The sequence below is a fragment of the Oncorhynchus mykiss genome, chromosome 18, assembly GCF_013265735.2.
Source record: "Oncorhynchus mykiss isolate Arlee chromosome 18, USDA_OmykA_1.1, whole genome shotgun sequence".
Taxonomy (NCBI): Eukaryota; Metazoa; Chordata; class Actinopteri; order Salmoniformes; family Salmonidae; genus Oncorhynchus; species Oncorhynchus mykiss.
In genome coordinates this window covers 24,427,538-24,571,716 of record NC_048582.1, presented here as the reverse complement: position 1 = coordinate 24,571,716, position 144,179 = coordinate 24,427,538, and the positions used below count along the sequence as shown (strand labels likewise).

Here is a 144,179-nt window from a genome sequence, read left to right as displayed (position 1 = left end):
TGTACTTACAGGAGAAGAGCAGGCCGTGGAGGCTGGCAAAGCCCTCCTATAAGAGGTTAAAGACAGCGGTCACATATATGATGAGAGCAGCCTACACTGTAACTCCAATAGAGATAGATACCCTTTGTCTTAATTGAAGATACACCATAAAATCGGTTGTATGGCTGAATGAAACTGGTTACCCGTGTGATGATCTTGTCCACTCCTTTGGTCTGGTTGTGTCCACAGTACTCTGGTACCCACTGGACACGATACCGAGCTACAGTGGGATCTGAGAGAGATGGAAAGTAGAATAAATCAATAATCATTCATCCTCAACCAACTGCCGATTTGTTGCATAACATTGGTGACAAAGCACACATTGGCCTTTCATAATAAGAATCAATAGTTCACTTCTATAAAGCTCAACTTATTCAGACAGAACAGATTATTTGACGCAAAATGTAAGAGAAGCCGTTCCTCAGTTGGCTCTTTGGGTAGCCCAGTGTGTGTGCCGTGGGTAGCCCAGTGTGTGTGCCGTGGGTAGCCCAGTGTGTGTGCTCTGGGTAGACCAGTGTGTGTGCTCTGGGTAGCCCAGTGTGTGTGCTCTGGGTAGCCCAGTGTGTGTGCTCTGGGTAGCCCAGTGTGTGTGCCGTGGGTAGCCAGGGCACATGCAATGCTAGCTTACTCTGCTCATGTTCCTGCATGAACAGGATTCCGGATGTACTTCTGTGCATCTTATCAGCTTGTAAGAAAGCAGTCTTTTGTTTCGTGTTTAATTACCCACAAGCAGCCTGTACATTTACGATAATCTTTCTGTTTACATAACGATAGGGAGGTGGTGGTTAGAGGATTATTTCCTCAGCCTCACTGCTGTTCTTGTCGAAGGCCAAATCAAATGTGTGTGTGTGTGTGTGTGTGTGCGCGTGCATGCATGCATGCATGCATGCACACACACACACACACAAAGGCACGCATGTGTGTGTAGCTGTGTCTGGGTTTCCCCCTGCATACCTGTGCTCCTCTGCCAGTAGACCCGGACCTGCAGCTGGCCGTCCTGGTAGAAAGGGGTGCCCACATCCAACACATCAGGGATAAGGCCCTCGGGGACGGGGACCGGGCGGGCGCCAGACGTCTGCTCCTGCCCTGATTGTGGAACAATGAAAATGGGAACAAAGCAATGTTAGATCTGATGCAAACATACACTATATGGCCAAAATACTATACATTTCCTTTTTTACCCTTACTTACACAGATCAGCCCCGTATACACATCAATATACACTATACACACCAATATACACATCAATACTCACATCAATACACGAAAAGCAAAACACAATTACAGGAAACAAACACATTCTTTAGTAAAAATATCCTCAATCAGCCTTTTCTGTCAATCCAGATACCCAGATAATTATAAGCAGGGACATGATCAACGTCGGCACAATAACTATTAGTCGGGAGCTTCGTGAAATGGGTTTCCATGGCTGAGCAGCCGCACACAAGCCTAAGATCACCATGCACAATGACAAGCTGGAGTGATGTAAAGCTCACCAGCATTGGACTCTGGAGCAAGGGAAATACATTTTATGGAGTGATAAATCACCATCTGGCAGTCCGACTGACGAATCTGGGTCTGGCGGATGCCGGGAGAATGCTACCTGGACCAATGCATAGTGCCTAGTGCCAACTGTAAGGTTGGTGGACGAGGAATGTGGCTGTGGCTGTTTTTCATGGTTCAGGCTAGGCCTCTTAGTTCCAGTGAAGGGAAATCCTAACGCTACAGCATACAATATCCTAGACGATTATGTGCGTCCAACTTTGTGGCAACAGTTTGGGGAAGACCTTTTCCTGTTTCAGCATGACAATTCCCCCTTGCACAAAGCGAGGTCCATACAGAAATGGTTTGTTGGCCCCCCGAGTGGCGCAGTGGTCTAAGGCACTGCACACATTGCAGTGCTAGCTGTGCCACTAGAGATTCTGGATTTGAGTACAGGCTCTGTCGCAGCCGGCCGCGACCGGGAGACCCATGGGGTGGCACACATTTGGCCCAGTGTTGTCCGGGTTAGGGAAGGGTTTGGCCGGCAGTGCACGCTGACACGGTCGCAAGGTGTACGGTGTTTCCACCAACACTTTGGTGTGGCTGGCTTACGGGTTAAGTGGGCATTGTGTCAAGACACAGTGCGGCTTGGTTGGGTTGTGTTTCACACACGGCTTTCGAAATTCGCCTCTCCCGAGTCTGTATGTCTATTTCTGTAGTCTATTTCAGAAGAACAGAATAGCATACTCTGAGTTGTCCTTATGTTAGGCCATGATCTGGCTATGCCATATTTGTATTTATTATGGATCCCCAATAGCTGCCAAAGCAGCAGCTACTCTTCCTGGGGTCCTGCAAAATGTAGGCAGTTTATACAATTTTAAAACATTACAATACATTCACAGATTTCACAACGCACTGTTCCCCCAGGCCCCTACTCCACCACCACCACATATCTACAGTACTAAATCCATGTGTATGTATAGTGTGCGTGCGTGCATGTGTCTGTGCCATATGGCTGTGGGCTAGAGTACACTAGTTCATTTAGCAGACATGATTAGCTTAGAATTCCGTGGCATTATTTTATATTATTTAACAGTATGAAGAATACAATTGAACATAGCTAAATAAAATAGAAAGCATATTTTCTCCAAATGATTTGGGGGAGTGCGCACATGCGGCTATTCTGTGCTGAGTGGTTAACGAAACAGGTCCTCCCTCCTATGCTTCATTTAGAGTTATTTTAGTTATGATACAGGCGTTGGGCTATAAGTTTAGATTTTTAATACATTCTAAGGCTGCATGATGAGACTCTAATGATGATTGATTTTTATTTTTTTAAGTTGTGTGAAAGGCTTGAGCTCTGCTTTGTTTTTTTTTTGCACAGGCTGTACATACAGTCTCTGATTCAGGATTTGACGAGCTCTTAATAATGCCTCAAATTTCCCGGCGACATCCCCTTCGTGTGGCCGTAATGCCCCCTAAATGAATGAACGATTATGCATGTAATGCTTAAACTAGAAAGGTGACTTTTTATGGTGAAAATGATCTTTCCCCAAACTTGAAAGTCACACACTGCTTATGTACAGTATGCCAGTTAGGCTCTACACCCCTTGTAAAGCAGATTAATGTGCTTAATTTTAAGAAGTTATTTACCCACTTTAGTTGTGATACAAACCTTATCAAAACAGGCCTCTGGGCTAGGCTACATGAGGTGTGCGACTATGATTAGGAAAAGTCGCAAAAAAAAAGGCATTGTTTCTTGTGCTGGGCATCATTGTATAATTCACAAGTGATAGGCTAATATTGTCACCCATCAGACTATTCTTGATTTAATCTTTACATATACTAAATAATATATATATATATATATATATATATTAAATTTGTTTTGATTTCAAATGGACCATTATCATGCACCTGTCTCGAAAACAGGGGTAGTGGAAAAAAATACATGTCATCTATGCACTTAAATAGTGAATGGAGGACGCTTTTCCCGTGGTTCATTTTCATGCCAGCCAGCTAGGCTATACTCCTGTTGTAAAGAGAAGCAATATGCTTAATATTAGGAAAGTTGAGAAATAAATATAGTAGGCCTAGCCTATAAAAAGCTGATGGGATCCACCTCTTTTTAGTAGAGGCCATCACTGTTTTCTCACGCAATTGCATAGCCTATTGAAATGTTGCGCAATATGAGCTCATTGGCTCTCATGAAGTGTTTGTTTAGATTTTCGATTTCAATTGCATTGATGCTGAGTACCAGGCAGTTAGCAAGTTTGGTAGGCTATTAATGACCATCAGCAGCATCAGAGCTTGGAGAAGCCTAATTACCATGATAAACGGTCTTGTGGAATTTGACTGCCGTCATGACTCGTGACCAGCGGAGTCGCAGGTCACCATAACAGCCCTAGCAACTTTGGAATAAGATGTTCGACAAGTAGACTTTTGGTCATGTATTGTATCACGCTTCCAACCTCCATATACTGGGTAAATATTTAATAGGAGTTGCTCAATTCTGTAAACCCTCCAACTGGGATTTCTGTAAAAACCTGGGAACTTTGAGAATGTTCCCAGAATTTGGGAGCTGATAAGCATTGACTGTTGTTGACATACCGTGTCGTGTGTTGAAGTGCAGGCTGGCTTTGGGACTTTTCAGTGGGGTCTGTCCCCAATAGGACACAGCCTGTAGCTCCACACTGTAACTCCTGTTAGCTCGCAGACTCTCCAGCTCCACATAGCTCTGCCCCTGGATACACACACAGGACAGAGGGGTTATGGGGTCAGGAAGACCGTTCTGTGTCCTCTGTATCCACACAACAAAGGTACAATGTAGGTCCCGTAACCACAGCATAACTTGTCGGAAATGTTCATTTTCTAAAACAGACATGAGCTAATGCTATTTAATAGCATCGATTTGCAATTCATTTGCCAGAGGCGACAACTATACAATTGCTTGGTTTGGTGTGTACGCACTAAGCACCATCCGATTGGAGAGTTTATGGCATCAAAGCCACACACACTGCCATTGTTTATCCTTCCATTACATTTGTTGTGGCTTGAGGAAAGAAAGAACAGGCTTCCACTGTACATTGTCCCAGGGAATGTCCCATGTTAATGAGTGCCTTCATGTCAGGGTAGAAAAAGGGTTCCAAAAGGCTTCTACGGCTGTCCCCATAGGAGAACCCTTTTTGGTACCAGGTACCAGGTTCCTGGAACCAAAAAGGGTTCTTCAAAGGGTTATCCTATGGGGACAGCCGAAGAACCCTTTTAGTTTCTAGATAGCACCTTTTTTCTAGGAGTGTAGAGGCTATGACCTTAGAAGTAGAATGACTAGACCGCCAAAGCACCTCAGAGCACGTCATTCCATTTCTATTGACATGACTGACCTACCCCAATGGGCCCAAAATGTCAGGGTTGGGGACTTACTCTATGACTTACCCCATTGACCAGCTTCCTCCTCTTGGTCTTAGGTGGTGCTAAGGCCCCAGTACTGCCTGTGGCCCAGCTCCAGGACACCCTGTAGTGGTGTACAGGGACATCCAGATCTGAGGGGATGGACCAGCGCAGCCGGACCGACACCACCCTGCCGCCGGGGCCAAAGGTCATGTTGGACATCCTCAGCTCAGATGGGGCAGGGGGTCTGGAGGGGTCTGGGGAAGACATCGTTAATCAATCAGGTGCCATTGGTCTGAAGTAGACATCAGTAGTGTTTCCGGTGTTTCTATGTCAAAGTGTTTTGTTATATTTCAGTCTTCTGTAATGTATTTAAGGTGTAATATTGGGATACAAACTCAAAATGTAATACAGTTCATCTCCATATCTGACATGGTACAGTTGATTCCTTTTTTGAGCCCACAACCATGTGTGTGAGGTGTACACTTTTGTAGGTTTGTTTAAGACTACTAAGAATCTGTGTGACCCTGATTTAGCCCACTGCAGTAAAAAGGTTAATGACATTACAGCTGCCAAATACATGAAGCTTTAGTAACTGTCTATTAAAGATATTCATATATTGACTGGAAGGTATTACAGCTCTACGGAGCTAAAGCACAATACAGCACTTCAGAAATGGCCAAAAGCCAATGTAATTAGTCTGTATTCATCTTCATTACAGTCAGTGCAATATCACCCCAGGGTGATTAAGCCAGCCTCACATACACACGCAAGCAGACACACACACACACACTCTGCCTGACCTTTCTTGGTGTGGATGTGGCGACTGGGAGTGGTGAACCCTCTGGTCCCGTGGACGTTCACTGCTGCCACTCTGAACTGGTACCACCGGCCTGCCCGGATGTCAGCCAGCCGCGCTTTCCCCTCCGTGGTCTAGAGAGAGAGAGAGAGCAAAAGTGTGTGAGAGAGAGAGAGAGAGAGCGTAAAACAGAGACAGAGCGTTGTTTAACTTCATGCACAATCAATACATTGTCACACTTTGAATTCTAAGTAGATGACATTCATTTGTCCCTTTATAATCAACTAAATACAGTATCAATAAGTAAGCATCCACAAAAAGGCTGACTAACCTGAGCTACCCCCTCCCACTGTGTAGCAGCGTCCTCGCTGGGTTGGATCCCGTAGTTCCACCTCCTCTGGAGCACGTAGACGACCGGCTCGGCTGACACGTTGAATCGGGTGGACCAGCTCACCTCCATCTGACCAGACCTCAGCTCCTTAAAACTCAGCTCCTTTCTGGGCTTCAGAGGGGCTCCTGGAAGGGTGAGGTGGGTCATTTCAACGTCACATGTGATCATTCAATTTTAGTCATTTAGCAGACGTTCTTATCCAGAGCAATTAGGGTTAAGTGCCTTGCTCAAGGGCACATCGACAGATTTTTCACATAGTTAGATTCAAACCTTACATGACACCAGGGAATTATCTAAGCAAAAGTTAGATTTTTTAAAAGTTTTTTTAATCTCATCTTTGAATTGGCCCACAAATTTGTTGCAGATAATATATTGGTTGTAACCAACCAACAAAACATTTACATACTGTAGTTTCTACTGTGTGTACTGGAGGTTGCTGTACCTTTGTAAAGGTTCTTGGGAGGTTGGCAGGTGTGCCCACAGCCGTTGGAACAGCACTTCTTCTGGGCAGAGCACTCTCTGTCCTCCTCGCATCCCTCCACGCACGCCGCCGCGAATCCGCTGGCCTTTTCAGGTGCAGGGCAGTCACCCTGCTTCACTGCCACCACTGAGCGCAGGAACTCACAACTCGTCACACACTCCCAGTGCTTCTTGGGAAATGAGCGCTGGGGTGGAGGATCGAGAGAGAGAAGAGTGTTAGAAAGCACAGATGCTTTACTACTAAAATAACATTGCCCAAAAAAACTGTAGGAAAAACTGTGCAGAAACTGTAGGAAAAAGATCAGTTTCTGATTACTTAAGACTGAGTAATGAAATTGAGGAAGCACGGAGGTAAAAGATGTCTGTGCCTGATTACATTTGCCGAAAAAAATCCTATGGAGGAGAATCTGAACTGAACTCTACTAATTTAGCCTCTCGACATGAAGCCTCTCCTCAGCGCGTTCCTCCCCCCTAACTTAACGAAATGGGAGGCTGTCAAAGGTCATCATACCTCACAAAGCTCCCGGCATTGGCTCTTCAGGTCCCAGGAGGCCTTGCAGGGTTCCAGGCACTTTGAAGGTGAGAGAAACAGAGATGGAGGTAAGGGCTTGTTACACCATCCCTGCCACCACAGGGGATTTCTGAAGCAGCTCATTACTGTAAAAACATGTCACCACAGTTGCCACAAACTTTAGCCGTTTGAGGATTATTGGGATGAATCTTTGTATGTATCTGACATCTGTGGCCTTGTCGGTGTTCCTGCCTCTCTTGAGGAGAGAACAGCTAAAAGAACTTGAACGCCGGTTGCTGGACCTACATTTAATTTGGGGAACATCATTACAAGCAAGAAATAAATAGGATGTTTGAAAATCAAAAGAACACCACTCTTCCACAGTGTGTTTGTTAACTATGTGCTTCCTGTAGCGGCTTGTAGATCTGTACTAATGTCCTTGTCCCCTGAGAGACACTCTTCCTGCATGAGTAACCCAGGTTAGACTGCCCAGGGGAATATTAATATTTTCAATTTCATGCTGCAATGAAACACAGTGGCTGGTAGCTATGGAGGAAAGGCAGTTGGGAATGTTGCATCTAGGGGTAATTTGAAAGTTACCATATTACAGTAACAATATCCATTTGATATGTGATGTCACTCTTTATCTAGGTGTAACTATGCTGAACCAAAATATAAATGCAACAATGTCAAAGATTTTACTGAGTTACAGTTCATATAAGGGAATCAGTCAATTTAAAATAAATAAATGAGGCCCTAATCTAATCTATAGACTTCACATGACTTGGCAGGGGCACAGCCATGTGTGGGCCTGGCAGGGCATAGGCCCACCCACTTGGGAGCCAGGCCTAGCCAATCAGAACGAGTTTTTCTCCACAAAAAGGGCTTTATCACAGACAGAAATACTCCTCAGTTTCATCAGCTGTCCGGGGGGGCTGGTCTCAGACGATCCCGCAGGTGAAGAAGCCGGATGTGGAGGTTCTGGGCTGGCGTGGTTACAAGTGGTCTGCGGTTGTGAGGCCGGTTGGACATACTGACAAATTCTCTAAAAAGACGTTGGAGTCGGCTTATGGTAGAGAAATGAACATTCAGTTCTCTGGCAACAGCGCTGGTGGACATTCCTGCAGTCAGCATTCCAATTGCACGCTCCCTCAATTTCAGACATGTGTGGCATTGTGTTGTGTGACAAAACTGCACATTTTAGAGTGGCCTTTTATTGTCCCCAGCACAAGGTGTACTTTTGTAATTATCATGCTGTTTAATCAGTTTATTGATATGCCACGTCTGGTGGATGGATTGTCTTGGTAATCTCTGGGATCTTTTATTTCAGCTCATGAAACACGGGACCAACACTTTTGCGTTTATATTTGTGTTCAGTCTATAAACTCGGTATGCTTATGGTTATTATTTTTTACTTACTTATGCCTTGATACAAGTATAACAGCATGTCCAAAACACTCCTACAACCTTCTAGAGAAAACCTCAGCCATGTAATGCGTTGTTGAAAGTTTTCAAGGCGTGAAGATCGGAGTTGTCCTGGGGCAACGTTTTGGTCGGAATGAGAGTGGGAAACACATTTATCTTCAGTTGCTGTGAAAACATGAGCAAGTGTGTGTGTGTGTGTGTGTGTGGGTGTGTGTGTGTGTGTGTGTGTGTGTGTGAGAGTAAGTGTGTGAGGGGTGGAAAGTGTTGGTAGTTGTCGGAAACTCTGAATAATGTGAAGGAAGGGGGCACACGTTTAAATGCAGCTGAGGTGCCCACTTTATGGAGGGGGAAATGCGGAGACCCTGCCGAGCTAGCCCCAGGCTCCACTGCTACTTCCATGGAAGGAACATCCTGAAACTGCTAAAGCCTGACGTTGTACCCTTTCCAATTCAGTAACACATGCTCATACATTGCTCATACATTCAGCTAGCACTCTCTTACCCGTCTACTCTCCTGTAGTGCCCTGCCCTTGCTTTCTCTCTCCTACAATCACTCCATACTACGATGTAATGCATGTCTAAAGCTCTCCCATAGGGTCTAGATCCTCGGCTCGCCGCCATAGCCTAGTGCCATGCTGTACTATGACTGTCCCTGTCCTGTCATCTCTTATCTCCCTTCTCTGGTCTCCAACGGGAGGTTCACCCTCTAATCCCAACTGACGCTCAGACTCTCTCGTCTCCTCGTTCTTATTGTGCCTCGGCTACGCTTCGTTTTCCGCCCCATTTCAAACTCAAACCAGGCATTCCTTTCCACTAGCGACCGACCGCAAATAAAGCAGAGTTCTAGGACTCTGATAGAATGCCTAGGAATTTACAGAACACCTAAGGACTCGCTTCCACTGATGGCAAAAGACAAAGGAGTGTTACCCCTTGATGGCATAAATTTGAAAAAGACATTTGAAAGTCAATAATGCTTACTCTCCATTTTGAACACAGGAAAACCTGCTCTGTTTAACAAAGGAACCAGGGAAAACAGGAAATGCACCAGCAGAGTGCACATGGCCATTTCAGGATGTAGTAGGACAAGAGTGAACCGTTTCCTTTGTGAACGACGGTAAATAATAGCCCCAGTGACTTCTCTGCTGACCGTGCATAACGCTGCTGTACTGTTGGGGGAGACTGAGCCTGCTTCCCAAATGGTACCCTGTTCTCTATACGGCGCACTCCTTTTGACCAGCGCCATATGGGCCCTGGTCAAAATAAATACACTAAAGAGGGGAAAGGGTGCCATTTGGGAGGCGCCCTGGCTGTACTGTAGCACACAACAGTGTTTGATACAGTGCCCAGATGACACCCTCCCCGGAGGAAAGAGACCTTGCATTTGTCGCTCCCTTCGTGTTTCTACAACTTGAACAGGCTTTGAGGGGGTTCCAGAGTCTTTCTCAAGAGGACAAGCCCGTGCCACCTCTCTGTAGTGCCAACACTGCTCATTATTTCACATGGTAATGTCTGTGGTGGAAGATGCATTCATGTGGTGTGCATTCAAAAGTAGTGCACTATATATGGAGTAGGGTGCCATTTCAGCCTTATTTTTAGTCCTTAGGGCCACATCATCCCAACTGCTAGACCAGTAAGTGTTAGTTAGTACACTAATGACTCCCAAGTGCTGCCTAAATGCCAATCTGAAAGAGCCGTGGCTTGTCGTGAGGTGATAAAAAAATAATAATGACTTCAACTAAGCATTAATATCTGCAGAGCTGAGAGGCTGACGGGCAGCCCGGTGTAATGGCATGGCAATTATGACCGTCCACGGTTCTTCTAAATGAGGCACTGAAGCGATCCTGTCATCCCCTGCTAAGCCTTTAAATGAAGATGTGACCGGACTCTATTTTGTCAGGCTATGGTAATCGTCTATAGTAGCCTTAATTGACTGCCTGCCTCGAAGAGATAGTGACAGGCGGATTAACAGTCACTCATCGTTACCAGGGAGGTCCATGGAGACAACGTGATGCTGAGTGTGCATGGGCAAAGTACAGGATGATCGGACTATTGTGACCAAACATTATCATAGCTCTACTGGATGTAATCATTGAGGGCTTAAAAAAAAAATGGCAGCATTGTTGTGGTCTCCGATACGTTGTGGGTGGACTTTCAGTGTAGCCGTAAACACTGCTGCAAGCAATCACCAAATGCAGACATCCGATGGCTTACGCAGCGAAAACAAATTGTCTCCTGTAATCAAATACTGCAAAACATGAGGGTCTGACTTCCAATGTTGTGGTTGAGCTGGAACTACAGTACAGCTTACATAGTAGGCAGTGACATTTCAGGAACACCTTAAACTTCAGACTGGAATCCTTGGGCAGCCTATCAAATCTAATGTTGAGTTAGAGTGATATACAGAACCATTGGCGACACGTAACGGAACTGAAAGCAAAGCAAGTTTACTTTTAAAGTGAGACCGCAGAGACATTAAGATCTCCTTAGTGAGAATAAATGGATTCTTCATCTCTACTTCAGAGCCTCTAATTTGGCCTCTAATTTGGCAATTAGCTGCCGTGTATTGAACATTCTACAAGGAAGAGAATTCTAATTGGCTGTGTTCTTTCTTAACGAGAATAGAATATCATTATTACTTTCTTCGTGTGAATAAAATAGCATTGTCACTCTTCAAGAAAACAAGGAGAGCACTGACATTTTATTATCTGTAGCCTGGTATCCAAACTGATATGCTCAGTTTCACCATTAAAAACAGAGCATATTGGTTTCGGTTCCAGGCTATATTACATGGACATAGTGTGGAGGATGCTATCACGCTACAGGGACTGACCTGGTTTAAAGTTTGAGTGAAAACTATCTCCGGAGTTCTGGAGAAATCTGCTGAGCAGTTGGCCAAATGTTTTCATGGACCCACCAAGAGAGGTCAGTGGCTGGCTGACTATGTTTCTGCTGCGAGCCAACCCAGGGGTGTGTCTGTCTGTCTGTCCCAGAGAGAGACGTGTGTTGTTGTGCTTTTCTCCCATATGGTGACACAAACACACAACTAGCCAGAGTGTTATACTGTAGTAAACAAAGCAATCACAAAGACATTTCAAAACTAATTAGGAATGTGGCTTCAGAATAAATAGCTACGAGTGTGAACGTGTTATTGAAAGAAAAAAAACATTAAATTAATCAAAAACATGAGATAATACTTGTCATAATGGTATTTGACTGCTGTTTTCATGATGAGATATGACAACTGTGCAACCATTCTTTTTTCGTATACTACAGTATACTGAAGCCTGTGGAATAAGCACAAAAGCTACATGTCAGCTTCCCTTCTGTACACTGTGGGGATAGTATACCGAAGGGCTGTTAGAGAACGTTACTGTCCTCAATACCAAAAATGAGAGGACCTCATTACCCAAGGACAATTATGACTTCCAGAAAGGGATATACAGAAATGTATTTGATGAAAATACAAAAGTGGAGAGACAAAGAGCTTAACAGCCAAGCATCCATCTAAAGCACCTGTCGCTATACGCTGCAATCATATATTATGTCGGCTCTGTGACCTACAGATGAACAGTACATAGCTAGCTGCAGTATATTGGCTGACACAGTGATGTATGGTATTGCATGGTAAATAGAGTACTGTGTAAGAACCACTATGACAATGATGTATCATGCTATTTGTTCAGCTGCTGACGTTCCCTGAGAGTTTTTCCACTGAAAATAGATCAGTTTGTGTGATTTCTGTCATGTTAGGGAAGGTGCGGATGTAAACATCTGTACGTTACCTTGGCACACTGTTTATGATTTTGACACCAGCCCAGGGATCCATTGTTCTGTAGGGAGAGAAGAGAGTAGAGGGCAGTCAGTAGCGTAATTACTAGGGAGAGAAGAGAGTAGAGGGCAGTCAGTAGCGTAATTACTAGCGAGAGAAGAGAGTAGAGGGCAGTCAGTAGCGTAATTACTAGGGAGAGAAGAGAGTAGAGGGCAGTCAGTAGCGTAATTACTAGGGAGAGAAGAGAGTAGAGGGCAGTCAGTAGCGTAATTACTAGGGAGAGAAGAGAGTAGAGGGCAGTCAGTAGCGTAATTACTAGGGAGAGAAGAGAGTAGAGGGCAGTCAGTAGCGTAATTACTAGGGAGAGAAGAGAGTAGAGGGCAGTCAGTAGCGTAATTACTAGGGAGAGAAGAGAGTAGAGGGCAGTCAGTAGCGTAATTACTAGGGAGAGAAGAGAGTAGAGGGCAGTCAGTAGCGTAATTACTAGGGAGAGAAGAGAGTAGAGGGCAGTCAGTAGCGTAATTACTAGGGAGAGAAGAGAGTAGAGGGCAGTCAGTAGCGTAATTACTAGGGAGAGAAGAGAGTAGAGGGCAGTCAGTAGCGTAATTACTAGGGAGAGAAGAGAGTAGAGGGCAGTCAGTAGCGTAATTACTATGGAGAGAAGAGAGTAGAGGGCAGTCAGTAGTGTAATTACTATGGAGAGAAGAGAGTAGAGGGCAGTCAGTAGTGTAATTACTAGGGAGAGAAGAGAGTAGAGGGCAGTCAGTAGTGTAATTACTATGGAGAGAAGAGAGTAGAGGGCAGTCAGTAGTGTAATTACTAGGGAGAGAGTAGAGGACAGTCAGTACTGTAAAAGTTAGTCTTAACTACTGTCATAACTACCATGTAACAAAAGTTGAAAGTGTACAAACACGATTGCTTTACCCATTCATGTTGGCAACACGGCTTTTGAAGTGGCAAAGAAAGTGACCTAAAGTGAAAGTGACCTTTAGTGAGCAAATGTCTGAGGAGACCGAGCAGGCCAGTCACAGGCACCCTAGCCTTCATCTGTCCAGTGCAGGCACAAGGGTCTGGAAGGGGTGGTTGTGGGTAAAAAAAGACCGCTGTGTCCAGTGCAGGCAAGGCTAAAGACAGATAGTCATCTGACTTCTCTGTCATTATCAGGTCAATGAATGCTTACATCCCAAATGGAACCATATTTCCATTATAGTGCACTATTTTTGAACAGGGCCTATAGGATTCTGGTCAAAAGTAGTGCACTATGAAGGGAATAGGGTACCATTGGGGACTCATCCAATTCATCATACCCATGTTATGAAGGCTACTATGGCAGCCCAAGAGACATGAAAGTCAGGACAGATAAGGGCATTTTGTTATGTCACTTTGACTCCATGGAGCACAATATGACTTCTGACACAAATCAGAACTAGTCTCACAAGTCAGACAATTGTTTCCGAAATATTACATGTGAAAGACTGGGAATCAAGGGTAAGGCTACATCCCAAATGGCACCCTATTCCTTACATAGTGCACTACTAATCCTGATTGATGGTGGCATTAACATGATTTGAAGTCACCGTCCGGGGTAGATTATGTCATGTTAAAAAGTCTCCATCAAATCTCAGAAAGGGACTTTTCAATATGGAAAGTTACGATAGATTCAACAATCTGTACCAAGATGTATTTCCATGGCAGCTTTCAACAGAGACCTTTCAAACAATATGCTTCATTTTAGTCATGTTCATCTGTCCATTACAATGTGTCGAATTGATGAAAACGTATAGCTGAAGCGTACTGTAGCTATACCCAAGTCTGGCAATAAGAATTAGCCATTTTATAGGCTGACATGACATAGTATCCTATCCACTCCTACAATGGGTAGATTTGATCTTTGATCTATGACAGGAATTCCATCACAGAGGGAATAGATGGACTGCCCTTGCAATCTAACATTGACCCTGCTACATGATCCGTGGGGAAGTAGTGATTAAACAGGTTAAAAGGTCATATCCTGACCCTTCGAGAGGTCACGAGTGCTTGACCGTGTGACTAATGATCTGATGTCAGTGCAGTTCCAGTCCTATGATAATAAACCATAGCTAATCTCACTAGTTCCCCATTCCATATTCTCTATGGATCAATTCATTCAGGCAACTATATAGGCCTACTATGTGGGAGTATACTAGTGGATATTCTCCCGGGGCCATCCTTCCAAATCCTGAGGCTGAATAGTGAGTAACTGGGCATGTTCACTGCTAAGGCTAAGTTATCTCCATGTACTGTATGTTATCCAAGGAAGAGGAGGACATGAACTTGATCATGTGACATGGGTGGCTCAGTCACAGTGTGGTAGGCTTGGGGCTGGATGGGGAGTGACGGGCTTGGTATGGTCATAATTAGGATAACAAGCCTCCATCTCTTTCCATCAGCCAGTAGGTTGCTCCACTTCTCAAGGCAGAGTCAGATTTAAAAATGGGACATGTTAAAGAGAGCTTTCTAATGAGGAGTACAGTGTATAGTCCGTTTCCTGTCAGAACATTGGTACCGAATTGTCTCCATATATTGTGTCTAGTTTGCTTGCAAACTTACCAAATCTAAAGCAGTTATGAGGCCAAAAACAAAACTTCAGTTATCGGTTAATAATCAACTAAATAAACAAATAAAATAAAAACAAGAAAAACACGTTCATTAAAAGGGGTGGTCTATTTCAAGCACATTCTTGTTTATTAAAACATTTACGCATGAAAAGTCAATGGAATATTATAGAATGCAGTAGAAAAATTCGGATTGCCTGCTTTTGATCCAACTTGGACTTTATTCCATGAAGACAGCAGCATGCTCGCCCGCTTGTTTTGGCCTTACCTCCACCTGAGATTGTTTGGAGAGCGTCGCTATGCGCGTGCTGTGCAAGCTGAGGCACCTGGACGCACATCTCCCTCGGTAGATGTCGTTCATCGACTGGGTCTCGTCTTTCTTCCGCGTCTTCGCATTGACACTCAAGAACAAAATACTCCACCAACAAAGTCTCGCAAACACACCTCGACTTTCGAATAATGACATCGTCGAGGACTTTTCTCTTGCGTGTTTCCCCTCGTCGCGACGGGACGGGTTTATGACAGTTTGTGGATGCAGCACGGGAAACTGATGAAACTTCTACGTCGAAGGGAGGAGTCAGGATCTGAGCTCAAGCCTGACATTGGAAAACATCTCCCATAAACGGCAAATGATCTCAGGTATGATGTGTGTGATGAGTTTGGACTGATGCCATCTAATTGTTTAATTGCTGACATATTTTAAATGATGATTGCCAAATAGCCTCCAAAATTACAATCTAAATGTAAGGCTCATTTACCTCACATTATAAAACTAGGTCTAGTATTATCTTTAATGATAATGTCCTGCTTCTAATGAAGAATGCATTTTGATAAATGGTAATTATACATTAACAAAATCGACAGAAGCCACCCTTCAGAGCTCCTGTTCACCTGCAACTCACTGCACCTGTTTATGGTCTTGCCCAATGCATTTTCTGGAGCCCCAAAAAAACAGAACTGCAACAATCACTTCATAATGTCTTAAATGTTATCCTTGACTGTACTGAAAAAACAATTTTCTACATATTCATTGTCTTATTTGGGATTCATCCCTTCATTTTCATTAATTTATTCATTAAGTAATTCATCCATTCATTCGTTCATTCATTGAAACTTTCCTAACTAACAAGTTTGTTGCCTCATGGAAACCTATCTGGGGGGTGGGAAGTTACACAGCTTCCAGGGATCCCCATCATTTTCACCGGTAGCAGAGAACAACATTTTTATGGGCAAAACTATAAAAACTAACCACTACCATATCTCACAAAGTATCTCTCCACGTTTTGGCACTGTTTTCTGGCCCACGGAAAGGAGAGAATATGACGTGTAGGAAATATTGAAGGAATCCTCCCGTAGTTGGTATTATTTGCTCATGCTCGTTGAAAAAATAGTCTCTGCTTGGTGCGTTAGCCTCCTGGGGTGATAATGGCTGGCCCATACCTCTTCTATGTTAGGTTTTATAGAGTGCTGAGCTGTGTGGAATCACAGCAGCTGTGCTGTCTACTAATTACAGTGTCATAATTAGTCTACAGGTGAGGAGCGTTTCTGACACTGGCTGCAGTTCAGAACCAGAGTCAGGTTCAATCTGTCCATTCACAGTAGCTTTAGTTTACACAGAGTGAGATTGCGTGAAATGTGAAGAGTTTGGTAACTCAGTCTCTGTCTTCTGTCATTTGGACCGCAATTGCATGTTTAAATGAAATCATGAATTTAGTAGAAATGGCAAGGGGCCCCTCTCAAATCCTTGGTCATGCAACGCTGAGTGACAGTGTGTGACTGTATCTTAAAGGGGCAATCCACAGAAAAATATAAGTTTGTTTTACTTCAATGTGTGCAAACATTGTACATGTAAACAAACACTATATAGCCTCAAAATAAACTTCAAACTATATTTTTTCAGTCCTTGCATCAAGAGCTCTGTATTTTTTACCAAAACAGAGGCAGAGTAGCCACTTTGTTATTGTTTCAACTACAGATGACCCTTTTAAACTCTAAGGCTATATATCAGGCAATGCCAGAGTTACTCAATAAATTACGCATGTACATTTTATTCACCTGGTGGTCCAACCACACTGCAACTTTCAGGAGGAGGAATACCCCCTGCTCCTTTAAAATGTTTTTTAAAGAATATGTGCTTATATGCATGCGTGTGTGTAGAGAGGGAATCCTTGCAATTATGTGGTGGAAGAAGTAGCTAGTTGGTGTGGGGTCCTGTAGTCTCCTGCAGGCTGCTGAATGGTATTTTCCACAACCCTGGTGGTTTCCTTTCCTGACTGGGGGAAGCCTCTGCCAATGGGGTGTTCCCTACAATATGGGTCATAAAACCAGGGTCAGGGAACCCCTGTGTCTATGTGGGAAGGGAGGAATGGACATGATATGAGTTGCCTACTTCAGCCATCAACGTTTGTATGTGTGTGTGTGTGTGTGTGTGTGTGTGTGTGTGTGTGTGTGTGTGTGCGAGTGGGGGGATTTTCGTTGGCAACTTTTGTTTACAAATACAAATATTCCCCCGACTGTGTTAGTATTTAGAAAACAACAATCACATTTGGAGCGCGATCATACAATTCCCTAGGAGGCGTAATGATCGGTTATTGGAGTGTAATGAAATAAATCAATAACTATTGACACAGACAAAGCTTGTCTCTCAGCATGGGTGTTTTAGTCAATACACCACTACACAGAGTCTCTTGACACTAGGGCTGAGTCCCAAATGGCACCATATTCCCTACATAGTGCACTACGTTTCACCTTATGGGCCCTGGTCAGAGTAGTGCACGAGCCCTATGGGCCCTGGTCTAAATTAATGCTCTATATAGGGAAATGGTGCCATCCAAATAATCATTATCTGTATAGAGTTTGAATTATTAATACATTTTGGTTTTATTCATCTCAAATGCATGATCACAATATATTGTAGGAAACTGATAAATGTAGTTTAATTCAGCATATTAATAATGCATGTCTGTCACTGTGGAGTGATCTTTATGCTGTGCCCAGCTAAACCATAAGCTCTTTTTATTGGACTATGCTGTAAATCGGAGCTCTGTTGACATCTAGTGGATGAATTATGTACCAGTTTCTTTTCACTGTTGACAAATCGGCCCTGAAATCATGTTGTAATTATGTGGTAATATTTCCTGAGTTGAAGTGTGAAACTGCAACCTAAAAAACATCTGCAACATAAGACTATAATCCCAGAAAAAAGATCCACGAACTGTGTAAACATGCAGATATTTATTCATTTTATTTTTAGGCTGCGTGTGATATAACAAATGGATGAGGAGAGGAGACATTTTAAATACACTCTCTTTAGTGGTTCCAGAGGTCATATTTGCAGCAGTGGGTGTGGAGGAGTCCTCCCTCGATGCCCTGGAGATGTTCACACTCTTGGCTGCTGCTGAATCCTCAGAAACATGACACCGTTACAAGGAGAGAGAGGTGGACCATGGGACACAAAACAGATGCAATCCCAACATCAACAAACATACACAAACGATATAAAAACAAGATTTCACTGATCGTAATGTTGTAGATGATTTTCCCCAATAGAGATTTTGGGGGGAGGAGGAATTAGAGTGAGTGGAACCTTGATTTGTGGCTTTCTCACATTTGATCTGAAATAATTCATTCCAATAACCAAGTGATAAATGAGACGTCTCCACACACATCGTCATTGGGAGTGTCTGGGCGACACCGGACCACAAACTCAGTTTACATTTTTTTTTGTATAAACTTTAATATTGTGTTCTTATTTGTCAGTATATTGTATATTCACTGAATCAATTAGGTTGTTAATACAGTTCACAAACACTATACAGCATGTTATTATCATGAACACAGAGTGGAAGAGTTTCAGTGCTCTTTTGAAGTTATTTCCGGAACATTCTATTCACTCACATACCACAAATAGAATTCATCAGAAGAAGGAAAGATATAGCCAAGACTCTCATCTTCACTGCATAACCAAACACAGGATAGTCCGAGATATTTTCTTTACCAGGTATTATGGAATGGTTATGCAAATGTCACCAGAAGAATGTAATAATCTCATCTGAGTTCTTGTGCTTCACAGGTGTCTGTGAAACTCTAGTGTAAACACAGTGCTGTCCTCATATAAACGGTCTTTTCACTGTTACGTAAATACAACTTTATATGTGAAGTACCTGATAAAGATGGTGTAGTGATCTGGGAATTGTGACACGGCAGGCTGCCATGGGAAGTGTTCTCGAAATGCCACCTGGATCTTTCCCACTTGGTCACTATAGTAACGGCAGAGCAGCTCAAGGCTTGGGTGGTGGCAAATAGTCTTGCTCAGTGCTCATATTTTATGCCATCAACTTACCTGACCAATCACATGCTAAAGATTCAGATGATATCTGTATAGGCCCATCTATTTTATCAAACTGAATCATGCATTCAAGTTAAAGCTGACATCAATAAACAAATGCAAATTGTTGGGGAACGAAGCAACTTTCATTTTGTAACTGCTTCACAACAACAGTAATAGATGGTAAATGGACTACATATGTGGTACTCTTGCAGTGCCAGACATCACACCAAATTACGGAATCAACTATGGTAGTCAACGGTTGTCTCAGTTGCGTAGGTTGGAGGGACAGCGCCAGCCATGAATGCTCTCACTCTCGTCTCCAAACATCTGGCATTCTGACATCTGCATGCATCTCTTAAATGTTTAGGGAGCTGTGGAGAGAGGATTGAAAATACCAGATACCTAAGAGACATAACCTGGGCCTGTATTTATAAAGCATTTCAGAGTTCTGATCCAGGAATAGGTCTTCCGTGTCCATATAATCTTATTCATTATGATCTAAAAGGCTCCTACTCCAAAATGTGTGTGTTTTACTGATCATTTAACCTTGGTAGGTCGCACCGATGAAGCACAAGGTAAAGTGGCCAAGTGAAGGAGGGAGCTAAATACGAAGTGAGTGTTTGAATGATTCTCGGCAGACCTTTTTTTTCCGCTTTGGCAGGTCTCCACTGTGTCTCGGCTGTGGTATCCACTGTCAAGACATTTGTTGCACCTTAGGCCCTCTGCTGGACATACAGTAGACCAGCATTATGTAGCTTGGTTAAAACTGACTGAACGCTCCACTTTAAACAATGGTGAAAACAATTGTTCAGTAGCTTGGTTAACACTGAACGCTCCATGTTAAACAATGCTGAAAACAATGATTTCACAATGGTTCAGTCTGGTTAATAAGCAAGCAAGTATTCAGTGAGACAGTTTATCGTACCTAGTAAAACACAAGAGTACTCTTTTTGGGCAGACTCATCGTCGCTTTAAGACCGCAGCAGGAGAAGGAGACAAACACACACCACTTTCATATTTCCTTCTCTTCAGGTGTCTTTTGAGCTGTCGTTTTAACGATAGAACATATGTCATCAAAGAGCGCGTAGTGTGACTGATGTATACAGTTGGTCCTGTCCCACTGCTTCACATGTGTATAACGATAGACATGGTGAAACCCAAGTAGAACAATTTAATTGAGACAAATATTTGTGACACCTGACAACTTTTTAAGCATTTTAGTGTTTGTGTTTGTTCTCGTGGCGATTTCGAAGCTCTGTTATAGTGCGTCGTTGTTATGAGCAGTAAATAGGGAAGTAGTTGCAGGTAGGTTACAACTCAAACAGAATCTCTGACCTGGTTAAGTTTCCTTCGATGTGTGCGGAGCTGTCCTTCCTTAGCACAGCATTTCCTAGAGGTCTGGATCTGAATATCAGACTGGGAATTCCTGGATTTTCAGAAGAGATTACGCAAGACAAGAAAGTTTACAGCGATCAGTGTCACATAACAGTGACTCGTCCAGACCTGGGCCGAAAATCATTATATTTTGTGGTTTATTTGAAAATACAAAAAGTTTTAAAAAGTAGTAATTATTGGGATCTGTATTCAAATAGTTGTAGGCACCTCCAAAGTAACTATTTGCTCCACCGGATAAATAGTTACTTTCCACAATGCAGAGTTATCCAAGGTCTGCTTTGTTCCCCATTGGGACATTCAACATCGGGACAGAGTGTGTAATGACAATTTTAAGAAATCAAACCCTCAACAGAACAGCTGGATGGAGTCTATATTTTACGTTGTGTTACTGGGTAATACATCATATAGCCTATAAAGTAGTCCTGTATACAGTGCCTTGCGAAAGTATTCGGCCCCCTTGAACTTTGCGACCTTTTGCCACATTTCAGGCTTCAAACATAAAGATATAAAACAATGTTTTTTGTGAGGAATCAACAACAAGTGAGGAATCAACAACAAGTGGGACACAATCATGAAGTGGAACAACATTCATTGGATATTTCAAAATTATTCAGCCCCCTTAAGTTAATACTTTGTAGCGCCACCTTTTGCTGCGATTACAGCTGTAAGTCGCTTGGGGTATGTCTCTATCAGTTTTGCACATCGAGAGACCGAAATGTTTTCCCATTCCTCCTTGCAAAACAGCTCGAGCTCAGTGAGGTTGGATGGAGAGCATTTGTGAACAGCAGTTTTCAGTTCTTTCCACAGATTCTCGATTGGATTCAGGTCTGGACTTTGACTTGGCCATTCTAACACCTGGATATGTTTATTTTTGAACCATTCCATTGTAGATTTTGCTTTATGTTTTGGATCATTGTCTTGTTGGAAGACAAATCTCCGTCCCAGTCTCAGGTCTTTTGCAGACTCCATCAGGTTTTCTTCCAGAATGGTCCTGTATTTGGCTCCATCCATCCTGTCCCTGCTGAAGAAAGAAAAGCAGGCCCAAACCATGATGCTGCCACCACCATGTTTGACAGTGGGGATGGTGTGTTCAGGGTGATGAGCTGTGTTGCTTTTACGCCAAACATAACGTTTTGCATTGTTGCCAAAAAGTTCAATTTTGGTTTCATCTGACCAGAGCACCTTCTTCCACATGTTTGGTGTGTCTCCCAGGTGGCTTGTGGCAAACTTTAAACGACACTTTTTATGGATATCTTTAAGAAATGGCTTTCTTCTTGCCACTCTTCCATAAAGGCCAGATTTGTGCAATATACGACTGATTGTTGTCCTATGGACAGAGTCTCCCACCTCAGCTGTAGATCTCTGCAGTTCATCCAGAGTGATCATGGGCCTCTTGGCTGCATCTCTGATCAGTCTTCTCCTTGTATGAGCTGAAAGTTTAGAGGGACGGCCAGGTCTTGGTAGATTTGCAGTGGTCTGATACTCCTTCCATTTCAATATTATCGCTTGCACAGTGCTCCTTGGGATGTTTAAAGCTTGGGAAATCTTTTTGTATCCAAATCCGGCTTTAAACATCTTCACAACAGTATCTCGGACCTGCCTGGTGTGTTCCTTGTTCTTCATGATGCTCTCTGCGCTTTTAACGGACCTCTGAGACTATCACAGTGCAGGTGCATTTATACGGAGACTTGATTACACACAGGTGGATTGTATTTATCATCATTAGTTATTTAGGTCAACATTGGATCATTCAGAGATCCTCACTGAACTTCTGGCGAGAGTTTGCTGCACTGAAAGTAAAGGGGCTGAATAATTTTGCACGCCCAATTTTTCAGTTTTTGATTTGTTAAAAAAGTTTGAAATATCCAACAAATGTCGTTCCACTTCATGATTGTGTCCCACTTGTTGTTGATTCTTCACAAAAAAATACAGTTTTATATCTTTCTGTTTGAAGCCTGAAATGTGGCAAAAGGTCGCAAAGTTCAAGGGGGCCGAATACTTTCGCAAGACACTGTATATCAGCTATAAACTAAACTTGCTCAGTGCAGTGCTCATGTTCCAGGCCATCACCTGGCTAATCACAGGTTAATTATGTCAAACATAAATAATAATTAAATGCAAACTGTTTGGAACAAACTTCTTGACAGTTTCAATCATGTGCATTGATTAGTGATATTCAGCTTAGTACAATAAATGGACTGTATAGTATACAGTATGTTAGACAGAGTATGTGTCTCTCAGTTGCATTGGTTGGTGGTGCAGCAATAGGCATCAATGTCCTTGTTGCTTCCCAGCAACATATATGCTGACATCTTCATGCATCTCTTGAAGTACGAGATAGCTGTGGAGACAGAGAAGTGAGACAGGGTAAGACACCAGATATAGAAGACACAAACTAGCACATTTTCTTGATTGGATAAAGCAAACGTTTTCCTTAGATGTCAATCAAAAGGATCAGGTATTTAGTGTTTTACCGATTGGTTACTGATCCTCGGGTTACACACATAGTAAAGTGCCTAGTGAAGGGATATACACAGATGAAACTCAGGGTATACTGCCTGCCTAGTGAATGGGGATAATATATACTTTACGTACGAAGTGGGTACTTGAATATGACCGTGGCGCAGGTGTCATGGTCAATACGGCAGGTTTCCACTGTGTTTCTGCAGCCATTGCCAATACAAAGGTTGCATCTCAGGCCCTCTCCTGGAAAAACCAAAGAACTGCATCATCTCCGTTTTATTGTGGTGAATCTGGTTATTTATGGTGTAAAATGAGAGAATGGAGATGAGAATATGCAATCTAGCTTTAATCTGGTTCATGTGTTTAATTGGCATGGTCCCTGTCAAATACATAAATAAAACTAGATGGTAATTGTACATGAAGTTTAATTGGTGGGAGTCCAGTGAATGTAACACAACAATCAACAGTGAAAAGAAGGAAGCCTGTACAGAATACAAATACTCCAAATCATGCATCATGTTTGCAATAAGGCACTAAATTAAAACTGCAAAAAATGTGGCAAAGAAATTAACTTTATGTCCTGAATACAAAGTGTTATGTTTGGGGCAAATCCAACACAACACATCACTGAATAACACTCATATTTTCAAGCATGGTGGTGGCTGTACCAGGCTATAGGTATGCTTGTCTTTGGCAAGGACTAGGGAGTTTTTAAGTGTAGAAATAAACGGAATAGAGCTAAGCACAGGAAAAGTCCTAGAGGAAAACCGGTTTCAGTTTTCTTTCCAACAGACCCTGGGAGACAAATTCACCTTTCAGTAGAACAATAATCTAAAACACAAGGCCAAATATACACTGCAGCTGTTTACCACCAAGACAACATTGAATGTTTCTGAGTGGCCTAGTTACATTTTTAACTGAAATTGGCTTCAAAATCTATGGCAAGACTTGAAAATGGCTGTCTAGCAATGATCAACAACCAACCTGACAAAGCTTGTAATGTTTTGTAAAGAATAATGTGCAAATATTGTACATTACATGCTGGAGAATGTTCCACGGCGTCTCCAGACTCTGTCACGTCTGTCACATGTGCTCAGTGTGAACCTATTTTCATCTGTGAAGAGCACAGGGCGCCAGTGGCAAATTTGCCAATCTTGATGTTCTCTGGCAAATTAAAAACGTCCTGCACGGTATTGGGCTGTAAGCACAACCCCCACCTGTGGACGTCGGGCCCTCATACCACCCTCATGGAGTCTGTTTCTGACCGTTTGAGCAGACACATGCACATTTGTTGCCTGCTGGAGGTCATTTTGCAGGGCTCTGGCAGTGCTCCTCCTGCTCCTCCTTGCACAAAGGCGGAGGTAGCGGTCCTGCTATTGGGTTGTTGCCCTCCTACGGCCTCCTCCACGTCTCCTGATGTACTGGCCTGTCTCCTGGTAGCGCCTCCATGCTCTGAACACTACGCTGACAGACACAGAAAACCTTCTTGCCACAGCTCGCATTGATGTGCCATCCTGGAAGAGCTGCACTACCTGAGCCACTTGTGTGGGTTGTAGACCCCGTCTCATGCTACCACTAGAGTGAAAGCACCGCCAGCATTCAAAAGTGACCAAAACATCAGCCAGGAAGCATAGGAACTGAGAAGTGGTCTGTAGTCCCCACCTGCAGAACCACTCCTTTATTGGGGGTGTCTTGCTAATTGCCTATAATTTCCACCTGTTGTCTATTCCATTTGCACAACAGCATGTGACATTTATTGTCAATCAGTGTTGCTTCCTAAGTGGACAGTTTGATTTCACAGAAGTGTGATTGACTTGGAGTTACATTGTGTTGTTTAAGTGTTCCCTTTATTTTTTTGAGCAGTGTACATTGTGTGCAAAAGGCATGAGGAGGTAGGCGAATAATTACAATTTAGCAGATTAACACTGGAGTGATAAATAATCAGATGGTCATGTGCAGGTAGAGATATTGGTGTGGAAAAGAGCAGAAAAGTAAATAAATATAAACAGTATGGGGATGAGGTAGGTAAATTGGGTGGGGTATTTACCGATGGACTATGTACAGCTGCAGCGATCGGTTAGCTGCTCAGATAGCAGATGTTTAAAGTTGGTGAGGGAGATAACAGTCTCCCACTTCAACAATTTTTGCAATTCGTTCCAGTCACAGGCAGCAGAGAACTGGAAGGAAAGGCGGCCAAATTATGTGTTGGCTTTAGGGATGATCAGTGAGATACAACTACTGGAGCACGTGCTATGGGTGGGTGTTGCTATCGTGACCAGTGAACTAAGATAAGATAAGATAAGATAAGGCGGAGCTTTACCTAGTATGAACTTGTAGATGACCTGGAGCCAGTGGGTCTGGATTGGAGATGTTTGATATGAGTCTGGAAGGAGAGTTTACAGTCTAGCCAGACACTTAGGTACTTATAGATGTCCACATATTCTAGGTCGGAACCATCCAGGGTGGTGATGCTAGTCGGGCGTGCGGGTGCAGGCAGCGAGCAGTTGAAAAGCATGCATTTGGTTTTACTAGCGTTTAAGAGCAGTTGGAGGCCACGGAAGTAGTGTTGTATGGCATTGAAGCTCGTTTGGAGGTTAGATAGCACAGTGTCCAAGGAAGGGACAGAAGTATACAGAATGGTGTCGTCTGCTTAGAGGTGGATCAGGGAATCGCCCACAGCAAGAGCAACATCATTGATATATACAGAGAAAAGAGTCGGCCCGAGAATTGAACCCTGTGGCACCCCCATAGAGACTGCCAGAGGACCGGACAACCGGATTTGACACACTGAACTCTGTCTGCAAAGTAGTTGGTGAACCAGGCAAGGCAGTCATTAGAAAAACCGAGGCTACTGAGTCTGCCGATAAGAATATGGTGATTAACAGAGTCAAAAGCCTTGGCCAGGTCGATGAAGACGGCTGAACAGTACTGTCTTTTATCGATGGCGGTTATGATATCGTTTAGTACCTTGAGCGGGGCTGAGGTGCACCCGTGACCGGCTCGGAAACCAGATTGCACAGCGGAGAAGGTACGGTGGGATTCGAGATGGTCAGTGATCTGTTTATTGACTTGGCTTTCGAAGACTTTAGATAGGCATGGCAGGATGGATATAGGCATGTAACAGTTTGGGTCCAGGGTGTCTCCCCTTTGAAGAGGGGGATGACTGCGGCAGCTTTCCAGTCCTTGGGGATCTCAGACGATATGAAAGAGAGGTTGAACAGGCTGGTAATAGGGGTTGCAACAATGGCGGCGGATAGTTTCAGAAATAGAGGGTCCAGATTGTCAAGCCCAGCTGATTTGTACGGGTCCAGGTTTTTCAGCTCTTTCAGAACATCTGCTATCTGGATTTGGGTAAAGGAGAAGCTGGGGAGGCTTGGGCGAGTAGCTGCGGGCGGGGCGGAGCTGTTGGCCGAGGTTGGAGTAGCCAGGAGGAAGGCATGGCCAGCCGTTGAGAAATGCTTGTTGAAGTTTTCAATTATCATGGATTTATCGGTGGTGACCGTGTTACCTAGCTTCAGTCCAGTGGGCAGCTGGGAGGAGGCGCTCTTGTTCTCCATGGACTTTACAGTGTCCCAGAACTTTTTGAAGTTAGAGCTACAGGATGCAAATTTCTGCTTGAAAAAGCTGGTGTTTGCTTTCCTGACTGACTGCGTGTATTGGTTCCTGACTTCCCTGAACAGTTGCATATCGTGGGGACTATTCGATGCTATTGCAGTCTACCACAGGATGTTTTTGTGCTGGTCGAGGGCAGTCAGGTCTGGAGTGAACCAGGGGCTATATCTGTTCTTAGTTCTGCATTTTTTTAACGGAGCATGCTTATCTAATATGGTGAGGAAGTTACTTTTAAAGAATGACCAGGCATCCTCAACTGACGGGATGAGGTCAATATCCTTCCAGGATACCCGGGCCAGGTCGATTAGAAAGGCCTGCTCGCAGAAGTGTTTTAGGGAGCGTTTGATAGTGGTCGTTAGGGGTGGTCGTTTGACTGCGGACCCATAGCGGATACAGGCAATGAGGCAGTGATCGCTGAGATCCTGATTGAAGACAGCAGAGTTGTATTTCGAGGGCCAGTTGGTCAGGATAACATCTTTGAGGGTGCCCTTGTTTACAGATTTAGGGTTGTACCTGGTGGGTTCCTTGATGATTTGTGTGAGATTGAGGTTATCTAGCTGAGATTGTAGGACTGCCGGGGTGTTAAGCATATCCCAGTTTAGGTCACCTAACAAAACAAACTCTGAAGCTAGATGGGGGGCGATCAATTCACAAATGGTGTCCAGGGCACAGCTGGGAGCAGAGAGGGTTTAAAGTTAGTAGCCCTGGGCTAGTAGGAGCGTCCGCTCCGACGGAGGCCGGATGAAGGCACAGCGGATGGAGTATTCGTCGGCAGACCAGTCGTGGTGGTGCGGCGGGGCGCTGCGTCGACAGAGAATCCAAGCCAGATAGCGAAAGAGGTATTGTGGAATTTAGTTTGCTAGCCGGGAGATGTGCCTGGCTCACGGCTAACTGGTGCTAGCTTTGTGGCAGTGGCGTTAGCCACTATATCCAATCGGTAGCAGAGCCAAGGTCCAGAGTTTACAGCAAGGATCCGGTGGGGTATTTGGCTCTAGCCGTGTATGAGTGCGGTTCGGGTGAACAGTTGAGTAGGCCGGGAGGTGGGCCTCAGGGATAGCTTCCGTACTGGGTACCACGGTGAGTGCAAGCTAGCTGTAAGCTGTGAGCTAGCTAGCTACAAGCTAGCTGTGAAGATCAGAAGTAGTGGTCCAGGGATTACGGCAGGAGTCCGGCGTTGTTGTGGAGAGCGAGTATTATCCAGGATAAAAACAGGGCTGGTGTCTGTGCAGAAGGTAAAAGCCGCTAGCAGTGGCTAACAATGACTAAATAGCTTGTAGCTAATTAGCTGGTTAGCTGCTGGAGGTTCTTGAATGTGTTCTAAAATTAAAAATAATAGCGATTCCGTATCACAATGGGTGAGTTATCAGGTTATCGGAAGGTATAATCAAATTAAAAATCGAAAAGAGATTGAAAATAAATATATATACAAAAAATACAAAAAATACGAAAAATACAAAAAATACAAAAGTACATGAGAGGACAAACAAACACGCACGTCTTCACTGCTACGCCATCTTAGTTGTGCCCAAAGGGAAGCATCAGGGAGTTTTTTTTGTTTTCGTGTTGGAGGTGATGTCGGGTCCTGGTGTCAGAACTGGAGCTAAGGCCTCAGCCGTTTTGTTTGATTCCCACGCCTTGGCTGGTTCGACCGACTACCACGCCTCAGCGGGCTCGACCGGCTAACACGCCTCAGTGGGCTCGACGGGCTCCCACGCCTCAGCGGGCTCGACGGGCTCCCACGCCTCAGCGGGGGTGACCGGTCCACTCCTGATCCCCGGGATCGTCCCTTTGGTTGGCGTCCTGCAGCTGGACCCGAACGGGCCAGGGAGGGGGTACCGTCACGTATGCTCTCTCCAGCACTCTAGGTTGCCATGCTCCTGCGTCTCATCCGGACTGACAGGTTTCCTGCGCCTCAGCAGAGGTGAGGTGACTGGTCCGCTCCTGATCCCTAGGATCGTGATTTTGGTTGACATCCTGCGGCTGAAGCCGCGCGTCGGGGAGGGGGTACTGTCACGTGTGCTCCCTCTCTGGCCTATAGGTCACCAGGCTGCTCATCATGGCTCACACCTGTCACCATCGTTACGTGCACCTGCGCGTCATTACTCACCTGGACTCCATCACTTCCCTGATTACCTCCCCTATACATGTCACTCCCTTTGGTTCCTTCCCGAGGCGTTGTTGTTTCAGTTTCATGCCTGTGCGCTGTTCGTGTTTTGTATTATGTTTTCATTTATTAAATTATTCACTCCCTGAACTTGCTTCCAGACTCCCAGCGCACACGCTACATCTGTAGCAATAATAATGTTTGTTTCTAAATCAATTCAAATTCCAGGTTTTCCCGAGAGATTGCGCAAGACACAAACGTTTGCAGAAACAGGGCGTGCCACAAAACAGCAATTGTGTTCCACATTGGGACTGGGTGTAAAGAGACTTTTGAAATATCAAACCTCAACAAAACAACTGACTGGTGTGCGTAGTTTATGTAAGAGTTGGTGTTGGATGATGAATCATTCATATCACATGTAAACAACTTATGAAATTTTGACATGTTGAAATCAGGAACCAAAGTTCCAAATACAGCCCTGCCAATAGTTGAAGGCAGCCAATCAAATAGTTTGAGAAAAGTAGTCACTTCCTGTGATCTGTATTTAAATACTTTTTGAAGGAGTTGCTTTCTCAGATCTGTATTCAAATAGTTTTAAAAAGTGGTCAATTTCTGAGAGCTGTAGTCATTTTTTGGAATCTATATTTAAAAAGTAAATTTCCCGAAAAAACTTACATTCTGCAAAGCATAGTTAAAACTATAGTTATCCACGGTCTGCTCTGTTCCGTATGTGGACATTCCACATCGGGACAGTGTGTAATGCTAACTAAATGGAGTTTATATTTTCTGTGGTATTGGGTAATACATAATATAGACTATAAACTAGTTCTGTATATGACTTGTCATATATAAACTGAACTTGCTTAGTGCAGTGCTCATGTTCCAGGACATCACCTGGCTAATCACAGGTGAATTATGTCAAACAGAAATAAAAATTAAATGCAAACTGTTTGGAAAAAAGTTAAACTTTATGTTACTTCTTAACAGTTTCAATCATGTGCATTGATTAGTGATGTTCAGCTTAGTACAATAAATGGACTGTATTGTATGTTAGACAGAGTATGTGTCTCTCAGTTGCATTGGTTGGTGGTGCAGCAAAAGGCATCAATGTCCTTGTTGCTTCCCAGCAACAAGCATTCTGACATCTTCATGCATCTCTTGAAGTACAAGATAGCTGTGGAGAGAGCGAAGCGAGACAGGGTAAAACACCAGATATAGAAGACACAAACCAGCACATTTTCTTGATTGGAAATAGCAAACGTTTCCTTAGATGTCAATCAAAAGGATCAGCTTTTTGTGTTTTACCGATTGGTTGCTGATCCTTGGGTTACACACATAGTAAAGTGCCTAGTGAAGGGATATATACAGATGAAACTCAGGGAATACTGCCTAGTGAATGGGGATAATAGATACGTACGGAGTGGGGGCTTGAATAAGACCGTGCCGCAGGTGTCATGGTCAACACGGCAGGTCTCCACTGTGTTCCTGCAGCCTTTGCCAACACAACGGTTGCATTTCAGGCCCTCTCCTGGAGAAAACAGAATAACAACATTACCTCTGTTGTATTAGAGGGAGTCTGGTTATCCATTGTGTAAACTGGGAGACTGGAGATTAAAGAATGGAGATAAGAATAAGCAAGCAAGCTTTAATCTGGTACAGATGAATGTGTTTTATTTGGCATTGTCCCTGTCAAATAAAGACGTGAAATAAGATGAAGACCTTGATGGGCAGACTCACCAAAGCTACATGCCAGCAGCAAGAGAAGGAGAGAAAAACATCTAGCTTTCATCTTTCCTTTGTCTTTCTTCAGGAGTCTGTTGAACTGTCGTTCCGACAATAGAAAAAAGGCATCACCAAAGACTCCCTCTATGCGGTGGGATGTTCAACAATTGCTACATGTAAGTCTGGTTTATTTGAAATGTGCAGAAACATTCTGCAACCAACCAGTTCACAACCTCAGTAGCACAGTATCATGAGACATAGTTATTAGGTGCTGAGGATAGTAAAGTAGTTGCTCACCTGATTGTATTTCCTTTAGGTGTAGCTTCCTTTACTCTCATCTCCTTCTTCTTCTCCTTTTATACAGCATAGTATGCTAATAAAGCTGTTATCTATGAGTCACTTGTGTGAGATATTGGGCAATCTATTTACTCAGGTTTAGAAACAAGTAGTACCCTATGTCTCTCTGTAAAGGAATGGAAATTCCCGGATTTCACAAGACAAAGGTTTGAAGTGTCATGTTCCACACTGGGACATTCCACATTGGGAAAGGGTGTAAAGAAGCTTTAGAAATATCAAAGCTCAACAAAACAACTGACTGGTGTGCGTAGTTTATGTAAGAGGTGGTGTTGGATGATGAATCATTCGTATCTGTTATGGTGAGTGAATGAGGACCCAAAAGCGAACTAACTTAAACAGAGCTTCTTTAATAACCAAACATAGGTAGGCTCAGATAGACCGGCAGATTCCGACAGGACAGGACAAGGTTACAGCAAACATGACGATAGTCTGGCTCAGGCATGAAACACAACAAACAAGAATCCGACAAAGACAGGAACAAAAACAGAGAGAGATATAGAGGACTAATCAGAGGGAAAAAGGGAACAGGTGGGAAAAGGGGTGACGAGGTAGTTAGGAGGAGACAAGGAACAGCTGGGGGAAAGAGGGGGAGAAAAGGTAACCTAATAACGACCAGCAGAGGGAGACAGGGTGAAGGGAAAGGACAGAAACAAGACACAACATGACAATACATGACAGTACCCCCCCACTCACCGAGCGCCTCCTGGCGCACTCGAGGAGGAAACCTGGCGGCAACGGAGGAAATCATCGATCAGCGCACGGTCCAGCACGTCCCGAGAGGGAACCCAACTCCTCTCCTCAGGACCGTACCCCTCCCAATCTACGAGGTACTGGTGACCACGGCCCGAGGACGCATGTCCAAAATTCTACGGACCCTGTAGATGGGTGCGCCCTCGACAAGGATGGGGGGGGGGGGGGGGGGAGACGAGCGGGGGCGCGAAGGACGGGCTTGATGCAGGAGACATGGAAGACCGGGTGGACGCGACGAAGGTATCGCGGAAGAAGAAGTCGAACTGCGACAGGATTAATGACCCGAGAAATACGGAACGGACCAATGAACCGCGGGGTCAACTTGCGAGAAGCCGTCTTAAGGGGAAGGTTCTGAGTGGAGAGCCAAACTCTCTGACCGCGACAATATCTAGGACTCTTAGTTCTACGCTTATTAGCAGCCCTCACAGTCTGCGTCCTATAACGGCAAAGTGCAGACCTGACCCTCTTCCAGGTGCGCTCGCAACGTTGGACAAAAGCCTGAGCGGAGGGGACGCTGGACTCGGCGAACTGAGATGAGAACAGCGGAGGCTGGTACCCGAGGCTACTCTGAAAAGGAGATAGCCCGGTCGCAGACGAAGGAAGCGAGTTGTGGGCGTATTCTGCCCAGGGGAGCTGTTCTGACCAAGACGCAGGGTTGCGAAAAGAAAGACTGCGTAAGATGCGACCAATAGTCTGATTGGCCCGTTCTGCTTGACCGTTAGACTGGGGGTGAAAGCCGGAAGAGAGACTGACGGAAGCCCCAATCAAACGGCAAAACTCCCTCCAAAATTGAGACGTGAATTGCGGACCTCTGTCCGAAACGACGTCTGACGGAAGGCCATGAATTCTGAAAACATTCTCGATGATGATTTGTGCCGTCTCTTTAGCAGAAGGAAGCTTAGCAAGGGGAATGAAATGAGCCGCCTTAGAGAACCTATCGACAACCGTAAGAATAACAGTCTTCCCCGCTGACGAAGGCAGTCCGGTGACAAAATCTAAGGCGATGTGAGACCACGGTCGAGAGGGAATAGGACGCGGCCTGAGACGGCCGGCAGGAGGAGAGTTACCGGACTTAGTCTGCGCGCAGACCGAACAAGCAGCCACGAAACGACGCGTGTCATGCTCCCGGGTGGGCCACCAAAAACGCTGGCGAATGGAAGCAAGCGTACCCCGAACGCCAGGGTGGCCGGCTAACTTGGCAGAGTGAGCCCACTGAAGAACGGCCAGACGAGTAGGAACGGGAACGAAAAGAAGGTTCCTAGGACAAGCGCGCGGCGACGGAGTGTGAGTGAGCGCTTGTTTTACCTGCCTCTCAATTCCCCAGACAGTCAACCCGACAACACGCCCCTCAGGGAGAATCCCCTCGGGGTCAGTGGAGGCTACTGAAGAACTGAAGAGACGAGACAAAGCATCAGGCTTGGTGTTCTTAGAGCCCGGACGATAAGAAATCACGAACTCGAAACGAGCGAAAAACAGCGCCCAACGCGCCTGACGCGCATTAAGTCGTTTGGCAGAACGGATGTACTCAAGGTTCCTATGGTCAGTCCAAACGACAAAAGGAACGGTCGCCCCCTCCAACCACTGTCGCCATTCGCCTAGGGCTAACCGGATGGCGAGCAGTTCGCGGTTACCCACATCATAGTTACGTTCCGACGGCGACAGGCGATGAGAAAAATACGCGCATGGGTGGACCTTGTCGTCAGAGAGGGAGCGCTGAGAAAGGATGGCTCCCACGCCCACCTCTGACGCGTCAACCTCGACAACGAACTGTCTAGAGACGTCAGGTGTAACAAGGATAGGAGCGGATGTAAAACGATTCTTGAGGAGATCAAAAGCTCCCTGGGCGGAAACGGACCACTTAAAGCACGTCTTGACAGAAGTAAGGGCTGTGAGAGGAGCTGCCACCTGACCGAAATTACGGATGAAACGACGATAGAAGTTCGCGAAGCCGAGAAAGCGCTGCAGCTCGACGCGTGACTTAGGGACGGGCCAATCAATGACAGCTTGGACCTTAGCGGGATCCATCTTAATGCCTTCAGCGGAAATAACAGAACCGAGAAATGTGACGGAGGAGGCATGAAAAGTGCACTTCTCAGCCTTCACAAAAAGACAATTCTCTAAAAGGCGCTGGAGGACACGTCGAACGTGCTGAACATGAATCTGGAGTGACGGTGAAAAAAATCAGGATATCGTCAAGGTAAACGAAAACAAAGATGTTCAGCATGTCTCTCAGGACATCATTGACTAATGCCTGAAAGACAGCTGGAGCGTTAGCGAGGCCGAAAGGAAGAACCCGGTATTCAAAGTGCCCTAACGGAGTGTTAAACGCCGTCTTCCACTCGTCCCCCTCCCTGATGCGCACGAGATGGTAAGCGTTACGAAGGTCCAACTTAGTGAAAAACCTGGCTCCCTGCAGGATCTCGAAGGCTGAAGACATAAGAGGAAGCGGATAACGATTCTTCACTGTTATGTCATTCAGCCCTCGATAATCTATGCAGGGGCGCAGAGACCCGTCCTTCTTCTTGACAAAAAAAAACCCCGCTCCGGCGGGAGAGGAGGAGGGGACTATGGTACCGGCGTCAAGAGCTACAGACAAATAATCTTCGAGAGCCTTACGTTCGGGAGCCGACAGAGAGTATAGTCTACCCCGGGGGGGGGGTGGTTCCCGGAAGGAGATCAATACTACAATCATACGACCGGTGTGGAGGAAGAGAGGTGGCCCTGGACCGACTGAACACCGTGCGCAGATCGTGATATTCCTCCGGCACCCCTGTCAAATCACCAGGCTCCTCCTGTGAAGAAGAGACAGAGGAAACAGGAGGGATAGCAGACATTAAACATTTCACATGACAAGAGACGTTCCAGGAGAGGATAGAATTACTAGACCAATTAATGGAAGGATTATGACAAACTAGCCAGGGATGGCACAAAACAACAGGTGTAAAAGGTGAACGAAAAATTAAAAAAGAAATGGTTTCACTATGATTACCAGAAACAGTGAGGGTTAAAGGTAGCGTCTCACGCTGAATCCTGGGGAGAGGACTACCATCCAGAGCGAACAAGGCCGTGGGCTCCTTTAACTGTCTGAGAGGAATGTCATGTTCCCGAGCCCAGGTCTCGTCCATAAAACAGCCCTCCGCCCCAGAGTCTATTAAGGCACTGCAGGAAGCTGACGAACCGGTCCAGCGTAGATGGACCGACAAGGTAGTGCAGGATCTTGAAGGAGAGACAGGAGTAGTAGCGCTCACCAGTAGCCCTCCGCTTACTGACGAGCTCTGGCCTTTTACTGGACATGAAGTGACAAAATGACCAGCGGAACCGCAATAGAGACAGAGGCGGTTGGTGATTCTCCGTTCCCTCTCCTTAGTCGAGATGCGGATACCTCCCAGCTGCATGGGCTCAGCACCCGAGCCGGCAGAGGAAGATGGTAGTGATGCGGAGAGGGAGGCGACGGAGAGCGCGAGCTCCTTTCCACGAGCTCGGTGACGAAGATCAACCCGTCGCTCAATGCGAATAGCGAGTTCAATCAAGGAATCCACGCTGGAAGGAACCTCCCGGGAGAGAATCTCATCCTTTACCTCTGCGCGGAAACCCTCCAGAAGACGAGCGAGCAAGGCCGGCTCGTTCCAGCCACTGGAGACAGCAAGAGTGCGAAACTCAATAGAGTAGTCTGTTATGGATCGATTGCCTTGACATAGGGAAGACAGGGCCCTGGAAGCCTCCTCCCCAAAAACAGATCGATCAAAAACCCGTATCATCTCCTCCTTAAAGTCTTGATACTGGTTAGTACACTCAGCCCTTGCCTCCCAGATTGCCGTGCCCCACTCACGAGCCCGTCCAATAAGGAGAGATATGACGTAGGCGACACGAGCAGTGCTCCTGGAGTAAGTGTTGGGCTGGAGAGAAAACACAATATCACACTGGGTGAGGAACGAGCGGCATTCAGTGGGCTCCCCAGAGTAACACGGCGGGTTATTGATTCTGGGCTCCGGAGATTCGAAAGCCCTGGAAGTGGCCGGTGGATCGAGGCGGAGATGGTGAACCTGTTCTGTGAGGTTGGAGACTTGGGTGGCCAGGGTCTCAACGGCATGTCGAGCAGCAGACACTTCCTGCTCGTGTCTGCCTAGCATCGCTCCCTGGATCCCGACGGCTGAGTGGAGAGGATCCGAAGTCGCTGGGTCCATTCTTGGTCGGATTCTTCTGTTATGGTGAGTGAATGAGGACCCAAAAGCGAACTAACTTAAACAGAGCTTCTTTAATAACCAAACATAGGTAGGCTCAGATAGACCGGCAGATTCCGACAGGACAGGACAAGGTTACAGCAAACATGACGATAGTCTGGCTCAGGCATGAAACACAACAAACAAGAATCCGACAAAGACAGGAACAAAAACAGAGAGAGATATAGAGGACTAATCAGAGGGAAAAAGGGAACAGGTGGGAAAAGGGGTGACGAGGTAGTTAGGAGGAGACAAGGAACAGCTGGGGGAAAGAGGGGGAGAAAAGGTAACCTAATAACGACCAGCAGAGGGAGACAGGGTGAAGGGAAAGGACAGAAACAAGACACAACATGACAATACATGACAGTATCACATGTAAACAAGTTCTTCTTATGACATTTCAACATATGTTGAAATCAGGAACAAAAGATAACAAATGTCATTTTGCTATACTGAATGTATTTCATTGCCATTTGAACTGGGCTCCAGCCACACGCATACCAATGATACAGAAGGTGAGTATGGGCCATGGGTCTTATACGTTGCAGTTGTCCCAGTTGCAGCAGGTGACTCTCAGACCCTTGTTTACACCAAGCTTCAGGCACTCCATCATCTTGAAGCAGGACTTGTGGAAGGTGTTCTCTGGAGAAATAGAGAGACAAAGATAGAGAGGGGGGGAGAGATGATGATGACGATACCCACTGGGCACAGACGTCAGTTCAACATCTAGTTCTGATTACATTTGGTTGAGTTGTCAACTAACGTGAATTCAACATGAAATCAACAAGAAATGTCACCATGACATTGGATTTAGGTTAAAAGCTGGGTGAAAAAAAGAGGAAATGCCCTTACATTGATTAACTTTTGCAAATCCAATTACTCATCACAGATTTTTTGTGGGTTAAAATGACGTGGAAAAAACGTTGATTCAACCAGTTTTTGTCCAGTGGGTAATGACTGACAACTGAGTGATAATCTTGTAGGCCTACCTAGTAAATAGATTGTTTGTTGTGTGTGTGTGTGTGTGTGTGTGTGTGTGTGTGTGTGTGTGTGTGTGTGTGTGTGTGTGTGTGTGTGTGTGTGTGTGTGTGTGTGTGTGTGTGTGTGTGTGTGTGTGTGTGTGTGTGTGTGTGTGTGTGTGTGTCTTTGATTGATTTCTGGTCGGATTAATAAGGCACTGTGGCGTCTCTGCAGTGATTGTGGCTATATGCCATGCCGACTGAATGGTGCTGGGACTCACCATAAGGGGAAGGCGTCCAGCTCAGGAGGACAGGTCTCCACAGTCTCCACACAATCACCACTGCCTGGCGTGGCCCGGATACAGTTATGGCACTGCAGAGCCTCACCTGAGAGAGGGGAGAGAGAAAGAGAGAAATATAGAGAAACACGAACGAAAACTAAACCTTGAAAGTCACTGGCCATAGTCATAGTGTGTAGTCTAGTGCACACTATCGACCTACTATCAAGGTTTTTTTTATCTGAACTTTTGAAAATAAAAACATTAGGATGGTTCAACATGAAGAGATGATATTTACCATAGACGACGGCCACCAGGAGCAGGAGACCAAAAGCAAAGACTTTCATGCTTGGATGTGGTTCTAGGAGATAGAAAGACACATTTCAACAGTATAACCTATAGACCTATATAACCTATAGACACTACAGTTAACATATTGTTCGATGCCTGAAAGTCTTTGTGGCCTAGGCTCAGACAGACGTTTCAAACAGGTTCAAAAAATGTGAAGTCAGTGCCCTTTTGTCCATCTTACCTTCTGGACCTCTGCAGGTTTCAGTGTAACTCTCCTTCCTCCGGCCCCTCCTGTTATTCAGCAATATGAGACTGATAAAGACAGTGCTGTGGGAAAAGAACCAGATTTTATTTTTTAAGTGTTATTTTTAAAGCAAGGACAATGGTGCAGTGTCAGACGTGAATACATACAGTACTGGAATGGGTAGCCTATCACTAAAAATGAAAGGATCATTGGGTTTAATATCCTGAACTGGCATCAGCTGTAACTGTGATGTAGCCATGTGATTGTGCTATATAGCAGTTACAGTAGCTAAACACACCTTTTCATCTTCCACCTATTTTTCATTTTTAAAAAAGGGTTGAAAAAGGAGGCGGGGGAAGAAAAATAAAAGATGAACTATTTGAAATAAACCTGTAAAGCTTTGAAAATTACAATTAAAACATTGAAAAGAAAAAAGGGGGAAATATAAAGAGTTGAAACGTTAGGCCTTCCTAGCATGCCAAAGTGGTGGGTAACCTTGAAGAGAAGCCAAACCAAAGGATGAGGCGGCTGTGCAGCTCGCGCTGTGAACCTACCTGATGCTGCAGGTCTGAGTGGGTCCCATTTTGCCTGGCAAAAAAAAACAAAAAACTTACTGCATTCCACAGTAAGAACCTTATACCACCGGTCAAGCATGGTGGTTGTCGTGTCATGGTTTGGGAATGCTTTGCTGCCTCAGGATCTGGACGACTTGCCTTAATAGAAGGAACCACGAATTCTGTTCTGTATCAGAGAATTCTACAGGAGAATGTCAGGCCATCCGTCTGTGAGCTGAAACTGAAGCGCAGCTGGATCACGCAGCAAGACAATGATCCAAAACACACAATCAAGTCTACATGAAAATGGCTAAAAATAAAGAAATTTGAGGTTTTGGAATGACCTAGTTAAAGTCCAGACCTAATCTCATTTGAGATGTTGTGAAAGGACTTGAAAACCCACAAATGTTGATGAGTTACAGCAGTCCTGCATGGAAAGGTGGGACAAAATTCCTCCACATTGACGTGAGAGACTGATCAGCGACTACAGGAAACGTTTGGTTGGAGTCATTGCAACTAAATGTGGCACAACCAGTTATTGAGTGAAAGGGGTTATTTACTTTTTCACACAAGGGCATTGAGTGTTGCATAACTTTGTTTATGAAATAAGTATATCATTGTTGTGTTATTTGTTCACTCAGGTTCCCTTTATCTAATATTAGGTTTTGGTTGAAGATCTGATAACATTCAGTATCAAAAAATATGTAACAATAGAGAAGATTAGAAAGGGGCACATACTTTTTTTTACAGCACTGTACTGCCAATATGGCAAATAAAATGGGAGTATACTGTACGTTTAAAACAGGTTAAAACAATAATGTTCTCACTTTATTTGTCACGCCCTGACCTTAGAGAGCGTTTTTATGTCTCTATTTGGGTTGGTCAGGGTGTGATTTGGGTGGGCATTCTATGTTCTTTATTTCTATGTTTTGGGTTTCTATGTTTTGGCCGGCTATGGTTCTCAATCAGGGACAGCTGTCTATCATTGTCTCTGATTGGGAATCATACTTAGGCAGCCTCTTTGGCCACCTTAGGTTGTGGGATGTTTTTTTTTTTTAGCTCTGCGTAGCCTTCAGAACGTGACGTTGGTTTGGTTGGTGTTCAGATTAAATAAAGTATCATGAACACGTACCACGCTGCACCTTGGTCCACTTCTTCCGACGAGCGTTACATTATTTGCTTCCAGAGAAATAGAATAAAATACATATAGAATCAAATGGATATACAGGGTATAAGCCTAGCAAGCAAATATGAAAAATCTGAAATATTCTCCAGAACTCCTTCACATTATGTTGGCCTATTGAAATAGGCATGTTAATTCTCTATGCTGCTGTTGGTCTTTCTATTGTATGTCATGCTCTGCGTGATTCACTGTACGACTCTCTGAGCTAGACCATTTCCCCTATATTACACTTTTAGAGGTTGATCACAAAGGATCGCATTACTCATCATCAACCCTCTTCACTACAAAGTACACTTAGTCACAAACCTAAATTGGATTATCATGAATTGAACATCACTGGCTAAAATGCTACATGCTTAGAAAAAGGGCTACATAAATCTGATTAGATACAGTGGGGCAAAAATGTATTTAGTCAGCCACCAATTGTGCAAGTTCTCCCACTTAAAAAGATGAGAGGCCTGTAATTTTCATCATAGGTACACTTCAACTATGACAGACAAAATTAGAAAGAAAATACAGAAAATCACATTGTAGGATTTTTAATGAATTTATTTGCAAATTATGGTGGAAAATAAGTATTTGGTCACCTACAAACAAGCAAGATTTCTGGCTCTCACAGACCTGTAACTTCTTCTTTAAGAGGCTCCTCTGTCCTCCACTCGTTACCTGTATTAATGGCACCTGTTTGAACTTGATATCAGTATAAAAGACACCTGTCCACAACCTCAAACAGTCACACTCCAAACTCCACTATGACCAAGACCAAAGAGCTGTCAAAGGACACCAGAAACAAAATTGTAGACCTGCACCAGGCTGGGAAGACTGAATCTGCAATAGGTAAGCAGCTTGGTTTGAAGAAATCAACTGTGGGAGCAATTATTAGGAAATGGAAGACATACAAGACCACTGATAATCTCCCTCGATCTGGGGCTCCACGCAAGATCTCACCCCGTGGGGTCAAAATGATCACAAGAATGGTGAGCAAAAATCCCAGAACCACACGGGGGGACCTAGTGAATGACCTGCAGAGAGCTGGGACCAAAGTAACAAAGCCTACCATCAGCAAGGGCATTGAAGATGAAACGTGGCTGGGTCTTTCAGCATGACAATGATCCCAAACACACTGCCCGGGCAACGAAGGAGTGGCTTCGTAAGAAGCATTTCAAGGTCCTGGAGTGGCCTAGCCAGTCTCCAGATCTCAACCCCATAGAACATCTTTGGAGGGATATGAAAGTCTGTGTTGCCCAGCAACAGCCCCAAAACATCACTGCTCTAGAGGAGATCTGCATGGAGGAATGGGCCGAAATACCAGCAACAGTGTGTGAAAACCTTGTGAAGACTTACAGAAAACGTTTGACCTCTGTCATTGCCAACAAAGGGTATATAACAAAGTATTGAGATAAACTTTTGTTATTGACCAAATACTTATTTTCCACAATAATTTGCAAATAAATTCATTAAAAATCCTACAATGTGATTTTCTGGATTTTTTTTTCTCATTTTGTCTGTCATAGTTTAAGTGTACCTATGATGAAAATTACAGGCCTCACTCATCTTTTTAAGTGGGAGAACTTGCACAATTGGTGTCTGACTAAATACTTTTTTGCCCCACTGTATATTCAGAATATTTTCAGTCTCTAAATCATTACGTAAACTAGATTTGGTTATTTCAATACTTAGCTTTCTGTGGGATACAGTGCTTTCAGAAAGTATTCATACCCCTTAAATTGAAAATGGTTTAAATCTTCTTTTTTTCATTACCCATCTACACACAATTCCCCATAACAAAAAATGAAAACATGTTTTCAGAAATGTTTGCACATTTATTGAAAATGAAATACAGAAATATCTCATTTACATAAATATTCACAGCCCTGATTCAATACAAGTTAGAATCACTGTTGGCAACGATTACAGCTGTGAGTCTTTCTGGGTAAGTCTCTAAGAGCTTTGCACACCTGGATTGTACAATATCTGCACATTATACTTTAAAAAATTCTTCAAGCATAGATTTTCTAGTCAAAACTGTAACTAGGCAACTCAGCAACATTCAATGTTGTCTTGGTAAGCAACTGCAGTGTATATTTGGCCTTGTGTTTTATGTTTTTGTCCTGCTGAAAGGTGAATTTGTCTCCCCATGGTCTGTTGAAAAGCAAACTGAACCAGGTTTTCCTCTAGGATTTAGCCTGTGCTTGGCTCTATTACGTTTATTTTTACACTTAAAAACTCAATAGTCCTTGCCAAAGACAAGCATACCGATAACCTGTTGCAGCCACCACCATGCTTGAAAATATGAGTGTTATTCAGTGATGTGTTGTGTTGGATTTGTCCCAAACATAACACTTTGTATTCAGGACATAAAGTTAACTTCTTTGCCACATTTTTTGCAGGTTTAATTTAGTGCCTTATTGCTAACAGGATGCATGATTTGAAATATGTTTTATTCTAAACAGGCTTTCATCTATTCACTCTGTCATTTAGGTTGGTATCGTGTTAGGAAGGACACCTGTCTTTGTAGTGACCAGGGCTGGATATAGCTTTTTTGGGCCCTAAGCGAGATTTGGTTGAGGGGCCCCGTCACCAAGAGGGCAAAATGTTTTAGTAGCGCCCCCCCCCCCCCCCCTCTTGACAGCAGAGAGAAGAATTTACGTTTTAAAGTTAATTTGCAATTCTACCCGTTTTGTCATGAGACGTACAGAAAATGTTGCAGTTTTAAAACACATTTTCTGCAGTGCTACACATTTTGTCATGGGGTGGAGAGAAAATGTAGCAATTTTATAACAGATTTCAAACAATTCTGCTAATTTTGCAATTTGGCAGAGATACATTTTGCATTTTTAAAGCACATTTCCTTCAATTCTACCCATATGGAGACTTTTAAAGGGAAATTAACCTCTTATTCATCATTTTCAGCAACAAACCAGTGTCTACATACAGTGCCTTCAGAAAGTATTCAGAGCCCTTGACTTTTTCCACATTTTGTTAAGTTACAGCCTTATTCTAAAATGAATTTTTAAAAATCCTTCACAATCTACACACAATACCCCATAATGACAAAGCAAAAACAGGTTTTTAGACATTTTTGCAAATGTATTAAAAATAAAAAAACAGAAATACCTTATTTAGATGTTTCTACAACTTGATTCGAGTCCACCTGTGGTAAATTCAATTGATTGTACATGATTTGGGAAGGCACACAACTGTCTATATAAGTTCCCACAGTTGACAGTGCATGTCAGAGCAAAAACCAAGCCATGACATAGAAGGAATGTCCGTAGAGCTTTGAGACAGGATTTTGTCGAGGCACAAATCTAGGGAAGGGTAGCAAAAAATGTCTGCAGCACCTCAGGGAGGTGACCAAGAACCTGATGGTTCCTCTGTGGAGATAGGAGAACCTTCCAGAAGGACAACCATCTCTGCAGCACTGCACCAATCAGGCCTTTATGGTGACCAGACGGAAGCCACTCCTCAGTAAAATGAGTTTGTTTGCACATGACAGTCGACTTGGTTTTTGCCAAAAGGCACCTAAAGACTCTCAGACCATGAGAAACAAGATTCTCTGGTCTGATGAAACCAAGATTGGACTCTCTGGCCTCAATGCCATTCGTCACGTCTGGAGGAAACCTGGCACCATCCCTATGGTAAAGCTGTGGGGATGTTTTTCAGCAGCAGGGTCTGGGAGACTAGTCAGGATCGAGGCAAAGATGAACAGAGCAAAGTACAAATAGATCCTTGTTGAAAACATGCTCCAGAGGGCTCAGGACCTCAGACAGGAACGAAGGTTCACCTTCCAACAGGACAACGACCCTAAGCACACAGCCAAGACAATGCAGGTGTGGCTTCGGGACAAGTCTATGAATGTCCTTGAGTGGCCCAGTAAGAGCCCGGATATCAATCATCTCTGGAGAGACCTGAAAATAGCTGTGCAGCAACACTCCCCATCCAACCTGACAAAGGTTGAGAGGATCTGCAGAGAAGAATGGGAGAAACTCCCTAAATACAGGTGTGCCAAGCTTGTAGCGTCATACCCAAGAAGAATCAAGGCTGTAATCACTGTGCAAGGTGCTTCAACAAAGTACTGAATAAAGGGTCTGAATACTGATGTAAATGTATATTTTATTTTTAAGAAATAAGCAAAAAAATTCAATAAACCCGTTTTCGCTTTGTCATTATGTGGTATTGTGTGTAGATTAATGAGGGGGAAAAATAAAGGCAGTGAATGTGAAACAGTGTGCGTCTATGATCTGTGGTTAAAAAGATAATGTCCTAAAACAAATGCTTCTCTGTGACATCACATGGTAGTATGAAGAGAGTCGGGAGACAGGCGCAGGAATGTGTAATAGGGTTTTTTATTAATCCCAAATTACAGAGTGCCGTGTAAGGGCACGGCGACGAAGACCAAACAAACACGTAATAAAAACACAGGGTTGAAACCCAAACAAAAGAGTGAGGAGTACCTTGACGCGTACAATGATTAACCCACAGGACGAGACCTGTAATCATCTGCGCAATCCACAAGGGCACGAAAGCCAAAACACACAGCACAGGTACACACACAGCACAGGTACACACACAGCACAGGTACACACACGCACCAGCGGACATAGTAACAATAATCGACAAGACCATGGAAACCAAAGGGAACATATATTCAAATACTAATCGGTGAGAATAAGGGACAGGTGTGCGTGATGAAAGTTCCGGAGGGATTCGTGACACCTGAACGAGTATCTAGCTCAAGGTAGGGTATTTTCTTGCTCCCCACATCACCTTGAATCTCATATTGCTTCATTTTTTTTAACCTTTTGATGATGTCATCGGGTAGAACATTTCAACTTTATATTTAATTCTACAAAACTTAGAAATAAGCCAATTTCACATATGTTGACACCGGTATTGTGCTAACCCTAACCCTAAAATGCAAATGAGGTTGAAAAGTTGCCCTTTAAAGCAAATTACCTGCAATTCTAATAATTTTGCCATGGGGCAGAGATTTTTTTAAAAACAGCACATTTTATTTGCTGGAGCACCCACCCATAGCACGCGCTCCAGCAGGTTTATTTCACGGGTCACCTCCAAAGCCAATTCCTCCTTTGGTCGCCTTTCCTTACAGTTCTCTGCTGCCAATGACTGGCACGAACTGCAATAATCACTGCAGCTGGAGACTCATATCTGCTTCACTAGCTTTAAGCACCAGCTGTCAGAGCAGCTCACAGCACCTGTAAATAGCTCATCTGTAAATAGCCCATCCAACTACCTCATCCCCATATCACTCCAGTGTTTAATTGCTATATTGTAATTATTTTGCCACTGTGGCCTATTTATTGTCTTACCTCCCTTATCCTACCTCATTTGCACACACTGCATATAGACTTTTTCTATTGTGTTATTGACTGTATGTTTGTTTATTCCATGTGTAACTCTGTGTTGTTGTTTGTGTCGCACTGCTTTGCTTTATCTTGGCCAGGTCGCAGTTGTAAATGAGAACTTGTTCTCAACTAGCCTACCTGGTTAAATAAAGGTTAAATAAAATAAATAAATAACACATTTCATGCAGTTGTACACATCTGCCATGGGGCACAGAGACATTTTTGCCATTTTAAAGAAAGTTTTCTGCAGTTCTACACTTTTGCCATGCAGTGGAGAGAAAATTTTGAAATTTTATAACACGTTCTATGCAATTCTACTCATTTTGCCATGTGGCAGACAGAATTATTTGCAGTTTTAAAGCTAATTTACTGCATTTCTACAAACATGCCCCAAGTTTAGATAACTGGCCAGTCAAACTTAGCAATCTAAAAATTGTTAGCTTACATGGCTAATTGAGTGACTGTCAGTGACAGACAAAACAATATTTTGAACTTGCACCTTGTGTATTCTACTATTCTAACTCGCAACAATAAGTTCAGACCCCGACTGAGTTCCAAAAAAAACACACATAAGTGACTTACGCCTGGAGCCGGACTTGGAAGTGACTTGGTGTATTGATACACCATCCAAAGTGTAATTATAACTTCACCATGCTCAAAGGGACATTCAATGTCTGCTTTTTTTTTTGTTTTTTTTTCCCCATCTACCAATAGGTGCCCTTCTTTGCGGGGCATTGGAAAACCTCACTGGTCTTTGTGTTTGAATCTGTGTTTAGAATTCACTGTATGTGTGGGGTACAGAGACGAGGTAGTCTTTCAAAAATCATGTTAAACAATACTATTGCACACAGTGAGTCCATGCAACTTATGTGACTTGTTAAGCTAATTTGTACTCCTGAGCTTATTTAGGCTTTCAACAACAAAGGGGTTGAATACTTATTGACTCAAATGGAAAGATGACATTTCAGCTTTTCATTTTTAAATCATTTATAAACATTTTGAAAAACGTGATTCCATTTTAAAATTATGGGGTCTTGTGTGTAGGCCAGGGACACAAAATCTCAACTTAATCACTTTTAAAGTCAGACTGCATCACAACAAAATGTGGAAAAAGTCAAGGGTTGTGAATATTTTCTGAATGCACTGCATATCCCCAAAGCAAAGGGCCAAATGTACAATCATGCTAAATGTTGTTCCATTCTTGCAATTACATTTATATCCACTGGAGGGCACCATCAACACACTAATATTCACTGAGAATGACAGAGACAGACAGTCTTCTGTGTCATAATTATGGTTTTATCCAGACAAAACCAGTTTACCCGGGATGTGAAAAAACATATAATAGAACACAAAATGTATTAACACACATTTATTACTTTGCTTACAAATGTTTTCTTCCTTCAATTTCTTAGTTAAGCTCTGTGCTTTGTGCTCTCTGGAGTAGCCATGTACTAATGATAACACAGCTATAAATTACTTATGTAAAATAAATAGTGAATAAATAGTAGAAAAGCAAACTAATATTCAAATGTGAAAATTTGATTTCATCGTCTAGGCCACAACATATCCAGGGCACTCATGCACACACAAACACACACACACCACAATTGTGTGTTTAAAGTGTTTTGAGAAGTAAACAACTACATCCAGTGAGCACTGATAAGTCAAAATTGTCAAGGTTCATAAATGTACATTCAAATAAGACATTTGGTGCGTTCAATAATCTACAATGCAGTTATATAACAGTCTTGTTCAGAGATTATAAAGACATTCTCCCTGTATAAGCTATGGGGCTACACATTGGCTGCCTCCCAGGCTTTGACACAATGTCTGGAGTCCCTTTGCCAGCTGCTATGCATTTGGAATCTCTCTTTCTCTCTTTCTGTATCTCTTTCCTCACTTTCCCTTCTTCTCTCTGTTGTCTGACAGGCCCACTGATTCCAACGCAAACAGATACATCCTCTCCCCTCCTCTCACTCCCCTATCTACTATAGTCCCCCTCGCTGGGGAAAGCTCTCTGTTTCCTCCCTCTTTCCAGTGCTTTACTCAATGGCCTCCATCTTAATGAAAACATGGACCAAGTTTTAAAGGCCTATCTCTTAGTAAAACAATGTTTAATCGCTTACCTCTGGGTAAAACGATGTTTAAAGGCCTACCTCTGGGTAAAACCATGTTTAAAGGCCTACCTCTGGGTAAAATGATGTTTAAAGGCCTACCTCTTGGTAAAACAATGTTTAAACGCCTACCTCTGGGTAAAACGATGTTTAAAGGCCTACCTCTTGGTAAAACAATGTTTATACGCCTACCTCTTGGTAAAACAATGTTTAAAGGCCTACCTCTTGGTAAAACAATGTTTAAAGGCCTACCTCTTAGTAAAACAATGTTTAAAGGCCTACCTCTTAGTAAAACCATGTTTAAAGGCCTACCTCTTAGTAAAACAATGTTTAAAGGCCTACCTCTTAGTAAAACAATGTTTAAAGGCCTACCTCTTAGTAAAACCATGTTTAAAGGCCTACCTCTTAGTAAAACAATGTTTAAAGGCCTACCTCTTAGTAAAACAATGTTTAAAGGCCTACCTCTTGGTAAAACAATGTTTAAAGGCCTACCTCTTGGTAAAACAATGTTTAAAGGCCTACCTCTTGGTAAAACAATGTTTAAAGGCCTACCTCTTGGTAAAACGATGTTTAAAGGCCTACCTCTTGGTAAAACGATGTTTAAAGGCCTAACTCTTGGTAAAACAATGTTTAAAGGCCTACCTCTTAGTAAAACAATGTTTAAAGGCCTACCTCTTGGTAAAACAATGTTTAAAGGCCTACCTCTTGGTAAAACAATGTTTAAAGGCCTACCTCTGGGTAAAACCATGTTTAAAGGCCTACCTCTTAGTAAAACCATGTTTAAAGGCCTACCTCTTAGTAAAACCATGTTTAAAGGCCTACCTCTTGGTAAAACAATGTTTAAAGGCCTACCTCTTGGTAAAACAATGTTTAAAGGCCTACCTCTTGGTAAAACCATGTTTAAAGGCCTACCTCTTGGTAAAACAATGTTTAAAGGCCTACCTCTTGGTAAAACAATGTTTAAAGGCCTACCTCTTAGTAAAACTTACAGTATGTCTAATTATTTACAGATTATCTTTGTGAGCCCATATGTCCAGTTTCTCTGTCAAAGAGCTTCATTGGTAGATAAAGGCAGTAATGCTAAAGTGATGCCACTTTATCTCCATGTTGTTGAGTAAGTTAGTGCACATCCCCAGAAGAGCTGTAAATTATTCCACTGGTCCTTTTAGGGCGAGTCAGTCACATCCCATGTCTGGGCAACTCCCTACTACCTAACTCATGTGCCAGGGTAGAGGGTGCAGTGCAGTCGGTGGGAGACAGTGGACCTGTCGGCCCGCCACTTGGTTTTCCTCTTCTTCTTCTGGCTCCTCTCTGGAATCTGTTGCCTGGGTGTGTGTGTGTGTGTGTGTGTGAGAGAGAGAGAGAGAGAGAGAGAGAGAGAGAGAGAGAGAGAGAGAGAGAGAGAGAGAGAGAGAGAGAGAGAGAGAGAGAGAGAGAGAGAGAGAGAGAGAGAGAGAGAGAGAGAGAGAGAGAGAGAGAGAGAGAGAGAGAGAGAGAGAGAGAGAGAGAGAGAGAGAGAGAGAGAGAGAGAGAGAGAGAGAGAGAGAGAGAGAGAGAGAGAGAGAGAGAGAGAGAGAGAGAGAGAGAGAGAGAGAGAGAGAGAGAGAGAGAGAGAGAGAGAGAGAGAGACTCATAGCATTTGTATTAAACCTTCTCTAAATAATCTGTGGCGGCAACATACCTGATTACCCTAACTAACTCGTGGAATGCCTTGTCAACATTCATGGCTGGGTCCTTAGCACTTGTTTCAATGTAAGCTATCTGTAAATGTAAAAAGCTCTGAATTTAGTATGGAGATCAAAACAATATCTGTAGATGATATACAGTATATGTAAAGTTCACGCATTCACTCACACTGTGTTTACTATCCATCTCCCTCCCCTGATCCCCTTGTCCTGGCCACGGCCACCAGTGGGAAGTTAAGTAGTAAATCCCACCGGTCCTTCACCCTGAGGATGAGTTGATGGAAGCGGTCCACATGTTCAAAGCTGGCCTTGTCTGTGACAGAGAACACGATGAGGAACCCGTCCCCGGTCCTCATGTACTGTTCCCTCATAGCACTGAACTCCTCTTGGCCTGCTGTATCCAGAACTGCAGAGACAAACACGATCAGACAGGTCCCACATATAACATCTACACTGAGAACAGTATTATGAATGATCCTGGTTATTCATAAATATGTGTAGCTGTGTGCTGATCCCTCACATCTAACAATGGCTGCACAATAACATGATCCCTTTTTCTCCTTATAACAGAACATTCCATCTTGTTCTTCAGTACACTGGAAAGATTATTTCGGGGAAAACGATATAGTACTTTGGCCAGGTTAAGAGGTTGGGCTTCTTATTTGTAATGTATGTGCTATCTATAAATCCATTTACCGTCCAATATGGCCCACTGGGCATCAATCTCAGTGTGTTTGAGGTAGGAGTCCTCGATGGTGGGGTCGTAATCAGGGACAAAGATATTCTGAAAGAACTGAATGGTGAGAGCACTCTTCCCCACTCCCCCATCCCCCACCACGACCAGCTTATACGTGGGGAGATTGTCGCTGGGAACAGCGCTCGTTGCCATAGTGACAGCCATGCTATACCTGGAACACAGAGGGAAGAGAGAAGATGGTGTATGTCTAAACTGATGCCATTTAGAATGGGCTTTTTGGCCCTCTCTTGCTCTGGACAAAAATACCTGACAAAAATCACAAATGAAATGCCACAGGTAATAGTGTGGTAATAGAATACATCTTAAATGAATATTATAAAAGCAGAGATCCTTCTTTTTCACTGCAATGCATAGAAAACATGGTAATCCTAGTGTTTTATCTTCCATTCCTTATATAGTCGCTTACTCACTGGGCATAAAACAGTATCATTCTTATGTTGGAATACCCACACCTTCTCACTGCAAATATCAATCACTCAAACAAGGCTGAGGTCTGTACTGTAGCAGTCTATCCTTCGTCTGCTGGATCTTCACTGACATACTTAAGTCAGGGAATCACCCACACACACACGCCATGAGTAAGCAAACCCAGCCTGCAGCTCCATACAATGGCACTGGCCTAACAGGATGAGGTCACACAGAGAGTTCTTCCTTCCTGCAGTCAACAATGGCGGGACGTGGATGGTTTCCTTTCTCAGTGGATACTGTAGCCTGTGTCCCTGGCCAAAGCAGGAAAGGGACCCAGATGCCCGTGGAACTTACAGGCCCTCCAGAACAATGTTGTAGCCAGAGAATGGGCCAAGGGCCGACCAACTCAAACAATTCTCAGTCAAACCTGAGGGCTGGGGGAGACCCTATTCTGTAGGGTACTTCTTTGGGTTCCAAGGGGTATCATATTCTCTAGGGCAGGGTTCCCCAACTGGCGGCCTGTGGGCCAAATTTGTCCCCCAAAGTGTTCAGAGAACAACAAATGTCTACAAATTATTTGCAATTATGTTCCAGCCCCCCACCCACCCGCTAAAGAAAAACATCGGCCCACGGCTGAATCTAGTTGATGATCCCTGCTCTAGGGTCATTATGAAAATACTGTTGTTGTTTTTTTCCAAAGTATTCAAGATAGGCCGTTAAGTTCTTTTTCAGTTATATGTCATCAAATGCTGTTCTAATGGAATATTATGTAGGCCTACCTACAGAGCACAACATGTTGATCAAGAGGACTAATGTATGTAGTCTGACGTGGGTGATTCCTTATTTCTCAGACACATTTCGCGCACACATTCACCTCATTTGTGATCAGTCAGATCTGTGACTCATAAATCCCATAACCTCACTGAACACTTTAGTTTTTATTGTCATTTTCGACCCAATAACAAAGTTGAACAATTATTTGCTTAGGCATAACCAGTTAAAGTGGGATCCCGTATTGTAAAATGCCTCGCCATTCCATATTACGCCAAGGTATAATTTAACTTTCACACACATTTCAGTAGGATACAGCTAGTTGTGACTTTACATCTGAAAATACCAGACATCTCAAAGCAACGCAATCTGTCGTAGCCGATTAAATAAAAAAAGCTTACCCCAATATATTTACTGTAAAGTCGCCTGCATGAAGTCACATTTCTTGCCTTCTCATGTTGTAAAGCTGACTTCATTCAGATCTGTACATTTCTATCCAATCAATTTCATATCACAGCTGCTGGAAAAGCCAGCATCTGCCACAAAAAATGTAACAGTTACTTTGCGTTGCAACAGCTGATACGATAGGTTTGCTCCAAGCGGGAGAAGGGGGGTCAACATTTCTTATTTTTTGAGCAAATAAGCCATTATTTTAATGATTATAGGTCACATTTAGAGTTTTGTCGGGCTTAATTTAAGTGCTTAAATTATTGACTTCAATGTGTTATGTTTTTTAGCCTGCCAGTTTTGGAGGATAAGTAAAACAATATTTGAACAGGAGCCCCCTGATGTAGAAATGGAGCATTCCACAATGTCTCAAATCCAGATGTGATCATATAAAAATAATGTAAGTAATTTTCAACCAATGTATAGCCTATTGCTTATTTACAAAGTATCTATAAACTATCTACAAAAACGAATAAAGAACCATTTATTAACAACTTACAAACTCTCCATGAATAATTTTAAGTAGGCAACACCTTAATGTTACTTACGATTTACCTACAAGTGGGCAGCTCTAGATGAGGATGTACAATATCAGAGTTTCTGCATTTCATTTTGAAACTATATACGATATACCAGTTATTACCATTCATCTCAAATAGAAGTGGCATGAACATAGAATTAGCCACAAGATGGGAGTATGGGATATTTATTTGCAAAGGTAGATAAATGTTTAATAAGCGTTTAATATATCACGCACAAACTACCTTTATGGAAAAAAATATTTGAAGTTACGTACACTCTAATAATAATAATAATAATAGTATTAATATTTGATATTTTTCCCATTTCTGACAATGTAGGCAGCACGCGCGTGCGTGTTGTGAAACCTGCGCCTCAAATGCCACGCCTACTAGTTTGACAGACATCACCCCCGTTCAAAAAAAAATCTGTTGTGGAGTTTACGCCATATTTCGTTGCTGCCCCATGGTTTATGCTGCACGGTTTAAATGATCAACGTCTTCAAACGAGGTTGTATTTGAATTTAAACTGCAGTTTGGGGACCGCGGAAAGGAAGTTCTGTTTTTGTGTGGTCATACCTACCTGCTCGTGCTTGCCTTGCTCGCATTACAATGGTTGCGTCCTGTATTGACGTTTGCCTGGGTCCATCATCGCTGTGGTGCTGAAAAGAAACGAACCTGTGCGGCCGAAACGAACCTGTGCGGCCGTAGCGAGTGTATGCTGCTGCGAAGGATGAGGAGGTTTCTGTGGATCTGCAGCGGTTGAATTGCACCACATCGCCCACTTATTGCTGTGTTCTTGATTTTATCCCTCAAAACCTGGACTCTACCGGCGCAGTTTATGAAGGTAACGTTAAGCAACCTGCATAATAATAACGTCATGCCATGGTTAGCTTGCTAGCTTGCATAGCACAGCTGTTGTAGCAAGTTAGCTAACTAGATGTTAATCTATCCAGAGACAGTATAGCTACACCTCTACGTTAGCTGATGCTAGTCTTAGTGACAGTGACAACTATTTGATGGCCTGGTGGTTGGCTTTCTAGCTAACTAACATCAATGTGTTGTTCTTTTTCCCCTGTCATATGCCAGTTGACAGCCATATGGGCTACAGTTAACTAGAATAGAATGAAACAGAACAGAATAGAGTGTGCATTTCTAACCCATGGCAGGTTTTGGGAGAGGGAGGGAGTGTAGGCCAGGGGAGAAGGTAGAGGCTAAATATATGTCTGGGTCAATAGATGGATTAACCTGTTTCTTGAATCAGTACACAGAGAGACCCCACTGATTCTAATTACAGGTAGGCTACACACTGGTTTAGCTGGTTGACATAATAAACTCCACTCGGATTTCATACAAGTCCTGTTTGCCTGTAATAATGCATTTATGACACGTATTCATGTTGTATTCATGCTGCTGGATGCAAGATCCAGTGCTCGGTTCCTATCACAAGAAATATGGAAGCTCTAGTCTAGTGCACTGAATGACTTAATAGAAACACTCAGCTTTTAAATCTACCTGCTGTTACAAAGAAAGACTGAGTGAATAGTGCTTCTCCGAAATGGCATTGTCCCTGGAATCTATAGATTCCCCAGTGATGTCATCATGATATTTCCTTCTCTGCCTCCTTTGCTGACCATAGTGGAATATAGAGCTAGAGGAGCAGCCATTTGCTATCACACAATCTCAACTGTCTCTCTCTCTCTCTCTCTCTCTCTCTCTCTCTCTCTCTCTGATCAAGAGCTGCAGGGCTATAGTGGAAAATCAAGAGAAAGAGTAGAAAGGAGAGGATGATTGTATCCTCTGTCTCTCCATCTCTCTCTCTCTGTCTGTCTAAAGCAGCCTTACACTTTTAGAGACTGGGTCAGTTGTTGTCTAGTGCAAGGGTTTTGACAGTGCAGTGAATGAGAGTGATGGAGTACATGGGATTTGTTGGGGGAGAAGGGGGGTGGGTGCTGCAGACAACGGAAAAGTGTGTGGTAAATGACATAAAACACATATGTGCTCATGAAGCTCTAAAACAGGATGAGTCACTAGGGGGTCTACACTGTAGTGTCCCCACCTCCGTGGTTGGGGGTGGTGAGTAAGTAGCTACACTGCTGCTGGGGCTAAATATTAGAATGAATGAGATCGATAGTAACAAACACCTCTGGAGCTTTAAGAATGGGAGAGAGAGGCAGGAAGGAAGGAATCCGGGAGAATGAGAATGGGGTTTTATCAATGGCAAAGTTCTCTAACCTCGAGCTCACAGCAATCAAAGTAATTGTGTTTGTTAGGTTGTTCATCATTATGCACAATTCTGTGTGGACATAATTGTTAGCCTATGTTGCACAGGAGTGCAGGTGATTTTAATTTGCGACCCAAAAGCCTTTTCAGAGTAAATCTCTTGTGTCATGAACAATGTTGTTTAGATTTGTGCCCAGGGTTAAATGGCTTGTTAGCTACTGTTGGCTTTAGCCTCACAAAGCCAAGAAGGCTTGCTAGACCACGCACGGAAAAAACTGAGAATAGTGGAAAGAGAGAAAAAAAAGAGTGCATACGCTCTCTAGTGTCACGCATGAGTGTGTGATCTGTGATGCATGTGTGGCGCTCCACAGTTGATCTAATGATGGCAGCCCACCAAATGGCATCCTATTCCCTACATAGTGCACTACTTTTGACCAGAGCCCTATGGTGAATAGGGTGCCATTTGGGATACATCTGTGGTGACTGAGGTCTGCAGAGTGGAAGATCTGAGAGGAAGGGGAACTCCCTTTGTGTGTGGAACATAACCTATCTGGGTTGTGTTCAGTAGGCCACATTGTAGCAAAACGTGTTGAAACGAAAATGAGTGTTTATTATAGAGGTCGACCGATTAATCGGAATGGCCGATTAATTAGGGCCGATTTCAAGTTTTCATAACAATCGGAAATCTCTATTTTTGGACACCAATTTGGCCGATTATTATTATTTTTTACACATTTATGTAATCTTTATTTAACTAGGCAAGTCTTATTTTCAATGACGGCCTAGGAACGGTGGGTTAACTGCCTCGTTCAGGGGCAGAACGACAGATTTTCACCTTGTCAGCTCGGGGGATCCAATCTTGCAAACTTATAGTTAACTAGTCCAACGCTATAACCACCTGCCTCTCGTTGCACTCCACAAGGAGACTGACTGCCTGTTACGTAAATGCATTAAGCCAAGTTAAGTTGCTAGCTAGCATTAAACTTATCTTATAAAAAACAATCAATCATAATCACTAGTTAAATACACATGGTTGATGATATTACTAGTTTATCTAGTGTGTCCTGCATTGCATATAATCGATGTGGTGCGTATCGTTGCTCCAATGTGTACCCAACCATGAACATCATTGCCTTTCTTAAAATCAATACACAGAAGTATTTATTTTTAAACCTGCATATTTAGCTAAAAGAAATCCAGGTTAGCAGGCAATATTAACCAGGTGAAATTGTGTCACTTCTCTTCAAATCAAATCAAAATCAAATCAAATGTATTTATATAGCCCTTCGTACATCAGCTGATATCTCAAAGTGCTGTACAGAAACCCAGCCTAAAACCCCAAACAGCAAGCAATGCTGCAGTCAGTGTATATGCAACAGTTTGGGCCGCCTAATTTGCCAGAATTTTACGTAATTATGACATAACATTGAAGGTTGTTCAATGTAACAAGAATATTTAGACTTATGGATGCCACCCGTTAGATAAAATACGGAATGGTTCCGTATTTCACTGAAAGAATAAACGTCTTGTTTTCAAAATTATAGTTTCCGGAATCGACCATATTAATGACCTAAGCTCATATTTCTGTGTGTTATTATGTTATAACTAAGTCTATGATTTGATAGATCAGTCTGCCTGAGCGGTGGTAGGCAGCAGCAGGCTCGTAAGCATTCATTCAAACAGCACTTTCGTGCGTTTTGCCAGCAGCTCTTCGTTGTGCGTCAAGCCTATCAACTCCCGAGATGAGGCTGGTGTAACCGAGGTGAAATGGCTAGCTGGTTAGCGGGGTGCGCACTAATAGCATTTCAAACATCACTCACTCTGAGACTTGGAGTAGTTGTTCCCCTTGCTCTGCATGGGTAACGCTGCTTCGAGGGTGGCTGTTTTCGTTGTGTTCCTGGTTCGAGGAGAGGGACAGAAGCTATACTGTTACACTGGCAATACTAAAGTGCCTATAAGAACATCCAATTCTCAAAGTTTAATGAAATACAAATGGTATAGAGAGAAATAGTCCTATAATTCCTATAATAACTACAACCTAAAACGTCTTACCTGGGAATATTGAAGACTCATGTTAAAAGGAACCACCAGCTTTCATATGTTCTCATGTTCTGAGCAAGGAACTTAAACGTTAGCTTTCTTACATGGCACATATTGCACTTTTACTTTCTTCTCCAACACTTTGTTTTTGCATTATTTAAACCAAATTGAACATGTTTCATTATTTATTTGAGGCTAAATTGATTTTATTGATGTATTATATTAAGTTAAAATAAGTGTTCATTCAGTATTGTTGTAATTGTCTCTGATTTCTGTTTTATAACCCATAGTGATTACTGTATCAGATAGGTAATGCTGTCCTGTTGAACTTGGTGTGAAAACACTAAAGACAACGGTAGGCCAATATATCACCTGAAGGATCTGTAAAGCAATATGTATCCTACTTTATTCAGGAGTTAGGTTACTAACTTCGGTCTAGGGCCTAGGAGTTGCATTGGGATTCAAGGTAGGCTAGCTCCTCTGCATTTGGCATGGTGTCTGTCTGGTCTCTCCACCCAGCTCCAGCAATTCAGAGCTGTGGCTCTATTACTGAAAGGTCACTCAGCCCCATAGACTCAGCCTATGATTTGGACTCTGTTATGGAGGGGGGTGATGTTGGCAGGCGAGCCAGGTTGGAAGCGGGTTACACTGACACACAGTCTATCTGCTCCCATCCCTCAAGTTCATGGCTATTGGATGGGACCCACCCTCCACTCAAGGCTAGCTGCCATGGCCATTCACTGCCAACTTTGTGTGGTTGTCCTGGATGCTAGAGTGACAGAAAGTGCAGTAAACGAACACAGTGACAGACAGTAAAGGTCAAAGTAGGTATTTATGGATCAGTATGTTAACTAGGATTCTGCTGTGACTGTTCCATGTGTTGACATCTGCACACTGTAGGTGATGTTTTTGGACTGCAACTTTGTTCAAAGGAGGGCCTACGTTGTAAATAACCTTAGTCGTTTTCTTTCTTTTTTTTACACCCTTTTTTCTCCCCAATTTCGTGGTATCCAATTGTTAGTAGTTACAGTCTTGTCTCATCGCTGCAACTCCCGTAAGGACTCGGGAGAGGCAAAGGTCGAGAGCCATGCTGCCAGGGCGTTTTATTAAACCAGCTCACAAATCACAGGACACTGGACTACAGCAGTAGCCACAAAACCCCACTCAGACACAGTCCAGGGAAAAAAACACCTGTTAAACATGAACTAAAGAAAACGCAACCCAAACTAACTGACAGCTAATGAACCAAAATGAAACCAGGTGAAACACAAAACAGACATAAAGAAACATAAACAGACATAAACAAAAGAAAAGGAAAAAGGATCGGTGGCAGCTCGGTGGCAGCGCCACCCGGGAATAACCTTAGTCCTGAGACTCGTTGGGACATTTGGCCTTTTTCTGTTGGTAAGCGATAGTAAACAAAAACGGTCATTTCCTGAATACACTTGAATAGATAATAAGGTATGGTTCAAGCCAGGACAGCTCCACTCCCTAGATATTGTTTAGGCCTAGTTTGACCATTTCATTCAAGCATTCAGAACATGGAAAACATAGACAAAGTGCATATGAACTGTTAAAAACATGTTTAAATAATGGGAATGATAAACATGATATAATAATAGCTAGTAGGTTTTTGAAGCGTCTGATCCCTGATCTCCCTGCTTTAACCTCTCTCTAACTGTGAGAAGTTGAGACCCGTGACATGGTATTGACCCATGTGGGCGTTCTGGGGATGGGGCCAGTGTGACAACACCGTACAGCGCCTCAGCGTGTCTTTGTGTGTTGCACTGTGACATTCACAGGAACACCATTGTCACTGACAAAAGCCCTGCTGCTGGTGTGGCCATGGTTTATTTCGGGACCTTTCTGTGTGCAGTCAATGGATGATGTCATGCAGGGAAAAGGTCAAAGGTGATATAGCCTATCCTAGTTGTTTTAAAACTATTTCTATGTTTCTGCAGTCACTTGTCTCCCTAATATTTGATATGATTGTGAAATATGATTTTAATAAGTATCACCTTTCCCCCTGTTATTATAACTTTATAACTCAGAATTAGGCCTAACAGCATCCATCCGAGCGTGCGTGCGTGTGTGTGGACTCTGGTAGGGACGTGAAGACTGCTAACCCTCCTGGGGAAGTCCTCTGTAGTGTGTGTAGCTCTCTTCCTCCCAGCGGTAGTGAACTGGGTCATGCCTCACTGAATCACTGAATCCTTTCATCGTACTGCAGGCTGACTGTGAGAGCGTAGACCATAAAGGATCAAGGGCCTTGGATCTGCTAGGGATCTCTTTCTAGACAATACTAGAATGAAGTATGACATCCTCAGCATCAGTCACAGTTTTAAGGAGGAGTGTGTTGTCTTACTTACTCAAATATGCCATTGCCGACTGTTTAAATAAAAAGTGGTTTACTGGTGTTGAGGACGAGGCTAACCATTCGCCATTGCAGAATTTTTATTTTTTATTTAACTAGGCAAGTCAGTTAAGAACAAATTCCTACCCCAGCCAAACTCTCCCCTAACCCGGATGATGCTGGGCCAATTGTGCGCCGCCCTATGGGACTCCCGATCATGGCCGGGTTGTGATACAGCCCGGGATCGAACCAGGGTCTGTAGTGATGCCTCTAGCACTGAGATGCTGTGCCTTAGACCGCTCCACCACTCTGGGGCAATGTAATGTATTTAAATGCAGTATAATAAAAGGTCCCTCACCCTGCTGTTTTCTTTCTCTGTGTTGCAGACTCAGTGTGGACAGTAATGACCTCACCCTTCCAGTTGCCAGCTGGCAGTAACTACAATGACCGAGCATCAGAGCTGGCACAAGACAGGCAGCACACAGAGGTGGTCTGTAATGTTCTTCTGCTGGATAACACAGTTCAAGCCTTCAAAGTTAACGTAAGTACTGTACTATACTACTCCCGGCATCTACACTGACTGTACAGCCCTACATATCACCATAGAGAATGACTGGGTCAGGGCCTGCTCTCTCTTCTCTCAAGACCAGTTGTCTATCAATAGGCTACACAGTAACCAAGTAGGCCTATAAAGATAAATGAGACTTTGTTTAAAAGGCAATTCTGCCGCTTTTCAACCTCATGTTCATTACCCCCAGCACCATTCCAGTGTCTACGTATGTGAGAACGGCACGATTCTATGATCTGTGGTTAAAAATATATTTTTTAAATGCTTCTCTGTGACATCTCAGGGTACGATTAAAACTAAGAAGAATGGTGAATTTCAAAACTTGCAATGAGTTTCTAGCCAGAGGGAGGCTATTTTCTTGCTCCCCACAAATCTTATAGTGTTTAAAAATGTCATCGGGTAGAACTTTTTAACTTTATATATTTTTCTACATAATGTAGAAAAGCGCACATACAGTGCATTCGGAAAGTATTCAGACCACTTGACTTTTTCCACATTTTGTTACGTTACAGCCTTATTCTAAAATTGATTAAATAGGTTTTTTTCCGTAATCAGTCTACACACAATACCCCATAATGACAAAGAAAAAACAAGTCTTTAGTATTTTTGCATATAAAAAAATACAAAATAATGAAATATCACATTTACATAACTATTCTGACACTTTACTCAGTACTTTGTTGAAGCACCTTTGGCAGTGATTACAGCCTCAATTCTTCTTCGGTATGACGCTACAAGCTCGGCACACCTTTATTTGGGGAAGTCATTAAACAGTCATTCTTCTCTGCAGAACTTCTCAAGCTCTGTCAGGTTGGATGGGTAGCGTTGCTGCACAGCTATTTCCAGGTCTCTCCAGAGATGTTTGATCGGGTTCAAGTCCGGGCTCTGGCTGGGCCACTCAAGAACATTTAGAGACTTATCCCAAAGCCACACCTGTATTGTCTTGGCTGTGTGCTTAGGGTCGTTGTCCTGTTGGAAGGTGAACCTTTGCCTCAGTCTGAGATCCTGAGCGCACTGGAGCAGGTTTTCATCAAGGATCTCTCTGTACCTTGGTGGTTCCAAACTTCTTCCATTTAAGAATGATGGAGGCCACTGTGTTCTTTGGTACCATTTCCCAGATCTGTGCCTTGACACAATCCTGTCTCTGAGCTCTACGGATAATTCCTTTGACCTCATGGCTTGGTTTTTGCTCTGACATTCACTGTCAAATGTGGGACCTTATATAGATAGACATGTGTGTGCCTTTCCAAATCATGTCCAATCAATTGAATTTACCAAAGGTTGACTCCAATCAAGTTGTAGAAACAGGATGCACCTGAGCTCAATTTCGAGTCTTATAGCAAAGAGTCTGAATACTTATATAAATACGGTATTTCTGTTCTTTATTTTTAATAAATGTGACTCACCACCTAGATTTTGTCTGATGTAGCAACATTTGAATTTCGTTTAAAAAAAAAAAAAAATTGCATTGGATAAAAATAGACTCAGATCTACAAAATGGTGTATCATACACAGCATTTTTGAGGAACAATGGGAAAATAATTCTACTTTGAAAGTTTATACACTTGTAAACTCACTTTTGAGAAAAGGGCCTTTGAATGTTTTGATACCTACTTGAGAGCTCTCCTTTGTCTACACCCATTCAGCATTGTTCACGCCCTCTTAAGCCAGGCCCACCTATCTCTTTAAGGATTCACATGAGGTCATGTGCTAAACACTAAAAGTGGTAGTATCTTACAACAAGGAAACATTCCAGGTTAACAGAAAGTGTCCAGATAAAAAAAATATTTTATAAATATTAGATGACGCTTACCCAGATACACTTGTCTAAATTGATGGGTCATGTGAAAGAAATTCTATAACCCGCCAGCCACATCCAGTGGTGGAATAAGTACTACATTGTCATACTTGCATGAAAGTGTAAATACTTTCAATTTCCATATATTACACCAGACGGCACAAATGTATTATAAGAAATAAATCATTTGACGGATAGTCAGGGGCACAATGTATTTAAGTATCAAAAGTAAAAGTAAAAGTATTTCATTTCAACTTCCTTATGTTAAGAAAACCAGACGGCACAATTGTATTATTTTTTGAGAGATAGCCAGGGAGGACACTTCAACACTCAGACATTATTTACAAACAAAGCATTTGTGTTTAGTGAGTCTGCCAGATCAGAGGCAGTATGATGACCAGGGATGTTCTCTTGATAAGTGTTTGAAATTGAAATTTTTCTTGTCAAAATGTAAAGAGTACTTTTGGGTGTCAAGGAAAATGTATGGAGTAAAAAGTACATTATTTTATTCACAAATGTAGTGAAGTAAAAGTTGCCAAAAAAATGAATAGTAAAGTAATGTAAAGTAAACTTATTAAGTAGTGCTTTAATGTATTTTACCTTAAGGACTTTACGTCACTGCCCAAATGCTTTCACACCAGTACATTAGAATACTTTATATACTGTTACACATGCACATAGTGTTCCATACATAAGTTAAGGCCAAGCATCCTGAGTTGAAACCTGAGTGAGGTACACATGTACAGTACATATATTTAAGTGGTGGGCACTTAATACGGTCACATGATATTGTTGTGGAATGTCACAAAATCATGTTACGACCACACATATCAACAATATCAGCAACGGATGGCGTGTGTGTTAGGAGAGAGTCATGTGAATAGAGGCACTGCAGATAGTGCTGATAACTTGTCCGTCCGAACCATGCATCAACAAGGGAATCTATAGTCGGAGAACCTGTTTCTGTTCTGCCCTTGACTTTGGTGCAGGGCATGTGATGTCCATAGCCTCTTCGTCGCAAAAAAACTCCCTGATCTTGTCAAAAAGATAGTTTGTCTAGCTTTATCCAGTCCAGGTGGTGCTTTTACAGGCAGACCATCTATGGGAGGAAGGATGTCAGCGTTGCGCTTCAGCTGAAACCTGGTCCCGACAGTCCAAACGCCCCTTGGCGACAACACCAGGCTCCAGAGCAACGAAGGTGTAAAACAGCGAATAACAAAACAAATCTGAATACATTACAACCCTGCACAACATCAATTCACCTCCCAAGTTTAGAAAATAATAACCTCATACAAATAAAGTCAGGTGTTGTTGCCAGCCATAGCATTCCACAAGCACCGTACCATCCTCCAGGCCAACCAGCTGTGGAACGTTGACCCCTGTCACTATGCTGTCCTTCACAACACCAGCAATCTCAGACAAAGTGTTCACTCTGGCCTTTCTGAAGCGCTGCTTGATGCGGCTGAAGCACAAGTCAGGGGCAAACTTGGTGTGGCCTGTGATCAGGAAGTGAAGGTCCAAATTGTTGTGGAGCTTGTACCTGGTCCACCAGGCACAATAGAAGAGCACAAACTTGTTCTTGTTTTGGCCGCTGCAGTTTTCACGATTCAGGTCCACATGTTTTCCCAACTCCGTAGCTGGTGAAGAAATGGTGCATGTAGTCGATGACTGCGCTGCTGCCTTTGCTTGCTTGGGCCAGCTCTCGTTTTGATTACTGTACTGACTGGTGTGTTCTACTGATGCTGAAAGACAAATTCCAGATACAAATATTTTAGCATTATTATACAATATATACGAAATGGCCTTCTGAGAACATCACTACACACAGTTCACACAGGTAATGTTAGCTACTGTAGTTAACCAGCCATCTAACGTCAGCTGGCTAGCTAACAGCAAGCTTTAACTAGCAATACAAAACGGATTGTCATAGCTATAAGTTCAATGTTAGCTAGCTGACATTAGGCTATAACTAGGAATGCGAAATGGCATTCTGAGAAAACATCACTAATGTTAAACACACTTCATACACGTACAGCTGAAGTCGTAAGTTTACATATACCTTAGCCAAATACATTTAAACTCAGTTTTTCACAATTCCTGACATTTAATCCTAGTAAAAATTCCCTGTCTTAGATCAGTTCGGATCACCAATTTATTTTAAGAATGCGAAATGTCAGAATAATTATTTATTTTAGCTTTTATTTCTTTCATCATATTCCCAGTGGGTTAGAAGTTTACATACACTCAATTAGTATTTGGTAGCATTGCCTTTAAATTGTTTAACTTGGGTGAAAGCCTTCCACAAGCTTCCCACAATAAGTTAGGTGAATTTTGTCCCATTCCTCCTGACAGAGCTGGTGTAACTGAGTCAGGTTTGTAGGCCTCCTTGCTCGCACACGCTTTTTCAGTTCTGCCCACAAATTTTCTATGGGATTGAGGTCAGGGCTTTGTGATGGCCACTCCAATACCTTGACTTTGTTGTCCTTAAGCCATTTTGCCACAACTTTGGAAGTATGCTTGGGGTCATTGTCCATTTGGAAGACCCATTTGTGACCAAGCTTTAACTTCCTGACTGATGTCTTGAGATGTTGCTTCAATATATCCACATACTTTTTCTGCCTCATGATGCCATCTATTTTGTGAAGTGCACCAGTACCTCCTGCAGCAAAGCACCAACACAACATGATGCTGCCACCCCCGTGCTTCAAGGTTGGGATGGTGTGGTTTTGGAGCAGTAGCTTCTTCCTTGTTGAGCGGCCTTTCAGGTTATGTCGATATAGGACTCGTTTTACTGTGGATATAGATACTTTTGTACCTGTTTCCTCCAGCATCTTCACAAGGTCCTTTGCTGTTGTTCTGGGATTGATTTTTACTTTTCACACCAAAGTACGTTCATCTCTAGGAGACAGAATGCATCTCCTTCCTGAGTGGTATGACGGCTGCGTGGTCCCATGGTGTTTATACTTGCGTACTATTGTTTGTACAGGTGAACGTGGTACCATCAGGTGTTTGGAAATGGCTCCCAGGATGAACCAGACTTGTGTTCTACCGTTTTCTTTCTGAGGTCTTAGCTGATTCTCTGACTAAACCAACTAGGCTCATAATTTAACAATTTTATTCGTATTTACAGATGACATGCACGTTTGATATTAAGCCACATAAAAGTTTACATATTTGAGAAGGCATTTCTGACAAAAAAACGCATTTTGATTAAAAAAAATAAAAAATAATGTTCAAAAGGCTCTCCTGGGAAGTCGTGACTTGCGACATACCCCTAGTTTCCTGAATCGGGTCACAAATGTGCAAACATTTCTAAAAACCTGTTTTCACTCTGTCATTATCGGGTATTGTGTTTAGATTGATGAGGAAAAACATTTAATTTAATCAATTTTAGAATAAGGCTGTAACGTTACAAAATATGGAAAAAGTTAAGGCGTCTGAATACCTTCCGAATGCACCGTATATAGACACGGGTATTGTGCTGGAGATAATGAAAATGTGGCTGAAAAGTGATGGAGTTTCACTTTAAAATACAGATGCATTGTAGTAGTTGGGACCAAAGGAGCCTGGGTCATTTTAGATATCTGTCATTAATAGCAGCATAGCAGAGACATAGCAGAATGTCTGGCATTCTGGTTTAAAAAGAGACTCCAGGGGTTACTAGCCAATGGAGTAAACACTTACACCAGGACTGAACTGCGCACATCACAATGGCTTTTCCGAGCCAAGCGTGGGGGATATCTGGCCCGTGTGGTGTACTGTGAGGAACGGGGGCAGAGAGGCACAATGTTAATGCATTCCCCTCTGTGAGGTACTCTAATTACAACACACACACACACACATAGCACCTCAGTCTAACCCTCGACCATCTCTGTTGCCACGATACTCTTTGTTCTGTTCTGGGTCAAATAAGTCTGCTCAGCTGCTGACCACTAATCCCCTGGTCATGAATTAAGATGAGTTCATTTCAGGGACTACAGAGTTGTCATTATGGAGTCCTCTGTCTTTACTAGTGCCATGCGGGCCCGAACCAGGTCAGGGCTTCACTGCCAGTCAGGATTAGGTGAATACCCTCATGTTTGTGTGCATATGTGTTTGATTTACTTTGTTGGCGTTGATGTGGGTTCTATCCTCTGGGAACCATCCAGTGTGTACAGACACACATCATGTATAAACAGGTGAAGTCAGTACTGAATGACAACTGACAGCTCCATTATCATGTCCTCTGGCATTCTACCACCATGCGGGCGCCACCTCCAATACTTGCACTGCACAGGGAATCTACAAGAAGGCTTCTAAAAGGCATCTGTTTAACTTCTAGAGCTGGAGAGTTTCAGTAAAGCCCCTCGTTAGCTGGTAGTTTGGTTCCCAACGTGGCTGCTGTGCATTAGCCTAGTAGCTGGACAGAGTATGACCTGATAGCTGCTGAACGCTATGGTTAGAGCAGGTTGACACACAGCACTCTGATTTCACCCGTTGGCGCCACATAGACTTGTGTGTGGTGTTTAGGGCTGTTGCGGTTACCGTATAACCGCCACACAGGCAGTCATGAGTCATGACCGTTGTAAAATTCCACGTGACTCGTAATCTCCTCTCATGCACTCTGGACATGTTGTGGTAGTACCTAACTCGCTAACAGTCACATCAAACACTTAGTACCTAACTCACATCAAACACTTATCATCAAAACAGCATGTGCTTTTAAAACTCGCCTCACTGTAATGATCAATTTGAAGAAAGGAGTTCAGCAGCAGGTTGAAACTGAGTGTGAAACATGGTCCTTGTGGATGTTGTTTCAAAGCCTAACAACGAAATGGACAGCACTTTCTAAGGTGATGATTCATTCAAAACATCCATATGCATATTAGAGCTTATGAATCAAAATGATAATTGTGCCGTTATACAATATAGCCTTCTGCATATTACGCATGGCAAAACTAAACAGATTGAAGATGCTTTTGGTCCATAATCGGTCTAGCCTTTACTGCAGAATTAAACACATTCGAGTAATCGCCTTTGAGTGTATCATTATGCATTCTGGGTGGTCTGGTTACCTTATGCTACGCTCCAAAATGTCTATCCACGGGTCTGGGAGAGAACTTATAGCCCTAGGCGATGCTGTTGGTTCATTGATTGTGCTAACAATTGTCGTGAATTTTGATTTTGAATGGCCTAGTAATAGGGCTTTTTAAAAATTATTATTCATTGGGTGACAAATGACCTTTTAGCTAGAGGTCGACCGATTAATCGGAATGGCCGATTAATTAGGGCCGATTTCAAGTTTTCATAACAATCGGAAATCTGTATTTTTAGACACCGATTTGGCCATTTTTTCAACAAAAAAATGGTGTGTGTGTAAATCTTTTTTTCACACCTTTATTTAACTAGGCAAGTCAGTTAAGAACACATTCTTATTTTAAATGAAGGCCTAGGAACGGTTGGTTAACTGCCTTGTTCAGGGGCAGAATGACAGATTTGTACCTTGTCAGCTCGGGGATTCAATCTTGCAACCTTACAGTTAACTAGTCCAACGCTCTAACCACCTGCCTCTCATTGCACTCCACGAGGAGCCTACCTGTTACGCGAATGCAGTAAGAAGCCAAGGTAAGTTGCTGGCTAGCATTCAACTTATCTTATAAAAAACAATCAATCAATTAATCATAATCACTAGTTAACTACACATGGTTGATGATATTACTAGTTTATCTAGCGTGTCCTGCGTTGCATATAATCGATGTGGTGCCGATCGCGGAAAAAGGACTGTCGTTGCTCCAATGTGTACCTAACCATAAACATCAATGCCTTTCTTAAAATCAATACACAGAAGTATATATTTTTAAACCTGCATATTCAGCTAAAAGAAATCCAGGTTGGCAGGCAATATTTTTTTTGTGTGTGTGTGTGTGTAAATTTTACCCATTTTTCTCCCCAATTTCGTGGTATCCAATTGTTAGTAGCTACTATCTTGTAACCAGGTGAAATTGTGTCACTTCTCTTGCGTTCATTGCACGCAGAGTCAGGGTATATGCGATAATAATAAATGTTTTGTTTTCGAAATGATAGTTTCCGGATTCGACCATATTAATGACCAAAGGCTCATATTTCTGTGTGTTATTATGTTATAATTAAGTCTATGATTTGATAGAGCAGTCTGACTGAGCGATGGTAGGCAGCAGCAGGCTTGTAAGCATTCATTCAAACAGCACTTTAGTTTGTTTTGCCAGCAGCTCTTCGCTGTGCTTCAAGCATTGCGCTGTTATGACTTCAAGCTTATCAACTCCCGAGATTAGGCTGGTGTAACCGATGTGAAATGGCTAGCTAGTTAGCGGGGCCCAGGTAGGGGCGAGGAGAGGGACGGTAGCTATACTGTTACACTGGCAATACTAAAGTGCCTATAAGAACATCCAATAGTCAAAGGTATATGGAATACAAATGGTATAGAGAGAAATAGTCCTAAAAATACTATATTAACTACAACCTAAAACCTCTTACCTTGGAATATTGAAGTCTCATGTTAAAAGGAACCACCAGCTTTCATATGTTCTCATGTTCTGAGCAAGGAACTTAAACGTTAGCTTTTTTACATGGCACATGTTGCACTTTTACTTTCTTCTCCAGCACTTTGTTTTTGCATTATTTAAACTAAATTGAACATGTTTCATTATTTATTTGAGGCTAAATAGATTTGTATTGATGTATTATATTAAGTTAAAATAAGTGTTCATTCAGTATTGTTGTAATTGTCATTATTACAAATGAATGTAAAAAATTGGCCGATTGATCGGTAACGCCTTTTTTTGGTCCTCCAATAATCGGTATCGGTATCGGCGTTGATAAGTCATAATCGGTCGACCTCTACTTTTAGCTACAGAATATCTCACCACTATGCGTTTCCATCTCCTCCTCTCTCTCCTTTTATTGCTTTCTTCAGCACACAGAGGGGCTGTCAACAGTTTAGTGAACTTTGTTTCCTATGGATGTTCCTGAACAGATTTCACTTAGTTTCCCAAATAAAGTACAGGGTATCGGCAGGAACAGGGTTGGAGAGCCCATGGCATACAGAGTGTGGGCGGAATATCACCTGTCTCGCAGCGAGTGAAATAAGTGTTGTATTTATTTCTCAGCTGCTCATATAAAGCACAGCTCCGCTATAAAACCGAAGTAGCCTATTTGCGTGCATACGGATCCCCCCCACCTGTTTCTGCTCATTTGATAATGGGCCAATCTAAATCAAAACTAATTTGACATATTTGTAAAGACAGGATAATAAAATAGTCTGATGGGTGAAAATAGGATCACTTGATGAGAGAACAGCTGTGCAGCCTGAGGCAAGGAAAAGTGTGCAAGCTTTTTTTTTTGCGACTTTGTCAAATCATCAATAGCCTATAGTCGCATCATATATGTTTTGATTTCTAAAACATTGAGGTTTGTATCATTCATAACTAAAGTTGCCAAATAACTCAAAATTTAGCATATAGGACTTGTTTCAAATGATCACTTTTACACTCGACATAGCCACTTCATATGCGCACTCGCTCTGTAATGGGAAAAATATCCTTCTATTTCATTCAGCTAAGTTCAATTACATCCTTCTTACTATTGCACGACAATAACCGTCTGACAAAATGTCATGACTGCCACAGCCCTAGTGGTGTTTACTAATTTATGCAGATACTTAAAGGTTTCCAGTAATTATTCATTTCCTCTACATTATTTATCACTTAATGCCAGTTACACAGTCAAACACAGTCATGGAAGTACTTCCGTTTCAGTGCATGGGGGCATAGTGAAGCTCTGTGAAAATCACTGTTTCACTGAACAAGCCAGTCAACTGGTTGGTCCGGTTTCTTTACATTACTGAGAGATTGGCGAATGTAGTTAGGTGATTGAAACATGCTTTTTCTGCTTTCCTCCCTGGTTGGCATTACAAGGTAGACTGTGATTGTGGAGCCTCAGTTGAGATTGAGAAGTATGGTGTTCCTCAAGGCTCCATGTTCGGACCAATGGTCTTCCTACTACTAGTAGGAAGATGGCATAGCAGTAGGATGTCTGTTTGTCTTGTCCCGTCCCATGTCCCGTCTTCGTATATGTTTCGTATATATTTTTATATATTTTTTTTTAATCTACGGACTGAACATACTCACCTGCAACCCGCCGCACCCAATGTGGTACGGATCTGCTATTTTTTTTACTTTAGAACCGGAACCCCCATCAGAAGCTAGCCATCTAACTAGCTAGTAGTCAGTTAGCCACTGCTAGCGGTCTTCACTGTTAACTCGGACATCAGCCAGCCTCAGCCCGGTCAATTCCTACCAGTCTGCACAGCGCGATATCAACCCAGAGCATATCAGACTGCTTTTTCTCTACCACATCTCCAGATTCCTACCGCAAGCTCTGAACCTTTACACCGGATCATCGCAGCTAGCTAGCTGCTATCCGAGTGGCTACTCCTGGCTAATGTCTCTGTCCCGAAGCAAGCACCAGTTAGCCTGAAGCTAGCCTCAAGCTACGCCCATTTCCCGGCTAGCTGAAGAGGTCCATCAGACAATTCTTGTGCTACAATACGTAAATTGCCAATTGGCCTGGACCCTTTTACTGCCGACACAGAGCCCCGCCAATCCATCACGACTGGTCTGCCGACGTAACCGTCCGAGGGGGTTTCAACAGGCTCTTCCGTTGCGACGTCCCCTGAAGGACCATCTGCTTGCCTGCTATCCCCAGCCCGCTAGCTGTCTGAATCGCCGTGTCTCCAGCTCGCCTAGCTACTCACTGGAGCCTATGATCACTCGGCTACACATGCCTCTCCCTAATGCCAATATGCCTTGTCTATTGCTGTTTTGGTTAGTGATTATTGTCTTATTTCACTGTAGAGCCTCCAGCCCTGCTCAATATGCTTTACCTAGCCATTTTGTTCCACCCCCCACACATGCGGTGACCTCACCTGGCTTAAATGGTGCCTGTAACTGTAAAAGCCTTGGTTTCATGCATGTTAACATGAGAAGCCTCCTCCCTAAGTTTGTTTTATTCACTGCTTTAGCTGCTTTAGCACACTCCGCCAACCCCGGATGTCCTAGCCGTGTCTGAATCCTGGCTTAGGAAGGCCACCAAAAAATCCAGAAATGTCCAACCCTAACTAACATTTTCCGACAAGATAGAGCACCTCCTCCCAGCTTCCCACTGCACTGAGGATAGGAAACATTGTCACCACTGATAAATCTACGATAATCAATCAATTCAATACGCATTTTTCTACGGCTGGCCATGCTTTCCACCTGGCTACACCGACCCCAGCCAACATCTGAGCACCTGCTGCAGCAACTTGCCCAAGCCCCCTTCCCCGCTTCTCCATCACCCAAATCCAGACAGCTGATGTTCTGAAAGAGCTGCAAAATCTGGATCCCTACAAATCAGCTGGGCTGGACAATCTGGATCCTCTCTTTCTAAAATTATCCACCGAAATTGTTGCAACCCCTATTACTAGCCTATTCAACCTCTCTTTCGTATCGTCTGAGATCCCCAAAGATAGGAAAGCTGCGGCTGTCATCCCCATCTTCAAAGGTGGTGACACTAGATCCGAGTTGTTATAGACCTGTATCCATCCTGCCCTGCCTTTCTAAATTCTTCGAATTTATAGTACTGTGCAGCCGTCTTCATTGACCTGGCCAAGGTTTTTGACTCTTTCAATCACCGCATTCTTATCGGCAGACTCAATAGCCTTGGCTTCTCAAATGACTGCCTCGCCTGGATCACCAACTACTTATCAGATAGAGTGCTGTGTGTCAAATCGGAGGGCCTGTTGTCCGGACCTCTGGCAGTCTCTATGGGGGTGCCACAGGGTTCAATTCTCGGGCCGACTCTTTTCTCTGTATATATCAATGATGTTGCTCTTGCTGCTGGTGATTCTCTGATCCACCTCTACGCAGACGACACCATTCTGTATACATCTGGCCCTTCTTTGGACACTGTGCTAACAAACCTCCAAACGAGCTTCAATGCCATACAACACTCAATCCGAGTCCTCCAACTGCTTTTAAATGAAAGTAATACTAAGTGCATGCTCTTCAACCGATTGCTGCTTACACCCTCCCGCCCGACTAGCATCACTACTCTGGACGGTTCTAACTTAGAATATGTGGACATCTACAAATACCTAGGTGTCTGGTTAGACTGTAAACTCTCCTTCCAGGCTCACATTAAGCATCTCCAATCCAAAATTACATCTAGAATCGGCTTCCTATTTCGCAACAAAGCCTCCTTCACTCATGCTGCCAAACATACCCTCGTAAAACTGACTATGCTACCGATCCTTAACTTCAGCGATGTCATTTATAAAATAGCCTCCAACACTCTACTCAGCAAACTGGATGTAGTCAATCACAGTGCCATCCGTTTTGTCACCAAAGCCCCATATACTACCCACCACTGCAACCTGTATGCTCTCGTTGGCTGGCCCTCACTACATATTCGTCGCCAAACCCACTGGCTCCAGGTCATCTATAAGTCTATGCTAGGTAAAGCCCTGCCTTATCTCAGCTCACTGGTCACCATAGCAACACCCACCCTTAGCACGCGCTCCAGCAGGTATATTTCACTGGTCACCCCCAAAGCCAACACTTACTTTGCCCGCCATTCCTTCCAGTTCTCTGCTGCCAATGATTGGAACGAATTGCAAAAATCACTGAAGCTGGAGTCTCATAGCTTACCGATCACACCCAACTACCTCATCCCCATATTGTTACTTATCCTCTTGCTCTTTTGCACCCCTATATCTCTACTTGCACATGTATCACTCCAGTGTTAATGCTAAATTGTAATTATTTCACCTCCATGGCCTATTTATTGCCTTTATTGCCTCCCTAGTCTTCTACATTTGCACACACTGTACATATATGTTTCTATTGTGTTATTGACTGTACGTTTGTTTATGTGTAAACTCTGTGTTGTTGTTTTTGTCGCACTGCTTTGCTTTAACTTGTTCTCAACTGGCCTACCTGGTTAATTTTTTTCATTTAATTTTTTACCTTTATTTAACTAGGCAAGTCAGTTAAGAACAAATTCTTATTTTCAATGACGGTTTAGGAACAGTGGGTTAACTGCCTTGTTCAGGGGCAGAACGACAGATTTTTACCTTGTCAGCTCGGGGATTCAATCTTGAAACCTTTCGGTTACAAGTCCAGCGCTCTAACCACTAAATAAATAAATAAAGGTGAAATAAAAAATTACAAAAATAGTAGCCTATATGACATGGGCCAATCAAATCAGGCAAAGAGAAGTCACTGTGTGTAGTATAATTTGTGTTCCTTCCTTCTCCCAGCTCTCTGTAAATAATACATGGTCTGGTTCTGTGTTCCGGGAAGCCTGTGGCTGCACATTGCCCTGACACTTCTAGAAAGCAGGCTGTGAGGCCTTGTTGTGAAACCCTTACAATGCCCAACCTCCAGTTAGAAACCCAGTAGGGTAAGCATTACACATAATTGCCCAACCTCCAGTTAGAAACCCAGTAGGGTAAGCATTACACATACTTGCCCAACTTCCAGTTAGAAACCCAGTAGGGTAAGCATTACACATACTTGCCCAACCTCCAGTTAGAAACCCAGTAGGGTAAGCATTACACATACTTGCCCAACCTCCAGTTAGAAACCCAGTAGGGTAAGCATTACACATACTTGTCCAACCTCCAGTTAGAAACCCCTTAGGGTAAGCATTACACATAATTGCCCAACCTCCAGTTAGAAACCCAGTAGGGTAAGCATTACACATACTTGCCCAACCTCCAGTTAGAAACCCAGTAGGGTAAGCATTACACATACTTGCCCAACCTCCAGTTAGAAACCCAGTAGGGTAAGCATTACACATACTTGCCCAACCTCCAGTTAGAAACCCAGTAGGGTAAGCATTACACATACTTGCCCAACCTCCAGTTAGAAACCCAGTAGGGTAAGCATTACACATACTTGTCCAACCTCCAGTTAGAAACCCAGTAGGGTAAGCATTACACATACTTGCCCAACCTCCAGTTAGAAACCCAGTAGGGTAAGCATTACACATACTTGCCCAACCTCCAGTTAGAAACGCAGTAGGGTAAGCATTACACATACTTGCCCAACCTCCAGTTAGAAACCCAGTAGGGTAAGCATTACACATACTTGTGTGATAGTTTTGCAATAACCCTCTATCAATTAAGTCTTTTTTTAGGCTACACTGTATTGGAGGTGTCAATCGCTTTATGGCCAACACACTTCCCAGTCCTATATTGCTTCAGTCATCTGTGTTATGAGATAGTCATATATCTGTACTACAGAATTTTGACGACCTTGTCTGGTTTCTCTCCCTGCAGAAGCACGATCAAGGACAGGTCCTGCTGGATGTAGTGTTCAAGCACCTGGAGCTGACGGAGAGCGACTACTTCGGCCTACAGCTGGCCAACGACTCCTCAGACAGTCAGGTGAGGCCTCTTATCGGAACCCGGAACCAAATCCTGCGTACGCTAAGTAACTAGCGAGCTGCTCGATTTGACTCGTTTATTTTCGACAGGCTGTCGCAAGAGATCAGGTGAGGCCATGAGATTGTGCACGTTGGACTACATTGCGGTCGGGCGGCACAGAATCACTGATCTGCAAATCAACTGGCTTTCGAAATGACTAATTATTATGCGATCAGGATTAGCGGATCTACTCAGAGTCCTGCTCTGGCTGATCCCCTCAAACACTCTGATTGGCAGCATAGCAGCATCTCATGAATAGGCTCTCTCCAGCCCCGTCAGCAAACTGTGGCGTTTCTGCAGCAAACAGATTGAGATACTAAGACGATTATGGGTCATGGTCTGCAAACAATGGAGTTGAAACAGCGGCTAGAATAGTGTGTAGAGGCTGCGGATTGTGTTTCTGAAAGTTCACAACTACCAATGCAAATATTCATTTGTGACAGCAGAAATTCAGACTTTTATACATATGTATATTTTTGATGATGCCGTCTCGCAGAGCAGTTGGATTTCTATTCTGAACTTGCTCTAATGTTTTGAGTAAAAATGTATCTTCATTTTTTCATGGCCTATTTTCCCCCTCCATATTTGACAGAGGTGGCTGGATCCAACCAAACCCATAAGAAAGCAGTTTAAAAGTATGTTTGATACATTTGGAGTATTCTCTAGTATTTGCAATATTCTATTTATCGCTCGTTTTAGTTCCATTAATCTGGTTGTTTGTTTTCCTTCAGGGGGGTCTCCACACAGTTTAAATTTGAGGGTTAAATTCTTTGTAACCGACCCCAGTAAACTTCAGGAGGAGTATACAAGGTAAGTGCTTAATGGGTGGCATTGTGACAGAAATAGGCAGTACACAATAGGCCTTCCTCTATGCTACTCTCCATACAGTTTGATTATAAGGGGACTTAAAAGCTCTGTATTGATTTTGCTGTTTTGGGTCCCCTTTAGGTACCAGTACTTTTTGCAGATTAAACAGGACTTACTTAGTGGACGGTGAGTGTGAATTTGTATTTGGTTGGTTTATTCAAACATTTTTAACAAACTTCATGTAGTGAATTTGAGTTTATAACTGATTCCTCGGCTCGCAGACTGCCGTGTCCGTACATCACAGCCGCTCTTCTTGCTTCATACGCTGTTCAGTGTAAGTACTTCAATTATTCCTCTCAGCTATTCAACTAGAACTATACTACTGACTTATGGTCGCATAAACTAACTAACTGTACTAATGATAGATTATGTTCAATAGTGTATTTTCCCTATCACCCTCCTAATAGCCACCATGTGATTTCAAGCATTGAGAGTATGGGGGATCAGACTATTACAGTGGCTTGGAAACCCCAGACCGAAACACAACTGTAATGCTACTTCATACTGTACTTGGCTTGTAAGGATGCTGCTTTCATGTAGCCTGGCTGTTTACACATTGACCCCAATACGCCGCTGAGGGGGGAGGAATAACAGCACAATCACCACAACTAGGCTGGCAGCAGGGCAGAAGAACACTGCTCATTGGTTGTTAGCTTAATAGGCTGGCTGGCTGGCTGACTGGCTGGCTGACTGGATGCCTGTGATAATTGGCTGACTGGATGGCTGGGATCACTGGCTGACTGGCTGGCTGACTCCCTCGTGGGGTTATAGTAAACGTACCACGCTATGTGGGAGGTATAGAGGTCACAGGAGGAAATGGAAAGTGGCCATGGTGGTCTCACCGCAATTACTGTAATAACAACAATAGAATGGAGGACATTTCACAAGTGCCAGTCTGTCTGTCAGTCACAATTCAGACCAGGATAGTTAGTGTATACTGGGCTATTACTGTTCATTTTCCCTCTGTGTTCACATACTGATATAGTTTCTATTTAAATGAAAGAGCGAGGCTCTTTATTAATTGATTCACATTATTGTGCTACGTACTTTTCTTAAAGTGCTTTGGAAATAGAGGCACTTAACCCCCAACTTCCTCATGTCTGCTCCCTTTTCATTATGGAAGACGGGATGTGTCCCAAATGGCACCCTGTTCCGTATATAGTGCACTATTTCTGACCAAAACCCTATGAGCCCTGGTCAAATGTAGTGCACTATATAGGGAATAGGGTGCGATTTGGGAAGAGGGCAGACTGTTTATACAGTATGGAAACACTGAGACACTCAGCAGGAGGACTCGTCTCTCTGTCTCTCTTTTCTAAACATTGACACAAAAAAAAGGCAAGTGTTCGGCTCCTCTCAAGCTGCAAAAGTCCTGCTTCTTTCCGTTTGCACACAAAGGAGAAGGTTGACCAGAAAATTAGTGAATGAATGGGAGCTGTGCAGGAGGGAGAGAAGGAGAGGATTAAAGGCCTCATTGTGCTCTATGTCACACACACACACGCTCACTTGCACTTACACACTCACACACTGTGTGCTTTGTGTTGTGTTGCAGCTGAGCTAGGGGACTACAGTCAGAACGAGAACTTGCCCGGCTACCTCTCCGAATACTCTTTCATCCCCAACGCACCACAAGACTTTGAGAAAGAGATTGCCAAACAGCATCAGCAACACAAGTAAGAAGCGATCTCTCAACTGATATTGTGTGTGTGTGGATACATTGGTGTAAAACGGGAAATGCACAGGAAATATCAAATCACTTGTAGATTAAACAGGGATGGACTCTGCTCATTCACTGCAGCTGAGGCTGAGGCAGCTCAGACTTTGTGCCCAGGTCAGAACAAGGGCTGTCATTGTTTATCCTCTCACGTAGATGGTAGGGTGGCCTACTCGCTGCTCTCTGAATGGCCTGTGTGGAGCCAACTAAAAGTGTCTCTCGCTCTCTCTCTCTCCCTATCTCGCACTCTCACTCTTTTTCCTTTCAGGGGACTGCCTCCTGCCCAGTCAGAGTTCAATTATCTAAACACAGCACGGACGCTAGAGCTCTATGGAGTCGAATTGCACTATGCAAGGGTAAGTGTTCAGGTGTGAAATGGAGTGATGCAGGCATACTATGCTCCCCAATCAACCTCTGTTAAGTAGAACCCATCCATAGGGAGTCAGAAAGCTGGGCACCTTACAATCCTCCTTGTCCCTCTTTCCCCTCCCCCGTGACAGGATCAAAGCAACACAGAGATTTTAATCGGAGTGATGTCAACTGGGATTGTCACCTATAAGAACAGGGTACGAATCAACTGCTTTCCATGGTGAGTCAAATCAATTGAGTATGTTTCCACATTCAGCCACATTCTCCATATAGGGGAGCCATTGGATGGGACACACAGAACCGAAAGAGTATTATAAATTGGGTGGTTTGAGCCCTGAATGCTGATTGGCTGACAGCTGTGGTATATCAGACCGTATACCATGGGTATGACAAAACATGTATTTTCACTGCTCGAATTACATTGGTAACCAGTTTATAATAGCAATAAGGCACCTCGGGGGGGTTGTGGTATAAGGTCAATATACCACGGCTAAGGGCTGTTTTCAGGCACTCCGCGTTGCATCGTGTCTAGGAACAGCCCTTAGCCGTGGTATATTGGCCTTACAAACAGTAGTAGCAAACATTGGATGAATAGCGTTTTATGATGCTCTTCTTCTTTTCATGGCCCAGATTCAGCCATAACTTACTCTAGCTCTACTGTAAAGTGACAACATGAGCCCTCTCCCCACTGTTTGATCTTGCCCTACTCCCTTTGATGGTATAGTACGGGGAGAGTTTATCTTCATGAAAAGAGACTTCTGCAGAAATGAGTAATAGTGTAATTGTGTCAGGTTGCGACAGTGCGGTCTATATTTAGATTCTCTCTCTGAGTCATGCTTTAAGGAACCAGGGAAATAGGCCAGCAGGCACAATGGAACTTTAGAACACCTGAAAATGATTGGTTTCTGATTGAGGAACGGAGGGGATTCTTATGGATGATACCATGGGTGGCAAAGGGGAGTATGTATTCTATAAGCTTATCCAGTGGCTTCAGAATACTGGATACGGTCTCTGGTATGTAGGAAATAAAGGAGAGATTCCTTCCTATGGGTGGTAAAAAAGCTTATTTTTCTTTCTTTCAGGCTACAGATTGTAAAGATCTCGTTTAAATGTAGACAGTTTTTCATTCAACTCCGAAGAGAATTGGTAAGTATGTCCTAGTTTCAACTGTGATTGCATCCCTACTATTCTGCCCTACCAAGAAAAAAGGCAGTAACTGCTCATTTGGTTGAAAATGAGTTAATGTCATTTTTGCTACATGAAATACATGCTTAATCATGTGGACAAGTATCCTGCCTCTATTGTACTGTGTTTAGGAGAAAATGGGGGTCATGTTAGCAGTAAATGCATTAAGTTACTGTGAAACCAAGGTAAATAAAAGCCATTTCTCTCAGTTCCACGCTATGAGCAGTTACTACCTTTTTGCTTGGCAGTATTGTGCGAGCTCAAATTCTTTCTCATCATTATTCATGTTGGAGAATACATAATGCACATAATGTGCTAGGCTGGTCATATGAAACTAAATCTAAAAGGATTTGATCCCAACTAGGGTGTCTAGTAGTGGAAGACACACAAAAACACCTGGTTGAATAATGCAAGCCAAGGAGACCTTTGAAAGCAGTTGTACTGTACTTGATATCTAGATTAAATGATGTCATGTGCTATAATTCATGTATCCGAGTAGAGAAGTACTACAGAGCACACCATAGCGTCTGGCCTAGAAGAAGCCATCTCATGGCCGCTATGCAAGTCGAAGGGTGATTTCTTCCTCTGTATCCGTGTTCTTTTAGCGAGATCTGTGTGACATCAGTAGATCATGTGTGATAATCACACACACCTACTGTACCATGCTTCATGCTGTACTGTACGCCTAAGTGTGCTGAGCCCACCACTGACCTCTCGCTCTCTCATCCTTTCTCTCTTTCTCTCTCTCTCGCCCTCTCTCTCTTGCCCTCTCCCTCGATCTCTCGCCCTCACCCTCTCTTTCTCTCTCTCTCCCTCCCTCTCCCTCCCTCTCCAGAATGAGAGCCGTGAGGCGCTGTTAGCCTTTAACATGGTGAACTACCGAGCCTGTAAGAACCTATGGAAGGCCTGTGTAGAGCACCACACCTTCTTCAGACTAGACCGACCCTTACCACCACAGAAGAACTTCTTTGCACATGTCTTCCAACTGGGCTCCAAGTACCGCTACTGGTGAGTGGGCCTGGGGAATGTGTCTCTGTTTCCCAAATGGTACCCTATTCCTTTCATAAAGTGCACTACTTTAGACCAGGCCGTGGTCAAACGGAGTGTACTATGTAGGGAATATGGTGCCATTTTGAAGTGCATAGTCTCTGGTGATGTTAGCCTTTATCCGATTTGGTTCTTGGTGCTGAGGTTGCATATTAAAATGTGTTTTGAAAGAAAGTCAGTTATATAGTTGTGATCCCAGCAGGCAGAACTGGCTGTAATGATGGCGTTTCAACCAGCTTTTCCCGCTAAGATTGTGTTTGTTTGTCAATGTTTACAGGAGTCTTGTGAGCGATAGTGTGTGTAACTGTATAGCTGATGCCTGAAGGTGTCTAAACCTCACCAGAGAAAACAGTACACTCTTAGAAAAAGGGTTCTGCAGTTGTCCCCATTGAAGAACCCGTTTTGGTTCCATGTAGAACCCTCTTTGGAAAGAGTTCTACATGAAACCCCAAAAGGTTCTACCTAGAACCAAAAGAGGTTCTTCAAAGAGTTCTCCTATGGGGAAAGCCAAAGAACCCTTTTTGGTTCTAGGTAGCACCTTTTTTTCTAAGAGTGTAGGCTACACATTACCTAATCCTTTCAATTTCCCCTGATTCACTCGGTTCAGATCCAGTCCTCCTATTTTGTGTTGCCCTCAGGATAACACCATCATAATTTTGCTGAAGCATATTTGCATTTTTGTACCAATCATGACGGTGCCATTTGACCCATTGTGCCGCGTATCACAGAAATCGTGTGGGCTGGTTTGCATAACACAGGAATATGTTTACTGTGCCTCCTACAACTGCCAGTAGAGACCCAAAGCTCCAGTCCACTCAGCTTTGCCAATGCCATGTCACGCCGTGTGAGTAACTGACTAATAGTGTGACAGAGTGAAAAGAGCTGTGGTTTCACACACTGGGGCGTGTCCCTCTTAATACATCCTGCTGGCTCACTACACACGTTTTTAAAATGTCTAAAAAGTAGGTAGTGCAACACTGGTTTGGTCCCCTCTTACTCCAGGAAATGAAAGTGTGAGAGCAGAGGTTGGTGGTGAATGTTTTCCGTTAGATGTTAAAAAGATAATGTTTCTGTGTTATATGCAGTGGTAGGACAGAGGTGCAATCTGTCCAGTACGGCAAGGAGAAGGGCATCAAGGACAGGGTGTTCGCCAGGTAAGACACATTCTGAAGCCCAAATTAAGTGACACTATTGCTTACTGATACTAAGAGAATGACGTCAGAAATGTGAGAACATGAAGAGACGGGGATGGAGGAATCTTACACTGAATAAGGAGCAAAAGTCTAATGAGTGGTAAACCGTTCTCATCCTGCTAAATTGAAATCTGATGAACATGTTATCTGCTGCAATCCAAACTATCAATAGCAATGACTTCCATATCATCAACCCATCAGGTCTCCCAGTAAGCCCTTGGTGAGGAGGCCGATGGGTGGAGGGATGGACTGGGAGTCAGTCAGCCGGAACTCCAGAGCCTCTCTGTCTGACGACCGCCTGGAGACCCAGAGCCTCCCCACACGCTCCCCACCAGGCACCCCCAACCAGTGAGTAGCCCTAACCCGTAGTGTAAGCAAACAGTACATTCCTTAGTGTCAAATTCATGAGCGGGACTGAATAAGTGCACACTTTGGGGAGACGGGGGTTAAGGAAATTGGGCTAAAGATGTAACCTACTGCTGAGGAGGAGGAGCGATGTCAAGTAACTCTAAATAACCTTGGATGACAGTACACTCGGGTACCTTACATGACCCTCCCTCCTCCTCTGTCCTCTTGTCTTTAGCAGGAACTCCAAGTTTGCACAAGAGCGCCTGCGGCCGTCCTCCGTGGGACACCTGCTGGATCATGTGATCTACTACGACCATGCCTCGCCCTGCCCGACCTTCACCAATCACAAGTCGGCCTCCTCAACCCAGGCCAACTCCATCAGCCTGGATTCTACCCCGTAAGTCTGTCTGCCACACACGCCCACGCACACACAGCCCTGAGGTCATTTCAAACCAAAACATCAGAGAAAAGACGAAACATGGACACCGTATCAGTGCTCTTTTAATAAGCTTTAGGTATCGGCCTCGAGGCCTCCGTCAGAGCGTTGAGGCCGATACCTAAAGCTTATTAAAGAGCAGTGATACTATCAAGAGCGGTGTCCATGTTTCTTCTTTTTCCTCATCTTATTCAACTGTTACCATGCACCTGCAACAAAGATCAGCTCAGATGTGCCTTTTGAATTTTCAAACAAAAAAAAAAACAGGCCATGAGCATCTCTTTCATCGAGACTTGATCGGGTTGAATGTCCTCATACCGTAAATACACACACACACACACACACACACACACACACACACACACCGCCTTCTAATTTCTATGTCTTTACAAACCATTTGTTTTTATTATGCAAATACCCCGGGGCTGTAGCAAGCTCCGGCTGCCTGACGACTACAAAATAGGCCTCTTTCATGGCTGTCATTTAAGCGTCCATAATGAGGTCGGTGCTTGGCAGGCAGGCCGAAGCCAAAGAGCTGCAGCAGTAGGTTGGGGCTGCAGGCACATCACAATGGTGAATGCTTGTTATGTTAATAACACAGACAGAGTGGGCTGAACCATTGCAAATCTTCTCATAACATCAAGGAAATATGCCATTACCCCGTTTCTCTTTCACTCTTGTGAAGGATCATGACACATTCTCTTAAAGAGCAGAATTCTTTGAAGTGGTTTGGCGTGTTTGTTTCGACTTGGATCGTTTTTTTTCTCTCTCTCTTCTCTCTCTCGCTCGCTGTTTCCCTCTTTCTTTGGATAGGCACTTCCTCAGTGTACCTGTGCCTGTCGTTTTTGACCTTATCGCTCTCTGTGTATCTCTGTGTAGACTCCCTTAGAGGAGTCCATAGCGCTAGACGCTGTTTGTTTTGGTGAGTGCTGTCCCAACCAGTTAACCTCCACCAGGGTCAGCTCAGGGCTGCTCCGAGGCAGACAGCAGGCTAGACAACATGGATGCTCTCAAGCTGAGGGTAATATCCTGGTAGGACACACAGCGCCCTCTCCAAGGGAAGAGTTCCTATGAACTGAGAAAACCCTCTGCTCTGACTGAGCCCTGTAATGATTCAGTGGACACAGAAGATGATCATTGCCTTCTGAGAAATGGGGTCAGGTGAAAGGACCATATTCCATTGAGAGGTTAAGCTCTGGAACGTTGCAGTTTCCACTGTGTAGTTAATGTTGAGTCAGAGAGCTCTCGACTAAGCGCGTGTGTTTCCAGGTTCATTAATAACCCTCAAAAAGGGGGGAAAGCACACGCGATAACACGCTTCATTTATGTATTTATTGACTTGTTCTCAATAAAGCCAGCACTGGGTTGAGGTTTGAATATATATTCTGTATTCGAATTTTGCCGCAAGGACTCATTTGGATTTGTCTGTGTCCAGGTCACCAGACTCGACCATCGACGGCCAGCCGCCCGCTCTTCCCCCTAAGCAGACCAGGAGGCCTCTGTCCAGCCAGTCCCAGTCCCACTCTCAGCAGGAGTTGGACAACCACATCAATGAGCTGTACGACACGCCTCTGTCAGAAGACAAGACTATGGTAGGAGAGAGACCTACGCGCGCACACTCGCGCACGCACGCTGTCATTTCCTTTGACTAAAAATGTGTTTTGTGCTCTGTGATTCTTCTCCCTCTCACAGCCCAATGGAGTGCTTCCTCATGACAATCTGGTGTTCATTAAAATGTGCCCCGACGAACAAGGACGATTTGGATTCAATGTGAAGGGTGGGCTGGACCAGAAGATGCCTGTGATCGTGTCCCGAGTGGCCCCGGGAACAGCGGTACGTGTCCTACTACCTGGGCCACCGTCACTGCCAAACTCCTGAACTTCTCAGATGACCTTCACAGGTAATGAATAATGAAAAACACACTGTTCTATTCTGTTTTAATGCCCCCCCCAGGCTGACCTGTGTGTTCCCCGGCTGAACGAGGGGGACCAGGTTGTCCTGATCAACGGTCAGGACATCTCAGAGCACACCCACGACCAGGTGGTCATGTTCATCAAGGCCAGCTGTGAGGAGAGCGACTCAGGAGAGCTGAACCTGCTGGTCAGACCCAACGGTGAGGAGAGAACAGAACAGCCCTATAACAGGCCTTGTGGTCCTTGACGGTCATTTATGATCCTTTGCGGTCCTCTGTAGCTCAGTTGGTAGAGCATGGCAACGCCAGGATAGTGGGTTTAATTCCCAGGACCACCCATACATAAATTTAAAAAATGATGCACGCATGACTGTAAGTCACTTTGGATAAAATCTTCTGCTAAATGGCACGTATTATTATTCGATTATTTTACAGCAGGGTTTGTAAAACCATAGCTTGCCTGTCCCTGAAACAAGAGGGAGTGAGGGACCATAGCTTGCCTGTCCCTGAAACAAGAGGGAGTGAGGGACCATAGCTTGCCTGTCCCTGAAACAAGAGGGAGTGAGGGACCAGAGCTTGCCTGTCCCTGAAACAAGAGGGAGTGAGGGACCATAGCTTGCCTGTCCCTGAAACAAGAGGGAGTGAGGGACCATAGCTTGCCTGTCCCTGAAACAAGAGGGAGTGAGGGACCATAGTTTGCCTGTCCCTGAAACAAGAGGGAGTGAGGGACCATAGCTTGCCTGTCCCTGAAACAAGAAGGAGTGAGGGACCATAGCTTGCCTGTCCCTGAAACAAGAGGGAGTGAAGGACCAGAGCTTGCCTGTCCCTGAAACAAGAGGGAGTGAAGGACCAGAGCTTGCCTGTCCCTGAAACAAGAGGGAGTGAGGGACCATAGCTTGCCTGTCCCTGAAACAAGAGGGAGTGAGGGACCATAGTTTGCCTGTCCCTGAAACAAGAGGGAGTGAGGGACCATAGCTTGCCTGTCCCTGAAACAAGAGGGAGTGAGGGACCATAGCTTGCCTGTCCCTGAAACAAGAGGGAGTGAGGGACCATAGTTTTCCTGTCCCTGAAACAAGAGGGAGTGAGGGACTATAAGCTTGCCAGTCCCTGAAATAAGAGGGAGTGAGGGACCATAGCTTGCCTGTCCCTGAAACAAGAGGGAGTGAGGGACCAGAGCTTGCCTGTCCCTGAAACAAGAGGGAGTGAGGGACCATAGCTTGCCTGTCCCTGAAACAAGAGGGAGTGAGGGACCATAGCTTGCCTGTCCCTGAAACAAGAGGGAGTGAGGGACCATAGTTTTCCTGTCCCTGAAACAAGAGGGAGTGAGGGACCATAGCTTGCCTGTCCCTGAAACAAGAAGGAGTGAGGGACCATAGCTTGCCTGTCCCTGAAACAAGAGGGAGTGAAGGACCAGAGCTTGCCTGTCCCTGAAACAAGAGGGAGTGAAGGACCCGAGCTTGCCTGTCCCTGAAACAAGAGGGAGTGAGGGACCATAGCTTGCCTGTCCCTGAAACAAGAGGGAGTGAGGGACCATAGCTTGCCTGTCCCTGAAACAAGAGGGAGTGAGGGACTATAAGCTTGCCTGTCCCTGAAATAAGAGGGAGTGAGGGACCATAGCTTGCCTGTCCCTGAAACAAGAGGGAGTGAGGGACCAGAGCTTGCCTGTCCCTGAAACAAGAGGGAGTGAGGGACCAGAGCTTGCCTGTCCCTGAAACAAGAGGGAGTGAAGGACCAGAGCTTGCCTGTCCCTGAAACAAGAGGGAGTGAAGGACCAGAGCTTGCCTGTCCCTGAAACAAGAGGGAGTGAGGGACCATAGCTTGCCTGTCCCTGAAACAAGAGGGAGTGAAGGACCATAGCTTGCCTGCCCTGTATTAGATCAATACAGATCCACTATACTATAGGCATTGGTTTGATTAAAGCTGGAATCCTTTGCGGTGAAACGGCCACGTCCGTGTGGGATATTACAACAACAAAGACATTACTTCAAACAACAAGCACTGTTTCATTCCCTCAGACATTCCCTCAGACATGCGTGATAGAGCAGCAGTGTGTTCTACAATTTATTTTTATTACGTTTCTGGACGCTCATCTCCTTTTCAAAACCAAAACAACAACAAATGCGCCTGGGGGCAGCCAGTGGCGCTGTCTCGCCTAATGCGGATCTCAGCTTTAAGGCAGAGCATCAGTCGGACAGTGTAATGACTTGAGAGGGACGTTTTTCATTTGGCTGCTGCCTTTTTGCCATTCCCTTTTCTCTGTTCTGCTGTCGTCGTTGCTTAGTTTGTCTGAGTGCCTGTCACCTGCAATGGATGTGCAATGTTCAATCACGCTATCATCCTTCCTGTCGTTCCTCCAGCCATGTATGACCTGGTGGAGGAGGAGAAGCTGGAGGATGGAGATACGGAGTCTAACTACCAGTACTCCCCAGAGAGGGCTCCCCAGGACCAGCCTCAGGACCAGCCCCAGCCAGACCACCACCCATCCTGCTGGAGAGACTCCATACTACAGCTGAAAGAAGGCTTGAGCACTGGGGCCGTACAGCAACAGTTTGATGTTAGTCCACGTATACTAGAAAATATAGTTTATGTTTAGCTTAAGGAGGGCTTGAGTACCTGGATGGTTGGTGTTTATTGGGATGAATCTTGTCCTGGAGGCAGAGCTGACCGATTGGCCAGATGGGCCAGTTGCAGTCAGAATTGGCTATATTGTAAAAAAAAAAAAAATTTAAATGTAAAAAAAAAAAAAAAAAGTTAAGAAAAGGTTAGGTATAAGGTTAGTAGTGTGGCATTATTGTATATATTTTTTTGTAGGTAACGTTAGGTTTAAAATCAGGTTTTATGACTTTGTCGGTGACTTCCCCACAGACCTGCCTCCAATACATGAGTCATCCCAATAAGATATTTAATTAATGAGGGTTGCAGGTAGCCTAGTGGTTAGAGCGACAAAGTGAAAAACCTGTTGATGTGCCAATGAGAAAGGCACTTAAACCTAATTGCTCTGGGGTCGCCGTTGACAATGGCAGACCCTGGTCGTGGCCTCACTCTCCGAGGGGTGCCTCAGAGGGAGTTGGGATATGCAAGAAAACACATCAAATAGGACAAATATAAGCACCCACCAAATGATATTATAATTAAATGCCAACCTGCGAGTACTGGGTCCATACAGGCACAGTTTGATCAAAGATTTTTATAACTAACCCAAGATTGCTCCATCGGGAGCAAATTAAGCATAGTGAGTAGAACAAGCAAGGAGGTGGGCAAAGACCAGCACGAGCTAGTGAGATCCTATTGGTGCATTTTAGCATGTATTTGCATAATTCCACTGGGGAACGCCTACTCTGTGAAGTGCTCATGTGTAATAACTAAATTCACCTTTGCACTTCTAAACAATGCAATTTTTGGAAACATTGGCAAAAGGGTAAAGTTCACAAACTTAGCCCTTCCGTAAACAGATTCTTGTTTTGGGAACAGAAAACTGTATGGAGATCAAATTCTTCTTCGATGAGAAAATCTACAGAATCTCACTCCATATTCTCCCACTGCTGGCCACCAGGCTTTCTTTCCTCACCATATTTGGTGGGGAGCGGAAATTTCAACTGGATGCTTCAGATTTATACATCCAGTGTAACATCTGGTTCCTTGCTCTATCTGTGGTGTGATGTTAGTCCACTCATCATAACTATAGTAATATGCTTGTTGTTCACATGGGCCAAATAACTAGCATTACCTCTGTGGCCCCATGGCCCCTGTGACTCTAAACTGCTCCAAGTCCACTTTGATATTATTAAATACAGTTGGTTATTCAAAGTTTCCACTGGTTCTAGAAAGTATTTCACATTGCACATGGCTAAGACTGATCAGATAGCATCTAAGTAATTTACCAGAAAGAGAGCGATGGAAGAGAGTAAAATAGAGAGATGAAAGGAAATATTGAAAGTCTATTGCTTCCTGTTATTGTTCCACACTGTCTTAAACATTTCCTGTTTGTGTTCCACTGATGGGTTATCAGTAAGAATGTGGTTTAGTGTAATGTAGAAACCAAGCTCATGTCAAGGCCCGGTCTGAACTTCAGTTAACTTATGACAAATATTAACCATTGTTTTTTTGTTGCGATGTTTCTCAGCAACTCTACCGGAAAAGGCCTGGATTGACAATGTCATGTGCCAAATTACCTCAGAACATTTCCAAAAATCGATATCGAGACATTTCACCATGTGAGTATACTGAACCATCAGAACTGACCTCTTCTGTCGCATATGCTGTACTTCCTCATACAATGATGTAAGTAAATGCCCTCTGTCTCACCTGCCACCCTTTTCTCTCTCTTCCTGTATCTGCTGTCTCAGATGATGCAACCAGGGTTATTCTGAAGGGCGAGGATGGGGACTATATCAATGCAAATTACATCAATGTGAGGGCCTTCTTCTATTCTTGATACTCAACACTCTTTGATATATACGCCACAATCTTAGATTTTATTACCAAGACCGGGCGCCTTCCTTCGACCTAGGTAATGAATATCTCACAGACAAAAACACCACCCGGAAAGAGACAGACTGACTTTGCTTGATAGATACTCACTTCTTAAAGTGTGGGTACATAGACTGAAACATGGATTATGCTTACATATATGAATTTGCCAATATGCAGCATATGTGTATATATTGCCAACCCATGCCATTCTCCTGACCCATAGATGGTGATCCCAGCGGCCAGTGCTGTAAACCGCTACATCGCGTGCCAGGGCCCGCTGCCCGCCACCTGCTCTGACTTCTGGAGGATGACTTGGGAACAGGGCTCCAACATGGTGGTCATGCTCACCACGCAGGTGGAGAGAGGACGGGTATGTCACATCCCCAACCAGGGCTCGCTCTCTCCATTTCAGCCCCTTCCCAATGCTTGTGGTCTCGTTTTGGAATTTCTTGTGGTAACGTTTGAGGTGAAAATGAAAGACGTTTCCAATCCCCACAAAGACAATAGACAAACTATTCTTCCTCTTATCTCCAATGATCTTTTTGTTTCATTCCCAGGTGAAGTGTCATCAGTATTGGCCCAACTCTGGTGCCATCGCTACCCATGGGGACTTCCAGGTGTCCTGTGTGACAGAAGAAGGGAAATCAGCATTTCTGGTCAGAGAGATAACTCTCACACACCTGGAGGCAAGGACCATTTGTTGTATCGTCTCTCGTGGACAGACTACGTAAACATCGAGCATCTGACCAAAATGACTTGAGATTCTATTTCTGGGTTAACCGAGATTACTTCTTGCACTTGGTGAAAACTGTATGAAAAAGTATAAAAACATAATCTTACATTTGATTGATTGATTGATTGATTGATTATATTCAGAGTGAAGAGAGCAGGCCGCTGACTCAGATTCAGTACATGGCCTGGCCTGACCACGGTGTTCCAGACGACTACACTGACTTCCTGGACTTTGTCAGTCTGGTCCGCACAAAGAGGGAGGGCAAGGAGGAGCCGGTGATAGTACACTGCAGGTAAGGTTACGCAAAACACTGCATACACTAACAAGTAAGCTCTTATCCCCTCAACTAACATCTGTAAGCCATATCGCTGTTGAAACAGCTTTGAAGTAGGTCTAAGGCATTTTACGCAACATCTTTGAAGAATATAAGCCTTTGTACATCTGCCACATAACCTGACTTAAAGACAAACAGGTTCCCTTTTTCTTCGAATCAGACGTTGACACTTTGCATGTTGTTGTAGCAACAGTGATTGATGACGGTGTAAGTCGAGGGAATGAGGATTTGAATCCTCGTCTGTCATTGCTGCAATCTTCAGCCTCATCTCACTCACCTCGTCCTCTGTGTCTCTGTGCAGCGCTGGGATTGGTCGGACTGGGGTGCTCATCACCATGGAAACAGCCATGTGTTTGATTGAGTGCAATCAGCCCGTGTATCCGTTGGATATCGTGAGGACAATGAGAGACCAGAGGGCCATGATGATCCAGACCCCGGTAATCTGATCTGTGATGCATAGAAATGAGACTAAGAGAACAGCGGAGGCTCTTACCGCAGTAGACGGGATGGTTGTTTAGCAACAAAGCCGACACATGCGCAACTATGGGGCAAAACAGACGGGGTTGGCTTAGACCAGGGGTCTCCAAACTTTTCTAGCATGAGAGCTAATTTGAAAAGAATTGACATGTCGCGAGCTACACATTTTTTATTTTATAGCTTTCAAATAGGCACATTCTTCTCTACCATGCAACTATTCCCCGGTTCCTTGGTGTACAAGATAAACTCAGCAAAAAAAGAAATGTCCCTTTTTCAGGACCCTGTCTTTCAAAGATAATTCGTAAAAATCCAAATAACTTCACAGGTCTTCATTGTAAAGGGCTTAAACACTGTTTCCCATGCTTGTTCAATGAACCATAAACAATTAATGAACATGCACCTGTGGATCGGTCATTAAGACACTAACAGCTTACAGACAGTAGGCAATTAAGGTCACAGTTATGACATCTTAGGACACTAAAGAGGCCTTTCTACTGACTCTGAAAAACACCAAAAGAAAGATGCCCAGGGTCCCTGCTCATCTGCGTGAACGTACCTTAGGCATGCTGCAAGGAGGCATGAGGACTGCAGATGTGGCCAGGGCAATAAATTGCAATGCCCGTACTGTGAGATGCCTAAGACAGCACTACAGGGAGACAAGGCGGACAGCTGATCGTCCTCGCAGTGGCAGACCACGTGTAACAACACCTACACAGGATCGATACATCCGAACATCACATCTGGGGGACAGGTACAGGATGGCAACAACAACTGCCTGAGTTACACCAGGAACGCACAATCCCTCCATCAGTGCTCAGACTGTCTGCAAAGAGAGGCTGGACTGAGGGCTTGTAGGCCTGTTGTAGTAAGGCACGTCCTCACCAGACATCACCGGCAACAATGTCGCCTATGGGCAAAACCCGTCGCTGGACCAGACAGGACTGGCAAAAAGTGCCTTCACTGACAAGTCGCGGTTTTGTCTCACCAGAGGTGATGGTCGGATTCGCATTTATCGTCGAAAGGAATGAGCGTTACACCAAGGCCTGTACTCTGGAGCGGGATCGATTTGGTGGAGGGTCCGTCATGGTCTGGTGCGGTGTGTCACAGCATCATCGGACTGAGCTTGTTGCCATTGCAAGCAATCTCCATGCTGTGCATTACAGGGAAGACATCCTCCTCCCTCATGTGGTACCCTTCCTGCAGGCTCATCCTGACATGACCATCCAGCATGACAATGCCACCAGCCATACTGCTCGTTCTGTGCGTGATTTCCTGCAAGACAGGAAGGTCAGTGTTCTGCCATGGCCAGCGAAGAGCCCGGATCTCAATCCCATTGAGCATGTCTGGGACCTGTTAGATCGAAGGGTGAGGGCTAGGGCCATTCCCACCAGAAATGTGCGGGAACTTGCAGGTGCCTTGGTGGAAGAGTGGGGTAACATCTCACAGCAAGAACTGGCAAATCTAGTGCAGTCCATGAGGAGGAGATGCACTGCAGTACTTAATGCAGCTGGTGGCCACACCAGATACTGACTGTCACTTTTGATTTTGACCCCCCCCCCCCCCCCCCCCTTTGTTCAGGGACACATTATTACATTTCTGTTAGTCACATGTCTGTGGAACTTGTTCAGTTTATTTCTCAGTTGTTGAATCTTGTTATGTTCATACAAATATTTACTGAAAAAAAGTTTAAACGCAGTTGACAGTGAGAGGACATTTCTTTTTTTGCTGAGTTTATGGATTATCTGTCAATATACCTGGTAATATACTGGTACATGAAAAATTCTACGGGGTCTGAATTTCGTTTTCTCTGTGAATTTTTTTCTTCAGTTTTTAACTGTCAATATTACAATTATTCATAGACAAACAACAGAAATTCATGTCAATGCCTAAATCACATCCGAAGACAATTTGAGGTCTGGAAAAAAATACTAACAAATTTAGATTTTTGTGTATAATTCTAGCGCATCTATCAAGAGAGGAATGTGTTGGCCTAAGCTATGTTTCTGCTGTTTAGGCTAAATCTAGTTACTCTATGTCGTTGGTGTCATCAGTACTGTTCACTTATTTAACCTCGGTCTCTTTGCTCTGTTTGCTTCCAGAGCCAGTACAGGTTTGTCTGTGAGGCGATCCTCAAGGTGTACGAGGAGGAGCTGGTCAAACCCCTGACGCCCACAAAGCCCCTGACACCCGTAGAGTCTCTGACGCCTACAAAGCCCTTGACGACCTTAGAGCCCCTGACACTCACAAAGCCCCTGACACCCGTAGAGTCTCTGATACCTACAAAGCCCTTGATGACCTTAGAGCCCCTGACACCCACAAAGCTCCTGACACCCGTAGAGTCTCTGACGCCTACAAAGCCCTTGACGACCTTAGAGCCCCTGACACCCACAAAGCCCCTGACACCCGTAGAGCCCCTGACACCCACAAAGCCCCTGACACCCGTAGAGCCCCTGACACCCACAAAGCCCCTGACACCCGTAGAGCCCCTGACACCCACAAAGCCCCTGACACCCGTAGAGCCCCTGACACCCACAAAGCCAGAGGTAGAGGCAGAGACAGAGTTGGCTTTAGACCTCCTGGGACTGACTGACTGACTGATTGACTGACATACGGCTGCATGGGCCTAAGCACCACCCTCTTCTTCCACAGCCTGTCTGTCTGTCTCCCATTGTCTCAGTCACAATAGTTTCTTCCCACATCTTGAGTCTGGCAAGAGAAACTAGTCACAATCATGGAGACAACTACCGACAACCACTCAAACTGGCCTGGGAGGGGAAACAAAGCACTGTTGCACTTTATGACGACAAAACGTGATACTTTGGAGAATTAACGAAAGAAGAAAAAAAATAACAGAAGTTACGATGATCAACTGGAATTTGGGATGTATGTAAGCAAGTGTGCCAGATCAAGAGAGAAGTGAGAAAGAGAACAGTAGCTGGGTTGGATTATATTGCTGTAGTGTCATTACTTTCAGACAAACCTTCATAATGAACAGGACAACTCAATGGAAAGTGGACTGACGTTTGTTTTCAACCCATCAGTGCGCCATCACCAAGTGTCATATCAGTGGTTTCTTCACAGACTAGTCTTTCTCTCTTTGATTACTCCATAGACTTAAGAGTCAATTCGATTTTTTAAGTCAAAAACTATTCGTCGTCAACTGAAGATACGTTCAGAAGTGGGTTGACCCTCTATGTAAGGTCTTGGTAAAGCGCTCTGACTTCTACTCTATGGTACTACTCATAATCTCATTATTCCCCTCATTTGAGGCTATAGGTTGTCTGATTGTTTCGATCAGATGGGTACCTTTTTGAGCTTTTATATTTATTAGTCTGCAGATTGGAATCATCTCCCGTGCAAGTTCTTACAGCTCCAAGTCCTTTGTGAAGGTGTTCCAAACCAAGGTAAAGGCAGGGTAGGTTAGGTTAGGCACAATGGATGCTGCTGAGGGAAGGACGGCTCATAATAATGGCTGGAATGCAGTCACTGGCATGGTATCCACCACATGGAAACCACGTGTTTGATACCATTCCGTTGACTCTATTCCAGTCGTTGTTATGAGCCGTCCTCCACTCAGCAGCCTCCACTGGTTAGGAGAGGCATCCCGCCTCCTTTACCATCTCATTAGCTGATTACCTGTCATTGAGCTCGGCACTACGTGGTGGTGTTGTTGCTGTTTGTTTTTTTGAGGCAGCTATTCAACTTTGATTAATTTTTATGCTGGTTTTGTTATTGCTTGTAACAGAATGATCTTGCCATGCTGGATTGGGTTGGTACAGTACCTAGATGGTTTATCAAGTGTCATTGCATCAGATTTTGAAATTGAATATGAGGTATTCAGAGCTCTCTGTATTGTGGGTTTTGGTACCATGGTACTGTACATCAGGAATTTAGGCTGTTGGTGTACAGTACATACAGATGGTACATACATTACATAAATAGACTGAGCTTTCAGGACCAATAGGTTTTTAGCCTTGTGAGTAAAAATACATGTTTTCAAATTAACCATGTGTTGAAAAGGCTCAAGCTATAGATTTGCTTCTGATATTTTTTCTAAGAGACCCTTTTTGCTTCTTGGGAATGGACAGCACTTTTCAACTGAACGTGTAGCATATTTGCTGCTATGCATGATTAGACCCCCCCAAAATGATTTTGGAATTGTATATAATTTTATTAATTTTTGTTGGATATAGACACCACTATAGGACATGTAAGCTATATGGTGTCATCTAGATTCGTGTAATGTAACTAGTGTAAATGTACTATGTTATAAATTAAGGCTGAATGAAATTAAAATAATGTGAGACAAAGTTATTTTTATAAGAACAGAAAAGTTCAAAACTTTTCCACTGTAAAGTCCTTCTGGATTTAGAAAGTATTGTTATGGGAAAGCATTGCAATAGATGTATGCTGTGTAAAAGTGCTCTCCTTAAGTTCAGTGGCAGCGGAAAGAGTTGGGATGGGCAACATGAAGCTCTGTACAAAGACAAATAGATGAATTCATCACCATTAATACTGTTATTTTTTGCCAATTGAAACCCACATAATGATTTTATTCCCATGATTTCTGGTTGAATCAATAGATGTGATTGTGCTTTTGAAATCAGAAAGCTGGCTTGGTTGGCTTGGTCAAACATGTTGCTGATACTTCTGCAGTGGGTTTACGCAGTACCTTGCTGACAATGTTTACAATGGTTCGTGAGTTAGTTTTGTGATTTAAAAAGGATGTGTATCTACTGAAAGTCCGTGTGTTTACAAAAGCTGTTGTGCGGTGGGGAACTTTGGCCCAATCAGATCGCTCACCCATTGCGTCCCAAATGGCACCCTATTCCCTATGTAGTGCACTACTTTTGGCTGGGCTCTGGCCCAAAGTTGTGCACTAGATAGGGAGCCATTTGGGACTTGTCTATCACTTCACCATGAAATAGACTGAGGCACTGGAATGTTTATTTTACCAGGTCGTCCCATTCAAGGTCCAACACCTCTTTTTCAAGGGAAACGTGGATCATATGTTTGGTTTTTATTGCGCAATGCTTTTCTACCTGATCATCGTCATCATCACTTAGTAATAGTACAACATTCTGCACAACTGTGATGTAAATATAAGCTTCATCTGTGAACTAGTGAAATATATTTCAAGATCAATCAGGACGATGTACAAATGTAATGTTTGTGGTGAAGCTGTACAGAAATTGAATGTATCCATCTCAGTCTTTTAGTTGCTCGAAAACATAAGGGATGTACAATTTGACTTTTGAGGGGAAATATTTTTCATACTACTGTGCTTGTAAATGCAGGTAAATATCAGATTCTCAATTGTGACTCAATGGGCTCTGCCTGGTCTGCGACATGCTCTGTGTTTTTGTTGTAAATAGGAGCCATATCATGTCAGTGAAGTGCCAATGTACTGTAAGTAAAGTCTAATTTCTGCTGTCTTGTTTTGTTGACATGGTCCTTTCTTTCTATGCCTTGACTGTGAATATGTACACAGCACCAACACTGCCTCGTTTGCCTTTCCACATTCACCATTCTAGATTCAACACTGCAGCAACAACCACCACAGAATCAACAACCATTGAATGAGAATTCTGCCCATTCTATTTCTACTGTATACAGTCTTTTCTATGATGTGACAATAGTATGTATACAGTAACACTAATAGCCAGGTCAGGTTAGGGCAGTCAGCTGAAAGGAGTGGAGTCAGGCTGTATCAGTCACACGCTCAGCACCTCCCTCTCTACTGTTGAGGCAGGCCTAGTTGTCCATGTTCAGCAGAAGGAAACAAAAATTATTCTTGCCTTTCTATCAAGACTCTGCCTCCACCTAGTGTTCAGTTTGACTGCTATGGCTGATGATCCTGAGGCAAACAACTCAACTAGGCTACAGCAAAGATGTTGTATTGTATTCCTCTCTGACCGCAGGACATTATATTGGAAAAATCCTGACATCTACAGAGGCTATAGGTCTGATGAAGATGTGGCATGTCTCTTATTCTGTGTTGAGTGACTGAATGACTTGAGTCAGTAGAGGGCTCTCTTGCCAAGCTAGAAGGGTCTTCAGAACTAGTTGAGGTTTCTCAGGCCATAGGTGTTGTAGAGTGTCAGTGAGGTAGGATGTACTTGGGGTCTGGGAAGAGGTTAGCCAGCCGTCAATGGGACATGCCATCCGTGTGCTACTGGATCTAAGGCTGACCTGGATTTTATTCATTAAGCACCAAATGGAAGAAAATAGGCTAAAACAGGGAGGAACTACCTAGACTTGTCCAATAAGAGGCTTTAGTTTGGTTTAGTTTTATGCAGCAAAAATGGTTTGCTACAATATGCACTAATGGATATGACCCTGTCCTGCTTTGCAACAGTGTTAGACTGAAGGCCACATGAGGTCTCTGTCGTCCATTCATTCAAAGTCAAGTTGAACAGCACTGGAATGGTGTTTTATGACACTCATAAACATAAAACCTTTTGGTGCTCTGCTGCCCTCAAACACAAAGGCACTAGTCAAACCACACCAGCAACATCTGACAAGACCACAATTCCTTACCGCACTCTTTTCAAGCACATTTTGAACAGCACCTTTGACCTTGAATGACTGGCAACTGATAAGACAGACTCAGGAGATGACAGACCCAGAAGTTGGACAGCGGGGTTGGGATCAATTCCATTTAAATTTAGGATGTATAGGGGCTACTTTAAAACACTGAGCCCACTGCAAATTCATTACAAAAGAGAACAACTTTATTTGGCAACACAAAAACAGTTTGAATATAACCCATAATAAGTGTGCATACAAACAGTAATTTAGTTTAATGCTTCAGTTTCAAGTGTAGAATTAGAAAGGCAACACTGAAACATTGACATTTTTGTGGAGAAAAAGTGCAGTCAATGTGTTCACACACAAAAAAAGTACCAGTCAAAAGTTGACACCTACTCATTTCAGGGTTTCTTTATTTTTACTATTTACTACATTGTATAATAATAATAATAATAATGAAGACATCAAAACTAGGAAATAATAGTAACCAAAAAAAGCTGCATGAGGTAGTCACCTGGAATGCATTTCAATTAACAGGTGTGCCTTGTTTAAAAGTGTATTTGTGGAATTTCCTTCCTTCTTAATGCGTCCTTCTCAGAGTTCAAGTAACAGACATCTCAACATCAACTGTTCAGAGGAGACTGCATGAATCAGGCCTTCATGGTCAAATTGCTGCAAAGAAACCACTACTAAAGGACACCAATAAGAAGAAGAGATTTGCTTGGGCCAAGAAACACGAGCAATGGACATTAGACCGGTGGAAATCTGTCCTTTGGTCTGATGAGTCCAAATTTGAGATTTTAGGTTCCAACCGCCGCGTCTTTGTGAGACGCAGAGTAGGTGAATGGATGATCTCCACATATGTGGTTCCCACCGTGAAGCATGGAGGTGGTGGTGTGATGTGACACTGTCTGATGTATTTAAAATTCAAGACACTTAACCAGCATGGCTACCACAACATTCTGCAGCGATACACCATCCCATCTGGTTTGCACTTAGTGGGACTATCATTTGTTTTTCAACAGGACAATGACCCAACACACCTCCAGGCTGTGTAAGAACTATTACACCAAGGAGAGTGATGAGTGCTGCATCAGATAACCAGGCCTCCATAATCCCCCAACCTCAACTCAATTGAGATGGTTTGGGATAAATTGGACCGCAGAGTGAAGGAAAAGCAGCCAACAAGTGCTCAGCATGTGGAAACTCCTTCAAGACTGTTGGAAAAGCATTCCAGGTGAAGATGGTTGAGAGAATGCCAAGAGTGTGCAAAGCTGTCATCAAGGCAAAGGGTGGCTACTTTGAAGAATCTAAAATATATTTGGATTTGTTTAACACTTTTTGGGTTACTACATGATTGAATGTGTCATTTCATAGTTTTGATGTCTTCACTATTATTCTACAATGTAGAAAATATTAAAAACAAAGAAAAACCCTTGAATGAGTAGGTGTGTCCAAACTTTTGACTGGTTCTATATATCATGTGGATTTAGTACATGTTGGATTGTACATGTGGATAATATGTTGGATTATGAATAAAGTGACTTAATAATCTGACTGATTTTCATGCAGTGGACCATAAATTAAAAAAAATGTTTAAAAAAATAGTGTAGTCGTGAAAGTAGGAATATAAAATTGATTGCAATGCAAACAGTAAGACATCAAACAGCAAAGCCAATTTCTCTTGGTGATGAGGCTACCTATTCCTACAAGTGAGCATCAAACCAAGGCCATATTTAAGTAGTGTGCGCGTGAGTGATTGTCTGCGATCATAACCTATATATTCACGATCAATGTTGAGGCACTTCATCTAAACAGTCCCCTCTGGACCCGTCCCCAACAGTGGCACAAAGGATGGTTTGCATAACTAACATAGGTTAGTGATAAGGCCACCCCTCTGACTGCCACAATGTGAGAGGTATTGTACATGGACTTGATATGCGTGTGTTAAAGGCAGAAGGCTCAGTTCAGAGGGAAGGATCTGTAGATCTGGGTTGTGTTCCGTAGGCAAGAAACTGAAGAAAATGCTCCAAAGGGAGACATAAAATATTGTCCAATAAGAAACGCACTTTTTTTCCCCCCATTGCAAAAGGTTTCAAAACATTTTGCTACAGTATGTCCTAATGAACATGTCCCGGACTAATGCCACTGTGCTGCGGAGGCTCTGGTCTGGCTCTGTGTGTCTGACTGAAAGGTTTGGCCTAGCTCAAAGCAGACAACATTTGAAAGCCTTCTTGATCTTGCCTTCTTTTCCACCCTTGTCTTTACTCTCTGACATTTTCTTTTTTCGCACCTCCCTCATAAGATCAAAGAACACCTGAAAAGAATGGACAGTTATTATTTCAGCCATATAGTTACATTGAAAGTTGATTTACTGTAAAGGTTGTTTTTAAATCATGCTTGCTTGTCGTTTCTGGTATCCCATGTCTTGAAACATTTCTATAACCTAATCCCCCCCCCCCCCCCCCATCTAAAAATGTAGAAATCCTAAGTAAGAAATGACATGGTGTATGGTTTCTAGTCCTACTGTAGCGAAGTGCACCATATGTTTAAGTTTGGTTACATACCTTGTCAACGTTGGCTCGTGTCTTGGCTGAGGTCTCCACATACTGCACCCCCCACTCCTCTGCCTTGGCCCGGACCTCGTCCAACGACACCTGCCTGCGGTCCTCCAGATCCGACTTGTTCCCCACCACCAACAGAGGGATGGTATCGTTCTCTGCTTTCACCCGCATAATCTGCTCCCTAGGAAGACCCGTACAATACATTAGTCCTGATGAAAAACCAGTTGGATCTAAACACTGTTGGGGTGTAATTAGCAGTGTGGAGCTGTATTTTTTAGTTCTGGGCATTTACATCTAAAAAAGACCCACGAGCACCAACATGATGTACATAGGAGCATATCAAATGAGGTGTCAAATGAACGCTTAGGGTATACTTTTTTATTTTATGGCATAAGTAAAGGCTTTGATTTCTGGATAAACAGATGGGGGAAAAGTATCAGAAATACATCAAAACACAATGTTGACGTAAAGACGCCTGCCAACTAATATTACCGGAACTCTGAGGTGGCGGTGAACGACTCATGTTCGGTGATGGAAAAGACTAGCAGGAAGCCCTCTCCACTCCGGAAGTAGTTGTCTCTGATGGCAGCATAGTCCTCCTGTCCAGCTGTGTCCAGGATGTCGATCTGGACCTCCTCTCCATCCAGCACCACCTTCTTCCTGTAGCTGTCTGCCTTGGTGGGCTCGTAATCCTCCACAAACTAGGAGAAGGGAAGGAGTGAGGAAGGGAATCATTTTTTTACAGAATCGTAAACTCTTTTCAATGGAAAAGCAGTATTGGAGGTTTGAGTGGTGGCTTTCCCAAGTCTCTCTTTAGCCTGGGCGTCCAGACCACATTCTACAAAGGGAGCAATGTACGGAGTCTGGTAAGGACCAGACTTATCGCGCTTACCTCATCATACATGAACTGCAGAGTGAGGGCTGACTTCCCGACACCGCCACTTCCCACCATGATCACCTTGTGCAGCACCAGAGAGCTCTGGTTCTTACTCTTTCCGGTAGACATCTTTGGATTTGGACACTGTCTGCAGCTATTACACTAACGGAAACCGCCTCCACCAACACCAGAACTTCCTAAAGTTGGACACGAACATGTAAATTAGCCTATAAAACTAAAACATTAAAACATCTTTTAAAAGTTGCAAAAAAGTGTCCAGAAAAAGAAGGCAGGGTTTTGTATATGCATGTACATCTAATGTCAAAACAGATCCACATGGACCTAAAAGGTTGACAAAACAGCCCATCTCAAAATGGCAGCTGACTGAAACATAGGCTGACCCCTATAATTTCATTAATGAGTTCAGCAGTGGTGTGGCAGCCTTCTAGGGCAAAATTATGTGTACACACCTTCACAGCCAATAGGTTGGGAAATTAAGCAAACATGTGCCTAGCCAAGTACCTCCTCCACGGAGTTGAGTCCGGACAGCAGTTTTTAAATGAACCTCCGACTTGCTATGCAGTCGCTACGTAAAAAAAAGTGTATGTTTGTCCTCTGTTGAAGCGTGTCTTTGATTGCTGAACACCCCCCCCCCCCCCCAACAACATTTAACATTTTTATGGAGTAGAGACATCCCAAGGTCCCCAGATAGCAAGGACCATAGTTAAAATAATCTGAAGGAATGATATCAGTAGATCATGAAATGGATGTATAAATCAAGCATACAACAAGAAGAGTGGAAAGCAGAAGAAGAAAGTGTGTGAGAACTTCATGTCATCAACTGAATGAAGGCATCATGTCTAGTGTAGCTGCTGCAAAATGTAATGAGGATCCAAATATTAATTATAAAAAAATATATATAAACAATGTATTGCTAAAAGACCAGACAAAGCTTTCCCACAATGTAATAGGCCTTATTGTCAGTCCCCATAGCCAAAAGTTATTTTAAATACAATACAGCTAAATGCATGCCCCTTTTAAGTGCCCTAACTACTGCCCCAAAATCCAACTTTGGTTTGGGGGGGACATTATACCGTTGCCGTGTTTTGTATCACATTCCAAAGATAAAACATGTCTCCCCTCTCCCCAGTGAAAATTGCACCCCTGCCAAAATCAAAATAGATGTATTTATTTTTAATTTGATTTGAGACTTGATACTTTCTTCCTGCTACTTTTCTAGACCCGCCACTTTCTCTCAAGGAGCAGCTCTCGATTGGATATATACAAATTAGAACGCTGTGGTCAACCGAATATTGGATGAGAATCTGTCAATCAAAAGACGTTAGCGCAAACTTCGGTATGTTTGACCAAGATAAAATATAAATCAAAACCCGCTTCTGATATCGATTTCCACTTGTACATACTTCTACAAAAGTGTATAGAGATAGCAAACGTCTCACCTCGTAATGCGTTTGGTGTATTTCTTGGCTGTTATCCGGTATACACCATGGGAATGCTGAAGTAGAGGACAAGTTTCACTTACCAGCCGCAAATGCGGATATTTTGACCACTCCCGGACGTCGTGTGAAAAAAAACGTTCTATGAACAGGATGTGATGTCATATGGAATTGTGCCATCAAAGACAGTACAATATGAACAAGATGGGCTAAGACGGCTTCTCTCCGATCACACTTGTAGGCGATGTCATGGCGACGTTGAATAACTGATGCCGAGGTAAAAACCAAATCATGGTGTCAGTGATTTTCACGTCGGAAAGTCGGAGCTCTAGAAAGAGGCCCGAGTTCCGGAGTTGGAAATCCAAGTAGAATGACTGTTCGAACGGCATGCGCCATTTTTGAAGACTGCATGTAAAAAAAATATTAATATTTAGAAACTTGGCGCACACCGTACATATGCATATTTCCCTTTATAAAATCAAACCGCCCCCGAAACTGTGCGCAGGTGAATGAACTAGTATTAAAACTCTGCCTGAAAAACGCCCATCATTCAACTTTTATTGTGACAATTATGCCTTTGTTTGCTGCATGCTTTTGATGTATAGAGTAGAGGAGACGGGATGGTTGTAACACTTTTCACCTTTTCGTCAGTTTCTCAGAGATTGTTTATGGAGGTGTATTTGAAACTTGACACAAACAACCTACAGCTAGCTGTCCTTTACAAATTAGTGTGGTTATTATATATGTCAATCAAATTGCAAATGCATGGTGTTGTCTTAAATAAAAGTCGTGAAGTGTTACAATTTACCCAATGGTCTAGGTTAGTAACAGTGCTTGGGGTGAAATGTAACAGAATGAAAAGTGCATAAATCATGACATGCGACTATTTATTAAACACCTTTATTGAGAACATGAGAGCAACATTGCCATGTTTAACATTCTGTATGGCAGAGATAATAATACACTTAAATAATCAAATGTATTATTTTACCCTCTAAATGGTATTTCTCAACCATACAACAACTAGGCTGGGTGTATCTGTCAAAATCACAGTTTTTCTCCTCTTCCTACCCCTTGCTGTAATTTTCCTGGGCCCTGCTTTTGGGAAGGGGCATACATCAACTGGATTGATATTAGAAGGGTAACAAGGTGTTTCCCAGCCACAGCCTGATACATGTGGGGAGTTTTCCTGTGAGGTGACTGGAGAGGTGGCCTGGAAGGCAGTTGGAGAGGTGGCCTGGAAGGCAGTTGGAGAGGTGGCCTGGAAGGCAGTTGGAGAAGTGGCCTGGAAGGCAGTTGGAGAAGTGGCCTGGAAGGCAGTTGGAGAGGTGGCCTGGAAGGCAGTTGGAGCTGTGGCCTGGAAGGCAGTTGGAGAAGTGGCCTGGAAGGCAGTTGGAGAAGTGGCCTGGAAGGCAGTTGGAGAGGTGGCCTGGAAGGCAGTTGGAGAGGTGGCCTGGAAGGCAGTTGGAGAGGTGGCCTGCAAGGCAGCTGGAAAGGGGGCATGGATGGAAGTTGGAGAGATGGCCTGGAAATAAGCTGTAGAAGAGACCTGGGAGGCAGGTGGAGAGGTGGCCTGGAAGGCAGTTGGAGAGTTGGCCTGGAAGGCAGTTGGAGAGGTGGCCTGGAAGGCAGTTGGAGAAGTGGCCTGGAAGGCAGTTGGAGAGGTGGCCTGGAAGGCAGTTGGAGAGGTGGCCTGGAAGACAGTTGGAGAGGTGGCCTGGAAGACAGTTGGAGAGGTGGCCTGGAAGACAGTTGGAGAGGTGGCCTGGAAGACAGTTGGAGAGGTGGCCTGGAAGACAGTTGGAGAGGTGGCTTGGAAGACAGTTGGAGAGGTGAGCTGGAAGTCAGCTGGCAAGACCAGTGTGTCAGCTGGAGCAGGACGACCAGTGATAAGTGAGGGTGCAAAGTCACATTCCTGAAATATATCAGGGTTGTATGGCCAAATGCCAGTGCACCTGAACCAAGCCAGTACATTGGCGGGTGTTGTGGCACCTGTTATGACAAGGCCTGGAATGTTATATATGGTCAGTTGGAGAGCTGGCCTGGAAGGCAGCTGGAGAGCTGGCCTGGAAGGCAGTTGGAAAGTTGAACTGGGAGGCAGCTGGAGAGGTGAACTGGGAGGCAGCTGGAGAGATGAACTGGGAGGCAGCTGGAGAGGTGACCTGGGAGGCAGCTGGAGAGGTGACCTGGGAGGCAGCTGGAGAGAGGACCTGGGAGGCAGCTGGAGAGATGACCTGGAAGGCAGTTGGAAAGTTGAACTGGGAGGCAGCTGGAGAGGTAGCCTGGAAGGCAGTAGGAGAGGTGGCCTGGAAGGCAGCTGGAGAGGTGGCCTGGAAGGCAGCTGGAGAGGTGGCCTGGAAGGCAGCTGGAGAGGTGGCCTGGAAGGCAGCTGGAGAGGTGGCCTGGAAGGCAGTAGGTGAGGTGGCCTGGAAGGCAGTAGGTTAGGTGGCTTGGAAGGCAGCTGGAGAGATGGCCTGGAAGGCAGTTGGAGAGGTGGCCTGGATAGTTGTGGGCACAGTGGGCAAATTGGCCTGAGGGGTATCTGAAGAGGTGACCTGGGAGGCAGCTGGCAAAACCAGTGTGTCAGCTTGAGCAGGACGATCAGTGACAAGTGAGGGTGAAAAGTCACATTCCTGAAATATATCAGGGTTGTATGGCCAAATGCCAGTGCATCTGAACCCAGCCAGTATATAGGTGAGTGTTGTGTCACCTGTTTTGACAAGGCCTGGAATGTCACATATGGTCAGTTGGAGAGATGAACTGAAAAGCAGTTGGAGAGGTGGCCTGGCAGTCAGCCGGAGAGGTGGCCTGGCAGTCAGCCGGAGAGGTGGCCTGGCAGTCAGCCGGAGAGGTGGCCTGGCAGTCAGCCGGAGAGGTGGCCTGGCAGTCAGCCGGAGAGGTGGCCTGGAAGTCAGCTGGAGAGGTGGCCTGGAAGGCAGGTGGAGAGCAGGCCTGGGAGGCATCTGGAGGGGTGGCCTGGGAGGCAGTTGGAGAGGGGCCTGGAAGGCAGTAGTAGAGGTGTCCTGGAAGGTAGCTGGATAGGTGGGTGGGAAGGCAGTTGGAGAGGTAGCCGGGAAGGCAGCTGGAGAGGTGGCTTGGATAGCTGTGGGTACAGTGGGCACAGTAGCCTGAGAAGTCTCTGAAGAGATGACCTGGGAGGCAGCTGGCAAGACCAACTTGTCAGCTGGAGCAGTTCTATCAGTGACAAGTGAGGGTGCAAAGTCACATTCCTGAAATATATCAGGGTTGTATGGCCAAATGCCAGTGCACCTGAACCCAGCCAGTACATCGGTGGGTGTTGTGGCACCTGTTTTGACGAGGCCTGGAATGTTATATATGGGCAGTTGGAAAGGTGGCCTGGAAAGCTGTGGGCAAATTGGCCTAAGGGGTGTCTGAAGAGGTGAGCTGGGAGGCAGCTGACAAAACCAGTGTGTCAGCTGGAGCAGGACAGTCAGTGACAAGTGAGGGTGCAAAGTCACATTCCTGAAATAGTCACATTCCTGAAATATATCAGGGTTATATGGCCAAATGCCAGTGCATCTGAACCCAGCTAGTATATAGGTGAGTGTTGTGTCACCTGTTTTGACAAGGCCTGGAATGTCACATATGGTCAGTTGGAGAGCTGGCCTGGAAAGCAGTTGGAGAGATGAACTGGAAAGCAGTTGGAGAGATGAACTGGAAAGCAGTTGGAGAGATGAACTGGAAAGCAGTTGGAGAGGTGGCCTGGCAGTCAGCTGGAGAGGTGGCCTGGAAGGCAGGTGGAGAGGTGGCCTGGAAGGCAGGTGGAGAGGTGGCCTGGAAGGCAGGTGGAGAGGTGGCCTGGAAGGCAGGTGGAGAGGTGGCCTGGAAGGCAGGTGGAGAGGTGGCCTGGAAGGCAGGTGGAGAGGTGGCCTGGAAGGCAGGTGGAGAGCTGGCCTGGAAAGCAGTTGGAGAGATTAACTGGAAAGCAGTTGGAGAGGTGGCCTGGCAGTCAGCTGGAGAGGTGGCCTGGAAGGCAGGTGGAGAGGTGGCCTGGAAGGCAGGTGGAGAGGTGGCCTGGAAGGCAGGTGGAGAGGTGGCCTGGGAGGCAGCTGGAGAGCAAATCAAATGTATTTATAAAGCCCTTCTTACATCAGCTGATATCTCAAAGTGATGTACAGAAACCCAGCCTAAAACCCCAAACAGCAAGCAATGCAGGTGTAGAAGCACGGTGGCTAGGAAAAACTCCCTAGAAAGGCCAGAACCTAGGATGAAACCTAGAGAGGAACCAGGCTATGAGGGGTGGCCAGTGCTCTTCTGGCTGTGCCGGGTGGAGATTATAATGACCAAGATGACCAAGATGTTAAAATGTTCATAAATGACCAGCAGGGTCAAATAATAGTAATCACAGTAGTTGCCGAGGGTGCAGCAAGTCAGCACCTCAGGAGTAAATGTCAGTTGGCTTTTCATAGCCGATCATTAAGAGTATCTCTACCGCTCCTGCTGTCTCTAGAGAGTTGAAAACAGCAGGTCTGGGACAGGTATTTACTTTTCCCCAAACCTAAATATGCTGCACTGCCAGCAAATTCTGAAACGTTGTCTAGCATGCTCGATAAAATGTAAAACCTACTAGGCCTACTTACAGTGGTATCTTACACTCTTCAAAGCAAAATATCAACTGTCTGTTCATCTGTTAAATTCCACTGTAGGCTATATTATAAACCACGCTCCCTTTTGGATGCACAGAGCAAAATACTTGAAATAATAGCCTACCTAATAGGCCCAATTAAATGAGAGATGCGCATTGTAATTTGTTGTAGGTTAAAACTTCTTCTGTAACATGAACCTATCATGGCCAGGAAAGGTGGGGAGGAAATTATTCTGCATGAAAATATGTATTATGTATTATGTTTATAAATGAAATGTTTACTTGAGGCATTTGAAATTACAGTAGGGTATTCAGATATACAGTAGCCTAGCCTAAAAAAAAAAACCTAAATGGAAAAGGTGAACCGCCTGTTCTACCATTAAAATTAGTAAAATTGTAAAATTGGCTACTTGAGTAAAATTGGCTACTTGAAATCGAATTACTACTATAAAGTGGGTCCACGTCATTGGAATGTAATACAAAACGAGACAATAGTGTGCTTTAGGACCATGCGGACGCCTCAGAGCGGTCGGTAGGGTGTTTGGAGTGTTAATCAGACTGCCTGTGGGGTACTTCGTGACTATGAAACTGTCAGTCAGAAAATGTGAGGAATTTATTCTGAAATGATCATAGGAAATACCTATTTTAGGATGCAAAGTTGCAGAAAAATTGATCTTCACTCTTCGAAATACTCGGCTGCTTGCTTGCAAAGGCAATACTTCATCCAACCACTAGAAACTGTGCGTACGCATGGTCTAACTTTGCGAAAGCTAAGAACATTCGCAGATCAAGTTCAGTTTCTTTTTTAATGGCCCACACATGTTTTTTGGGAGCCTATATATTTGGTATATAGGCCTACGCAACGTTTATAAATTAGGCCTCATGGGTAATTGCAATTAACTACAGGTAGAAACAGAATCCAAAAGTGTTTCTGCCCTCCAGGACCTTAATTGCGCAGCCTTGCGTTTGACAAATACATTGGCTTATATATTATTATTATTATTATTATTATTACAGATATTATTATCTCTAGGCCTATAGGCCTATGACAATTAGAAACGGATGAAAACGTTTTCATTTATCACACCTAATTACTTAATTAATTACCTAATTACACAGTCATTGTGCATTGTTTTCCCTCAATATTATCCTGTAAATTTCATGATTTATGCTGTAAATTAATGTTTTATTGTTCAACTGTTAGATAGATATGCCTATATAGGCTATATGGCTCAGGCCTATCGGTTTATTGCCTTGCCTGGCTGCAGATTGTAAAAAAAATGTGTACGATTCATGCAATGTGTAGTTGCAATATTTAGAAGAAGGGTGGCAGCATTTAACAACTTTCAACTTGATCTTTTTGTTATAGTGTTGGGAGAGCGCACATAAAACAATTGCTGGGCATTCACAAATGACTGTGTTGCCAATGTTCGGTAAAACGTATTATGTGATATATGTATTAGACTTATATTTCACTTATATTCGAGTGACGACAAAACAGAGCTCTGACTTGAATTGGTCAATGTTTTTGTATCACTTAAAATAATAAAAGTGGTGCCTTGGCAGGGTCACCTTTTGGCGCTTTAATCTTTATTACCTTGGTGTTGTTTCCAATTCACCCAGTGTTGTTTGGGAGATGCTTATGGTCGCCATGCTGTCATGCGTGAGCCACAACAAGAAAGGCTTGTCAAAAATCTGTCCGTACCATTTATTTATTTATTTTTTCATTTGGAGAATCTATAGGGGACGCGTTTTCTGTTTGTTTGTTTGCATGAAAAGGCAGTACATTTGGATAGCATGTGTTGGTGGTAATGTTTTATATTAAAACATGGTCTTGTCTAGGCTATTAGACCTACAAGGCTTCATAAGGAACATATCAAATGTTAATTAATTATATAATTGAAGTTTATTGATGTATTCCTGGTTCTTATTTCTAAAGTAGATCGTTTCCACTGTAAAGATAGCCTATGCTAATGATTCTATATATTGTGCGCAAATCAATGCATTATATATATTCTATGTATTGTGCGCAAGTCATCAGGCAGTCTGGTAAACAATTGGTTACTTCAATTCGTAAGTATTTTTTTTTTATCTCTCCTAATTCGTTTTCCATGGGCCATGAGCATTTTCTCTGGACAGGAGAGCTAAGGAGGATAGTTTACCTTAAGCCTATGCATAATCTCCTACCAAATACTAGGAGTCTGTTTAGTTGGTGGGACGTCCCACGTGGTTTCAACTCCCTGTATAAAAACTTTCAGTCTATGGAGGACTCCTAAATCGACCTAGCAAGAGAAAGGTTCGTCCGATCGTTAGACCTCTTTGTGCTCAAGTATATCAGGGCAATTTCATATCGGGAATTCAAATCCAATTAAGGTGCATTTTAACAAGGATACACAGGAACAAAAACTGAAGGAATAAGTCCAAAGCAAATGACAAACTGGATGCTACAATATGCGATAAGTTATTATTTGACCGACCCTTCAGCTTTTTCCATTTATGGAATATCCTGATTTGTGTTTATCAACCAATGGGTGATTTTCCTTTCGTGTAGTTTGTCCTCTTCTATTCGTTTCTAAATTATGATTATTGCGAATTGCAGTTCAATTAAACCATGGCATGATACGTCAGGCATTGAACTGAAACTCAATTGACGGATAATGGTAGCCTACTGATTTTTTTAATTGTGTTACCTTGAAAGGGTGAAGCAAAGGCATTGAGACAAGCAGAACGGACTTGACTCCCAATGTGCCCCTGAAGTGAAGTCAACTGAGTGACAGACATCGGGAATGAAAACAGACACCAAATAAGGGGAATATTTCAAGTTACGGTGAATGGAATAGTTAATTCCATCAAAATGCGTCTGAATTGAGTGAAATATTTATTATTGCTTGGACTCCTTACAAAGTATACGGACTAACGGGATTCTACAACATTATCTTTCTTTTCATTCGAAATCGTATTTTCTTAAAAACGCCAAGTGAATAGCCTACATTTGACAGAAATATTGTGCAAACATTTTTATAGTAGAAAACGAATTATTGCACTACAAATATCACGACTTTTCTTCTTCATAAAGAAAATGATTAACTGTATAATCAAAGTGGCATTATTTGTGGCTTGCGTGCTGTCTGTCCGCTGCAAAGAAGCGGCGCCGGGATCCTTGAACCCTTTGCCGGGAATGGAGACGCAAACCGTAGCTCAGGAAGCTTGCTCTTCGTGTGGCATCGGTCAGCCCGAAGAATCGGGACAGGTGGACATTGACTTTCTGGAGACGGTGAAAAGGCATATCTTGAGCAGGTTACAGATGAGGGTAAGACCCAACATCACCCATCCTATCCCGAAGGCGGCGATGGTGACTGCGCTTCGGAAACTACACGCGGGTAAAGTGCGCGAGGATGGGAGAGTAGAAATCCCGAATCTGGATGGACACGCGACCAGCAATGCCAATGACGTGCTGGAGGAAAGCTCGGAGATAATCAGTTTCGCAGAGACAGGTGTGTAATTATTGTATATTACAGGCAAGCTACCGTTTACTCTATTGTATTAGGAAAAAAATGAACAAATAAAACCACTTTTACGCAAAGACCAAGCTGGGTATGGTGCCTAAGGTTTGGACTAAACATTAGACCAAGGTGATGTAGCGCATCATTCCCGGCCCCGCTAAGAGCAGAACGGCTCTGTGATTTGAAAATACATTCACAAATTCCTCACAGTAGGCATAGTAGTACCCTACTTTCTAAATGTTGTATATTTATATTTAAAGGGTAGGGAGCATGAAACCAGAAATCAACTGATGCGGGTTCCATGCATACAGGAAAAGTCAGTCAAATAGCTTGAAATATAAAACTAAACAAAACCAAATGTTGTTTCTGTTTATCATTTATAGATGTTTAAAATTATTATTTTTCCCAATCTATTCTGCAAACACTTTGGGTTATTTGGTAACCCAGCGCTGGTTAACTAGTGTACAGAACAGATGTTTGGTTATTTTGACCCAGCCAGTTGGGTTGGGTGAATAACCCAACATGTATGGTTTGTTGTGATTACCCAAACATGGGTTAATTTAACCATCAGTTGGGTATTTTTTACTCTCATGCTGGGTGGACCATTTTTGAATGTAATCCTTAGGTTATTTTCAGGAGGCGTGTCTTATTAGGGGCGTGGCTTTCAGCTATATTTTATTGGCCACCCATGAGTTTAGATTATTAGGATCCCCATTAGCTATTGTCATGGCTAGAAGGATCCAAGTTTTGTCAAATTAACAGTTGACATTTTTTGGAAACCATGTGTTTGTTCTATTTGATACCATCACACCTATGCCACTCCAGCCATTACCACAAGCCCATCCTCCCTGATTATTGTGCCAACAACTTCTTGTGGTCCACATAGAAACCTACAAATACATGACAAAGTATAGAACAGTAATAGACAAGAACAACATAAAATATTACATTAAATAAAAAATAAAAATAGTTGTGTATATATAGGAAAGCACACCAAGATTCAACAAAAACACTATTTACACACTATTCACATATACATATCAATATTCTTATGTACAGTACAGTTCAATTAGATCTTTAGAAATAGGAGAAGCGTTGTGATAAAATCTGTTTTTTTTAAATCTGTTTTTAAAGTTAGACTTGCTTTTTGCCTGAGTAACCTCTGATGGAAGAGCATTCCATGATGACATGGCTCTATACATACTGTAACTGACCGATGCATTCAATCTGTTTTTGGTTTGGGTACTGTAAGAGACCAATAGTTGCGTGTCTGGTGCAGTACAGTTGAAGTCTGAAGTTGACATACACCTTAGCCAAATACATATAAACTCAGTTTTCACCATTCCTGACATTTAATTCTAGTAAAAATTCCCTGTCTTAGGTCGGTTAGGTTTACCACTTTATTTTAAGAATGTGAAATGTCAGAATAATAGGAGAGAGAATTATTTATTTCAGCTTTTATTTCTTTCATCACATTCCCAGTGGGTCAGAAGTTTACATGCACTCAATTAGTATTTGGTAGCATTGCCTTTAAAGTGTTTAACTTGGGTCAAACGTTTCGGGTAGCCTTCTACAAGCTTCCCACAATAAATTGGGTGAATTTTGGCCCATTCCTCCTGACACAGCTGGTGTAACTGAGTTAGGTTTGTAGGCCTTCTTGCTCGCACACGCTTTTTCAGTTTTGCCCACACATTTTCTATGGGATTGAGGTCAGGGCTTTGTGATGGCCACCCCAATATGCTTGGGGTCATTGTCCATTTGGAAGACGCATTTGTGACCATGCTTTAACTTCCTGACTGATGTCTTGAGATGTTGCTTCAATATATCCACATAATTTTCCACCCTCATGATGCCATCTATTTTGTGAAGTGCACCAGTCCCTCCTGCAGCAAAGCACCCCCACAACATGATGCTGCCACCCCCGTGCTTCATGTTTGGGATGATGTTCTTCGGCTTGCAACCCTCCCCCCTTTTTCTCCAAACATAATGATTGTCATTATGGCCAAACAGTTCTATTTTTGTTTCATCAGACCAGAGGACGTTTCTCCAAAAAGTACGGTCTTTGTCCCCATGTGTAGTTGCAAAGTGTAGTTTGGCTTTTTTAATGGCGGTTTTGGAGCAGTGGCTTCTTCCTTGCTGAGCGGCCTTTCAGGTTATGTCGATAGAGGACTCGTTTTACTGTGGATATAGACACTTTTGTACCTGCTTCTTCCAGCGTCTTCACAAGGTCCATTGCTGTTGTTCTGGGATTGATTTGCACTTCTCGCACCAAAATACATTAATCTCTAGGAGACAGAACGTGCCTCCTTCCTGAGCGGTATGACAGTGGTGTGGTCCCATGGTGTTTATACTTGCGTACTATTCTTTGTACAGATGAACGTGGTACATTCAGGCGTTTGGAAATCGCTCCCAGGGATGAACCAGAGTTGTGGAGGTCTAACATTTTTTTTCTGAGGTCTTGGCTGATTTCTTTTGATTTTTCCATGATGTCAAGCAAAGAGGCACTGAGTTCGAAGGTAGTTTGTCTACTTTACCGGTGAAATAGCCATTGAAATCAATGCCTGTATCAAAAGGTTTTGTCATAAATGACCCATCAACTTCAATGTTAAGTTTGGTCACAAAATGTCTCAATTTACAGTATGTCAACCAATCAGCTGACCAGCCTGACTTGTTTGCCACTTTTTGCATCATTGCTTTGAACCATAAAATTATTCAATTTATCATTGATCCAGGGGGCTCTAACAATTCTCACAGTTTCTTAACAGGTGCATGTTTGTCAACAATTGGCAAGAATAATACTCCACATGCTGCATCTGCACTCTCCTCCTTATACACATCAGACCAACATACATTTTTTATTTCTTCAACAAAAGACTGTTGTTGTTTTTTGTATGATCTCTCGGTAGTTTGGCTTTCCTTGTTATTGCCACAATGTTATGGTCACTACAGCCAATGGGAACGTATATTGCTTTGGAGCAAAGCTCTGCAGCATTAGTGAATATATGATCAATACAAGTGGATGTCACAGATCCAACACTATTGGGAAACACTCTAGATGGTTGAGTGATATCCGGAGTCATGCTACCGGCATATACAGTTGAAGTTGGAAGTTTACATACACCTTAGCCAAATATATTTAAACTCAGTTTTTCACAATTCCTAACATTTAATCCTAGTAAAAATTCCCTGTCTTAGGTCAGTTAGGATCACCACTTTATTTTAAGAATGTGAAATGTCAGAATAATAGTAGAGATTTATTTCAGCCTTTATTTCTTTCATCACATTCCCAGTGTGTCAGAAGTTTACATACACTCAATTAGTATTTGTTAGCATCGTCTTTAAATTGTTTAACTTGGCTCAAACGTTTCGGGTAGCCTTCCACAAGCATCCCACAATAAATTGGGTGAATTTTGGCCCATTCCTCCTGACAGAGCTGGTGTAACTAAGTCAGGTTTGTATGCCTCCTTGCTCGCACACGCTTTTACAGTTCTGCCCACAAATATTCTATGGGATTGAGGTCAGGGCTTTGTGATGGCCACTCCTTGACTTTGTTGTCCTTAAGCCATTTTGCCACAACTTTGGAAGTATGTTGGGTTCATTGTCCATTTGGAAGACCAAGCATTAACTTCCTGACTGATATCTTGAGATGTTGCTTCAATATATCCACATAATTTTCCTTTCTCATCTATTTTGTGAAGTGCACCAGTCCCTCCTGCAGCAAAGCACCCCCACAATATGATGCTGCCACCCCCGTGCTTCACAGTTGGGATGGTGTTCTTCGGCTTGCAAGCCTCCCCCTTTTTCCTCCAAACATAACAATGGTCATTATGGCCAAACAGTTATATTTATGTTTCATCAGACCAGTGGACATTTCTCCAAAAAGTACGAGCTTTGTCCACATATGCAGTTGCAAACCATAGTCTGGCTTTTTAATGGCGGTTTTGGAGCAGTGGCTTCTTCCTTGCTGAGCGGCCTTTCAGGTTATGTCGATATAGGACTCATTTTACTGTGGATATAGATACTTTTGTACCTGTTTCCTCCAGCATCTTCACAAGGTCCTTTTCTGTTGTTCTGGGATTGATTTGCACTTTTCGCACCAAAGTATGTTCATCTCGAGGAGACAGAACGCGTCTCCTTCCTGAGCGGTATGACGGCTGCGTGGTTCCATGGCGTTTGTACTTGCTTACTATTGATTGAACAGATAAACGTGGTACCTTCAGGTGTTTGGAAATTGCTCCCAAGGATGAACCAGACCTGTGGAGGTCTATATAATTTTTTTCTGAGGTCTTGGATGATTTCTTTAGATTTTCCAATGATGTCAAGCAAAGAGGCACTGAGTTTGAAGGTAGGCCTTGAAATACATCCACAGGTACAGCTCCAATTGACTCAAATGATAACAATTAGCCTATCAGAAGCTTCTAAAGCCATGACATAATTTTCTGGAATTTTCCAAGATGTTTAAAGGCACAGTCAATTTAGTGTATGTAAACTACAGACTCACTGGAATTGTGATACAGTGAATTATAAGTGAGATAATCTGTCTGTAAACAATTGTTGGAAAAAATGACTTCTACATAAAGTAGATGTCCTAACCGACTTGCCAAAACTATAGTTTGTTAACAATACATTTGTGGAGTGGTTGAAAAACGAGTTTTAATGACTCCAACCTAAGTGTATGTAAACTTCAGACATCAACTGTAGTCACAGTAAGATGCTTCATCTTGAGAGGACAACTGTTAGTATCAGAGACCTTATCTAACATCATAAATGACATTCCTGTTCATCATACTGCAAATATATATATATAGATTTTTTTATTATTTTTATTATTTTTATTACATATTACAATAAGGTATACCACCTTATTGTGTCCCAACAATGGGATTTACAGTGGCTTTTAGGGAACTCATACACTTCTATAAGCATCATTAAAGCTACAAAGAAGTCCATGTTTAACCATAGCATGTGATAGCTATTCAACAGAACAGATGAACAGGAATGACATTTGCTCAGGTGGCTAAAAATAACTATCTGAATGCCACGCCCCCTACTAAACTATGCCTCCAGTCTTCTGATCCTCTGGGTCATATCTCAATAACCCAGCATCAATAACCCAGCATCAATAACCCAGCAGTTTTAAAAGAAAACAACCCAACTAAGTGACCCAACACCTGCAACCCAGCAGTTAGGTCAACCAAACAACCAAGCATTTGTTAGTGTGAGCACAGAAAAAGTGTGTCCTCGGGCTGAGGTTCACACCCCTAGAGACTCATAAAAAATGTCACTATAACAGCCTCATTAGCACTCATCTTCAAAACAACAGCATAGATTAAGGGTTGGTATAATATCGCATTCACATTCAAAGGAATGATATGGACAATCCCAAAAAGATTTGAAGCCCCATAATATTTTCACATTATTCACAAAAGCTCTGTAACTTTGTACTGTACATTTGTGTAGATTCAGTTGAGTTGCCTTCCTTGTGCCTCTTTGCCCTCCTTGCCAGTTGGCAGTATTACCCAGGGTGGTAGCTGCTACCAGCTGGTCGTGGCACTGAGAAGAGCTCACAGAACAATTTGCTTAGAGATGATTAAAGGGGGACTGGAAATGATCAATGATGCCACCTGCTTGGGCCCACGTGTATTCAAATCAAACCTCTTATTGCCTCTTATTTTTATAGCAGTTTATGTCACCCCAGATTTTCTCTAACCGGCTGCGCATCTCTCCAACACAATTAGTGTCAGTGATTTGGTTAGCTGATCAGAGACATGTTCAAAACCAACCCTGTTTGGTGCTTCTCAAATACACTTAGCACAATTTCTTCTATCTAGTACCTAAAAGGGTTATTCGGGCTGTCCCCATAGGAGAACCATTTTTGGTTCCAGGTAGAACCCCTTTGGGTTCCAGGTAGAACTCTTTTCACAGAGGGTTCTATATGGAACCCGAAAGGGTTCTTTTACCTGGAACCAAAAATGGTTCTCCTATGGGGAGAGCTGAATAATTATTTTGGTATCCTTTTCTCTAAGATTGTACAGTCAATCTAAGACACCTGATAAAAATCTTAATGTTCACCCATGCTGAGCGTTTCATCTGAATGCCGCCCACATAATATGATTCTACTGTGATCTTCTGTTGAGAGTCCTGGTACCAGCTATAAGCTGACCTGAAAGAAGGGCTGCTGTAGAATGGCTGTACATCTACATAAGGTCAGCGCTTTGTGCCAGAACCATGCATGCTGAATGTAGAGTGAACTGGAATGGTGAACTCACTGCCACTGACTGTTCCGTATTAGAATGCATGGTGTGAGGGACCATCTCCCTTATATAGTCCTAGAGTGGGACTTGGTTCCTGCCTGCACAGTACTCATTGACTTCATCATGCTTGTATGTTAGACCTTGTATTTGCCGTTGTTGTGTACGGTTACTACAGCAGTCGCCTGACAAAGATGCAACAATGTCAGCTATAGTGATAGCATCTGAAGACGCTTTCTCTGCAACTCTGTTTCTGTCCCTGAGAAGGATAAAGAAAGAATGCTGTATACTGCATTGGCGCTCTCATAAGTTCACCTGACAAATCACTTTCTGATTGGATGTGTCTTTTTGGGGAGTATTCCGTTCTTGAGTATCCTGTTCCATCTAAGACAATTTCCCTCTTTACTCACCGAGTGAAAAATGGACCCCTTAGGTTTGTTTCACAAAGCCCCCCTCTTCCCGCCTCCCCTGTTGAAAGAATAAATAACTGATACAGTAATATATCAACGTCATCCATTGGTAAACAGAAGATAAATAGAACCTCCATTTCAAATCAGGAGACACTTGGACTTAGTGTTTTGCTTATTGTTGGTCACGTCTTGACAGCTGTGCTGCCACCCATGGCCTGGTGCTAGTACAGTCAGAGTGTGGTCTATAGCTGTCTGTTGACTAAGTCTTTAAGTTGAGTAATAACAAGGAGATTACCTGTCTTGTGTTGTGTGAGGCAGTGCAGATGGAGACTAGCTGGGGCAGCCTCCATTATAGCTGATGCCTGATGATGGGGCCCAGGCCCGCCCAGGTCGGGTCCCCTCGCTTTGGGCGGCAAGCAAGCAAACAGGCAGGCAGCACAGCTCACTGTTCAGGCTGGAGAGGTGACCCTTGACATGTGTGCATTTTCCAACTTTCCTTCACCTGACAGCATGTTGCTCAGTCAGTCACAGAGTATCTATGTAGAGTGTTGCTGATGGTCTCTCAGGTTAGAGGTTTTCACTCTCACTGGAGGCCTGGGGAGAAACCATCTATTTCAGTTACTGCCTTAGCTACTGAAGATGTCACTGTCTCTTGGGTTTCTTTAGGTAGTTCAAGGTTCAGATCTTCTCTTGATCAGCTGAACAGTGGTGCAGGGCGCCTGACCAGGCAAAGTCAGTGAGTGTGGACGAGTAGGAGTTGTTTTGGTCATGTCATGTGACAAGTGCAGGTTAGATTTGAATTTGACTTTGGACCCTGACCCTACCCGAACCCGAACCTGAACCTACCCACACATGAAAACAATATGGCACAAACCTAAAACGACTAAACATTGGCACGCACTGTGCAACCAGAAAAGGTTTCTGTGGTGATAGTTGGGTTGTTGGGAAGGCCAGCTAGTTTCATGTAAATTCCTTTTTTTCCTTCATCATTAATCCACAGTGAAGCTGTGCTCCTCTTCACTCAATGTGCCTGGCTTTACCATGCCTTTGCTTCTTTTACATCACATTACTGTGCATTGTGTAAGCAGTTAGGCTCAGTAAGCTCTCGTTTTTCTGCAGTATTCACAGCAAAGCCTTTGAGCCTTTGTACTTGGCTCTGATAAACCCTCTTCTCCATACCCAGCCTGACTCGGGGCCAGGGGCAGCTTCAAGTGGGCCTGATCCCAGATCTGTACTGTCATGTCACTCACAATCAAGGCTCCCTATAAGCAAGGGCCAGCTGGAACTGATTCCAGACCTGCTGATGCTGCACTGGTGTTGCAGACCTCATGTAGGCCTATGTGACAAGACCAGGGCCTGTATTCATAAAGCGTCTCAGAGTAGGAGTGCTGATCTAGGAACAGGTCCCCCCTCTTTTTCACGATGATCTAAAATACAAAACTGATCCTGGATCAGCACCCTGAGACGCTTTCTGAGTACGGGCCCTGGACCAAGAAGAGGCTGAGTGTCTCTGTTAGAGCCGTCTCCCAGTGTACACCCATCTACCAAATCCCTTTAGTACCAGTCCAAACTCTGTTTACATCCCAGGCCAGATGAAGATGACATTAAGACAGGCTACAACCAGGGAGGCCATAGTAACCGCCTATCTCAATTTAATCCCAAACTGTTGAACTGTTCCCAATGTGCACAGTTCTTGTCCATCTATTCATCCAACAATCCAAGCTTGGGACCACCCAGTGTCTTCTTGACGCTTTGTCCAATAGCAGTAAGGTTTTTGAAAGATGTTTGTTTACACCATATAGCCAATGAATCTTTGTGTTTGTCTCCTTTTTTAGCATTGCCATACTGACCTTTAAAGGTTTAAACTGACTTTTAACAGACCTTTTCCTATTCTGTTCCTGTCTTTCCCAGATGAGCAGGTATCATCCAAATCCAGCCTGTTCTTCCTGATCTCCAATGAGGGAAACCAGCACCTGTACGTGACCCAGGCCACCCTCTGGCTGTACTTAAGGCTGCTTCCCAACACCCTGGACAAGGGCCAGCGGAGGAAGGTCACAGTCAAGGTGTACTACCAGGAGCCTGGCCTTGGCAGCAAGTGGAGCCTGGTGGAAAAGCGTGTCGAGCTGAAGAGGAGCGGCTGGCACACCTTCCCCCTGACCAACGCTATCCAGATGGTGTTCGAGAAGGGCGGCCGGCGGCAGAACCTGGACGTGCGCTGTGAGGGCTGCGAGGACCTGGCGGTCTTCCCGATCCTCGTGAACCAGAACGACGAGTCCCACAGGCCGTTTCTAGTCGTACAGGCCCGGCAAGCGGACAACAAGCACCGCATCAGGAAGAGGGGGCTGGAGTGTGACGGGAGCAGTAGCCTGTGCTGCAGGCAGCAGTTCTACGTAGACTTCCGCCTCATCGGCTGGAACGACTGGATCATCGCGCCGTCGGGGTACTTTGGGAACTACTGCGAGGGCAACTGTCCAGCGTACATGGCGGGGGTGCCAGGGTCGGCGTCGTCCTTCCACACTGCAGTGGTCAATCAGTACCGGATGAGAGGCATGAGCCCCGGCTCCATGAACTCCTGTTGCATCCCCACCAAGCTCAGCACCATGTCAATGCTCTACTTCGACGATGAATACAACATCGTCAAGAGAGACGTACCCAATATGATCGTGGAGGAGTGTGGATGCGCTTGAGTTGAGACTGCATGTGCTTCAAGTGGACTTTCATGAACATTTGTAAACAAGAAAAGGATATTCCAAAATGAATTATAGAAATCAAAGTGATATTTATGGACAATTATAAGGCATAAACACATGCATACACAGCTTCATTCATTCACACATATCCTACACACTCATTCTCACATATGCCTGAACAAACACTTGTATATATATTTATGTTTGTTAATAATATTCTCTGGTAGAAACCTTTTTTCTTTTGCCAACATATGAACATGTGATTCAATCCCATTTTTTTGTGAACATGTGTTTGCAAATTCATGTAGGTGTCATTATCAGAGGGATTGGAACCAAATGGCATTATATCTTTTCCAAGATTGCCATTTCTATTCTGAAAATGGAGAGTTCTATTTCGATACTCTGACGAAGGTGGAAAAGAGCCTGAGATTATGAAGGAGGTGCGCTTGCTGATAGACAATTCCAAACCACGCCTCTCTCAAGAAAGTATGAGTGCAAAATGTATAGTGAAAGCCCTGACAACTCACCTCTTGTACAACTTCAGCACTTCTACCAAGAAATACATCTTGTCGATGTGTCACAAGATTCCATTTTTCTGTAAAAAAAAAAAAAAAACGTTTACATTTCACGGGCCAGCATCCGGAAATCAAAATGGCTTCCATGTCAGAAGAGTGAGCGGAACATAAAAATTACATTCCAACACACCATGCAAATGCTGAGGCTGTCATCAAAACCTGGGAGTTTAAGCTGTGATGTGAAACAGTGACAATAGGGAAGAAACCTTGACCTTCCCGTTACTTCCTTCCGAATCCTTTCTTCTTGCGTTCACACTTTGAACGGGAAGAGTCGACATTTCATCAACAGCCGAAGCACAACCTCTCATTTCAGTCAGCCAATCAAAAGCAAAGAGTTGCCATGTTGTTTGGTTTAAAGTCCTGGCGCAGCATAGCACTTCCTAATGCACATTAAATAGCACTTGCAGATTTAAATGCCTTTAAAGAGTACAATGTGGTACACCGACCCTTGCTCACAATCCTTTTAAATATAAGTGCCCCACGAGGTATGCAATGTATAGTATTGACCCACAGACACCAGACAAACTGAACTTTTAGTTACAGTTATTAACTATTACCAGTACTTGAAATGTAATATTTCGCTTCCTCTTCAAAGTGAATGATAGTTACAATATTTGCACTGAAAAGTTGCGTGATTAGTTCAAAAAGAAAGAAACTGCCATTGGAAAACAAATATTTTTATAGAAAGCAAATTGAGTTCTGTTCAAATGTATCATACCTAATCATGGAACCAAAGAGGCCAAGATTATTTTTTTTGCTATTATAAGAGGCTATGGTATTATTTTGCAAAATACTTTGTGACCAGATAAGAGGCCTAAAACACTGCATCAGGGTACAATATTATGGATTCCATTTTCAGTTATTTTTTTCTATTTTGTATAGACAAATATTTTTTCATCGACTTAAATACTCTTAGGTTTTCTAGTTCAGTTCTTGTTCCAGAATCATTTAGAAAAAAACACGTAATCTCTGTACAGCTGATGTAAGATATAAATATGATTTAAAAATATTTTGTTCTTTGTAATTGTTGAAAAATAAATGTCTTATTCTGAATTAGTTTGGAACTCCCTTGAGTCTTTCTGAGGGATATTTCAATTTTTATTTAACTAGGCAAGTCATTTAAGAACAAATTCTTATTTTCAATGGCGGCATAGGCCTTGTTCAGGGGCAGAACGACAGATTTTTACCATGTCAGCTCGGGATTTGATCTTGCAACCTTTTGGTTATTAGTCCAACGCTCTAACCACTAGACTACTTTCCGCCCTAACATGTAAGATATGGCAGGAGTGGTCAACTCTAATCTAGCTGTTAAACGTGTGACCACTTGAACACACACACACACGCACACGCACACGCACACACACACTAATTAGTGCAGAGTGAATCTGGGCAGGGCTCCAGGACTCAAGTGGTTAGGTCACACTCTCAGTGATTGGTAAACAGAAGCAATCAACAGCATTAGCTGATAGCGTCCGATCTGGTTACTTATAGGCTCCCGTTTGTTTTGCAGTAGTGTTTTTAAAGAACGCAACTCAGTGTCAACCTGAGGATGAACAAAATACCTCACACATCAGAATCAGTGAGAGAGACAGACTGGGCAGGACTGCACACGCACAAGCACACACACACACCAATGCCAGGAGACCACACATGACAGCCCGGGCCTCTTGAAAACACGATGCTGTGTCTCTCACATCCATCAGTAAGATAATCACTTTAAATGTATCTATCACTGTCTGCCAAGGGAATTAAGTGTCTTTGTCAGCTGGGTGAATTAACATGTTTCAGATAAAAACAGACTGTCTCTCAATCTGGCAGTGAAGGGATAAGTCAGTGTTATAATCTGATGTTGTGAGGGAGAAGGAGAGAGAGAGAGAGAGAGAAGGAAAGAAGGAAGGGAGGGAGGGAGGGAGGGAGGGAGGGAGGGAGGGAGGGAGGGAGGGAGGGAGGGAGGGAGGGAGGGAGGGAGATGGAGAGAACGAAGGAGAGCAAGAGTGAGAAATAACAGAAAGAGAGATGTTTCCTAAATTACAGAGACGGAGACAGAGAGACAGAGAGACAGAGAGAGAGATGGAGAGCGAAACAGAGAGAGATGGAGAGAGAGAGACAGAGAGACAAAGAGAGACAGGCAGAGAGAATAGGCAGGCTGAGAATAGGCAGGCTGAGCTAAGCATGCAGGGAATAGGCCAGCTCTGTGTTTTGACGCTAACTGACAGCATGATCCGATTAGAATCACATGGCATGAACACAGCTAAAGCCAAGTGTATGTTGCTAAAGGTATATTGATTTATGGTATGGTGATTCGCTAATCTCATTTTTAGATCAAAAATTCACACGAGCATAAATCCCTATGTCAGCGTATGCACCAGCTCCTACCAGTCAATAACACCTTCTCTTAAGACAGTTATTGTTTAAGTCAGGTGTTCCATTTTCTAATAACTTTTGAAGATATTTTAGTTAGATGTCATTAGCCATAACCTATGCAATTGATCTGTGGGCTATATACAATACTTATCACTCTGTGAGGTGGTTATAGGTTCAGCTGGGGTTGAACATGTAGCTGCAGGTTTTCATTTAGCTGAACCCATCAAACCGTATACCAGTCATAACCAACAGATCGTCTTATTACATGTGCGAGCCCATCAACCCTGGAAAGGCTGTCCTGAATAAAGGTGCGAACGTCTCCCTCACTGTTGGATCGAACTGTTCGGTTTATGGGTTTTTGACTGTCATAATGCCAAATTGGAAAACGTACCTACTAAAGAAAAATATGGGATTTTCAATCAGAAAAACCTTGCATGCCCCAAGACCCTTCTTGCCCTTCAGTACTATAAGCTACCCCAATATCCACAAATATGTCACACATGGCCTCTTCTGTACAGTAGGAATGCTCTTCGGTTTCATGGAATTGACTCAGCTCCCCTCTCAAGGGGATTTATAGCTAAAACAAGAGACAACAAAGAAACATCTGAAGAGCCATAACATGTTGTCATCGACCCCTAGTGACCTGACCCAACTCCAACCTCACCCCTCCTCCACCCACTTCTCATTCCTCCTAACTCCGAACTCACCCTCCTCACTCCAACCTAACCCCTCCTCTCCCCCTTCCTAACCCCAACCTCCCCCCTCCTAACTCCGTCACCCCTCCTCACTCCAACCTCAATGAGATGGCTGGGTGGGGCCTTGACAGGGTGACAGGACAAGTCGATGTTGTTCTCGGCCAGACAGTCAAAGTTCGCAACAAGTTCTCAACAAAACTCTTGATTGATCTGTACACAACAACAGGCACATTCTTGTAAACGTCAGGGAGATGCGTGCGGTGTTGAAAATCCCTGAGTGTATGCATGAATGAACCTTATACGCTCTACGAGTGCACTTCAATGGAATGCGGTAACGTAACACGTCTATAACTTCTGTTTCAAAGACAGAACACAGGAACAAGAGAGGATTCAATGCTGTTATTATGACAGAGATATCGCGCTCTTTCGACAACTTTAAAGTGAACACAGGTACCCGTCGATTATGGACTGTGATTATGGACTCTAGCCTCCCTCCTTCCCTTGTAGTTCTCTTCTTCTTCTTCTGTCTTTCTTCTTCTCGTTATGTAGGGACTTTTTTCTGTCCTGAAAAATCATCGAAATGGTGACTGAATTACGAGGCTTGGCCTGAGAGTCCCCTTCTTGGATAGAAATGTAAGAATGAAAAACACCATTCCATGTGAAATGAATTAAATTGAGATTTTTGGTCACTGGCCCATAATACCCCATAATTATGTTTTTGAAAATGTTTATAAATTAATTAAAAATGAAAGTTGAGCATCATGGTTGGAATGTCTTGAAATGTCTTGAGTCAATAAGTATTCAACCCCTTTGTTATGGCAAGCCTAAATAAGCTCAGGAGTAAACATTTGCTTAAAAAGTCACATAACATTGCAGTAATAGAGTTGAACATGATTTTTGAATAACTACCTCGTTTCTGTACCACACACATACAATTATCTGTAAGGTCCCATTGTCGAGCAGTGAATTTCAAACACAGAATCAACCACAAAGGCCAGGGATGTTTGCAATTCTCTGCAAAGAAGGGTACCTATTTGCAGATAGTTAAAAATAAAAAGCAGACAGTAAATATCCCTTTGAGCAATGGTGAAGTTTTTGTTACATTTTGGATGGTGTATCAATACACTCAGTCACTACAAAAACACAGACATCCTTCCTAACTCAGTTGCCGGAGAGGAAGGAAACCGCTCAGGGATTTCACCATGAGGACAATGGTGACTTAAAACAGTTACAGAGTTTAATGGCTGTGATAGAAGAAAACTGAGGATGGATCAACAACATTGTAGTTACTCCACAATACTAACCTAATTGACAGAGTGAAAACATGGAAGCTTTTACAGAATAAAAATGTTTCAAATGCATCATCTTTGCAACAAGGTACTAAAGTTATACTGCAAACCATGTGGCAAAGTAATTAGTTTTTTGGCCTGAATACAAAGGGTTATTTTTGGGAAATCCAATTCAACACATTACTGAGTACCACACTCCATATTTTCAAGCATAGTGGTGCTGCATCATGTTATGGGTATGCTTGTAATCACAAAGGACTGGGGAGTTTTTCAGGATGAAAAATAAATGGAATGGAGCAGGCAAAATCCTACTGGAAAACCTGGTTCAGTGTGCTTTCCACCAAACATTGGGAGATTAAATCACCTTCCAGCAGGACAATAACATAAAACACAACGCCAAATCTACATTGGAGTTGCTTACCAAGAAGACAGTGAATGTTCCTGGGTGACCGAGTTACAGTTTTGACTTAAATCGACTTGAAAATCTATGGCAAGACCTGAAAATGGTTGTCTAGCAATGATCAACAGCCAATTTGACAGAGCTTGAAGAATTTTGAAAAACATAATGGGCAAATGTTGCACAATCCAGGTGTGGAAAGCTCTTACAGACTTACCCAGAAAGACTCACAGCTGTAATCACTGCCAAATTAGCTTCTACAGTGCTAACTCACTAGTTATTCATATTTCTGTATTTCATTTTCAATACATTTGTAAACATTTCTAAAAACAAGTTTTCACTTTGTCATTATGGGGTATTGTGAGTAGATGGTTGAGGGAAAATATATTGAATCCATTTTGATTCCAGGCTGTAACATAACAACAGTTTTTATAAGTCAACCAGATATGAATACTTTCTGAATGCATTAACATAATTCCTAGTAAGGGAAAAGGATTTAACAAGATGGGATATTCATGCCAGCCCATTATCAGCCTCAAAATAGAATAATTTCACATTTATGCAAATAATCTGGTGCTTATGTCAATTGGCCATGCGCCCATCAGGTTTTGCGGTGCCAATGGGAAAAGATGAGTGTCAATCAATTGATGCTTATGCAGTGGCTTGCGAAAGTATTCACCCCCTTGACATTTTACAACCTGGAATTAAAATAGATTTTGGGGGGGTTTGGATCATTTGATTTACACAACATGCCTACCACTTTGAAGATGCAACATATTTTTTTGTGTGTGAAACAAACCGGAAATAAGACAAAAAAACAGAAAACTTGAGCGTGCATAACTATCCCCCCCCCCCCCCCCCCCCCAAAGTCAATACTTTATAGAGCCACCTTTTGCAGCAATTACAGCTGCAAGTCTCTTGGGTTATGTCTCTATAAGCTTGGCACATCTAGCCACTGGGATTTTTGGCCATTCTTCAAGGAAATACTGCTCCAACTCCTTCAAGTTGGATGGGTTCCGCTGGTGTACAGCAATCTTTAAGTAATACCACAGATTCTCAATTGGATTGAGGTCTGGGCTTTGACTAGGCCCTTCCAAGGCATTTAAATGTTTAGGGTCATTGCCCTGCTGGAAGGTGAACATCCGTCCCAGTCTCAAATCTCTGGAAGACTGAAACAGGTTTCCCTCAAGAATATCCCTGTATTTAGCGCCATCCATCATTCCTTTAATTCTGACCAGTTTCCCAGTCCCTTCTAATGAAAAACATCCCTACAGCATGATGCTGCCACCACCATGCTTCACTGTGGGGATGGTGTTCTCAGGGTGATGAAAAGTGTTGGGTTTGCGCCAGACATAGCGTTTTCCTTGATGGCCAAAAAGTTCAATTTTAGTCTCATCTGACTAGAGTACCTTCTTCCATATGTTTTGGTGAACACCAAACATGTTTGCTTATTTTTTTCTGGCCACTCTCCCAGAAAGTCCAGCTCTGTGGAGTGTACGGCTTAAAGTGATCCTATGGACAGATACTCCAGTCTCCGCTGTGGAGCTTTGCAGCTCCTTCAGGGTTATCTTTGGTCTCTTTCTTGCCTCTCTGATTAATGCCCTCCTTGCCTGGTCCGTGAGTTTTGGTGGGCGGCCCTCTCTTGGCAGGTTTGTTGTGGTGCCATATTCTTTCCATTTTTTAATAATGGATTTAAATGGGGCTCCGTGAGATGTTCAAAGTTTCAAATATTTTTTCTGTACTTTTCCACAACTTTGTCCATGACCTGTTTGGAGTGCTCTTGGTCTTCATAGTGCCACTTGCTTGGTGGTGTTGCAGACTCTGAGACCTTTCAGAACAGGTGTATTTATACTGAGATCATGTGACACTTAGATTGCACACAGGTGGACTTTATTTAACTAATTATGTGACTTCTAAAGGTAATTGGTTGCACCAGATCTTATTTAGGGGCTTCATAGTAAAGGGGGTGAATACATACGCACGCACCACTTTTCCGCTTGTTCCGTTTTCATTTTTTTCCGTTTCACTTCACCAATTTGGACTATTTTGTGTATGTCCATTACATGAAATCCAAATAAAAATCGATTTAAATTACAGGTTGTAATGCAACAAAATAGGAAAAACGCCAAGGGGGGTGAATACTTTTGCAAGGCGCTGTATCAATACTTTGTATTTAATATGAAATTGGTTGACACGGTCTACCAACTGATGCTTATGTCAATACATTCCAGTCAATGGGAAAGATTAAAATATTAAAAGATGACACTCACAGTCTTTTTCTCCTTCCCCGTCTCTCTCTTCTCTCTCTCTCTCTCTCTCTCTCCCTCCTCTCCCTCCCTCCCGCCTTCTCTCTCCTTCTCTTTGCCTCCTTCTGTCTCTATCTCTCTACATCCTCTTTATCCCCCTCCTCTTATCTCCCTCTGCTTCTTCTACTCCCTCCACCTCTCCCCCTCTCTCTCCCTCTCTCTCCCCTCCGTCCCCCTCCTCTCATCACTCTCTCTCTCTCCCTCCCTCCCTCCTCTCTCTCACCTCTGTCTGTCTGTTGACTCTCTCTCTCCCTCCCTCCCTCCCTCCCTCCCTCCCTCCCTCCCTCCCTCCCTCCCTCCCTCCCTCCCTCTTCTCTCTCACCTCTGTCTGTCTGTTGACTCTCTCTCTCCTCCCTCCCTCCTCTCTCACCTCTGTCTGTCTGTTGACTCTCTCTCTCCCTCGCTCCCTCCTCTCTCTCACCTCTGTCTGTCTGTTGACTCTCTCTCTCCTCCCTCCCTCCTCTCTCTCACCTCTGTCTGTCTGTTGACTCACTCTCTCTCTCCTCCCTCCTCTCTCTCACCTCTGTCTGTCTGTTGACTCTCTCTCTCCTCCCTCCCTCCTCTCTCTCACCTCTGTCTGTCTGTTGACTCTCCCTCCCTTCCTCCCTCCTCTCTCACCTCTGTCTGTCTGTTGACTCTCTCTCTCCCTCCCTCCTCTCTCTCACCTCTGTCCGTCTGTTGACTCTCTCTCTCCTCCCTCCTCTCTCTCACCTCTGTCTGTCTGTTGACGCTCTCTCTCCTCCCTCCTCTCTCTCACCTCTGTCTGTCTGTTGACTCTCTCTCTCCCTCCCTCCTCTCTCTCACCTCTGTCTGTCTGTTGACTCTCCCTCTCTCCCTCCTCTCTCTCTCCTCTGTCTGTCTGTTGACTCTCTCTCACCTCTGTCTGTCTGTTGACTCTCTCTCTCCCTCCGTCCCTCCTCTCTCTCTCCTCTGTCTGTCTGTTGACTCTCTCTCTCCTCTGTCTGTCTGTTGACTCTCTCTCCTCTGTCTGTCTGTTGACTCTCCCTCCCTCCCTCCCTCCCTCCTCTCTCTCACCTTTGTCTGTCTGTTGACTCTCTCTCTCCCTCCCTCCTCTCTCTCACCTCTGTCTGTCTGTTGACGCTCTCTCTCCTCCCTCCTCTCTCTCACCTCTGTCTGTCTGTTTACTCTCTCTCCTCCCTCCCTCCTCTCTCTCACCTCTGTCTGTCTGTTGACTCTCTCTCCTCCCTCCTCTCTCTCACCTCTGTCTGTCTGTTGACTCTCTCTCTCCTCTGTCTGTCTGTTGACTCTCTCTCACCTCTGTCCGTCTGTTGACTCTCTCTCTCCTCCCTCCTCTCTCTCACCTCTGTCTGTCTGTTGACGCTCTCTCTCCTCCCTCCTCTCTCTCACCTCTGTCTGTCTGTTGACTCTCTCTCTCCTCCCTCCTCTCTCTCACCTCTGTCTGTCTGTTGACTCTCTCTCCTCCCTCCTCTCTCTCACCTCTGTCTGTCTGTTGACTCTCTCTCTCCTCCCTCCCTCCTCTCTCACCTCTGTCTGTCTGTTGACTCTCTCTCTCCTCCCTCCTCTCTCTTACCTCTGTCTGTCTGTTGACTCTCTCTCTCCTCCCTCCTCTCTCTCACCTCTGTCTGTCTGTTGACTCTCTCTCTCCTCCCTCCTCTCTCTCTCTCTCCTCCCTCCTCTCTCTCTCCTCCCTCCTCTCTCTCACCTCTGTCTGTTTGTTGACTCTCTCTCTCTCTCCTCCCTCCTCTCTCTCACCTCTGTCTGTCTGTTGACTCTCTCTCTCCTCCCTCCTCTCTCCCACCTCTGTCTGTCTGTTGACTCTCTCTCTCCTCCCTCCTCTCTCTCTCTCCTCCCTCCCTCCTCTCTCTCTCCTCTCAATGACCTCTGTCTGTCTGTTGACTCTCTCTCTCCTCCCTCCTCTCTCTCTCTCTCCTCCCTCCTCTCTCTCCTCCCTCCTCTCTCTCACCTCTGTCTGTTTGTTGACTCTCTCTCTCCTCCCTCCTCTCTCTCACCTCTGTCTGTCTGTTGACTCTCTCTCTCCTCCCTCCTCTCTCCCACCTCTGTCTGTCTGTTGACTCTCTCTCTCCTCCCTCCTCTCTCTCTCTCCTCCCTCCCTCCTCTCTCTCTCCTCCCTCCCTCCTCTCTCTCTCCTCCCTCCCTCCTCTCTCTCTCTCTCCTCCCTCCTCTCTCTCTCTCTCTCCTCCCTCCCTCCTCTCTCTCTCCTCCCTCCCTCCTCTCTCTCTCCTCCCTCCCTCCTCTCTCTCTCCTCCCTCCTCTCTCTCTCCTCCCTCCCTCCCTCCTCTCTCTCTCCTCCCTCCTCTCTCTCTCTCTCCTCCCTCCTCTCTCTGCAATGTACTGATGTAAACATCATCCCTTTGACACTCATCTTTTCCCATTGACTGAAAATGTATTGACATTTGCGTCAAACCTATGACACTCATCAATTTATTGACATAGGCATCAATTTGTTGACACTTATCTTTTCCCATTGACTGTGATGTATTGACATGAGCGTCATGTGGTTGAAGCTCATCTTTTCCCATTGGCACCGCAAAGCTTGCTGGGATTATGACCAATTGACAGAAGCTTGAATTGGTTGACAAATAACTTTTGGCAAGAACATGACAAGATTTTGTTTTCCTATGGTATCATCTTGCACATGACCAAAAAATACCAGCAAACTCCATTGGCACACTGTATCTCAAAGAGACAGACTGATGCTGGCTATAAGCAGAAGTAAAGTGTCTTGTTTAAAATGGTGTCACCACTTTTCTGGCTCTTGTTCTCATGAGTTTATTACCGGGAATGACTGGAATGTTCCACTTCAGTTATCAAAATAAGTACATCGCTAGATATTTCTACCCAAGGCATCAACACACAACGATTCAGAGCTCTTACATTTAAAGTATTCCCTCTTCCTCAAGTTTCATTAGGCAGATCTCTCTTTGTCTGACCTCCGTAGCCCAGTGATGTTTTCAGACAAAATGTTTAACTTGTGAGCGGTCTGTTAAAGAGACACTCAGACAGGCCAGTCAGGCCACACAAGATGAAGAGTCCTGTAATGACTGTGTTTTCACAGACTCATTGAAGCAACACAAGAACTGCAATCCATTCAAACCTGACACACACACACACACAAACACACACACACACACGCACGCACGCACGCACACACACACACACACTGAATTCCCACACAATGGTCAAGCTGTTAGTCAATGCTTCTTTCCTGCAGCCATCCATCCCCACGCAGCATCAATGCCCTGCATACTTATCCTCTCCAGTCAGGTTCCAGGCATTCAGCCCAACCCAGGTCTCAAGATGAGGGATAAGTCAGATGCTCAGCCACCCCGTCCCAAACCCTTGGCTGTACATGGGATAACATTGGGAGAAGGTTGCTAGTTGGTACAATAAGAACAGAATGATCTCAAAGAAATAGCTAATGTCTTCATCTCTGAAAATAACCTGTAGGTCATTACCCCTGACAATCCTAGTGGCCAGTGGTCGGTAACGTGATGTGTGCACTAGTCTGTTCAGAGCACATGGGCTGTGCTGATGATGAACCAACAGATGACCTTCACCGATACCATTGTCATTGAACCACAGCCTTGACGAAGAGGGCATCTAAGAAGAGAGAAAACGCCGTTGCATAGGAATGAATGACAACAGGCTAACATTCACCACTATTCTGCAGGTTTGATCAATTATTCAATTAACATGGATGAAGAATGGAGAAAGAACACCAAGTGATTGGCCTAGACAGTGCAGATCTAGACGGTCTCCTTAACAGGTGACATGGCGGTCAGCTAGGACAGTCGTATAATGTTTTCTAGTAAAAGCATGGGCAGAGAAACGTGGTCCACTCTGGAGGCTTGTAGAATGTTCTTTTACTTTTGAGACCTAGCAGAGACCTACAGATGGCGTGTTGCTTTTACTGTGGGACCACTGAGCATAATTGTCCCCCCCCCCTCCCCCCGCAACAAACACGCGCACACACACACACGTGCGTGGACGCACACACACACACGTACGCAAACGCGGCCTGGGTGCCGTTGGAAACACGGAGCAGCATCGCAGCATCTTTCCCTCATGAATATTGATGCAGGAAGTTTGTTGCTTGTTGGGAGGGAAGACAGCCCCACCCCCCTCCCCAGCCTCATTAGAATATTCATATTGCTCAGAGCTCATGAGAATGACGTCTGCCTGTCCTGCTCATAAATATGAATGCAAACAATCCTATGAAGATTTCGATAATGCAGTACGCTACGCTGTGACACATCTCTCACAGTAGATCAGTAACCTTAAATAACGAGAGCAATTCCAAAAAAATACTGTGAAGTAGCGGATATTTTTCTCCCTGACGAAGGCAGAAGCTGATCCTCTTTTCTAGGTCGCAGAGAAGAGAGACGAGGCATACCAAGAATGTTTCTTTCTGCAAGGATTGGACTGATGACTTGCATTTCATTAGTTCGTAAAGACGAATACATTCACTTATACCTTAGCTTTACTAGAAGATCTCCAATATATATTTGTTATACTGTTTATAGGGAGATCTAAGTCAGCGCACATAGTATGTTGAGTACATAACAGTGGGCCTTAATTGCCCTTTCCAGTATCTTCTGGTCAAGTTTTGTAGGACTACCATTTTAGTGATAGACCAAAGAGGTGTCAAAAGCACCCTAAAACCTATAACTCTGTCAAATTAGCTCACAGCAGACGTCTTCACCCTGACATCTATATTATTTAAGAATACATACGTGCAGTATCAGTGTGGCATCTCTAGAAGCTCTAGAATCCCTCAGAACCATTTGCAGTGTTCCGTTGGCAGAGGGATTTGCAGTGTTCCGTTGGCAGAGGGATTTGCAGTGTTCCGTTGGCAGAGGGATTTGCAGTGTTCCGTTGGCAGAAGGAAGAACATTAACTGGCTGAGAGGGCCTATAGGAGACACAGATCTGCACTGTTCCATGTACACACAGGCTTCTACCCAGGCAGGTTCCAGCACGCTCCTGGAGTCCCAGGGTAGCTAGGTGGGGCGTGAGGGGTTAATATTTCCAACAAGTGCATTTCTGGGTGATTTTCTCTTTTTCTATAGGGTGTTGCCTGCCTGCCTCCAAGTCCCCATATTTCTGCTTAGCTTGCTGCATCTCTTTAGGGCACATACTTCTGGGCCACATATTCACAGTCATTAGTTCCAGAGATTTGGGGGGCCCCCAGAGTGCTCCTCCTGTGTTGAGTAGTGCAGTTCCCATTGTACTACGCAGTAACGCTGGGGCCTGATTGAGTTGCTGATTGCCTCAACGTTTAGAGGGAGCAATTACTGTGTCTTGCAGAGTCTGTCTGGCTGATGTATGTAAGGGGCTATAGGGAATAGGAGCACACAGACACATGCACACGCGCACACACACACACACACACACACACACACACACACACACACACACACACACACACACACACACACACACACACACACACACACACACGCACACACACACACACACACAGGGTCGTTGTTGGGTACCAGTCCGGGGCCCAGGGACCTACGAGGACCTGTCAGTGTGAAAGAGTACTGGAATTTGGCTCTACCACCTGATGATTAACTAACTCCACATTCCTAATTATTGGTAATGGTATGCTTCCGTGAAAAACAGAAAGACGCGTTGTGTGCATCGAGGTTGCATGGCCTCTATGGAAATCCATACACACTCTGGAGGGTAAAGCAGCTCAACCAATAGGCCAATCTGATGTATGTTTATTATGGGTCAGCTGCAGACCAGCCATGCTATTTTAGGGTCACAGCCTCACAAGCAATCCACTAATCTGCTGGTATTAGTGACTTCACCAGTTAAGAACGCAGTCGCCAAAAAGATTGTACAACGCAGATGATTAACGGGGCTTAAAGAAACTAGTGTGGGAATACCAAAATGCTATTATGGTCTTAGGTGGATTTCATGTTGGAATGTTTGCTTTAAAGCCACGCTTTTTGTTCCTAAAGAAAGAGGACTTACTATGCCATATTTCTTTAAGCTGAGTCACTAAGTTGTTTACTACGATGACTTAAAGCTGCATTTTGGGCAGACCCGATCAAAGTCATATAGAAATGCATGTTATAGATCTGTCATTCTCATTGAAAGCAAGTCTAAGAAGCGATAGATCTGTTCTCTGTGCGCTATTTCTATGCTTCTTAAGTTTAGTTTTTTCGTCTTTTACTTTCGGTTTTGTACACCAGCTTCAAAAACCTGAAAATACAATATTTAGGATTATGGTAAAGATATTTCACAGCGGTTTACATGATACAATGATTCTCTACACCCCCTTCAGAACAGCCTCAATTAATGGACTCCAATGCTTCCCACAGTTGCGTCAAGTTGGTTGGATGTGCTTTGGGTGGTGGACCATTCTTGATACACACAGGAAACTATTGAGCGTGAAAAACCCAGCAGCGTTGCAGTTCTTGACACAAACCGGTGCGCCTGGCATCTACTAGCATACCCTGTTAAAAGGCACTTAAATCTTTTGTATTGCCTATTCACCCTCTGCTATTCACCCTCTGAATGGCACACATACACGATCCACGTCTCAATAAAAAAATAAAAAATCCTTCTTTAAGGTGTCTGCTCCCCGTCGTCTACACTGATTTAACAAGTGACATCAATAAGGGATCATAGCTTTCATCTGGATTCACCTGGTCTGTCATGGAAAGAGCATGTTTTATACGTTCAGGGTAAATCAGGCAGTTTAACCATATAAAGCAACCAGGGCTGGTAAAACCCTGGATCATTGTTATTCTAACTTCCGCGACGCATATAAGGCCCTCCCCCGCCCTCCTTTCGGGAAAAGCTGACCACGACTCCATTTTGTTGCTTCCAGCCTACAGACAGACACTACAGTGGTAGGCTTGATTACCAACAACGACGAGACGGCCTACAGGGAGGAGGTGAGGGCCCTCGGAGTGTGGTGTCAGGAAAGTAACCTCACACTCAACATCAACAAAACAAATGAGATGATTGTGGACTACAGCAAACAGCAGAGGGAGCACCTCCCTATCCACATCGACGGGACAGTAGTGGAGAGGGTAGTAAGTTTTAAATTCCTCGGCGTACACATCACGGACAAACTGAAACGGTCCACCCACACAGACAGCATTGTAAAGAAGGCGCAGCAGCGCCTCTTCAACCTCAGGAGGCTGAAGAAATACGGCTTGTCACTAACAGCACTCGCAAACTTCTACAGATGCACAATCGAGAGCATCCTGTCGGACTGTATCACCGCCTGGTACGGCAACTGCTCCGCCCACAACCGTAAGGCTCTCCAGAGGGTAGTGAGGTCTGCACAACGCATCACCGGGGGCAAACTACCTGCCCTCCAGGACACCTACACCACCCAATGTCACAGAAAGGCCATAAAGATCATGAAGGACAACAACCACCCGAGCCACTGCCTGTTCAACCCGCTATCATCCAGAAGGCGAGGTCAGTACAGGTGCATCAAAGCTGGGACCGAGAGACTGAAAAACAGCTTCTATCTCAAGGCCATCAGACTGTTAAACAGCCACCACTAACATTGAGTGGCTCTGCCACAGTGACTCAACTCCGGCTCACTTTAATAATGAAAATTGATGGAAATTGATGTAAAAAATGTATCACTAGCCACTTTAAACAATGCCACTTAATATAATGTTTACATACCCTACATTACTCATCTCATACAGTGGGGCAAAAAAGTATTTAGTCAGCCACCAATTGTGCAAGTTCTCCCACTTAAAAAGATGAGAGAGGCCTGTAATTTTCATCACTTCAACTATGACAGACAAAATGAGAAAAAAAAATCCAGAAAATCACATTGTAGGATTTTTAATGAATTTATTTGCAAATGATGGTGGAAAATAAGTATTTGGTCACCTACAAACAAGCAAGATTTCTGGCTCTCACAGACCTGTAACTTCCTCTTTAAGAGGGTCCTCTGTCCTCCACTCGTTACCTGTATTAATGGCACCTGTTTGAACTTGTTATCAGTATAAAAGACACCTGTCCACAACCTCAAACAGTCACACTCCAAACTCCACTATGGTCAAGACCAAAGAGCTGTCAAAGGACACCAGAAAGAAAATTGTAGACCTGCACCAGGCTGGGAAGACTAAATCTGCAATAGGTAAGCAGCTTGGTTTGAAGAAATCAACTGTGGGAGCAATTATTAGGAAATGGAAGACATACAAGACCACTGATAATCTCTCTCGATCTGGGGCTCCACGCAAGATCTCACCCCGTGGGGTCAAAATGATCACAAGAACGGTGAGCAAAAATCCCAGAACCACACGGGGGGACCTAGTGAATGACCTGCAGAGAGCTGGGACCAATGTAACAAAGCCTACCATCAGTAACACACTACGCCGCCAGGGACTCAAATCCTGCAATGCCAGAAGTGTCCCACTGTACGTGTCCAGGCCCGTCTGAAGTTTGCTAGAGAGCATTTGGATGATCCAGAAGAAGATTGGGAGAATGTCATATGGTCAGATGAAACCAAAATATAACTTTTTGGTAAAAACTCAACTCGTCGTGTTTGGAGGACAAAGAATGCTGAGTTGCATCCAAAGAACACCATACCTACTGTGAAGCATGGGGGTGGAAACATCATGCTTTGGGGCTGTTTTTCTGCAAAGGGACCAGGACGACTGATCCGTGTAAAGGAAAGAATGAATGGGGCCATTTATCATGAGATTTTGAGTGAAAACCTCCTTCAAGGTCCTGGAGTGGCCTAGCCAGTCTCCAGATCTCAACCCCATAGAAAATATTTGGAGGGAGTTGAAAATCTGTGTTGCCCAGCAACAGCCTCAAAACATCACTGCTCTAGAGGAGATCTGCATGGAGGAATGGGCCAAAATACCAGCAACAGTGTGTGAAAACCTCGTGAAGACTTACAGAAAACGTTTGACCTCTGTCATTGCCAACAAAGGGTATATAACAAAATATTGAGATCAACTTTTGTTATTGACCAAATACTTATTTTCCACCATAATTTGTAAATAAATTCATTCAAAATCCTACAATGTGATTTTCTGGATTTTTTTTTCTAATTTTGTCTGTCATAGGTAAAGTGTACCTGTGATGAAAATTACAGGCCTCTCTCATCTTTTTAAGTGGGAGAACTTGCACAACTGGTGTCTATACTGTACTCTATCATCTACTGCATCTTGCCATCTTTATGTAATACATGTATCACTAGCCACTTTAAACTATGCCACTTTTATGTTTACATACCCTACATTACTCATCTCATATGTATATACAGTACTCGATACCATCTACTGCATCTTGCCTATGCCGTTCTGTACCATCACTCATTCATATATCTTTATGTACATATTCTTTATCCCTTTACACTTGTGTGTATAAGGTAGTAGTTGTGGAATTGTTAGGTTAGATTACTCGTTGGTTATTACTGCATTGTCGGAACTAGAAGCACAAGCATTTCGCTACACTCACATTAACATCTGTTAACCATGTGTATGTGACAAATAAACAATTTAATTTGATTTGTTTTGAAGATGTACAGGTATATTCTTGACTTTCAGTAGTTATTTGTACAGAAACTACAGAGAACACTTGACATAAACAGAAACAATATTTAGAAAATTACTCAATGCTTGCCATTAAAACAGTACCTTTCTTGTGATCAACAGAAATGTAGAAATGTGCACATACTGTAGGTGACTAGATTTAAAGACAATGGACACAATGAACCACTTTGCTCTTAGCTTATATTGCTTTTGCAATAAATCGAACCCGATACTGGCACATAGCTTATTTATTCAATATCTATTTGCGTAACTCATCACTCACAATGGTGGTTTTGACTCCCAAAACAGTTCAGCCAACATCTCATGGACTCATTAACCTTCCTTGTTTCCAGTCTGACTCACTGCCGACTGACCTGGTAAGTGCACGTGCTAACAAGTGTAGAATAAAGAGCGCCCGGCTCCACACACCATTCCCCAGGAGAGATGGCAACCGTTCAAGAAGCCAGCTAGGGAGCTATGGAGCTAGGGAGTTGCTGCCTGCAACTAATCTGTTCCCATTCACAATTCATTACTGGGATTCAAACCCCGGGTCCCCCGCTCAATGAATGACATCACTCGCAGCTTGTGTTCATACAACATTCAGCCGGGCTGAGATCTCAGTTGAGGGAACATGAGCAAATATTGGCAAGGAGCCTCTAGGAACTGAGGGTGGACACGTCTCTTCCGCTCGCAAGCAGGGCCTAGCTTTCCGGCACCTACTTCTCCTAATCACACTTCTCATATTAGATATTGGATAGATACCCCATAAAGATGTGATCACCATAGTCAAATCTATAGGGTGAATGTATGGTGAATGTATGGCGAATGCATGGTGAGTGTATGGTGAATGTAATACATGGATGGTGATTTAAGGTGGGTGTGTGTTATTAGGGAGAGAGGCGTGATAACAATCATGTGGGGCCTGTGTATGTATTTGTGTGTGTGAGTGCGTGCGTGCGTGTCTGTTGTGTGTATGTTGAGGAGCACAATTGAGAGATTTGTAAGGGGCTTAGAGTTCTGTAACCCCTCATGGGGTCAGAACAGAGTGTCTGCAGTCTGTGTGCTCCAAGGGCAGAACCCAGGACACTGAGCCACTGTCCCCCACTATGACCCTGTCCATCATTTACTACGGTAGCACCACAAGTGGAGCCAAACACTGTCTATCAAACTAACGCTAGTGTAGCCAAATAATGTCCATCACACTACCACCAGCCCAGCCTGGAAGAAGCCCGGAGAGAAATAACAACTTTGGAAGTACAACTGAGAGAGGTTGGTTGGTCAGGGTACAGAAGTGACTGACGAAAGACTGCAGAAAAAAAAACACTTTAGACAGATGTCATGTTAAGAAAATAAATCACCATCGGTCTGGATCTCCCTCTCTCTCCCTCTCTCTCCCTCTCATACCTTCTAATCAAGCCAGGAGAGTACAGAAACCAGCTGGACTGCTGATATGAAAGGGATCGTTTCATGAGAAAACAGGTGAGAGGCCTCTCTCAAGTCTTTGATGATTTAGGGTGACTTCTGAACAAAAGACAAATGGTTTCAGTATTTTCCTTTCCGATGTACCTACTGCAGCCCTCATCCTCCACATACAACACCTGTTCTGCCAGTCACAATCGGTTAAAGGTCCCCAAAGCACACACATATCCTGGGTCGCTCCTCTTTTCATTTCGCTGCAGCTAGCGACTGGAACGATCTGCAACAAACACTCATACTGGACAGTTTTATCTTCATCTCTTCAGTCAATGACTCAATCACGGACACTCTTACTGACAGTTGTGGCTGCTTTGTGTGATGTATTGTTGTCTCTACCTCCTTGCCCTTTGTGCTGTTGACTGTGCCCAATAATATTTGTACCAAGTTTTGTGCTGTTACCATGTCGTGCTTCTACCATGTTGTTGTTATGTTGTGTTGCTACCATGCTGTGTTGTCATGTGCTGCTGCCTTGCTATGTTGCTGTCTTAGGTTTCTCTGTAAATAGTGTTGTGTTGTCTCTCTTGTTGTGATGTGTGTTTTGTCCTATATTTATTTTGTATTTATCTTTTATTTTTAATCCCAGGCCCCCGTCCCCGCAGGAGGCCTTTTGCCTTTTGGTTGGCCGTCATTGAAAATAAGAATGTGTTCTTAACTGACTTGCCTAGTTAAATAAAGGTTAAATATATGTCTATTTTTAAATGACAGTGGATCAAATATTACACAGCGCGGCCCATAACTCAAATGTTTCAGGAGAAGTCTGAATCTGCTGCTGCAACACCCGAATGAGGGGACCTTCTGGTTTCGTGTTGGGGTGGAGTGGACTTGCAGTACACGGGGACAGCAGTTGAAATAATATACGTGAATGAGTTACACAGCCATAACTCAAAATAAATCAAACGAGCTCTACTCCTCTGGTGAGGATGTACATGACAGTCCAAAGGAATGGGCTGGGGAGGAGGAAGGAGGAGGAACGGCATACACCCCAGACCAAGATTGGGTTGGAAAGCTCAGCGAGAGAACCAGTGGCACTAGGCTGGATTCCTAATGCATTAACTATCCTCCTCCGGGCCGAAGTTTGGCGCGGTCGGCCTGTGCTGGGAATACCAAGCGCCTGGCCCTCTGCTCTGGGAACAATGGGAGAATGGGCGTGCTGCTGCTGCGCCAGTTCAACTTTCAAAGAGTGTGAAGCAGAGAGCAGGGAAATCACTGCTGCCTATCTCTACAGCCTTCTGACGGACATCTCTAAAGTGAACACAGAGACATTGTGGTGGAAGTTGTTATTTTGGCACAATGTTAACAGTGATTCTCCCTGATTGAAGACTAAACTGGGATTTGAAGGACAATGATTTTTAGGAAGTTAGCGTTCAATGTGAATTTGTTTAAGATATGAGAGAGATAAAGTATGTCTCCCCACCAAATGATGCATTGGTTCCAACGTGTTTATATAGGCCATCAACATGACTGGAATTAGAGGCTACAGTGCCATCCATACATGTTAAGGTCTGGAGTAACGTACGAGATCCATTTCAGTGAATCTCTGTCATTTCTCCAATCCTTTATGAACTTCGCATGACGCAATCACTTTCCCAGGGTGTAATTATGCTTTACATACACGTTTAAAGGAGGTAGAAGCATGCAGTCTGGAGCATCATATTATATACAGTACACGCTTCAATATGATTACACATAGAATCCAGAGGTGTAATTTATAGGATCTCTCTGCGTGCTTCTGCATTCTATCAAGTTTGTGACTTGAAAACCAAACTCAAACATCTGAACCTAGAAAGAGCACTGCAGTGGAGTGAAGGGAAGGTGGGACCTGTCTTCTTGAAGATAGCTCATAGTGACAGCTTTGAGTTTTGTGTTTCATCCTCTGGCCTCGGCCAGTCATCCTGCCAGTCAGCCTGTCAGTCAGTCAGCTAGTCAGTCAACCAATCAGTCTGTCAGCCAATTAGCAAGTCAGACAGACAGACAATCAGTCTGTCCATACGTCCGTTAGTGAGATAGTAAGTCAGTCAGTGAACAAGTCAGCCAACCAGCCAGGTGGTCAGTCAGTCAGTTACTCGTTCCGTCAACCAGCCAGCCAGCCAGTCAGTCAGTTAGTCCATCCGTCCGTCCGTCAGTCAGTCGGTAAGTCAGTCAGTCAGTCAGTCCACGTGTCCTCTGTGATGATTCATCTGCCAGTAATTAGCCCTATACAGCCGCTGAAACCTGATCTCTTCACAATCACAGAAGCACTGCTCATGGGCGTCACGCACCCTGAAAATCTGAGGGGGCACAAAGTACATGAGGATAGCTGGGGGGGTCGAAGTTGTAGAATTTTGCATTTTTCAAACAACTGAAACAGCTTTTTCCTGCAATCTAGAACCATAATCATTATGCTTGATTCTATGTCAAAAATATGTTTATTATTTTGCATATCTTAGCATACCTCTTGAGCTGTCTGTATCCTCCTGACTGGTGGTTATTTTTGAAAATAAACTTAATATGCTTCTCTGCTAAAATCTGGGTAAAAGATTGAAAGGAATGTTAGTCTTATTCAGTACATTAAGTAATTGCTTGCTTTTCTACAGTCTACCAACCTTGCCAGCAGGCCTGCCAGCTAAGATTGTTAGACAAGCTAGCTACTCTAACTTGATTGATAGCCTGAAATGGCTTCTTGGTACCTAGTTATGAGGTTGGGAGATTGGGAACCTATCTGGACTAGCTAAAGCAAACCACATAAAATGGCTAAACGGCTAGTAGTATTACACAGAAATATCAACAAACATTTTTACATTTTATGTTATATTATATATACAGTTGAAGTCGGAGGTTTACATACACCTTAGCCAAAAATATTTCAACTCAGTTTTTCACAATTCCTGACATTTAATCCTAGTAAAAATTCCCTGTCCTAGGTCAGTTAGGATCACCACATTATTTTAAGAATGTGAAATGTCAGAATAATAGGAGAGAGAATGATTTATTTCAGCTTTTATTTCTTTCATCACATTCCCAATGGGTAAGAAGTTTACATACACTCAATCAGTATTTGGTAGCATTGCCTTTAAATTGTTTAACTTGGGTCAAACATTTCGGGTAGCCTTCCACAAGCTTCCCACAATAAGTTGGGTGAATTTTTGCCTATTCCTCCTGACAGAGCTGGTGTAACTGAGTCAGGTTTGTAGGCCTCCTTGCTCACACACACTTTTTCAGTTCTGCCCATAAATGTTCTATTGGATTGAGGTCAGGGCTTTGTGATGGCCACTCCAATAGCTTGAATTTGTTGTCCTTAAACCATTTTGCCACAATTTTGGAAGTGTGCTTGGGGTCATTGTCCATTTGGAAGACTCATTTGCGACCAAGCTTTAACTTCCTGATGTCTTGAGATGTTGCTCGATTGTAGCCACATAATTTTCCTTCCTCGTGATGCCATCTATTTTGTGAAGTGCACCAGTCCCTCCTGCAACAAAGCACACCCTCAACATGATGCTGCCACCCCTGTGCTTCACAGTTGGGATGATGTTCTTCGGCTTGCAAGCCTCCCCCTTTTTCCTCCAAACATAATGATGGTCATTATGGCCAAACAGTTCTATTTTTGTTTCATCAGACCAGAGGACATTTCTCCAAAAAGTACGATCTTTGTCCCCATGTGCAGTTACAAACCGTAGTCTGGCTTTTTTGTGGCGGTTTTTGAGCAGTGGCTTTTTCCTTGCTGAACGGCCTTTCAGGTTATGTCGATATAGGACTCGTTTTACTGTGGATATAGACCCTGTTGTACTTGTTTCCTCCAGGATATTCACAAGGTCCTTTGCTGTTGATTTGGGATTGATTTGCACTTTTCGCACCAAAGTACATTCATCTCTGAGCGGTATGACGGTTGCGTGGTCCCATGGTGTTTATACTTGTGTACTATTGTTTGTACAGATGAACGTGGTACATTCAGGCATTTGGAAATTGGTCCCATGGATGAACCAGACTTGTGGAGGTCTCCAATTGTGTTTCTGAGGTCCTGGTTGATTTATTTTGATTTTCCCATGATGTCAATCAAGAAGCACTGAGTTTGAAGGTAGGCCTTGAAATACATCCACAGGTACACATCCAATTGAATCAAATTATGTCAATTAGCCTATCAGATGTTTCTAAAGCATTGACTTCATTTTCTGGAATTTTCCAAGCTGTTTAAAGGCACAGTCAACTTAGTGTATGTAAACTTCTGACCCACTGGAATTGTGATACAGTGAATTATAAGTTAAATAATTTGTCTATAAACAATTGTTGGAAAAATGACTTGTGTCATGCACAAAGTAGATGTCCTAACTGACTTGCCAAAACTATAGTTTGTTACCAAGAAATTTGTGGAGTGGTTGAAAAATGTGTTTTAATGACTCCAACCTAAGTGTATGTAAACTTCCGACATCAACTATATATATACAGTGCCTTGCGAAAGTATTCGGCCCCCTTGAACTTTGCGACCTTTTGCCACATTTCAGGCTTCAAACATAAAGATATAAAACTGTATTTTTTTGTGAAGAATCAACAACAAGTGGGACACAATCATGAAGTGGAATGACATTTATTGGATATTTCAAACTTTTTTAACAAATCAAAAACTGAAAAATTGGGCGTGCAAAATTATTCAGCCCCTTTAAGTTAATACTTTGTAGCGCCACCTTTTGCTGCGATTACAGCTGTAAGTCGCTTGGGGTATGTCTCTATCAGTTTTGCACATCGAGAGACTGAAATGTTTTCCCATTCCTCCTTGCAAAACAGCTCGAGCTCAGTGAGGTTGGATGGAGAGCATTTGTGAACAGCAGTTTTCAGTTCTTTCCACAGATTCTCGATTGGATTCAGGTCTGGACTTTGACTTGGCCATTCTAACACCTGGATATGTTTATTTTTGAACCATTCCATTGTAGATTTTGCTTTATGTTTTGGATCATTGTCTTGTTGGAAGACAAATCTCCATCCCAGTCTCAGGTGTTTTGCAGACTCCATCAGGTTTTCTTCCAGAATGGTCCTGTATTTGGCTCCATCCATCTTCCCATCAATTTTAACCATCTTCCCTGTCCCTGCTGAAGAAAAGCAGGCCCAAACCATGATGCTGCCACCACCATGTTTGACAGTGGGGATGGTGTGTTCAGCTGTGTTGCTTTTACGCCAAACATAACGTTTTGCATTGTTGCCAAAAAGTTCAATTTTGGTTTCATCTGACCAGAGCACCTTCTTCCACATGTTTGGTGTGTCTCCCAGGTGGCTTGTGGCAAACTTTAAACGACACTTTTTATGGATATCTTTAAGAAATGGCTTTCTTCTTGCCACTCTTCCATAAAGGCCAGATTTGTGCAATATACGACTGATTGTTGTCCTATGGACAGAGTCTCCCACCTCAGCTGTAGATCTCTGCAGTTCATCCAGAGTGATCATGGGCCTCTTGGCTGCATCTCTGATCAGTCTTCTCCTTGTATGAGCTGAAAGTTTAGAGGGACGGCCAGGTCTTGGTAGATTTGCAGTGGTCTGATACTCCTTCCATTTCAATAATATTGCTTGCACAGTGCTCTTTGGGATGTTTCAAGCTTGGGAAATCTTTTTGTATCCAAATCCGGCTTTAAACTTCTTCACAACAGTATCTCGGACCTGCCTGGTGTGTTCCTTGTTCTTCATGATGCTCTCTGCGCTTTTAACGGACCTCTGAGACTATCACAGTGCAGGTGCATTTATACGGAGACTTGATTACACACAGGTGGATTGTATTTATCACCATTAGTCATTTAGGTCAACATTGGATCATTCAGAGATCCTCACTGAACTTCTGGAGAGAGTTTGCTGCACTGAAAGTAAAGGGGCTGAATAATTTTGCACGCCCAATTTTTCAGTTTTTGATTTGTTAAAAAAGTTTGAAATATCCAATAAATGTCATTCCACTTCATGATTGTGTCCCACTTGTTGTTGATTCTTCACAAAAAAATACAGTTTTATATCTTTATGTTTGAAGCCTGAAATGTGGCAAAAGGTCTCAAAGTTCAAGGGGGCCGAATACTTTCGCAAGGCACTGTATATATATATAAGGACAAATTTGAGGGGCACGTGCCCCCAATGCCTCTGGCACTGCTCACTTTTTGGTTTCTGCGCCCAAAGCTGAATTAGAGAGAGAATTAGCATACTAAACACAGGGCACCGTCCCTGTCTGGAATGTTGGAGATAATGTCAGTCCTTTCCATAGCCTACATCATTCTGGAATCACACAACCTTCTGGAATCCTCCCTCTATGAATACATGCTGTTAGCACATTACATTACTTAAATGTGTGCTCTATCCCACAACCCCAACCTTTTGAGGACCACAAGGACTCAACTAACCCCATTCCAGAAGTATTCAGGCAAGAATGTGTTAACTTGTTTCTAGTTATCTCAACAAGGTAGTTCTTTTGGAGGATGTTATTCTGCTTAGGTTATGTTGGGATGTGAGTTGCCAGCCTGCTGCGTAGACACCAGGAATCTTGTGGATCCTAAAATAATCATAAACTATTTAAACTTTTTCTTAAATTCAACAGTAGTTTTCTATGTGACATTTCTGCATGCTTGTCCCTAAATGACATTCACTTAACACAAGATGGAGCGAGAGAGAAAAATAGAGGGAAAGAGAGAGAGAGAGAGAGAGAGAGAGAGAGAGAGAGAGAGAGAGAGCGAGAGAGCGAGAGAGAGACAAAGAGAGAGACAAAGAGAGAGACAAAGAGAGACAAAGTAGGAGAGAGAGACAAAGAGAGAGAGGACAATCTAGCCTACACGTACCATTTGAATACAAATGAATACGTAACTAAATACACTAATAATTAATCAGATATATGAATGAGTACACAATTAGCATAACCACATAGATATATCCCTTTGCCCCCAAAAGGCAGGCAATGGTTCATTTCCATGAGAAGTGCTGCTCACACCAAAAGCCATTTTACAGCCCTTTGTTTCAGCTAAGCAGCTGTCAATTGCCTAACATTATGCATTTTGCATTCTTCTATGCTAATTATTCCCAGGGACAATTTTTCTACAATAAGCACTCGGGCCACTAACAGAAAGCCCTTTTATGGCACAAACCCCAGGAGCTATAAGCTGTTGCCAAGTCCAACAATGGCTTACTGCTCGCTCCGAGGCCGTCGGGCCCGGCTCTTAATATGGCATGACGTTCACAGCACACTGTATCCCCGCGCTCCACACACGCAGCACCTGGTCCGACGCCGCCTGGCAATTAATGAAGATATCAATCAATATTGACAAAAATATATATCGGGGCGAAATCACTTAGGGATGGAGCGTGGAATAGTTGTAACGTAGTATTCAAGTGGATCTCAGATTTTCTTCCAGTTTATGAATCAATAAAGTGAATCACGTCACGTGTAAAAGGGAACCCCTGACATTAGTATTTATTTTTTCACGCAACTTTTATGAATAATATCGTTTATTGTTCATGACATTCGAGAGGAAATGACACAATATAATTACTATACACACATCAATCTTCTGAACATTCTCACTCGTTTGAGAATGTTTCGTTAATTTCATAAATACTAGTTGATCGGAGAAGAAATGTGTTTCAATCTGCTGTGAGCGAGGGATGAATAGGTTTCTCATAACTGTTTACACTAATTGCCCTGTTTAATGCAATTAACGCACCATTTGGTCTGATAATCAGGAGTCAGCAGGGAGCTGGTTTAATTAATTTACATTTCATCCATGTTCTCTGATTCATAGTCAACAAATACGTTTTTGTCCGTAAGTGAAGAATGACTCATGCATTGCCAAGGCTCAAGTTGAATAATTCAACTGAACAGTAAAGTGTAGTTCAGATGCTCAACTACACAATTTTCATAATAATGAATATTATAAAACTGTATTGAGATAATAGACAAAATTCAACGAGAGAATGTATCGTCTAGGTAGAGCGAAGTAGAGTAGAGATATACTCCATATTGATCATCAACTACTGTAAATGTTGTGATTGCAATGCAGCCCCTAAAATGAAACGAATTAGCTCACTCAAACATTGCACGTGAGTGTGTGTGTGTGTGTACGTGTGTGTGTGTACATGTATGTGTGTGTGTGTGTGTGTACATGTGTGTACATGTATGTGTGTGTGTGTGAGTGTGTGTGTGTGTGTGTGTGTGTGTGTGTGTGTGTGTGTGAGTGTGTGTGTGTGTGTGTGTGTGTGTGTGTGTACATGTATGTGTGTGTACATGTATGTGTGTGTGTGTGTGTGTGTGTGTGTGTGTGTGTGTGTGTGTGTGTGTGTGTGTGTGTGTGTGTGTGTGTGTGTGTGTGTGAGAGAGTGTGCGCTCTATCTTTGACTTCATTGTGTTCCTTGAATTATCCCATTCCATAACCCCAGGCCACCTCTCTCCATGGACAAGCAAAGTCAACTCAAATTGGGTTATTGGACACCTCGGGCTGAACAGGCAGGCAGGAGGGTCACCAGGAGTCCAGAATAAAGCAGCTTCACTACTCCCCAAAATAGTTTCCTATTATAACCATCAACTCAGAATCAGGTTAAACCATGGAAACTTCTCGCTATGGCTAAGTGGGTTAAATGTTAAATCTAGGCTTCTTTATTGAGCTATGCAGCTATTTTGTTCTGACTCCATAGATATGGGTACTTTTCAAAATAAGGCTGGACAATCATTTAAAGGTCATTGCTAAGACCCCCAGGGGGA

At 43.6% G+C, this 144,179-nt stretch overlaps 6 protein-coding genes across 8 annotated transcripts in view; 2 read left to right on the top strand and 4 right to left on the bottom strand.

Annotated features, from left to right (window-relative positions):
• The window catches only part of LOC110495890 (anosmin-1), an 18,535-nt gene extending 3,055 nt beyond the window's left edge, over nucleotides 1-15,480 (bottom strand). Inside the window, exons 1-11 of the mRNA XM_021571401.2 lie at nucleotides 15,148-15,480; nucleotides 12,299-12,346; nucleotides 7,093-7,152; nucleotides 6,544-6,766; nucleotides 6,042-6,226; nucleotides 5,715-5,844; nucleotides 4,957-5,168; nucleotides 4,132-4,264; nucleotides 994-1,125; nucleotides 183-271; nucleotides 1-46 (exon numbers count right to left, since the gene is read on the bottom strand). The exon at nucleotides 1-46 is cut by the window's left edge and continues 126 nt beyond it. Coding sequence (XP_021427076.2) covers nucleotides 1-46; nucleotides 183-271; nucleotides 994-1,125; nucleotides 4,132-4,264; nucleotides 4,957-5,168; nucleotides 5,715-5,844; nucleotides 6,042-6,226; nucleotides 6,544-6,766; nucleotides 7,093-7,152; nucleotides 12,299-12,346; nucleotides 15,148-15,345 — 1,456 coding nt within the window. The 5' untranslated portion in view covers nucleotides 15,346-15,480. The remainder of the gene's footprint in view (nucleotides 47-182; nucleotides 272-993; nucleotides 1,126-4,131; nucleotides 4,265-4,956; nucleotides 5,169-5,714; nucleotides 5,845-6,041; nucleotides 6,227-6,543; nucleotides 6,767-7,092; nucleotides 7,153-12,298; nucleotides 12,347-15,147) is intronic.
• A 30,587-nt stretch (nucleotides 15,481-46,067) lies between these two features.
• LOC110495887 (ras-related protein M-Ras) lies at nucleotides 46,068-51,020 on the bottom strand. The gene is given in 6 exon segments (XM_036952401.1): nucleotides 46,068-48,152; nucleotides 48,509-48,588; nucleotides 48,682-48,714; nucleotides 48,716-48,918; nucleotides 49,209-49,420; nucleotides 50,850-51,020. Coding segments are annotated over 5 exon segments (630 nt in total). The 5' UTR covers nucleotides 49,414-49,420; nucleotides 50,850-51,020; the 3' UTR covers nucleotides 46,068-48,043.
• A 793-nt stretch (nucleotides 51,021-51,813) lies between these two features.
• Nucleotides 51,814-93,402, top strand: LOC110495885 (tyrosine-protein phosphatase non-receptor type 4). 2 transcript variants are annotated; one of them, XM_036952399.1, is made up of 26 exons: nucleotides 51,814-52,260; nucleotides 58,416-58,570; nucleotides 72,733-72,840; nucleotides 73,472-73,514; nucleotides 73,611-73,689; nucleotides 73,828-73,872; nucleotides 73,968-74,020; nucleotides 75,299-75,419; nucleotides 75,729-75,816; nucleotides 75,961-76,049; nucleotides 76,912-76,975; nucleotides 77,850-78,022; nucleotides 79,147-79,215; nucleotides 79,456-79,602; nucleotides 79,841-79,999; nucleotides 81,474-81,630; nucleotides 81,731-81,871; nucleotides 81,992-82,151; nucleotides 84,308-84,504; nucleotides 86,074-86,164; nucleotides 86,297-86,361; nucleotides 86,647-86,793; nucleotides 86,981-87,109; nucleotides 87,300-87,448; nucleotides 87,792-87,927; nucleotides 90,067-93,402. In XM_036952399.1, the coding sequence occupies exons 2-26, from the start codon at nucleotides 58,433-58,435 to the stop codon at nucleotides 90,559-90,561; spliced, it is 3,243 nt and encodes a 1,080-aa protein (XP_036808294.1). In that variant the 5' UTR covers nucleotides 51,814-52,260; nucleotides 58,416-58,432; the 3' UTR covers nucleotides 90,562-93,402. The 2 variants fall into 2 exon arrangements, with proteins under 2 accessions (XP_036808294.1, XP_036808293.1); XM_036952398.1 differs by having other exon boundaries at nucleotides 51,815-52,260; nucleotides 79,838-79,999.
• A 1,277-nt stretch (nucleotides 93,403-94,679) lies between these two features.
• LOC110495888 (ras-related protein ralB-B) lies at nucleotides 94,680-99,618 on the bottom strand. Of its 2 annotated transcripts, none has more exons than XM_036952400.1 (5): nucleotides 99,483-99,618; nucleotides 97,955-98,136; nucleotides 97,555-97,763; nucleotides 97,066-97,243; nucleotides 94,680-96,815 (listed from the first exon to the last, which is right to left on the bottom strand). In XM_036952400.1, exons 2-5 carry the CDS (start codon nucleotides 98,066-98,068, stop codon nucleotides 96,705-96,707), a joined length of 612 nt encoding a protein of 203 aa, XP_036808295.1. In that variant the 5' UTR covers nucleotides 98,069-98,136; nucleotides 99,483-99,618; the 3' UTR covers nucleotides 94,680-96,704. The 2 variants fall into 2 exon arrangements, with proteins under 2 accessions (XP_036808295.1, XP_021427075.1); XM_021571400.2 differs by having other exon boundaries at nucleotides 99,400-99,540.
• LOC118941069 (extensin-2-like) lies at nucleotides 99,606-106,179 on the bottom strand. Its single transcript, XM_036951425.1, has 6 exons — nucleotides 106,165-106,179; nucleotides 103,001-103,311; nucleotides 102,181-102,499; nucleotides 101,439-101,726; nucleotides 100,571-101,311; nucleotides 99,606-99,662 (listed from the first exon to the last, which is right to left on the bottom strand). Exons 1-6 carry the CDS (start codon nucleotides 106,177-106,179, stop codon nucleotides 99,606-99,608), a joined length of 1,731 nt encoding a protein of 576 aa, XP_036807320.1.
• Nucleotides 106,164-118,487, top strand: LOC110495886 (inhibin beta B chain). Its single transcript, XM_021571398.2, has 2 exons — nucleotides 106,164-107,496; nucleotides 116,078-118,487. The coding sequence occupies exons 1-2, from the start codon at nucleotides 107,082-107,084 to the stop codon at nucleotides 116,851-116,853; spliced, it is 1,191 nt and encodes a 396-aa protein (XP_021427073.2). The 5' UTR covers nucleotides 106,164-107,081; the 3' UTR covers nucleotides 116,854-118,487.
• Nucleotides 118,488-144,179: the final 25,692 nt, after the last annotated feature.

Bases quoted from the DNA above. Each gene is read 5' to 3' on its own strand.
- LOC110495885 (XM_036952398.1), top strand. From the start codon at position 58,433: ATGACCTCACCCTTCCAGTTGCCAGCTGGCAGTAACTACAATGACCGA. The intron at 73,690-73,827 runs GTAAGTGCTTAA...GGTCCCCTTTAG, and splicing joins CTTCAGGAGGAGTATACAAG to GTACCAGTACTTTTTGCAGA. The intron at 79,603-79,837 runs GTGAGTAGCCCT...TCTTGTCTTTAG, and splicing joins CCACCAGGCACCCCCAACCA to CAGGAACTCCAAGTTTGCAC.
- LOC110495888 (XM_036952400.1), bottom strand. From the start codon at position 98,068: ATGTCTACCGGAAAGAGTAAGAACCAGAGCTCTCTGGTGCTGCACAAG. The intron at 97,764-97,954 runs GTAAGCGCGATA...CCCTTCTCCTAG, and splicing joins TGCAGTTCATGTATGATGAG to TTTGTGGAGGATTACGAGCC. The intron at 96,816-97,065 runs GTATGTAACCAA...CATTCTTTTCAG, and splicing joins CACGAGCCAACGTTGACAAG to GTGTTCTTTGATCTTATGAG.
- LOC118941069 (XM_036951425.1), bottom strand. The intron at 101,312-101,438 runs GCCAGCTCTCCA...GATATATTTCAG, and splicing joins GCTCTCCAGCTGCCTTCCAG to GAATGTGACTTTGCACCCTC. The intron at 99,663-100,570 runs GTATCAGGCTGT...CCTCGGCATCAG, and splicing joins CACAGGAAAACTCCCCACAT to TTATTCAACGTCGCCATGAC.
- LOC110495886 (XM_021571398.2), top strand. From the start codon at position 107,082: ATGATTAACTGTATAATCAAAGTGGCATTATTTGTGGCTTGCGTGCTG. The intron at 107,497-116,077 runs GTGTGTAATTAT...TGTCTTTCCCAG, and splicing joins AATCAGTTTCGCAGAGACAG to ATGAGCAGGTATCATCCAAA.